Source organism: Liolophura sinensis, chromosome 1 (genome assembly GCF_032854445.1).
Source record: "Liolophura sinensis isolate JHLJ2023 chromosome 1, CUHK_Ljap_v2, whole genome shotgun sequence".
In the NCBI taxonomy this organism is placed as follows: domain Eukaryota; kingdom Metazoa; phylum Mollusca; class Polyplacophora; order Chitonida; family Chitonidae; genus Liolophura; species Liolophura sinensis.
The window spans coordinates 41,432,477-41,576,655 of NC_088295.1; the positions used below are offsets into that span (position 1 = coordinate 41,432,477).

At 39.3% G+C, this 144,179-nt stretch overlaps 6 protein-coding genes across 9 annotated transcripts; 4 read left to right on the top strand and 2 right to left on the bottom strand.

Moving 5' to 3' along the window:
- Window positions 1-10,544: 10,544 nt before the first annotated feature.
- On the top strand, window positions 10,545-49,340 carry LOC135478613 (uncharacterized). The gene is made up of 3 exons (XM_064758636.1): window positions 10,545-11,035; window positions 36,188-36,393; window positions 45,766-49,340. The coding sequence occupies exons 2-3, from the start codon at window positions 36,390-36,392 to the stop codon at window positions 46,764-46,766; spliced, it is 1,005 nt and encodes a 334-aa protein (XP_064614706.1). The 5' UTR covers window positions 10,545-11,035; window positions 36,188-36,389; the 3' UTR covers window positions 46,767-49,340.
- Window positions 17,934-19,118, bottom strand: LOC135482310 (histidine-rich glycoprotein-like). Its single transcript, XM_064762229.1, has 2 exons — window positions 19,052-19,118; window positions 17,934-18,616 (listed from the first exon to the last, which is right to left on the bottom strand). Exons 1-2 carry the CDS (start codon window positions 19,116-19,118, stop codon window positions 17,934-17,936), a joined length of 750 nt encoding a protein of 249 aa, XP_064618299.1.
- A 4,736-nt stretch (window positions 49,341-54,076) lies between the features above and the next one.
- Window positions 54,077-89,106, top strand: LOC135470165 (SUN domain-containing protein 1-like). Of its 4 annotated transcripts, none has more exons than XM_064748978.1 (20): window positions 54,077-54,186; window positions 62,268-62,375; window positions 70,527-70,559; window positions 72,687-72,976; window positions 75,645-76,067; window positions 77,169-77,192; window positions 77,436-77,537; window positions 78,203-78,374; window positions 78,849-78,928; window positions 79,449-79,519; window positions 79,963-80,148; window positions 81,120-81,200; window positions 81,503-81,546; window positions 81,748-81,940; window positions 82,772-82,978; window positions 83,483-83,567; window positions 84,323-84,438; window positions 84,775-84,942; window positions 85,446-85,538; window positions 86,038-89,106. In XM_064748978.1, exons 4-20 carry the CDS (start codon window positions 72,736-72,738, stop codon window positions 86,152-86,154), a joined length of 2,403 nt encoding a protein of 800 aa, XP_064605048.1. In that variant the 5' UTR covers window positions 54,077-54,186; window positions 62,268-62,375; window positions 70,527-70,559; window positions 72,687-72,735; the 3' UTR covers window positions 86,155-89,106. The 4 variants fall into 4 exon arrangements, with proteins under 4 accessions (XP_064605048.1, XP_064605021.1, XP_064605030.1 ...); XM_064748951.1 differs by lacking the exon at window positions 54,077-54,186 and adding an exon at window positions 57,319-57,563; XM_064748960.1 differs by lacking the exons at window positions 54,077-54,186; window positions 62,268-62,375 and adding an exon at window positions 63,754-64,089.
- Window positions 89,107-89,825: 719 nt separating this feature from the next.
- Window positions 89,826-97,947, bottom strand: LOC135472508 (meiotic recombination protein DMC1/LIM15 homolog). Its single transcript, XM_064752038.1, has 13 exons — window positions 97,808-97,947; window positions 97,451-97,495; window positions 96,412-96,462; window positions 95,904-95,999; window positions 95,416-95,498; window positions 95,076-95,170; window positions 93,376-93,448; window positions 92,980-93,071; window positions 92,676-92,749; window positions 92,378-92,492; window positions 91,765-91,825; window positions 91,366-91,482; window positions 89,826-90,265 (listed from the first exon to the last, which is right to left on the bottom strand). Exons 1-13 carry the CDS (start codon window positions 97,853-97,855, stop codon window positions 90,196-90,198), a joined length of 1,020 nt encoding a protein of 339 aa, XP_064608108.1. The 5' UTR covers window positions 97,856-97,947; the 3' UTR covers window positions 89,826-90,195.
- Window positions 97,948-98,040: 93 nt separating this feature from the next.
- Window positions 98,041-105,074, top strand: LOC135481807 (NHP2-like protein 1). Its single transcript, XM_064761527.1, has 5 exons — window positions 98,041-98,173; window positions 101,237-101,360; window positions 102,661-102,764; window positions 103,264-103,297; window positions 104,106-105,074. The coding sequence occupies exons 1-5, from the start codon at window positions 98,171-98,173 to the stop codon at window positions 104,228-104,230; spliced, it is 390 nt and encodes a 129-aa protein (XP_064617597.1). The 5' UTR covers window positions 98,041-98,170; the 3' UTR covers window positions 104,231-105,074.
- A 5,264-nt stretch (window positions 105,075-110,338) lies between these two features.
- LOC135482315 (sodium/calcium exchanger 3-like) lies at window positions 110,339-122,474 on the top strand. The gene is made up of 10 exons (XM_064762243.1): window positions 110,339-111,035; window positions 113,035-113,099; window positions 116,325-116,492; window positions 117,246-117,430; window positions 118,437-118,666; window positions 119,065-119,297; window positions 119,593-119,698; window positions 120,370-120,548; window positions 120,874-121,203; window positions 122,232-122,474. The coding sequence occupies exons 1-10, from the start codon at window positions 110,339-110,341 to the stop codon at window positions 122,472-122,474; spliced, it is 2,436 nt and encodes an 811-aa protein (XP_064618313.1).
- Window positions 122,475-144,179: the final 21,705 nt, after the last annotated feature.

Consider the following 144,179-nt stretch of genomic DNA (forward strand, 5'->3'; position numbering starts at 1 on the left):
AAACAGCTTGTTGCCTTCGGCTAACGTGATGCGAAGGATGGCGCTCCCCTCGTCGTGAAATACTTTCCCCGTGTAGCTAAAGAGGTTCATGTACGTTATGTCGAAATTCCCGGTCTCAAAGTCGGGTGTCGGGGGCTTGGCAGGAATTTGACGTCCACCGACATACAAGGCGACGAAGTTTGTGTAAAAGTGCTGGAAATGGAACGGATTTTTAGCGTAGCCCCTGCCAAAAGGTTTGTTGCTCACGCATCCCACTACTAAACGTGTCCGTAAGCTGCCCAGAAATACGTTTAGTTCGTTGATGAAGGTGTGGCCTTTGGGTCTGGAGAAATACTTGGTCAGCACTTGGCGCATAGGGTACTTGGCAGGAGCTTTGGCCAACGCTTTCAAATGCCAGGTTGAACACTGCTGGTGACTTGGACCTCAAAGAGAGATCAACGCCTCCTCTAAGCGGGTCTTGTACTCGGAAGCCTCCTAACCCGACATCAAGGCAAATGCATCCTTGGACAGGGTGAGACGGACGCGGACGGTCACGTTGTTCAGCAGGTGACGCCGTTGCAGGAACATCTGTCAACCGACAGACTTTGAGCCGTGAGTTGCAGCCATTTGTCAAACCCCATGTTGGTCTCATCCGTCTCGTCAAACCACCCTGGATTGTCCGTGTACCACAAGGCGGATGACAGCTGGCCTCTGCGCCGTAAGACAACAACGTCTCCAAGTAGGCACGGTTAGTTGAAGGTACACTCTTGCCGGCCCCCACAACCTCTCCTTCCCCGTCGATGATTTGCGCCTTCACGTACAACATGGTGTTGACCACGTCCAAGTACGTGCCACTTTCCGCGTTGGTGATGAGCAATTCCACGGGCCCCACGTCGCTCAGGCTGGCGATGAGATTGTAGGCATCCTAACAACCTTCTCGAACTCTCGTGTCGGTCCACAAATCACAGTCACTGCTGACCGAAGGGCAACACTCGGCGTGGGGGAGAGCCATGGCGTTAGCTAAAAAATATCCCGTGCGGAGGGGGTTTGGTGCGTCGAGGTCGGCGGGAGAGCGTGCGTCTTTTGGGCCCAACGGGCAGGTGAGGACTAGAGGGAGCGGTGCGTTGGACCTTCCGTTTTGTAGACGTCCCTCTCACTCCTCCCAGCTTGGCCCTCACCCTGTGCTGCACATAGCGACCGGCTTTGGCCACCAGCTGTCTTCCCCACTCCAGAGTGCGTCACACGTCGTCCATGACTTTCACTCCCCCATGTAACGCAGTTTTTCGTGTTGCAGACGTTATGATGGAAATGCTGAACCCGAGCAAGCCGTGACCGCGCTGTACAACCGCACCCCGAAACACAGTTAACCGACCTCCGCCAGCCTACTTGGTGTAATAGTCGATGTGGGATCGGTACATGGCGGGGTTGTCCACGACAGTCATTGCTTTACACTTCAAATGTCAAGTGTCAGCACCACTTTACCGCGTTCAAATGCGACGGATTGGCCCTTATCGTCCCTAATATCAATTTCCACCGTCGAGAAATGCTTGCGCCCCACGGGGATGTATTCCACGTGTTGGAATGTCTTGAAGATGTGTTGCCCAAACTTCCCTTTCGTGGTGACCAGCCGCAGCAGCGGGGCCAGCGTGTCTCTCACCACACGCGGTTCGACAATGTCCGTGTACACGTACAGCGTGGGTGTGGTGGCATCTAAATCTTCGGCGCCGACATGCAGCAGATCCGCCAGCCCCATGGGCCAGTCATACGGTAAATTCTTGAGTTGCTTCAGATGCGGGCTGAAACTGATCCCCAGCTGTTTCTGAAACCACGGCTGTAATTCCGCTGCACGTCATCGAAACTGAACGTCAAACTGAACAATGCCACCGATGAGGGCTGGTGCGGTGGCGGCGAGGAGGGGTTTGAGCAGCGCTGAATGAGAAACCCACCGCGTTGAACAATCCGTCCTTTCTTGTACAGGGGAACACTTTTCTTGACCAAGGTGCGAAGACCCGTCTTGTGCCTCTGTAGCTTCCCCTTGTGAGCCCGCGATAGGGGAACGTTCCCATTTAACACATTCTTGGCACATTCACACAACCACCGAAGTAAACCCGGATCGTTTGAAATCAACCAGCAAATGCCCGTGAGGTTCGGCGGTGGCATCCTCCAAAGGCCTCGCGCACGTATTGCGTCCACCCTGGAGTCATCTGTTTAGCGATCGTGGTAATTCTCACGGATTTTAAACACCAAGTAGTGTGCGTTCAGACTGATAGTGCGATGATCTTTGTTTTGTTGAACATGGTCTGAACGATGTACACCACGCTGATAATACGGCGGTGGCTGCCTTTGATAAGAGTTTTGACACGCGTTCGTCCCGCTTCGGCCATCAAATTGTCCACGACAATGGTCAACTCCACTCCCCCGGGTCGAATGCTGACGGGCTGAGCACAACCTTCTTCAAACCAAACGTTGGGTAACGTGGTGTACAATGGCTGCCACTCCCCGTAACACCAATCGTGAACGCCATGGTACGTAGCGGGGAGGAGGTCAGGTCGTTCGTCAGCCGACTCGAGATGTCACTTGGCGACGTCGGTGATGATGGTGATGTGGTGGTGACGGCGGCGGCGGCGGGGAGAAAGGCTTCCCGGACCAACGGAGGAGCGTCTTGTTCAATTGCCCTTGTAGATATTGGTTGACTGATCTTGGAGTTCCGCGGCCAATCCACCCACTAAAACTCCGATGTACAAGAGAACTCCGAGCACGGCTGCCACGGTCCTTTATTCTCGCGCAAGCCTTGTACTCACTGATCCATCCCTTGAGGTATGTCGATAGGAAGTGACAGTCACCCCCCGTCATCCTCGATCCTCGGGGTTAAATACGTTTGACCTCCGTAGCCGGTACCCAAGAATTAAAGCTGGGCGGATAGCCGACCTACTTCACCCAATATTACAGTTTTCCTCGGCGGCGTTCCCATTTAAAGATCTTCTTAACCTGATAAAACTTGTCTGCTGCCACCGTCACCGGTTGCAGTTCGGTCTCGTAAAACGTCTAGAGCATCCTTTCCTAGTTCAAGTCCTGGAGTGTGTACACGACAGGCTGATGAGGGACGATGCGGAACATTCCCGTGCTCCAATATTCCGGGTTTTTTTTTCGAATTTCCCTTTCACTTTACTTATGCCTAGAGATCGCCGGCGCGATAACGGTACACCGCTCGTTTGGACGTGGGTGGACCGTACAAAGTTTAAAGCATTTCTGGTTCAGGGTAGTAACTTCGATGGGGGCCCGCCGTATACTCCGGTGATACGCTCGATAATAATCGCGGGCCAGCGTCGGTAAGGCGCACGACCTGCTCGCACGACCTGTAGGACGTCCCTGATTGACAATACCATCCCGCAAACATACTACGGAGTGCACCCGTGTACTCACCCATGGGTCCGTTTGCGCCCGAAGGGAGCTGAAGGAGCTGCGCTCATTGTTCGTCACGTGCCTTGCTCTGAGCGACGACTCAACGACACACCTGCATCGTGACGTCGGGCCTCGCTCTGAGCGAGGACTCAACGATACGTCACGCATGGACGTCAAGCGCCTGCTGACCGTTGTAGGCACCTCTTGTGACGTCATACGATCTGCTCTCACGCGTGGACATCAGTTTTTGCGCTAAATGGAGCTTACCCATGGGACAGTTTGGGCGCGAAATGAAACTGTAGGAGTTGCTTGCGCGTGACGTCACGCGCCTCATTGGTCTGTTTTTGCGCGTATTGGAGCTCACCCATGGGTCAATTTTGGCACGAAATGGAGCCGAGGGAGCTGTTCTCGCGCGTGGACGCTCATGCGCCCGTTGAAGGAGCTGCGTTTATTGGTCCTTTGGCGCGCCACGAGTGACATGTGACGTCACGCGCATGCGCCCTCGCTCATGGGAGCGCGGGCTCAACGACACATCTGCACACCGCAAACGCGCAACCGTAAGCCGACACGTTCTGCCCCTTCTATACTAATTACGCTGTATTCCAGAATATTTAAATTATACGACCAGCGGGCCGCACTATGGTGGGAGAAATCCACGACCATCTGCACGTTGCTATAGGCTTCCCACGTTACGGCCGGAGTTGATGGTTGAAATGTCAGCCATCTAACATCTTGTATTCGAGCACTGAGTTAAGTATTAAGCTACATATCCTTTGACTTTCTTTAAAAATAAGACAAGATACAATATTGAGTCAAGATAACAAGATGACACAGATGTTGTTCGTACATACTACAGTTAAACGTACTGTCACAAGCTTAAACAAATACCGACTGTGCATCTGACAGTTTGACTTGGAATACAGTTCATTATCATATTCACTATGGTAGTCACATTGTTTTCAGATAAATATCGTTCTACCAATGTACATGATCCAAATCACCATAGTCGCGGCTCGTACATGACACAGTTAGAGGTGTTCTGTTTTCTATGTACTGATAATCCCAGTTTGCTTCAACACACGCCACCCGTTTAACAGTCATAATGCAATCGATTAGCCCACGGAAAAACAACAGTGCCACAAAGCCATCGATCTACTGTCTATATAGTACATGGGCCACAAAAGGCTCGTTGGCCATGATAATCGTAACCAATCAATCATATCGTATCACATCACTGTGTAATGCACTGGCAACACCATTAAGCTGTTTGGGTGACGAACTGATGCTTTTTGCCACGTAGTCGTCGTTCCAGACGTCTCTGTATGTATTAGTGTTAGGTTTTATCATATAATGATGAAATGATCATATATGGCATGTATGGCGGTTCAGCCTGAATTCCAAACAGAGCAGACAGCACTCCAAAAAGGCAGTCTCTGACAGTTAAGCAGTCTAGCTCATATATTTTTCCACTTCGATAGTAATAGGTTATTCCAGGAAAGCGAAAGTAGAAGGAGAAACCATGGGGAATGGCCAGGGTGACCTTCGGTATATACATGTGGACCGTGCACTTATTGATCATGAGGATATCTATCTCGGTATAGCTACTCAATACATGCATGCGGTCAGGATTTATTTCCCACGGGTTTTAGCAGTGGAGTTTCCGACGAGAACATAAAAAAGCATAAACCAATAGCCATTTCATTTTAGCTTCGAAGCAATTCTCTCTGTACAGCTTCTATAGGTCAAAAGCGTTATGAGTTCATCATTCAAAGAATTCACGTATATTTTAATAATATTTAAACTAAAAAATATTGCAAACATTTCAAACAAACCTATAAATTTAACTTTTAAAATAAAATTTCTATATCAAATATTGGGATTAGGTTCAATTTACACAAAAAACATAATGTCTGCATATGGAGAAAGTATAGATGTTTGTGAAATATATTAACGACTTTCAGCTGTAGTGTAAGGACCTTCAGACGCTTCAATTTGTCGTATCGGCTCGACGAATTAAACAATATTTAATGAAAATAGGACAAACCTATGTTTTGGCTGCGTTCACACAGTGCAAACTTAGCCAATGTCAACAACCTATGAAATAGCAATTTATCCAATTTTATTCGTCAGTTTAAATTCGACGAGGTGATATGACACATGGCATGGTGTGAATTCGACGTTGTGAAAGATGTTTACTTTAAACGCTGTATCATGTAAACAGGGTTGTAGATTTAACACACTGGTGTCCATTCTAGTAGTGACAACGATATGTTAAACATATGGTGTGTTCCCTAATTCTGTAACGCGTATCTAGAATACCACTGAAGGATATCAAAACTTCTCTATGATTATGTCTGTTTTTACGGATTAAAACACGGTAATGTGATATTCCAAACATGTCGCGAGTCGTGTTCAAATACTTTATACATTTTGAAATGAAAACCCGTACAGGTATTATTTCCTCCATTGTCTACCAGGTGCTGTAGGTATCATTTATATTCGACTACAAAAACATGATTAGACGGACGACTTGGCCACAAATGCTTGAGCCAGTGTGATTATTTAAGATCATCTACATATGGTACTGTATTGCCTGAACAAACACGAACTTAATGATATTGAAACATGTTTAATTCTTACCCACCAGTCTTGATTAGGAGGACACAGAAATATTTCTATTTCAATTTATGCTATAAAAGGTGTTCATTGTTTTCAAGTTAGTAGCCTTGGTAATATTATTAAATAATAATATTTATCAATAAATAAATGAGAAAATGTGCTTTATTCGTGATTATTATGCCAATATGTAGGTAGGTGAAACCCACTGGAATATTGACTCACTGAAGCCATGCAGTGACCAAATCTGCAAGTTAGAAAGATGTATTAAATACCAAGCTTATCCGGATATCAGCTCCGAGAGCTAATCTAAATAACTAACCACCACCAAAATGTCTAAGTTAATATGGCTCTTGTAGACATGGCATATACATGTAGACAGTCTGTACTTGAATGGTTTCCTCCACCCTTGTAAAGCTTGACAGCTGAGCGTCAAACACTGATCAAATAAATACATAAATACCACCATTCTGTTCATATGAGAATGACGCCAACACGCACTTTTTATGTTTAACCAGCGTTCGTGTTTATTCGAGACGTGATTTTTTGTTAACTGGCATACCTCATACGTGAAAGGAGAAACCGCACCTTTATTACTAGCAGCATTACTTGCCATATGAGCGAGGAGTCAATGAAAATCCACCAGTAACAACATTAGACCCTAATTTACAGCGAACAAACAGGAGCTTTAATCGCTTCAAGGAGGAAATGCAGTGTACATTGCATGTGGATTAGTGTTTTATATGCGGCTTTGTGTTGTGGATTTTCAGTGATTTGATCATGAACTGGTAAACATGTAAGCGTGCCGACGTACGTATTGAGACGGTAATAGCCTGCAGTTAATGTGTTTTAGTGTTGAACGTAAATACAAGCCTGATCGAGCGAGTTGAAGGCAAATTTAGTCATCGATTAGTCACAAATCAAATTGTGTGTTTGCGCTGCATTTATTTGCAGGCCCGAGCGGATCATAGAGCCAGAGTTCAAAACTGGAAGGGTTGGCGCAGGTTTTAGTGCCTATATAATCTTACGAGACGCGATGACCTCTGAATTGCCTCTGTCGTTCGTCGACTATCTGATGGCCGTACTGGTACTGGGTACTGCCTGGAAATAATACCAAAGGCGTGGGCTTGTCTCTCAACGCCCGCTACATCCTATAATAGTTACTAATGATCGATTTGTTGCCCAAATCAGCATATTGATCACTACAAAAGATCTATTACAGCACTAAACCTCACATGTTTCTTTACGACCTTTTGAGAATATGGGTTAACGGCGGTAGGCATATTACTAAATCTATCACTATAAAGACCTACAACAATTTCGAGTATCTCAAAGAACACTGTACACAAAGATAATATGAATTTAACTGTGACCAAATCGTAGACCGGCAATGTTTGAATGTGATTAAAAACATTTTCCGTCAACAGCATTGGCATTATTTGAGTGTTCACACTTTAGTGCGTAAAACTTCCACTGGTCATCAGAAAGATATTGTCTATTCGCCGTACAGTTTACCTGCAGTCAACTATCTAATTTTTTCGTGCGAAGTACCATTCTGATTCTGAGGTCGATCGTTCGAAATCATTCCCATACGTATCATGCCTAGAGATAGCTCCGTTGTTCCTGATGGAAGTGGAACAGTGTACACAATATTTCAATTCTCTGTTGCTAAAATACATACATTTATGCTTGATTAAATGCAGTGCGAAGGAGATTCATCTAGAGAGTTCAGAGAGATATACATATTGTCTACCAGAAGTTATCCTAGTCTTCAACTACAGGATTTCAGGATTTCAGGTCAGTAGAGGTACATCCATGGCTGTGGTTTTATCTAGAGTGTACAAACGGACATACGAAGCTCCAAACACAACTGAAATATACACCACAGCCATTAGTTAAGGTTCAGCTTTCATACAAACCACCAGCAATGATGTGGACAAGATTTCTCCGCGGACGGGAAACGTGCTCACGGCAAAGAAAATCAATCGGTCAGTAAAACATACCGATCTTTAAATCGAAGGATCAGTGAAACAATCGACGAGTGGTATACAATCAACCAAGGTATTCCAAGGGTTTAGCAGGTAAGGGCAATACATTAATGTTGAAAGTCAGGCATATATGAGATACCTTGGCGTTGGCGATTATTATACAAGAACTAAACATTTAAGACTTTGACGTGTAAAATAGGATTTGCGGTGGATATATGTTCAATTTATACTATTATGTATGAAAGCTCACTGAGTCGACTTTGAACTGCACTCATTGCGGTTGCTCCGTCGTCCTTGATCTGAATAACAAGAACGTGTCATATTATAAATAAAATAGCGTTGTCTCACATTGTCGCCATGTCGACCATGTCATTAAGTTAAAATGTTGCGTTGTCATGTTGACATGTTTTCAAAGCTGCATCAACACGACAACGCATTTTGGGCAGTTTTGAAAAGGCATCAACAAGACAAAACGACAATGCAACATTTAGCGTTGTTCATTTTTATTGTACATTTAATTTGTAAAAATGTTGTTTTTCACCGCCCCATTAAGCTGCGATCCAAAAGCCACAGAAGCACAATATTTTACATTGAAACAGCGTGCTTTTCCGTCTTTGATGCGCCAGCATAATGGGTAACATCGAGTTTTTTCTTTCTATTCAAGTACCCCTATATGTTATGTTGAGCGACGCGGCGACGGCTGGATCGGCTTCCATACATGGCAGCTATATTACTCTCTCGAGAATGAGCCTTATTAGATGCGCTATAAGAACGCTATCAGTTCAATAATGGTGGGCAATAAAACTGATAAAAGCTAGGTTTTACATACATATATATGTATAGCAATTTCATCCGCATATTGCGAGGATCGCCTTCAGGGGCAACGAAGCTACACAATCCTTAGAATTTAGGGTTATCTGGCCTCTTCCGTTCCCAGCTGTTGCGGTTTCATGTTAAATCATAAGTGTTCTTAATACTGAAGTAATCTATGAAACACTTACTGGAGTTCTCATCTGTTATACAGTGTGATTTATAAGCTTTGCACAGAGGACTATATACCTGGCACAGAAACTGAATTTGTGTTGGATAAATAATTATGAAATAAAAAAACTTCGTAATGGTGTTTAAAAAAACATGACATGGAGTATGGCAATAAAACCGGCGTTTTGTCTTACGTCCAATGTTATTTCCCATTAATATCGAGGATTTTGCTCTTACATCTCGCACTTACACTGGAATCTCTAACTATTTTTTCAACAAATCTAGGCCAGTTAATATATAACTGACTTTTTGTTATAGTATGCTTTTAGTATTCCTTTTAGGTTCCCCTGTTCTTATTTGTTTTGTTTTTTTTCATTTTTGTTTTCGTTTTCTTTGGAGGGGGATGCGCGCTGGTGCTATCATTCTCACAGAAAATACTATTGAGAATTCGTGCATTGTGTTAATACATTTAATACTTATACATGTCACGATTCTGACCTCACCTCACTCCAAGTATTTCCTTTTATTTTTTGGCTGTTCGTTTTTTGTCAGCAGAACTTTGTAAGGGGAGATAATGTGAATCAAGTCTTCTCTTAACTGTAGTTATAGATATTTTGTTATAGTACTCATAATTAAGGAATCGACGTTTGTCATTTTTGTATAGCCAACAACAAATGCACGTATGTGAGTACAGTGCACAATCTGGTGCTCCTGCCATTCGTCGGGATAACAAAAAACAGGCCAACATACCAAAGATCAATGCAAAGAGCTTTGATAACTCGATATACTGGTATTTTGGGGTTTTAGGCGATATCTAAAGCCTTTAGGGGCAATATCTTAGGGAGGTGATGCAGTATATATTTGAGTGCACCATGGTATATATATCTTCTACGCCATTCCAATGTTTAAATGGAAGGAGAATAAATGAAAAAATAAACAAACATCTATACTATGAACATACTGTATTTAACAGTTCCATACATATCCTGCAATGCTCTCTCAGTCTCTCACAAAACTGAGTTTGATAATCGATAGCCTTTATTTGATTCAATATGGAGGTATTAACGGTTCAGTAGTCTGCAGTCCTAAACATCATGATAGCGGAATAACGGTTTTCATATTTCCCGGCAGTTTTGTCTTTCTATAAGCGATATGTCTTGGTATAGCGTGATCGACCTGGTCTTCACATAGTCAGATATGGGAAAGCCATCCGTGTATAAATAGACGTATTCATGGATCAATATGTAAGTGATGTATCACTCGCGGACAGGCCTTGTTCAAGACTCGGGCAAACTCCGTGCAAAGAAAACAAGGCGCGCTCTGGCAGAGTTCTTGCTTTACTTTTATGATAAGCGTATCACATGAACGAGATGTTAACGGTATGACGATGACGTGGAGTAACGAGGCCTCTCCTCTAACTACTGGCCTGACGGCGTATGAAGGTGTACCGGCGTTTACTGTGCTGTGGACGTGGGTTTAATAACGCGGCTTGAGACTGTGCCTAGATAGAGGGTACGGGTGTTAGGCAAACTGGCCCGCGCTGTTCACCCGTCTTCCACCTCACCCAGCAGGCAGATACCAAGCAAGCTGCTGCGGGCCAGTCGTTAATTACGCAGCAAACTCGCCCATTTATCCAACCTGCTATTACAGGACGTTTTGGTATTGCGAGAGGGAAAGTAGCAATTATCTGTGGTTGGTTCTAACGATCAGTACCGGTTACCTTGGGGCTTTATAGCGGGGTGGTGTAGTGTCTTTCTTGCAGTAAGCGTGACGCCCTAACGTGGTGATGATGGGATGCGCGCACTGTTCTTCGGTGAGTCGGTGATAACTAATACTGTGGATAAGAAGAACACGACATTCCCCTATCAGCCTGGCCTGCATACGGATGAAGCATAAAGGTATCAACCGGGTGTATTTCCGGGACCCCGGACCCCCGATGGATTTGCCCGTGTGGCGTATCGTGGGGATCGCAATCAGTTTGATGTGTGCTGTTATTCTGGGGATTCAACTGTCTTTTACGGTCTACGCATTGCCATTAAAACAGACATTCAACTTCACTCAGACAGATGGTAAGTTATATACCCGATGTCTTTTCGTTTCCTATCTGCCGTGGTTGTTCATTGCCCTAGTTCGCCTTATAACTATGTTGGATGTTGGTGCCTGCTTTTCTTTGTTATTGAGACTTCCGTTATATACATTGTCATAACTCACCAATACAGCACATTAAAATTTATACCAAAGATGTCTGTTCGTGTTGAATTTGGATGCTGCAATTTTATCATCCCATCAACTATTTACTGTCTTGGCCACAATATGTCTGAAAATGTGTTCATGTGGTAAGCTCAGTCATTCACACGTAGGCAATGATTATCACTTATTTATATATATACCCACATACCCCATGCATGCTATAACCACTCCTAACGGGAATCATGCGGACATATACATAAACATATTGGCACGAACCCATAGACTTGATCCACCCTCCTTGACTACTAGTATCAGTTTACACTCAGTTGCTGGGCTGGTTTAGCAACACTTGGCTACTATGCTGATGTGTATACGGGTTATTTTGAAGACGAACATAACAAACGCAATAAAAGCAGCCCATGTAAACATGTTTTCTTGAAGTTTCAAAGAAAAGTCAATTTTCAAAGAAGTGACAATTATACTGGCAGGCCAGAACTTGTAGATGACTGAAGTAGACTATTATGGGATGGACGCCAGATACCAATTGTCACAATGTAGTTGTCGTTTTGTTTCTGACTTTCGGGTCGCTTTTTTTTTTACTTCATTGTATTGTCTCATTTCTTTCTGATTCTCCCAGACATGAAAGAGGAAAGGGAAAGCACATCAACAAACTAATACAAGATCCTTTTTAGAGAATGTGCCTTGAGCACAACGCACATATTTGGAATGTAAAATGTAAGTGTACATTACAAACATGACTCACAGAAACCGCAGAAAACAAAACTCGGCTGACACACAAGAATGTACATGCATTTGTTTGATCAACAGCGGCATAACATTATACGTCCACAGTGTTTTTGTGTAAGTACACACTGACAATGCTGAACAGAGAGACGGACTGGAGTAACACTCAGGGAGAAATAACAAGCTATACAGCATCGCACGTACTATGTAGCACTCTCTACACAGGCCGCAGTGCACAGGCCGCAAAATGTCGAAGTAACCCTGAGAAAATACGAACAAGCAAAGCAACAACAAAACATACAACGTACGTTATAAAAAGTGTAAAATGAACTTGTACAAGCATTGAGTATGTGCAAATTGATAAAGCAACATTCCCGCATACAGACCTTTCAGCGGTGGCAATGCACATGAAAGATAAACATCACATAGAGAATAAATTTTTCAGCTTGACAAATGGTTCTCTCCAATACGAAACACGGATGAATTCCAGGAAGCTAAAATATATTCCAAAACATTACAATTGTCAACTTATGTAACTTATTATAGTAGATCAAAGTCACAAATTTGTGTACTTTGTGTACTCTGATTGTTCAATATACGGTACTTCGATTGTTCAGTGTATTGCAAATTTGCGTACTGTGATCATTCAGTGTACAGTAAATTTGTGTACGTTTAATGTCAAAATTATAGCAAATTTTGATTGTTCAGTGCTCTGAAAATTTGTGTACTCTGATCTGATTGTTACGAAGTATTTGAACAACACTACGTCATTGAGTTGTTGGGTACGTCATCATTTCATACAAGATATTAGGCAAAAAAGAACAAGGAAAGTCAATGTTGTGACTCCTGTGCTGAAACATGCCTTAGTCTCAGTGATGAGGTTATATCTAAGTTATGCTGTTTATTGAAATACCTTTGGCATAAAGTTCGAATGAAGACAGATTGAAACTAACTCACTGAGATAGGATGCCCATAAGGTGCCTTATGTATAAGAATTAAAACTGGAGCTACAGATTAGGTGAGAGAGGATCCAGAGATGTTCAGGAGAAATCCATCTTCACTTTCCTACCCCAGTTTCTGATTTATGGTGTGTTACGATCTCTGTTCTGGTAAATCCTTAACTGTCCAATTGTAATCACCGACCTCTCTTGATGTAGCAGACTTTCATAATGGCATTGCAATGATTTAGAAATTTGTATTAGTTTCATACTGACGTGACTGAATTCTGTGGCGTAGACTAGGCGATTGGCCTCTATTCTAATCAACGGACAAACAAAGGGAAACGTCGCGTTTACAGATAGTCGCATAACTCAGTGAAAATCCGCTTAAGATAGACCTGGTCTAGCCAATAATCACAAATTTATGAATATCTAAGACACCTGAATAAGTGACAGGTGTCCTCTGATAAAATATTAAGGTAACGTTGAGAACAACAGGTTTGTCCACAGAGTCGATCTGTCCCCGTAAAGCTATGTCTTGCACAGACATGGCTTTATATTTTTATTAACATATTGAGATTGAAGTAGGCAAGGATATGTTATTTCAGATCACAGAAACTTCAGATGATGTCCTTAGAGTGGTTAATATTGACATTTGTACGAGCTGTGATTTCTATATTTGTATGTGTCGGATACTCTCGGGACATATACTGTTATTGCCTTGTCCTATCGCCCACTCCCATAATTGGTATAGTATCAGACACCATTAGCTTGGAGGTAAAAGACACCTTCCACACACACGGTGTATTTGAAAGCTGTGGGGCTCTCTTTTGTAAGATCATGTTTCAGATTACGCACAAAATGAATAGATAAATACTTGCACTATATCAGTGGTTTTCTGATCGAACAGATGTTTTTGGATTGGCAACCAAGCACCTAAGGAATCAGGAGATGCCGTTAAACCAACGATCAGTGGCGAATATGAATAGGCATATTTGCCAGGGTATCTATTAAAGGGAAAATTTGTGAGGGTTGGATTTCAACCCATAGTCCCAAGATGACACATTTGACCCGTGTTCCTTTTTTGTGTGACTCTTTCTATACTATGGTCCTGAAAAGCTTCGCATTATATCCTATTACAGGACAGAGCTGCGCGATATACTATACGCGTAATGACTTGCGCTCAAATCTTTCCTTGTCCCCAGCGTAAGCTCTCTCTTGTGCCAAAACCAGTAAACCTTGTCACCGTTTTAATTAGTTTAGTGTGTTTGAAACTTTGTAATGGTTCTGTTCTCCTACCAGATTGTTCACTATACTGCGCGAGATCACATCTCCACTATATAGTATTGCCTTTATACATTCCTCAACTACAAGGAAAACAGCGCAATTTTTGGCGTGTCTGACACTTTGATAAATGGGAAAAGTTTTACTTTTAGGCAGAAACGATTGCTGTCAATGGTTCCTCTCTGTTGTAAGACTTATGCCTTTTTGCACTGAGCACATTGCACAGCTGTTTTGGTAATGAAACAGTAAACAGTCGAAAGATGAAAGAATAATATGGACATTAATTATCGGGTGATATGCTGGAGTGATGGATACCAAAGCGGCTTCAATGAAATGCCTCTCCTGGTTTCCGGGGCATGTCAGAGTGCCCAAACCAGCACGTTACTATCAGTAAGGGTTCTATCGACCGTCCTTAATCTTCGTTCGTAACGGCCACCAGGGAAAGCAGTGTCTCGTAAACCTATTTGTAGGACAAGCGAATCCATCGGAGCACAGCAAGAGTGAACCCTGAATCGAAGTCCTTCCAATAGTGAGACGTGCCTGGCGTATGTGTTCCCATTTGTGGGAACACACATACACGTCAGTACAACATACACGTCTACAGATCTTTACACAGATCTTTTGATCTTTGATCATTGACAAGTCATATCAGTCTTGATCTCTTGGATCCAAACTTATAATCGTTTACTTGTAATATAGAGATTTTACCGAAACCATAACTGAATCCCCACTGCCCTCCCACACCTTCCGGCAGATGAGAATCGCGATTGTTATTTATGGCCATGAAGTAATTCTAAATACAGCGCAAGACATCAGTAATCGACATACTGGTAAATGCGATACCATAGTTACGACTGTACATATACATATATGTTCCACACAACAGCTACATTTTATAGCTGATGTCAACCAATGTCCTCAATTTGTAATGCATAAATAATACAGAGCACAATGCCCGGGTCGATTCCATTATAATGCAGGGGCATAAAGAGATATACAAATATGTTCATACAATTCAAATAGAGGCTGATATTCTCGTCTCTTTGCACTTTGCAAACTGTAAAAAACTGTAAAATAAAAAAGACAATAATAGTCAAATTATTATTGCGTACTAGCCTTAGGCCTGTTTAATAAAGCTGTTGCAACTTTGCGTGAAGCGCATTTAACATGGTAACGCATGGCTCTACCATATGTTGGCCTAAGTGTACTACTGTTGGGTACCAAAGAGTTTGTTTGTTCGAAGTCAAAGTCGTCTCATCTATCAATTAAAGGTAGGTGTTCCCATCATCACCAGTAAATCCACACAAGCATGAAACTATAATGGAAACTGGATACATTCCAACTTCAACCGCCATGTTTGAATGCACACTCCTCACAGTGGGGGGAATCATGTATACAGTTATCACTGCCACCACTGCTTGACAAGATTGACTTTTTCACACATATGAGCTAACTGTTTAGGATCAGTTCATTAGTAATGAACCCGTAATCAACACTGATCACTAAAAAAAATTCGCAAATAAAGTTAATAAAGGTGAAGAAAAGATTAAACAAGTACAAAATATGATAGACCTGTCAGCTTTATCCAATTTCCACTATAGTTTCATGCTTGTGTCGGTTTACTTGTGATGAGACGTGGGAACACCTACCTGGAATTGATAGCTGAGACGACTGTGACAGCAGACCCACAAATTATTTGCTGCCAAGAAGTAGTATACTAAAGCCATCAAGGGAAGTACAGAGGTGTTCAAGGTAAGCTTATGGAACAAGACAGGGCTGTGATTAGCCCCGAAAGACTCCAATTCCTTTACTTATACTGGCCTAGCGTCGTTGGAGTCGGGATGCTTACAATGTTAATTTCGTACTCAACGAAGGTCAAGTCAGATTGTCTTTGCTATCGAACAAGTCTTGCGCAAATAAAAGACACCAACCTAAAGACCTGCTTTCCGCGCGCACAGCACCGCCACCATACGTCCCCACTCGATTCAGAATAGATTTGTTATAGTCGTGAACGCTCCCATGGTATACACTCCCCGGCGAATCCCACCATAATGAGCATTTACGGACCAACACAGACGTAAAATCAGTTGATTTACAAGCCGCTTAATATTCAGAGACGGTATCACAAATTATGGCAGACTTGGTCAGCAGTTTCAAATAACAAATTTCAGAGTCATTGCAAAATTCATTAGGTTGCGGAAGGTTTATGAGCATGAGAAGCCGGCATCTCACCGGACAACGCTTAAAATTAATTAACTGTTATAATTTTTTCTCTGAATTTATTACAACTGAAAAATTTTAATTTTGCTTCTTCGTCTTTCTCGCACACAAGGGATGTCTTCTCTGTTTTCTTTTATGAAATACAGTAAAGTTATCGAAATGTCGTGGTCAAACCGAGGTGCTTTCTCTGAGGTCCACAATAATTAGGTCAGCAGTGCTGTCGTTAGTGCCACCGCTGCAAAGTTGAAACATAAAATCCAGCGACAGTCGCATGCCTAGATCAACCTCACTGGTGCTCAGATTTATTTCCATTTGTGTCAGAATTGTTCAGCATGAATCTAGTTGTAAAAGAATACTATTGTAATTTTGTAAGTTTTTACATTTAACAGTGGTCAAAATCACCAGCACAAACCCTCTGGCGGCTATGACCTGAACCATTAACTCCCCGGCCATGCATCTGCAGATATCCTTGTAAATGATATAGTAGGCCTACTGTATCAACAATTCAAGCAGTGGAAGAAATATTCTTCCAGTATGTCCAGTTTCCGAGAAAACTATATTTATCACTTGGGCCTTCATCGCCGAAGTCCACAATTTTGTCTGTCATGTTTAGGCTATAATAGAGAAAATACCTTCGACCTTGAAGAGCTAGAGTAAACATGACGTCACATTGTTCTCGATAATGGAGACGTGCTGAAGCTGTGTCAAGACGACGTTTGACAGAACTTTTATTGGGTTTAAAAAATCTAAAAAAAATTGTAATGCCCGGTTTAAGATACTTTGAATGGTAGTCTTTCACTGAACATAAACATTAGTTAGGTCCTGTCTTTCAAAATCTCTGCAAACAGCGTTGGAGTTGATACTTAAAATCACTTTATTCTAAACACTCAAATCTGTGGTTTTGCATACAGACTTTTTTCAAGATCAGATCTTATGGGCATGCTTAATGAGTTCACAGCAGCTTAATCTGGCAGCCAACAATGCCAATGCAGTTTGATGAGAGACGATTGTCAACCTTGTATATATCACACAATGACAAGTTTCACAGTGTGCAAGGGTGATATCTGTGATTCCGTTTAAGCTGATTTTGATCAGCTCACAAATGTTTCCTGTTATGCAAGTTTTACCAATTAGACTGGCAGATCTTGAATCGGCCATTTTTAACAAGTAGTACTGTAGATATGAGTGTTTGCGGAGAAACTAAAGATTTACTGTTACAGTAGCCAAACTATTAACCTGTGCTTGCCCTACTACTTATAACATATGATGCCTGAAGCGTGCTCATGTGTGATAGCTGTGGGACTTAAACAAAGTGAAAACTGGTTTAATAAGGAACATTCAGGAATATTTCACGCATGTTAATTCCAGGAAGAGATTCACTATTTTGCAAACTACTGCCATAGAGATATAAATGGAAAGTTTATTTTTATGTATTGGTTATTTCTTTATTTGTTTGGTTGGTATTTTACGCCGTACACAAGAATATTTCACTTATACGGCCAGCATTATGGTGGGAGGAAACCGGGCACAGCCCGGGGAAACCCACGACCATTCGCAGGTTTCTTCATGAATTGGTGAAAAATTGTTATGTTCACACTACCAAGTGAAAAACAATGTACAAACATGCAAGAATCCTGTGCTGTTGCACAGGCATTTTCTTTAACGCACAATCATTTGCTTCAAGTTGGTCTGTTTTATGTGAATCACTGTCGTGCTTATGAAACACGCCGCCTTGGCCTGCATGATGAGGCACGTCCTCTTTGTGTGGATGATGATACACACCCGATTTGGCTGGATGATGAGGCGCGCCCTCTTTGTGTGGATGATGACGCACGCCCTCTTTGGCTGGATGATGAGGCACTCTCTCTTTGCGTGGATGATGATGCACGCCCCCTTTGACTAGATGATGAGGCACGCCCTCTTTGTGTGGATGATGTTGCACGCCCTCTTTGGCTGGATGATGAGGCACGCCCTCTTTGTGTGGATGATGTTGCACGCCCTCTTTGGCTGGATGATGAGGCACGCCCTCTTTGTGTGGATGATGACGCACACCCTCTTTGGCTGGATGATGAGGCACACCCTCTTTGTGTGGATGGTGATGCACACCCTCTTTGACTAGATAATGAGGCGCGCCCTCTTTGTGTGGATGATGCACGCCCTCTTTGGCTGGATGATGAGGCACGCCCTCTTTGTGTGGATGATGATGCACGCCCTCTTTGGCTGGATGATGAGGCACGCCCTCTTTGTGTGGATGATGATGCACGCCCTCTTTGACTGGATGATGAGGCACGCCCTCTTTGAGTGGATGATTTATTTATTTATTCATTTGATTGGTGTACTCAAGAATATTTCACTTATACGACGGCGGCCAGCATTATGGTGGGAGGATTGAGTGGATGATGATGCACACCCGATTTGACTGGATGATGGGGCACGCTCTCTTTGTCTGAATGATGAAGCACCGGCCTCTTTGGCTGAATAATGAGGCACCCCTTCTTTGGCAAGATGATAAAGTACGCCATGATTTGCCTGCTTGATGAAGAAAATTATTCTGGCATCAGTGATGAAACACACTCCCTTGACACTGATCATGAAACGCGACCCCATTGCCTGAACGATGAAACTCGTCCTCTCGATGATAAGGCACAACCTCTTAATTGTCTGAATAGTGAAGCACGCCCGCGTTGTCTGGACGATAAAGCAAACTACCTTTGGATGGGTGATGAAACATGCTCCCTTGTGCTCCATCCTTGAGTGAATGATGAGTCACGCCCATTTTGGCGGGATGATAAAGCACGATCTCTTCGGTTGGAAGATGAAGATGATGAAGATGAAGAACCCCTGTCTGCCTGAACGATGAAACAAACTACAATGGCATGGGTGATGAAACACGCTCCTTAGTATGACCTCGTCTAAGCAACACGATCCTCTAACTTCGATGATGAAGCACTTTTCCACTGTTCGGCTCATAAACAACGCGCGTCTCTCCTTAACGTCCACCCACGATGCATCGATGAGTCTGACGTAGTAACCACAAATATTCAGACAAGTACATTGTCTGCGCACATTAGGGAATTAACAAGTCCGCTGGCTGCAAATAAAACCGCAAAAACGTTTGCTAATCACCTGTTGATCGGATTACAATGTGCACGCGCGACGTGAGAGGTACAAATGTTGTGACGCGAGGCCAGCTTAACTTCTCATCACCTGGCTTCCCTGTCCACGCCTCAGGTGCTGAGCTTCAACTCCATTAAATACGTGTCCACAGTGGCGAAGACTTCTCCAGGAACTGCTGCAGGCGGGACCTCCTATAGCGAACTCAGATATGCTATTTGACGACAACGTTGTACCGAATCCCATCCCATGTGGGCGCTCCGGCATGGAGCCATATATAGCTCCGCACCAGTACATCTACGTCTCATGTTAGATCTGAAAACTTCAGTGAACAATGCTTAAGGGTAATCCAAAGACGAAGGGCTACTGCCGTGTATACACTGACAGGGTATCGCCCCTGTCCCAGACACAAGATGGTTTCACTTTCCAGGCTGTGATCGGACTAACTTTTAGCTTTGCGTGTGCTCTGATTCTCGGGATACAACTGGCCTTCACGGTTTATGCCGTACCGTTGAAAACGACCTTCCACTTCTCGCAGACTGAATGTAAGTATCTGTTAGGTACAGTGTTCTACTTATAAACAGGCGAATGTATGGGTTTAGGAGTTAACACTACAGTCAAAATTCATGACCAATGTCTAATAAAGTAATTCCTAAAGTTGTCATTAACCGCAATCCCTCATTACTGATTCACCAGATAATCAACATTCAGAAGCTCTGTGAAGATATTATATTCCTTTCCTAGAGTGAATGATACTTCGATTGTTGCCTGGACTCATTACTTTACTTTGGAGAATATCGGGAACAGGAAACAACATCACAGTTGTATTGGTTAGTTTCAGTTTACGTGGAGAATAGGTTGGGCAGTCTGTGCTACTCAGATGATATTTAACCCCGTAATCCCGTTAGCTAAAATTACGGTTATAAACCTTTAACAGGTGCGATAATGGTAGTTATGAAACTGAACGAAGGTCTCAGAATCGCTTTGTAAAACGACTCCAAGGGACATTTTAACCGGGTGTGGTAGTGGATGCCTCATTATCGATAGATTTCAAATCTAGTCATACTTGGTACTACCGCGATTGGCATTGAGCATGACAGGGTTAGAGTGCTAGTCACCCCAGTGCCTGTAAATGTTACTTGGTGACACGTCTGGTTTCTTTGGTGTGCAAATCTAGGCAACGCTATAAATATCTAGGCACTGGGTCAGGCCTTTTGTGTATAGGTTAGCCCATGACTGACGATGACGGCACCATATTGCATCTCGGCTTCGCCTCGATGCAGTATTATTGTCCGAGTCAATCATGTTTAGCACATACCGCCTATTTCGATCAACAAAGTATGAAACTTAGCCCGTTGTACTACAGAAAATAATACTTTCAAAGACCATGGATACTATAGCCAAATCCTGTTGATTGATTGGTTGAGCGAGACATGAAATGTAGACGGCATGTGCTAAATGCTGGGATGAAGATTCCATCCAATGCTCTTCCCAGCTAAAAGGAATCAGCGTAGTTATATGATCGAAATAATGTTGAAAGCGACGTTTTATCCCAATCAAAGAAACAAACAGGGCCATTCTGGCATCATACTGACTTGAGCACCTGTAAAGTCTGGCAATGGTTCTGCTTCAACCTGATCATGAATCCTTTTGTTCAGCAGAACATTTGTCTAAAAAGAAATGTATCTAATTCACACAAATTGCGTGCTAATGATTGGGGGGCATATTTCGAAGAAATCCGTTAAATATTGCTCATTGCCGCTTCGCATCGCTCGCTGCATAACATGTCTTCTTTACAGAGGGATCGTCAGTCTAATTTAGTGTGAAATATGAAACTGCTCTCTCCTGTTCATTTGTGAGTTTTTAAGCATACAGGTTATATCCTGATCGATTCAAGAATTCAAGAATGTCAACGTGTCAGCTGAATGTTCGTTAGTTTTTTTTATGCTTCTACTTTGTGTTAAAATATGATTTTAGGTTTTTATCTACGATCCATAAATCAGTTATATTTTGCGGTAATAGTAGCTGTAGAGTTACAGATGATTTGTCAGATGGGTGTCGTGGCCCATCTTCTATTGGTTGGCGAAATAAAATCAGAGCAAAGTTACCGTACACGTCTAATATGAATCTGTAGGATGAGGAAGTTATTGCGCTTAAAGTGATTTGGCCCTAGCTGTATGCTTTTGTTTAGCGTTCATCCCTGTGATGACGATTTATGGACTATCTGATGACGTAGTACTCATCTATAACAAGAGGGCAAGGCTCAGTCAGGCTTCGACTCGAGTGGACATTGCGGGAAAAAGCTACCCCTTTCACTGACTTCAGGTTTTGTCATCTGTTTAGTTTTCTTATAATTAGATACCAGGTAAGACTGACTCGTTAAAACTTCAGTGCTTTTTGCAAATCCACACAGGCATATCAGAAACTGCAAATGTGACACAGTGCATGCGGTGACATTATAACTGGCAAAACTTAATTATACAACTGCGGTTTGAATTAAATTCTATTGAATCTTGAAAATAATCTGTAAACCTGGCCGCCATCATATTAATATATATTTAGTTCTTTGATTGTTTAACGCCACACTGAAAAATATTTTACATATATACGATGGCGGTTAGAATTACATGGGTGGACGAAACCAAAGTGACAGTGCTAAACGACCGATGTTTGGCATGCTACTAATGTTCGCACATATGACACCATATTGGTGGACGATGAGTGGTCATCAACGAGCGTTAGACTGCGTAAACGACCAGACAAGAGACGTCGACCGCCATCACCTACGGGGAAAGAAGTATGGTGTAAAATAACATTCAAACAAATAAGATGGGTATAAGTCAGTGAGACACCTCCCTCTACGTCCATAGAAATAACGTTTAAAATTTAAACCTAACAACTTGCCCAACTTAACAAAGATAGAGAAGATAGTCATCAAAAGCCCGTCATTCAGTCACCACCTTTGCAGTTGGCTTTATTACTGATAATAGTTCAGATGTATAGGCCTAGGCTTGAGTTCATTGACCTCGTTATAATTGTAAGGATTATACGTGCTTATTACAATCCCTCCAATAATTCTGCACCACCGACGTCAGAAAGTCTGCACGTGTAATTACGTAATTACACCGGTTTTCTCACCATGCAGCATTGCGGTTTTTGTTGAACATCGTCAAAAAAAGTTCGCCAAGCTGTCATTTCTTGCTATCATCCAGCATTTTGGTAGGTGTCACACTGAATGGAGATACATTCTAGACGTCATTTCTTGTGCAGTTATCGCATGGCGTGACGCAGGCAGAATCATTTTGACATGTTTGAGAAGCTGGGCGCTACGATGTAGTCTTTTTGTATATGTGTGCGAAAATTTGAGATGGGTTTCTTTTGCGAAGTCCGGAGCTAAAAAGAACGGTTTGTTTTCATGCTCGTCCTTTTCATGAAGATGTAACAGCTAATTGCTTTTTTATTAAAAATAATAATAATACATTCATGATCGTGTCAGGACTCACGTCTACGTGGAAATATGGGCAACGATTACCAGTTAATACATAGAGAATGAATGAACGACAGTGGACCGGCTAGTACAATAGTTCGTATCTTTGGTGGTACATTATGTTAATAACTCCAAGCATAATGAACGCATCTTAGGGTAACTACATGTGCTGTGACAGTAAGTATGTATGTATGTCAGTAACGTAACTATTATGTAACTAAAATACTAATGCTGAGTTTATATTCATATTTAATGATTTATAACCACACGTCTCTCTTGTAGTGTAGTAGTGCGTTGCTGAAAATCACGTAGTCACGTGACATCCTGTGCCTAAGTGTATAATTCCGATAGTAATTATTCTCATTAACTCCGACCTGCCTCTGGTAAAAATACGGCTGTGTGCTGATATGGGCTATTTTCTTTCTAAACACCCACATTTCTGTATCTCTGCTCACAGGTGTAGAACGATGCACCCTCACTGCAAGATGGAGGCTACCATTTTATCTGTTGGATACCGCTGGCGGGGAAATACACGTATAATAAAGCGAAATCGACTGTCCATATAGCCGGTATTGCACAAAGGAAATTACACGCACACTAGTTATAACCTGCTGAATCAGTAGAGAAAACATACCTTATCAACATGTTAGAGAGCGTTATTTCGTAGTTCGACTTTGTCCATATGCCATAGGCAGCGTTATTGTGTATTCAACTTTATCTTTATGGGAGAAAGCGTTATTTTGTAGTTCGACTTTACCCATTTGGTAGAGAGCGTTATTTTGTAGTTCGCCTTTACCCTTATAGTAGAAAACATCAACTAGTAGTTCGACTTTATCCATATGGGAGAGAGCGTTATTTTGTAGTTCGACTTTATCCATATGGTAGAGACCGTTGATTTGTAGTTCAACTTTATCCATATGGTAGAGAGCGCTATTTCGTAGTTCGGCTGTCCATATCGTAGAGAGCGTTATTTTGTAGTTCGACTTTGTCCATATGCCAGAGAGCGCTATTTCGTGGTTCGAATTTATCCACGTGCTACAGAGTGTTATTTTGTAGCCCCACTGTCCATATGGTAGAGAGAGCGTTATTCTGTAGTTCGACTTCATCCACATACTATACAGAGCGTTATTTTGTAGTCCGGTTACTCTGGTTAACAATTGAAAGAAATAAATGTTATCCTTAGCCAAAGTGATCATTAAGTCTGTTCCACCCAGAGATCTTTATCCGTGGATCTATGTGACTATTCCGTGTTTTAGTGACGAAGCGTTATTTTAGTGCTTGATGTATCACCGTTCATTATACTCATGGCTGCGTTTCGCTCGGAGCTAATCTGTTCTTCACTGTTCCCTCGATGGAAAAAAAATCGTCGCCCGGGTGCCGAAATGAAGCTCGAACCGCTTTCCCATACCCATTTCCCGCGTCACTTGCTCATTGTTTATCGCTATATGCCTGTTCTTTTTGCCATGCATAATTCCAAGGATGAGAAGGCAATCAAACTGAAATTACTGCCATCCCCTCTGATATGGAGCAATTACAAGAGAGCCCGTCGCATTAATAGAGGGAAGCACAATCTTTTATACGACTAAATGCCAACGGGTAGCTCCGTTCAGTTGTCGGCAAATTTCATGTAATATTATAGCAAATGGCAAAAACTAGTCAAGATGACCTTGTGGTATCAGTCGTTGCGACCCGAGCTATTGCCTTTTACGCAAAACAAAGTAGATTCCTGAAGTGTCCTTTCATCTGTCCGAACCAACCGGACCTCTGTTTGAGATTAGATCTATCAGCGGGATAAGCAAACGACACTCGCGGCGAAAGATGAGGGTTTGTGCTATATGTCACGCGCTGTAACAGACACCCGGAAACGGAAATAAAGTCTCTTAAGACGCCCAACGTGTATTTTTGAAGAAACATAAGTCGAGAAACTTAAATTTGGGGATAACAAAATAAGGAGGAAATCTGACTGAAATAAAGCAACTACACCTCAAAGAATTACATTTCCTTACAGTGTGCACAGGTTATGGAAAATAGCGTGTTCAGTTTACAAAACTAGATATATGTGTAAGTGTTGGTGCAAAAATTATTTTTGTTTGACTGGCATGTGGATGAAATATTCCAGTGTAATGTATACCACTTAAATCTCTCTGATGCTCATGCATTTTGTGAGGGAACCTGTTGTTATAGTAAGCATTTTCTGTTCTAGAATTTACAATTAGAGTAAACGACGCACTTTTTAGCTATTTACGAGACATTTCACTTTGTAATCTGTCAAATGTTATGTTTTTTTGACGCGGGCTTATACGCTTTAGATGGGCGTGTTTCATTTCAAACAGTGATACATATTCTGTTGGATTTAATTATGGTAATGTCATTAGAAACTTTCATTGCATCGGGCCTAAAATGGCCTGTAACAAATGAAAATGACTACGAACATTAATCCTGAGCAAAAATGTAACTACTTGATGTCTGTAAACATTTCAAAACGAGTCTGACGCAGGCAACATAGATTACACTGATCGCCTGACAAGATATTTCTCTGTGCTGATTTGCCATTAATCTAGGTGGAAGAAAACAATTAATGAATCTGTTTGATGCTGCTTGGGCTGGTACTTGAGCTTAATGTGGAAAATAATGTGCTTGTTCTACCGAAGGGCTTATGGGAAAGTTGACTACGAGAGGGTAGTTGGCATTTTTCGTGAAAACCGCATGTCGATGTGGGGGATTTCCTGTAGTGCGAATTACCTTGTACAGGGTACAGTTTGTGCTGAAATTCCCTCTTTGCAGGTGTTTATACAATTATATTTTCTTTGGCTCTAGTACCGATAAAACGTTGGACAATCTATTAGGACTGAATGTATTAGATGTATATGATAAATGGAATGTCACAAAGTGAAATGTTCTCGACTCGTTAAGCAGGCATCCCAGCTGTAATATAAGCTGATGTGCCTGTAATCTAGCATGCCGTTTCCCCTCTCACAGTATTTGCAACAGTTGCTGTCTCGTGAGAGAGCTGACTTTGTGAACCCTACCCTGCAAGACAGTGTTTGGGTCGGCTTAATCTGAATAATTAAGGAGGGTGTTGAGCGATCTGTCATTATCAGCCATAGAGGTAAAAGCTGGGGGTGGGGTAAGATTAAAGGCTTGTGCCTGTTGGGAATACTTGCTGTAATTGTTCTACATACCCCTTTATGGTCAGGCATTTCTAAAAAGCAACAAATTTCTTTTTCTGCTATGGCTATAAACGCTAATACAACAGGACATTCGTGGGAAGCAAATTCAGAGTTCTTGTAAATAATGTGTTAATTTCTAGAGGTTCTAGTGTATTGAATTAGTACAGGGTACAGTGTTCGTATTCTCAAGTTAACCCTAGCTATAGGTCAGGACGACCCACACGTTGCAAACTGCCATATCACTACCCGTGTTGGCGCTAAATGCGTGTGTAATACTGGGTGTGAGCAAGTGGAGTATGCCCCAAGGGAACTTACTCATAAGGTATTGTCGGCATTCACCATGTTCATCAGAACTTACCATTCCACGACCACGAGGAGTCATTAAATGCGTCCCCATGACAGATCCGTGACAGCTTATCACAGCCATTGTAGATGATGTCCTCCTTCCACTCAAGGCCCTTTAGCAACCGGTATACGTTTTGTCTTTGATGGTGAATTGTGTCCATTAATTGTCACATCTCAATTTTTATGATCATTTTCAAATGAGATGGATCCACAAACTTGCTATAAAACAAAATCAGGACTGTTTCACTTATGAACGAACGAAATGTGTGTTCTGTTTCAGAACAGATTTATTAAAATTGCGGCAATGAAAAGGAAATGGTAGAGAATACAGGTGTTTGGCCATTCACAGTGTTTCAGTATCGGTATTTGAATACACATCGGCAAAGTAAACAACGCACACCAAATCAAACATGTAGAAGGAGACAAAATAAAAAGCAAAACAGTGAATAGTGAATAGTGCCCACAGAGAGAAATTGACTACCGGTTGTCTATTCAATGATCTCCGTGTATAGACATTTCCGTTTGTTGTCTCTCCAGGTAACCTGCACCTTCTCAGTCTGGCAATGAATCATTCAAACAGAGCGTGCATTTAAGGGTAGACAATGGAACTGATTAGCGTGCTATCAAATATGCTTTCAATGACACAAACTTAAGATCTCCAATACAGCTGAAACCTTTGTCACTTTTCTGTCAACTATCATAAATATTAAAAGAAACGACAACAAATAATTTAACCTTAGTTATTTCGGAAGAGGGTTGAAAACAGACCTAAAATTCCTCAACAATTCTGTTCTGATGTGCTTGGTAACCCTATAAAACAAATTTTAATATGGAAATTTATTTATGCATATACACACTTGATCTAGTGTTGTCTTCTTTTAACTCAGTTTCCTTCGGTTTCTACTCACCATATAGGAGAAATAATATGTAGCTTCAAAGTTCGTCATCACAGCCTGCAAATATAAAAGCAATGATTTTTATTCATTTTAAGGCTTCAGTTTGGCGCCAACGGAGTTAAAGAGTTGCAGAAAAGAACAATTTAGCCATATCGTAATTATTATCAGCTGAAGATTTCCCATGGCGTAGGGCTGAGTCTGCCAGCTATTGGGTCGTAGCTGTATACTCAGTCTGTTAGGACTCTGTTATTCCGTTAGATCGTTTTACTTAAAAGGGTCTGTAATTGAGGTCCTTGGGGAAACGCGATAGACACAGGAAAATAGCCATTTCCCGCTATAATCTGAGAACTATCAGGTTTAAATTCTCTTCATAAAAGACATGCTGAGATAGCGGGTCGTCATACGATCATCTGTACAGAACGAATCCATGTATATGATCCAATCTCCTTCTAGCACTTAGAAAATATACTTTCATTGGGACGTTGATATAAGGTACACCCCTATTACCCAATGCCAATGATGTGTTTTGATTTAGATACTGATGAAAGAGAGAATAGGACAGGCATAAATCCTGATTTCGATAATTGTCACTGTATTATGCGGAATTGTTGTCATTTGGTATAGTGGAAATCGCTGAGATAAAATCATCTCTTTTTTTGCGTCATCTCCAACATTCGACGAGTGTCTTTCATCATTTATGCTACAAAAACCACTGGTGATTTCCACTGGATTAAATTATATATTGATTGATTGACTGATTGATTGCTGCTCAGCCGTACCCTTTTTCTGAGTTTTGGGATCACATCACGGAAGTTCCCATCTTATGACTTCTGCAGCTGAACTATTGGGATGATTCTGCGGTATAGTAGCCACATACTGATGAAAACGTCATAGTAAATATAATGGACAGGGATGCCTATATCGCTTATGATCTTGGGCTAAAGTGAGATGCACGCAGTTATGTTCCGAAACATCGAGCAAGCAGAAAGTTATAGGTAATAATATTTGAGCCACAGGCCATATGAATTAAGGCGTTATGCCTTTTGAGTTTATCTTAGAAAAATGTGTTAAGAATTATACAGTGAGGAATTGAGGAATCATCTCAGTAAATATGAGTTGTGGTGGCTGAGTTAAGGGGAACTGAACGTAATGAACGTTACGTGTACATTTATCAAAATCCAAAGTCATTGATAGGTATTGGATTTCTTAGACACTATCTTCCGACCATAAGCCCTACAACAGACTGTCCTATATTACGGACAACTATTACTGCATTGATTATTCTACAGTGTACCTGTCAATCAGCTTAAGTTGATGCATTTATCGGCGTTTTATATCGTGAAGCTATACCCACCTGTTACATGTAGCCTTCACATATTCCCAGTGTCGCACTTTGTCGCTATGTTGTGGTTGACTTTCTGACCAGTTTTGTACCTCCTTTGACCCATGCAGTGAAATGCGTCATTTTGGAAAAGTGGGTTAAAGATTCTGTAGTGGGAATTGTACCTCCTATGTAAGAATTCCAAAGGATATTGGCATATGCATAGATACAGAATGTGGGACTTTGCCGAAGTTATGTGCAATTGATTACGTAATACATCAAGGACTAGCGTCGGTATGGGGCCTCTTGCACAAAGCTATATAGTAGTCTGACTGTATGTACCATAGAGACATAAGTTTTAACATGTGTCGCCATGGTAGTTACAATCAACTTAGCACACGAAACCTTTGTGCAATCGGCCAGTGCAGTTGATAAAATTTGTTGGTTTCTAATAAAGCAGAGAGTACTTTTGTTGTTTTGAATCTAATTGTTTTCGCCATACCAGCTTCTTAAAAACTTCTTTTCTGAAAGTCTTGTCTGAAAATAAAATGATATATTTCGCAGTGTTTGAATCTAATTGCATTCGCCAACGCTTTATCCTTTATACAGGCAGCCTTCTATTGAAGTTTACATATTTGTGCTAGATTGTGTGTGGATATGCAGGCGTATGTAAACTGTACTGTTAATTAACCGGATGTCAAAGGTACGCAGGTCTAGTCTTTCATCTGATGATCGATCTATATTGTAACCACGATCTCGCTAACGTCTACTAAGGTGGCGTCATTAACTTCCATATTTATAACTTGAGGATATGAACAAATAATAATTAAGAGTAGGGTTATCTGTTTAATCTCCCACAGCTGTCGTTACGGTAGGGGATAGGGAAAAGGAGGTGGATGCTAAGCCTATTCTATGTATTATATACTGTATTCAGCCCGTCGGCTCAGCATACGGTTCTGGTGATTAACATGGAGCTATGGAGCTGACACTGAAGCAGTATTGATCTATGTCGTATATACCTTTCTTTTCTTCTGTTTCTCTTTCTGCCTATGTATTTCCCAGATATAACCCCTGATCACTTTATCTCTAAGACAAGCCGTGAATAGATCCGAAATCAGGCCATGATGCATTGCCTATTGGCTCTGTTTTTCGCCATACAGTTTCTGTGCTTTAAAATCCATCTGAATATATAATAAGGCAATCAGTATATCTGCATATCTGGCTACCGCTCAACTATCCCCCGTCGCCTTCATTTAAATGGCTTTACTGGTTACCGATAACCGCAGTACAAATCTTAGAATAAGCCTGCGTTATACAGAATAGTATCAATATGGCAAATTACAGGTCATCTCTTATCCATAGGGATGGGGACTCATGCCATAGAGTTCCAGCAGAATGGTGTTTGATTACAGACAAGATATATATGTAGGTTTCCCGCCAGTGTGGAACTGCTATCGTTTAAATACGCTACGCGGGCTTCCGTGACCTGGTGATTAGCGTCCTAGCGCAGCACAATGCCACAGAAGCCTCTCACCAGTGCGATCGGCGTGAGTTCATGTCCAGCTCATGCTGGCTTCCTTTCTGGTCGTGCGTGGGAAGGTCTGACAACAACCTACGGATTGTCGTGGGTTTCTCGCGGGTTCTGCCCGGTTTACTCCCACCCCTATGTTGACCGTCATCGTAGTGAAATATTCTTGGGTATAGCGTAAAACACCATTCAAATAAACAGATAAATTATGCTACACGGATACACGTATATGCGTACATAAATATCTAACATGGTGAAGAAGTTTGGGAGTGGGGCACATATTTGATATTTACAAGCAGGAAATAAACTTCAGAGTATGGTGTTAAGGGAATTAACAATCAAATAAATGAATAAATACAAACGGCATATTTTTCATTTCTGTACAACAATAGAGGAGATGAAGGTGGAAAAAGGTCAACTGTATCATGTGAGCGTTCAGAAATGTTAGGCACCTATTATTGATCACATTCACTATGACATGGGCATCTGAAAAAAGTGTCATAAGAAGTAATTTACAGGAGAAAAATGACAGAAAATGTCGAAAAATTGAGAATCTGAACATTTGTGAACCATTTGTGAATGAAAAAGGTGTCTTTTGTGCTTCTGGAAAAGGGTGAGACGAGTGATGAGTAAATTAATGTCAACAAAGGCTGTCCAACATTTTCCCTTAGTCACGTGACACAGTAGGACTGCTTTTACCTTTCACGACAAAAGAGTTCCAACTCCAAATTCACCGACTGAAAAATAACGACCTGGACATTTCTGAAATTGTTTTTACTTTGAGTCTCCGCTTTTATATAGCGCACTGTGGGCTGAATAAAGGCTAACCGTACCAAGTACAACTTATTTTATAAAATTTTGACGCCTGCTTTCTCTTTTTTTATTTTGCAAATAAATTTAGTTCTATAAGGTTTATATAAGAGACTTACTTAGACTTATTATCATACTTTACAGCACTTTAAGTATGCTCTTTATGAACTCATTTTACTGTTCGTAGTATTTTAACTATAATAACCTTGAATTTCAAACGCGATTCTGACTAATACACATTTCGCCACCACTGAGCGGTACTTTTTTCGAATAACGGGAAGAGTATCCACCACTTTATTTCTGCTGATCTTGTCTGATAACAAATTGCACGCCAGGCGTCTAGACGTGGGTATTGGGATAGGTTGAAGTGATCCATACAGCATAAAAAGTTAACTCCGCAATCGACCAGAATGCCAAACGATCCATTTCCTGTCTCAGACCTGCATTCACCAGACTGCACATGGCGAGGAATTCGAGGCGTTGGGGATTGCGTTTTTCCCGCTCTCAGGCGGTTTATTTTCCCTATTTATAACAATATATCAATATCAATAGTTTTCACGGAATATACGCTTGTCTTTAGTTTAGAGCCTACATAATAGATTCTCCCTAAACGTAGAAAATATAATTAAGACCAGATTGGTTGTTTGCTATATAGCCAGGATCCTCCGAGGTCGAGTGCTTAGCGCGCTAACTCAGAAGAATGACTAAAGAGACTTTCACCAAGAGATCGCTGTGAGTTCAAGTCCACCTCATGTAGCCATAACCTGAGGATGGTCGTGGGTCTCACCTCAGCTCCACTTGTTTTCCTCCCACCACAATGATGGCCGCTATCGTATAAGTGAAATATTGTTGAGTATGACATAAAACACAATTGAAATAAATAAATAAATAACTATATAGCCTCTTAGTATTTCCCTTAAGGTTCGGCAAGTAGAGGGTCTTCTTATATATATCAGAGAATACCCCTCATACAACACTTAAATTCCTTATATATTATTTATATAAAGGTTGGTATCATGGTTAAGGTACTGTTACGGAGAACTTCGTAAAAATCTTCAGATTTTGAATCTTCAAAAGTCCAGATGCCCTATCTCGTCCCAGCGAAGATTTTAAGTTTGGCAGTACTTTATGTGTGCTTCCTCCACATTCTCCAAAACATATCGATCAGTGGTGGTATGTTCTCACCCTTGTAGGCCACCACAGCTGTTATATAGCAAGAGCTCATGTTCAGCATGTGGAGCCAGTGATTTTACAATGAACCACTAGACTCCTTTTTTAAAGCAAAGATTTATTTATTTCCTTCACTTTTGCCTCCTGGTGAACAATTCTTAACAAGCTAATGGGAAAAATACATCAACGGGAAGTAGTCATTGTCTAACTGAGGAACTCACAGCTCAGGAGTCACGGAGTGGATTGGGGTCACATTAGACCTGAAGTGAGCCGCCCCTTTACAATCTGCTCCGCGGGGCTGGACAAGATCAATAGGGTAATTGGGTCGTTGATTCAATTCCACTAAAGCCCACAACTATTTCAATTCAATAAAGCACGTTTTCCCAGTATCCAAGAGTGGCTACATTGAGGCTCCAAGATGTAACAACTGTCTGTTGGCCATTAGGACATCACGTGACAATCTCACGTGTTTCTAACAAACTCTGTTTCACCACTTAACTATGAAACTGTCACAGTTAGTTGAGAAAGCTGAGTTTTCCAAAGTAACATCCCGCAGTTCCAAGATATGAATTCACTCTGGCGAAAATATTGTCTGAAATGGCCAAGTAAATTTTTAACTTTTACTTGGAGTTTAACGGTGTGTAAACGGTATTTTGCAGGTTCGTGAGCGTGGGTGCATATTATACTTACTAGTGTCTTTCATACACTTAGAAAGGCAATGAATTGGCCGTTATTTTGTATCAGCAATTCCATTTAGGGCAGGAGCCCGTTCCTGATAAGGTTATCGTAGGCTAAGTTCCTGCCCTTGTCGTCTATAGCTCACAGCCGAAAGGCCCCCAACTAGTAAGATCGCAAGCTAGAATCCAACTGGCGAGGAGCGACAGTTTACTCCGGTCACTCCAATATTTGTCTTCCAAAAACCTGATCATATCAGTGAAAAGTGAAACAGTAAAGGCGTTAATTATCAAACAAATGAATATATATGTAGCTTAAATTGTAACTTCTCCGACCGTACGCGGGAAGGTCTACCAGCAACCTGCGGATGGTCGTGAGTTTCCCCCGGGCTCTGTCCGGTTTCCTGCCACCACAATGCTGGTCGCATTATTCTTTAAATATTCTTGAGTACGACGTAAAACACCAATCAAATAAATAAATAAATCGTAACGAACATGGCAAACACATGTCTAAGATATACGTACACGTGGCGTGGTTACAACCAACTGACGATGAGGTTTGTGGAACGGGACTTTGCAGTCATGGTTACAATTTGCTGCCTCAACCGTGCTAAATGTGTATCTTCAACAACCACAGTATACCTCCTGATCTTGTAATGCACTTGGCTAGAGTGTTTGGTACGATTTGTTTAATTTAGTGGAGATAAGTGCAATAAGCAGTGGAGAAACCAAAAACCACTGAAAACCAAAAATTAAGCAATATTGCACAGATTTATGACTTCACAACGTTTAACCATCTTGGAGCGTTCGGTAAACGGCCTGCAATTCGAATGGTCGTAAATTCATGGTCGCAACTATAAACACACACGCCGTTTGCTGCAGGTAGGTTATATCGGTGATACCCAGACAAAGGCGAAGAGCAGTAACAGTTGTCACATTTAGACCGCCCTACCCCTTTAACCACGTGTAACCTACTATATACGTTTTCAAAGAGTAATAACTAAAGGAATATTGAAGAAATAGTCCTTTTTTAAGTTCTAACGTTGAGTAAGTCGTCTAATGATAGAAGAAATTTTGTAAATGGAATAATACAATGGCGTGGGCGGATGGATTACGATCAAGGCAGGATCTGAAATTAAATCTGGAACTCAATTTATACAGTCTTTTTATAGTAGTGGGTTCGATTAATTTCCTTAAGGTTTAGACATGTCTTGTCTTCTTTGATTGTTTTGTCTGTGGCGATGGGATTCCTGTCTATTTTGCCTCCTCTAGGAAATTGATTTATTTAAATGGCCATCTATGAGAAGGCGTTTAAAGAGCAGTCTTGTTAAATGCACATCGGTCCTCTCGATTTAAACTTGAATTATAAGGTAATCAAAAACAACATGGAAGAGCTTTTTATGTGGTATTGGTCTAGTGATCAATTAGCATTGTATGCTGAACCAGGTGCAGGTTTTCTCACTAACCTGATTGGGCCAGTCAGAAGCGCTCTTTGATGGTGTTGACCAGACCAATCAATACCAGAGACACTGATCTCGCCGTAGTTGTTTTGTAAGCACACACAGATGGAGCAGTATATGTGGTTAAAATGATTGGAATGCTTCAAGGTACTCGTTAAGTCGGAAAAACACACCTGCCGGCCGATGAAATTGTGATGTTTCCGTCTTCATCACTATAATAATAGCAATATTTCTCAATATTTCACCAAATGAAAATACTTTAAATGCTCCATTATGCTTGAAAAAAAATCCATGATATCACGGACAGTCTTAAATATGGAGATACGCGATGTACGGCAGCGCGGTATTATCATGTTTCTGCACATGCATTGGGCATGTGCAGAAACAATCAAAACAGGAAACACTGAGGAACGCGAAAAGAACTGCAAGCTTTGTCATCTTGAAACATTCACATCTGTTCCCTAAAATTAATATGGTTTAGTTATTTAGAAATACTACTTTCTTTAAAGGGGAAGAAAATTTAAATATCAATCAAATGCCATTGAAAAGAGTATGCTTTTCCTCGAGGGTGCATGCCATAAACAAAATTCTAATATGTACCTCAAGTTGATAAATTATAAATAAAGTCAGCGCCAAAACTCCATTTTGCCTAAGAGCTAGTCCTGAAGTCTTTTGTGTTAGGAGGAGAATAGCCGTCGGAAACCGCCGATGTGCAGTTCGTACATTTCCGGTAGAACTCTTCTTCCCTGAAGGTAGCGAACAGTACAGTTCGTTTTCCGCTTGACGATCTGGAAACCGGAATGTTGGACGTAGGTTCCGAGTTTACACTAACAAGCCGGCAGTTTTAACGACTTTCATTGGCTGAGAGGAAACACACACCCCAGCATAAAGTTGTTAAAGATGGAGGACGCGATGGACTCAGCGATTGATGCCAGCTTTGCCATTTTCAGGCTTTACGTGTATGGCGAGGAAAAATGGCAAAATTATGCAGCAGGCACCACCAGATAGAAGAAATGTTCTCTTTTCAGCCTATAGTGTCATGTTTTTAAGTATTCCTCTCCTTTAATGAATCACTGATAGTGAAACAATGCAACGCTGATGTAGCAAAGCCGATCTAGCCGAGGTAACGACGCCTGCATCATGTGTTATGTGTTACAATTAACTACTTGATAATATTTGCCTAAATCACGTTTCATTCATCCTCTATCCCAGATTCGTACAACCTTTAGCCTACTTGATAATATTTGCCTAAATCACGTTTCAGGCATCCTCCATCCCAGATTCACCTAACCTTATTTGAAAACAACTTTATTTATTTGGAAATTTATGTCAAGCAGCAGTAAGATGTACATCTCAGTGAGGGCCTGGGTTTTATGTTGGCCCCTTTAACCACAACAAGTATAAAGATTATAGTTTTAGTAGCATAGCATTTATCCTTTTGTCCCCCCCCCCCCCCAAAAAAAAAATGAGTATGAAAAACTGAATTTTAAGTCAATACAATTATATTGACGGCTGCAGCCTTTTGTCATGGAGTTTGTCATGTATACTTACCGTTAGTTGGTTTCCTCCACCCATTTTGTTCGGTTTCCCCAACATTTTTGGGGAAACTTATATAATTTTGGGCTTAAGAATCCATTAATCACCATCCATTAAAATGACCCAGCGGAATAAAAATTATTGATTTTCGCATTGAACAAAAATCGAATAAATAAAAAAATAAAATACATTTTGCGCTTACGTATATTAATGTTTTGTGGAGTCTCGTTTCACTGGAGATCTTGCTTAACTGTATAAATGTTTCAGGGACTTTTGTTTGCAGCGAGATCGTTACTTAAGTGTGTACTAATGTTTTGGGGATTTGTTTTTGCAGTGGAGATCGTTGCCTCGGCCAGTATGGCAGGTATGGGGGTGAGTTTCTTACAGGCGTATCTCACCTATCAGCTGGGTCATATCATCACTTACTGGATTACTCTAGTCGTCGGCGTCGGCTCCGTCCTACTCCTCTCCTTAGCTGCACATCAACACGAATTCTTCAGTGACCAGCCCTCCTAGTGGCACTCTTCCAATTCCTCATGTGTAAGTATAAAGTTACGTAAATATATCAAGGCAGAGAGAGAGTGAGGTTTCTGGATTTGCCTGCTTTGGGCCAAATATGGTGAAAGTATTTTTTATTAGTGGTTTACACGCCGCTCAGGAAGCTGGTCCTGGCTGAGAGGTCAACTGCCAAGACACACGAGGTGTGGGTTCAACCCCGGTCTTGGACAGGGAATTTGTGGTTTTACCCGTTTTACTGTGTATGAGGCCTTGGTTATAATAAGTAGATACGCCCTTATGAATGTTGCCCTACCTATCATTCGCTGAAGACAACTTATCTTCCACCAATATAGTGTGAACATCGGTTACATTTTAAGGGTATCACTATCGGGGAGTAAAGATGAGAAGCAACTGGCTTGTTAACTCTCAGATCAGCGATAGGCCTTACATATGATCAAACAAAGACACATGAAGATTTTTGAATAAGTTCAATACATATATTTTAACAAAATAGACAAACAATACAAGTGACAATAATATACAAAATAATACAATTTAAAGTATCTTACGGCGTTCAAATCCGGATGAAATATTCAAGCAAGTCAGTCCACGTAAATAATGAATCCACAGTTAAGATGAATTGCCTAATAGCACAAAGAGACAATGAGCAATACCATCTCTAAAATGACGAAACACAAGCTCACAGAGTTCTGCGTGCAGAAAATGGAGTACAGATGACGAATGCCGAATGGCATGACAGCCGATATATCTCCAAACTCAGCAAAATCCTTCACCGTGAATGACAGTAAATATGATTGCTTTCAAATGGACTTGAGTAAATAACTGTTCACAATGTGCCGGCTATAACGCAAAAAATGGAAACATGTAGGTCAGACGATGACTCAAGAAGAAATAAAAAAAATATAATACAATGTTTAAAGGCGGAGTTCGTAACATACATGGAAAAGTTGGTCAGCAGCTTGCCAAACGTCAGTGGTTTACCCGGGGGAATCCATTGTCCTCCAGTCATAAAACTGACGGCTGTCGTATAAATGATGAATTCTTGGTTGTGGCGTTTATAGGGTACCTTTTGCAGAACAATGGCAACCAGGGTCAAAGTTGAAGTAATTCAATGCTCGATTAATACGTTACCAACGCTGTCTAAATCTGACCACTGACTGTTTGTCTGAATACTTGCGTGTCGTGTTAAAACTTAAATAATATATTGGTACCCAGGGCAATTTATTTATTTATTTGATTGGTGTTTTACGTTGTACTCAAGAATATTTCGCTTATACGACGACGGCCGGCATTATGGTGGGTGGAAACGGTGCACAGCCCGGGGGAAACCCACGCCCATCCGCAGGTTGTTGACAGACCTTCCAACGTACGACGAGTACCCAGGGCAAGCGTACAATGATATTCACCCATACAGGGCCTTTATGAAATATGTAAGTCATCAAGAATAATCTCACTGCCGGTGCGTTGTCTAAGGTACATCTTCCACACAACGTTGTCTGGTGTTTTCGGCATGATACTTCAGTGGCGGCGGGGCCTCCGTGGCTCAGTCGGTTAAAGCGCTAGCGCAGCGTAATGACCCAGGAGTCTCTCACCAATGCGGTCGCTGTGAGTTCAAGTCCAGCTCATGCTGGCGGCCGTACGTGAGAAGGTCTGCCAGCAACCTGCGGATGGTCGCGGGTTTCCCCCGGGCTCTGCCCGGTTTCCACCCACCATAATGCTGGCCGCCGTCGTATAAGTGAAATATTCTTGAGTACGGCGTAAAACACCAATCAAAAAAAAAAAAAAATCAGTGGCGGCAGTACTTTGATGGCATCGACTCGCCCTGCCACAGGAAGACACAATATATGTGCACACACCTAATAACTCCTCGTCGTCATATGACTGAAAAATTGTTAAGTACGACGTAAAACCCCAAGCATAAATACATACATAACAACATTTATTGTCAGCGTGTCAAAGCATATGTGTACAATGCAGTCCGTTTGTTTTGACTAACCTAAGCTTAAGATTAGGATATGCTGTCGTCACGCGTATAGGCCGAAAGGAGGCAATGAACGCCTTTCTAGCCTGAGGTCTGTTCTTAAATTCGGGAAGAAGAAGCGAGAGAATCTCAAAATAGACACCAGAACCTAACCACAAATGTTACAGGCATGGTTTAAGGAGAAATCAATCCCGTCCACAGGACGTTCGCAATTTTCCTTTCATCGTTTACACAACGAAAACTCCTTCAAATATACTACACGAAATTTTACATTAAAATTGCCTGACTGTCAGACAACTAATGCCTTAGGGGAAAGTTGATGTGAGTAGGTTAGAACGTATGAGATAAAAAATTATGTATTTATATAGTATTAGCCGAGGAGTAAGGACAATAAGTATACATTGGTTGGCTTTAACACGAGGTCATTGATGGTAAAATTAAAGTTAATCGATGTTTACTTACTAGGACAGGCAGGAGTACATGTACATTTTCTATTATGTATTCTGTATGCTTCCGGTCGTAGGCTGTTTGCTCGATCCCCGCTTTAATATATCTACAAAGATTTTATCAACTTGTTTATAATACATCAGAGATGAAAAATGACCAAGCTTAGATATCTCAGATTAATTAGTGATTAAAATTCCCGCGAGTTACATGTCTAAGCTGGCTAACTAGGTCATGACCTAGTTTGTCTGGTCCGGCCGTTCGTGAGAAGGTCTGTCAGCAGCCTGCAGATGGTGGTGAGTTTCCTCCGGGCTGTGCCCGGTTTCCTCTCACCATAATCCTGGCCGCTGTCGTATAAGTGAAATATTCTTGAGTACGGCATAAAACACCAATAAAATAAATAAATAAATAAATAAATAGTTTGTCTGGTTTGTCTGTTTCGATATTGGCTTGACAGCCTGTATCCTTTTCTCCAACCTTCTTATGACGTAGCGCGTTTATGAATCTAATACATTCTGTATTCAGTTATACTATGCGTGATAGCCGAGAGATAGCAACGATTGGTGTTGGCGAAGACGATGTCTCTAACTCAAACGGTTGGGCATTTCGCTCTGGGTTTGATGAGAAACAACATCCTAATCTGATGAACTTGTGATAGCTTACTTGAGTTCATTCTGTCTCTACCAGTAGAGAATCAACGCCAGTTGGCTGTAAGCTACATGTATATGTATTCTCTTCGCACACAAAAAGGAATTTTCGTTTATTCAATTCTTAGGTCCATCTCCACCCATAAACCTGAGCATTGCTGGAGGCCATATCCAGTGATATATTCTTGAATAACAGTGAAAAAACACACCAGTATTCAGGATCAATGTAGTGGCCGACTCGAAGTCCACGACCATAGGTCAGAGGGTTTGTCAGGTATAGGCTTCCCTGGTGGGGGCGGTGATGCATCCCAGGCGTATAACAACCCTGATGGGGCTGAAAAAGGGTCGAGTCAGCCATTAAAGACCAATCAAATAGATCAATAAATATAAATCTATTTCTCTTGCGTGTTCTTTTCACGCTACTATTCTGTTGTCGTCATCATGATTTTGCGCGGGCCTAACAGTGTATCAGGTAATTATAAGGTAATTTCTGGGAAGATATTTATGCTGTGAGCAAATAGCTTCAATACATTTCTAGCTATTAACATACAGTCAATGAACTAATGGGTGATGAAGAAATGTTCGACCTAAATACTTTAGTATGTCTACTGTGATATATTTATGTCCAGCATTACGGTAAGAGTTCATTCTAAACTAGAAATGTACCTACTGCCTCTGCTGAGATTACATCTCTAATGTACTTGATCGCCATGCTTTTTACAACAGCGACGTCGAAAGCGAGGCTCGTGCAAACCTGTAAATAGTGCACTACTCAACCTAATCTGAGATGACTACTTTCACCTCATGTAAACAACTGCACTTGATGGCGAACGTACCGAAGTTTTGAGTAGTGCGCTATTTACAGGTTTACGTGGGTATTATTATCATCTCCGCCCGTGCTCAAGTTGAACCGTAGCGATTTAAATATATTTACAAACTTACCACTTGATTTTACATACCAGAATTCAGAGGGGATACAACAATTGTTATCGTGGGTTCCTCACTGTGAGGCATAAGCTGATATTTAAGATTTTTACCATACCTGGTTGATTAGACTGCAGTGACATCTTTTTTCTCATATGCTGTACGAAGAGCGGTGACCTCCTTTGCTTTTAGTGGTACAGAAATGCGACCGCTTGCCTTGGTATACACAATTACTTTTCATGCTGTCTTTCGTGGGCGCCGCCATGTTGATAACTCAATACACATTTGCTAATACGTGAGTAAATAGTTTTTTTTTTTTTTTTTGGATGTTATTTTGGATGTTTTTGATTACCATTGATACAGGTAAGTGCTTGATTTTTATACCATTGGTACAGACTTAGGCTCAAGGAATCAGAAAATACTTATTAAATATCTGATACACCTCTATCAACAATTATCCCCAAATTTGGTGGGGGGGGAGTGTTAACTACGCTGATGGCGCCAATCTATACACGAGCTTTGTCTCGGTACCGTAGGATCACGTCGAAAAGGCGCGTGATATCGAATGCTGTGAATTCCTTATCTGTGTATTAAGTCCGTCTATCAGGGGGCATAAGCGGCTGGATAGGCTCATGTATACGACTGTATATATACATATAAGAGGAATATTTACCCGTCACATTCAAGAAGAGATTATATATCATTCAGAATATCGAAATTACACCGTAACAAGGATTAAAATGTATCATGTATAACATGGCACTTGTGATAATGTGAAAGTGTTTTACCACACTAAATTACTGTCATTTTTTGACAAATGCCAATAAAGATAACAGAGACCACCTGGTGCATACAACGAACATAAATGACAAGATCGTGTGTAAACAGTTATTAATGGTGGTGTTACCTGTGTATGCAATTTTTCGAATAGTTGACGCGCAATCTCTTTACGTGTGAAGTAAGACACCCTATGAGTGTGAAGTCGATCGGATAAATGGTTGAGGAGAAAATCGGACGCCTTTACGGACGCATCTAACGTTCCTTGAAGACCGCTTGTCTCCATCAATATGTTCGTCATTCCAAGGTTTCATCAACCCTTTAAGCTGATTGCCATGGTGTAAGTGAAAAATTATTAAACAACAATCAAATGAATAAATAAATGATGTAAAAGAATTTTTGCTTCAGTATGGGTGTTAACAGCAACCAAATAAGTTAAAAATAAATAAAGGCCGAGTGACAAGCGTACTAGCACAGCACAATGACTCAGGAGCCTCTCACCAATGCGGTCGCTGTGAGTTCAACTCTGATTCTGGCTTCCTCTTCACTCTGCTGGTCGTGGGTTAAATAATGAATTGCGAAATATAGAGATAACACAAATCAAACTCGCACATTTCATATATAAGCATGGTGTGAATATGATGGTCATTCAATATCTCGAGCTTTTACATAGTATTCCCGCAAGAATATGTCACGTATAACTGCGGGCTGATTAGTGGATGTGTGGAACCTGGAAATAGCCGGAGGAAACCAGCTCACCTCATCATGTGTCCGACAAACTTCTTGAGGTAGTGATGCAGTAGCCACCAATGACACTGTTTTTGACCTGCGATAAGGGCTGATGGTCAGAATATTCTATAGGCATTCTATAGGGTTGCTCTGCGAGGCATTGTTGAGGTATGTTAGTATGGCAATTGAAGGGCATGTAGTGCAGTTATCGGTGAGCCTTAACTGGCCTGCCGTCGACAAGGTGCGCAGATCGACTTTCACACTTACACGGGTGACGGGACCGCCGTGACAGCATCTGCGTTGACACTTCCGCGTACATGAATACTTGCTGTGTTAAGACAGCTGTCGACACAATCAATTATTTGAACTATAGGTACCCTTATTTTCTCGATAGCGGAGATAGACGGGATAACATTTGTACATTATTGCATTAACCTACAGTCATGATTTTTTGCTAGTGTAAGAGAGAGTGTAGGCCTACAAGGTATCGCACTGATGTATAGCCATGCAAATTCGAAAGTACGCGAGGCAAAGAAGCAAATGACAATATTTTCACTCATGATATTAAGTGATAAAGCTAAATTTTGCTGTACCAGTTTTCAAAATGTAACAATATCTTACTTAAAGCAGAACGATTGTTTTTATTTCTCAAACTATGGAAGTACAGAGAGACGAATGGCGGACGTGTGTTTTTACTGCAAAAAATAATGCGTCAAGGTTATTCCATCAAACGCCTTCACTCTAAGTTTCCTAAGATGTACAATGAGTATAATTCTCTTGCAAGTAAATCTTAGTTTGCTCGACAACTAAAGGTAATTCCGGTTACACCGGGACTAGGGAGAGTATATCCATAATGCTGAATTAGATTGCAATATTCGATGTATTTATTTATTTATTTGATTGGTGTTTTACGCTATACCCAAGAATATTTCACTAATACAACGGCGGCCAGCATTATGGCGGGTGGAAACCGGGCCGAGCCCGGGGGAAACCTACGACCATCCGCAGGTTTCTGGCAGACCTTCCCACGTACGGCCGGAGATGAAGCCAGCATGAGCTGGACTTGACCTCACAGCGACCGCATTGGTGAGAGACTCCTGGGTCATTACGCTGCGCTAGCGCGCTAACCAACTGAGCCACGGAGGCCCCCAATATTCGATGTAAGAACACCGGCCCCAGTAGCACAGTTGGTTGAGCGTCCGCTTCGGGAGTGGTAGATCCAGTGTCAATCCTGGGTCGAGTCATACTCAAGACCTTAAAAGAGGAAGTTGTAACTTCTTCGCTTGGCGTTCAGCATGAAGGGGATAGTGCAACGACTGGTTGACCCGTTTCAGTATATTGGCTCGGGTGGGGTGAATTTCTTGCCTTCGGTAAGGCGTCTCAGCGAAGCAGAACTAGATAAAAGAGCTGTGAAAATGCACGTTACATGCGCCCTAAGGAATCCCTCGTCGTCACATGACTGAAAAAGTGTTAAGTACGACGTTAAACCCCAGGCACTCACTCACTCACTCTCTCGATGTAGGAACTGTTGCAATCAAAGAGCAACTGATGTACAGAGTTTCCTGTCTACAGCGTATATAACAATATGGTACACGATTTGAACACAGATTTCACTCATTCGCATGGAACATTCAAACATCATTGAAAACTGTTGAATGATTTTATGTGGATTCCGCTTTTATTGTGTATCTTATACAATTTCTTATTCCTTTGGTGCACGGTTTGTGTAAAACGTCATGTGGGGAATTTTTTGTGTAGCCGGTCAAATTTCGCATTGATTGCTTGGACAGATACAATTTTTGACTTCACTCCAGTATTGAGGGATATGGAAGCCGGTTAAGGTAATCATCGTATCATCGTTTTATCGCACAGTATCGCTTGTCAATGGTTCAAAATGCAAATGGGATGGGACGATGACACGATGCGATGGCACGAAGGGATGTGACGACGGCATTATGGTATTTTATTTCTAGTTTCACTTCCTGTGTGTCTCTGTTATGACGAAAGAAGAATATAAAAGCCACAGGCCATCGTACCCTTGTGTTCGTGCTTGGCATTAGCACAGAGTAGTGGCATCGCGTGATTAGCCACAGTATGCGTCAGGGCTGCAGTAGGTATACAATGGTAAAGCCTTCGTAGCAAACTGCGTCTCCAGTACTGTTATGTTAACCTTGCATACATGCAGAATAAAACGGCGAATGTTAGAAATGCCACGTGACAGTGATCCAACGGTTACATGATCAGTTAGCTTTGTAAAATGTATGTGTAGCAAAACATTGTTACTGCCTTTATAATTCAAACTTATATATTTTTCCTCTATCGCCCAAAACCATAATGCTCCGCTTGATAATGTATTCGATGTCTGCGTAAAACTTTCTCTTTTAATTTACTATGTTCCATGTGTTTTAATTAAGCGGCATATAGAAAAAAGGCCGATATTGCTGGAACATTTGACATTTACGGAGGAAAAATCTTGGGGATGCCTCAAACACCATTCTGTAATTAGAACCATACAGTGACATTAACCTTTGGGAGGGCACATTGACCACTAATGGAAACTTAGTTAATTGGCCTGGGGCTCGGTAATGGTCACATTATAGGAGCCGGTTTAAGTGGCTGCGACATATTGGCGGCCGTCGTTTACGGTTTACAGAGGATGCTCATGGGATTACAAAACCCGTACATTGGCTGTCCTCTCCTCGAAGCTGCGTCTGATCTACGCTAACGTCTGCTGGCAACGTGACGCCGCTTGCAGCGCTGTTGGTCTCTTGATTGTCGACCTTGTTTTTCTCTCCTTGAATTTATGTGAAAGTTTTGGAGCCCACAGCTTGAAATGCTTGGCGTGCGAAAAGAAAACATGATAAATGAAGGTTGCTAATGTTCTTACGGCATTGCCTCTCTATAGCGTGGTACTCCTAAACCATGGAACGGCCATCTGGTAGTGTTTGATGACATTGCTGCCAGCGTTAGTAATGCCAAAATCAGCTAGGTCAAATACATGATCCAAGACCAACATATTTACACAACAATCTGTTTGCGGAACATCAAAATTCGTTTTTTGTAATTTATTCCCGTCCCCTTAATGAATTCCAGACAAGTAATTAATTAAATGTCGAGAAAAAGGCCTATAGCTCAAGTAATCCATCAAAAGCTTCCTGTTAGTCTTTAAGCATAGATGTTTTGTATGTCTTTATTAACGACGTAAGGAGATCCATACAAAAGAGAAATTAAAGAGCTGTTGAAATCCCATGTACGGAATCGCATGTTTATAGAAAGTAAATTGGCTCCATTCATTTTCAGCTAGAAAAAAGAAATAAATGAATCTGATCTTCCTGTACGAAGTGATACGTAAAAAAATGCCAATGGTTTATTCTCAAAAGGAATGCGTAGTTTTTGCCTGTAATCCCAATATCAGCCTAACAAATATCCAAGTAGTTAACATATAGTTTATATTTCATTTACATATAAATTCATAAGGATCATGCATGATTCAAGATAATTCTTTGTCTTTGTTGATTTAAGCTGGTACACTATTCCTCAAGAGAATAAAAGAGGACATCATGAAGTTTTCTCTATATGGCCAATGAAAGGCTATATGTGTGATAGGTTGCAGGGGAAAGAAGTGAGAACAAACAAATAAGAGTTGTTGCGGATTTTCTTTTGCTGTCATTCTTCCTGTGAATCTCCAAGGCACGTTTCGCAAAGCGCGCATGTGTCGTTTTGTCAACTCAATATAACAATGGCGACGTGATACTCTTACATACAGGATAGTGGCGGTTATGCTGCTTACGTTCTCTTTAGAAATCAAGCCTCAGATACATGTATTTCCATTAATGACGACTGGAATTCACACTCACTAATTCTAATATTTAATACTTTTTCTATTTTCAGCGGCGACATTTCGGATGTCACTATGGACGCTGTCAGGCATTGCTGTATCCAATTTCTCACCTAAGCACACAGGGAAAATTACGTCCGCATACCTGGCCTTTATCGGACTCGGCAAAGCGTTTTATATCACACTGTACCGATTTGCATTTGCCGAGAACGAGAACTTGACTGGGTTCTTTCTGGCAACGGCAGTGACTTACGGTGTGCTCTTCTTCCTGTGTATAATGTTTCACAGACCCATTCCTAAAGAAGAGTTAAAAAATGAGAAGGAAGCTGAAGACATGCAGTTAATATCCCCTGACGAAGACGAAGAGAACAACCTTCCCAAAACTAATGGTCTGAAAGCTTTGGAAAGTCAAGCCGACCCCAAGGCAGAGTTTTCACTGAAAAAAATGTTGCTGAGCCCCTTTTTTCAGCTCATGATATGGCCTTCAGGTTTATTCTACGCATGCGCGTATGCGTACCTGAATAACCTCACCACAATGCTTTACACGATGAGGATCCGGAAACCTGACGTGTTCATATACGTCATTTCCGGTACCATTGCCGTCACGCGTTTTTCCGCAGGTGCCATCTTTGATTGTCTAGGAACGTTGCGAACTAGATTCGGTCTTCTGTTGGCCTGCTATTCGTCTTTCTTAGTTGTGATATGTTTGAACCTTCTATGGCTCCAGATACAGTGGGTTGTGATCATGTCTACGATATTCGGAGGCATCGCCATCGGCCTCGCGAACTGCGTGCCCATCGCCATGTTGACGGTCTACTACGGCAAGGAGAATTACTCTATAATGTCGGGGGCTATGTATTTCTTGGTCTCCGCGTTTTGCGTGCTAATCCAAGTCGCTGTCGGACAGCTCTACGACAACAACATCTCCAGCGTTTCCGAAGAAGGACTTTTCTGTTACGGCAAAGGGTGTTTCTTCCGTCCGTTGATTCTGCTGCTTTCTTTAACGGTGCTAGTCTGTCCTATCCAAATAATTAACATGTGTCTCCATTCCTGAAATCTACAGGTAATGCACTGAACTTTGTCCACAACATCGTCAATGTCCTTTCACTCTTACCGCTAAAGACGGAACTGCACTATAATCAGTGAATAAAGCAATGGGCAAACAAAGCGTGTGACTGTCAAGAACTGGTCCGATATAGCTTGTTCCATTTATACAGAGACATGAACAAGGTCAGTTGGAACTTCAGATTCTCCAAGCTAATCCCTATACACAGACTAAGGCAGTCGCGCAAAACCCTGCACTGTCTCGCGTGAACTGGCATCCCGCGGTTATAGTCATGTAACACAATAGCAAAAAAGGTCCGAACAACGTCACCAAAATTCGCATTGGCTCTTCATGTTTCCATTCTGTGTAACTAAACTCACGTGCAGAACTCAACAAACCTATCAGAATTCACGTGCGCCATCGTTTTGAACAACCGAGGGTCGTTGTTGTATAGAGTATTTGAATTCTTCAACGGTTCCACTTCGAGACTCCCACTGGACCCATTGTAACACGAGACAGACGAGGTTCTACGGGATTATACATATGCAGATGTACATATGCTGAGTGCGCATGACATGCTTCTGATTTCCCCTGATCTGTGATATAATTATCTGTGACACTTTCTCTACTGCGCTGTACATCGGTATAGACTGGCCCACATTTTGTACCATTCTTGTCACATGATAACAAATGAAGTGATACAATATCCTGTTATTATAATGTGATATCAAGTGCATGTCTTGACATACACACGCATGTGATGTGTGATAGGATGCGTGTGTAATTACCTCTATACTCCATATAAAGACCTAGTACGGCGTAAAACACCAGTCAAATAAATAAATAAATAAAATATACAGACCTGATCGCCTTCCATCAAGTGCGAATCAAAACATCAATCAAAAAGTTTAAAAAATGAACAATTTTACTCCGTGTACATATAAAAACATTTTAAGCTGTTAAGCAGTATTGAATCTTCAAGTCGCATGCGAATGCTTTTTGTCCTTCAATAAATAAATACTTTTGAAGGATTTAGCCTACATCGAAAAAGTGGAGGCCAAATGCCACAATCGCTTCCTTCACTTTCCTGTGCGCACTTGCAGTTGACTTGATGGATTGACTCTTTCCTTTTTGGTAAATACACTGTTTACACTACATCTAAATATAGAGTTTTATCTCCTTTGTTCCATGTCAGATCGTACAGATAATGGATATGTGGTGCGTGTTTTAGCGATTCTATATCTTGTGCTTTGTTCACAACATCCCGATTCTCTATGCACTCATTACGTGATTGTCTGCACTCATTTCGTGATTGCCTACACTCACTTCTTGATTGCCTGCATTCATTTCGTGATTATCTACACTCATTTCTTTGATTTTCTACTGTCATTTCCTGATTGTCTAAATTCGTTTCCTGATTGTCTACACTCGTTTTTTGATTGTCTAGACTCATTTCTTGATTGCCTGCACTCATTTCTTGATTGCCTGCACTCATTTTCTTGATGGCATACACTCATTTCTTGATAGCATACATTCATTTCTTGATTGCTTACACTCATTTCTCGATAGCTTGTACTCATTTCTTCATTGCCTGTATTAATTTCTTGATTGCCTGTACTCATTTCTTGATTGCCTGTACTCATTTATTGATTGTCTACACTCATTTCTTGATTGCCAGCTTATCCACCGGCATTTGTGCGTGGTTCTCTCATCTCGAGCAGAGGTGTTGCTTTGCCCCCTATCTCAGTTCTCAAAATAGATTCCCGGGATTTCCATGCCTCCGCCGTTTTTCGTGATAAACGGTCGACATGGTCCAGTTTTATGTAGCCTCACACGGAATCATCGGAGATCACTTGTTTTCCTACCACCTGAATGCCATATACACAATGAGCCTGTTCTGAGTGTGATAAGCTTTGACTGTCACACGAGGAATACTTGATCAGTTCTTGACTTTATTCCCGGCACTTCGGTTTCCACCATTGATGACCCTGGCGAGCCCGTTGTAGGGGTCTTTAAGTATAATATTCTTGGGTATGACATTAACCATTCAATCAATCGATCAACTAATCACTCCATGCACAAAGCTATTAATCCCTCTTGTGAAAATTTCTAATGTGGAGAACATTAATTATCTCCAGATCCTGAAGACGTTTTCCAAATGATGTCAAATGTATAGCCGCATTATTGTCTCCAACAGCGACCGGCCCTTGATGTCTGTGAGGTTTGTTTATTATACAGTATACATTGCCATGCTTGAAGGTCGTGACCTTGAGTTTCTCTTGAGTCCTTGTTGAAAGAATATTGTAGACATCCCATCTACGGCAATTAGCACAGAGTTACTCGTATACAATCTTGCTAAATGAAAAATCAAAAAATTCTAATCAAAATCTTGGAAGCTATAGATTGCTACCGTATGCTTCCTTGGGTTCTGCCTGGAATACCGATTGGATCTCTGTAACAAAGAGCCGAAAATGCGGAAACCCATTTCCATGCTTCTTTGACTCGTCACAGCTATTTTGCTTCATTCTTATTTATTTATTTGATTAGTGTTTTACGCGGTACTCAAGAATATTTCACTTATACAACGGAGGTCATCAGTATGGTGAGAAGAAACTGGGCAGAGCCCGGGGGTAACCCCGACCATCCGCAGGCTGCTGGAAGACCATCCAAAGCACGGCCGGAGAGGACCTTGATCTGTAAGGTAGGCCTATGGCAGAATCTCCCCCAATAAGAAGTTCTGTTATTGCAATCCCAGAAAATGAACTATACCATTGTACGCGGTTGGCTGTTGCACAAGTGGTAATACCGCTACTATATATGAATAGTCAAAGGGATGTTTTCCTTCATTCACTAGGACACACAATATGTGAATACAATCCTGGCCTTGGGCAGTGAATTTATTGGCTTTTATACCCCCGCTTCCACTGTTTCTAAGGCTTTGGTGACTTTAGAGCGTTGATAAAAATGATTAGGTGACGCTCCTGTTACCGTCCATTGAAGACCATTTATCTTCCACTATTATGGTTTGCGTATTTGTTCGTCACTCTCGGGAAGGTTAGACATAATCTTGTCAAAGGTTTCTTCATTTTTCAGTTTCTTCCACTCATGAAAACTGACCGCCATCGTGTACATGAACACTACTTTATTATAGCGCTAAAAACAGTATAGTAAACGAGTGAATGAATACGGCACATCTCTTTGAATTCTCTGTAATTTGTTTAAATGTTGAATTAACGTAAGTAATGTCTGTGCTTATTATAAATTACATGTACATGTATAATTATTTGGGAAAATATTATAAGTAGGTGTTCTTTCGTTGTGTTGATGACGACCTTGCCTGTTTGATGCATCATTTATTATTACGTTATTGGCTTACATACTGCTTCTGGAAGAACCTTCCGTTAGCACCGACCCATGCCGTTAGCACCGACCTATGCTGTTAGCACCAACCCATGCAGTTAGAACCGACACATGCAGTTAGCACCGACCCATGCCGTTAGCGCGCGTTCCAACCGCTTTTCTGGTTTGTACATACACTGTATTTTCGCCTCTAGATCTGCACAGAAAGGTATCATGACGCCAGATTGTAGGTTTTGTTTTAGTCTCTTTTCAGCTACAACAAGAGCGTGCATGACATTACATACAACCGGCACGCTCAGCAAAATTTCAGCAAACTATTTGTATTTCCTACATTGTGCTATTTCGTGTGTTTTGAGTGTTTGGTTCAATGACAAGGTTCCCTGCCCTATTATAAAAGTTCCCTTATCTGTTATAAAGAAATATATCCTGCATAAATATATACATAGATCCCAAAAGATTACAGTATTAATACTGAAATATAACACTTTGCTAGGGGAACCAGAAAAAAGTCGCTTTTAGTTGTCTCCAGTCGTTGCCTGTATGAAGTTCAATCTTAAAGTCTTAAAGTTATACAAAATCGATTCCGACTGGCTAGTGTGAGAGATAGGCAAGTCTAGGGTATGCCTTGCCTAAGCTGAATTTTAGGTATGGCACATTTATTCAAGCGTGACCAAGCCTGTAAGATTTAACCCAGGAACCCGTATCTGCACTGTCAGTCAGGCAGCGTCGATTCTCTATCCCTTTAAACACAAGCTCCGTATACCACCCATTGAGTTCATTCGAGTGGCGTATTAAGTTATATGCCGAGTTTTATAAGTTATGTTCTTTCAGTTGCAAAATTATTTTGAACAAGTCTAACATGCTGACATGTGTATATGGGGATCTCAATCCTCACACTGCTTACCAAACGGTATTTCCACTTAGACTTACTGGGCTTCTGCCTGTGGCCGACGGTAACGGTCTTCACATGATTGCACCTATACGCTTGTTACGTATGAAAAGGCCATGAGACAATGTCGATATTTTAGCGTCGCCATTCTGTGCCTTTCTGTTATATGTACAACCTATAGGCCTTTGGAACTCTGTTATAGATTAAGCCTTGTGTGTTTGAATGGGATGTTTTGTATGTGTACGGCGATCGAATCTGAATAAATTATATTCAAGAGCTACTGTTGTGTTTGTCGCTTATTCTCTATTCACTTACATATATTTTATATCAAGCTACATATATAACCATCCGAAAAAGTCGGCTGCTGAACTATTTCCTCAACCTCAGCTGATATGAGACTCTTATACGCTTGTGGAGGTTCACAAGATGCGAGCTCAACCCCAGCCTTGAAGAGAGAATCTGCAGATTACACAAGGCTCAATGCCCCATGGATGACCTTGCTGACAATAAGGCGGTCGACGGCGCTCGTAGGCCGTTTCTGCAGTCTTACGGTCGTTGAAGACCACCATTTGTCTTGCACTAACATGGTTTGTTCATGTCACATGTAGGAAAGTTCGTCAGTGATTACCCAGCGGTCGATGGTTTATCCCATGCACTTTCTTCCAGCAATAAAATCGCCCGCCATCGAACAAAGTGAAAAATTCTTGAATACGCCATTAAACAACAATCGACTAATCTGTCCGCTGAGAACCGGCTAAGACTTTGGAGAGAAGGAAATGGGGTGAAAGGGAGGCTACTGATGAAACTCGCCCTCTACGACTGGCGATTTCGGTCGTTGACACTGACCGAATATCTATGTTCTACATCTACAACAGTACCGTACATAATACGTAATCATAGTTGTGGGTAGTTCTCTAGAACCTCATGGAGAATAAGGAAACGAGATTGAGAAGTAAGCGTGGTCACCTGACCAGGAAGGATACTGCGGCGCATTTATTAACATTTTTAAAATTTATTTATTTATTTATTTCATTGCATATTGTTTTACGCCTTACTCAAGAATATTTCTCTAACACAACGGCGGCAGAGCCCGTGGGGAAGCCCACGACCATCCGCAGGTTGCTGCAGGATCTTCCCGCGTACGACTGGGGAGTGAGTGAGTGAGTGCTTGGGGTTTAACGTTGTACTCAACAATTTTTCAGTCCTATGACGACGAAGGAATCATTAGGGTGCATGTACATGTAATGTGCCTCCTTGTTGCAGGACGGATTTCCACCGCTCTTTTATTTAGTGCTGCTTCACTGAGACGACTTACCGAAGGCAAGTAAGCCGCCCCGCCCGAGCCATTATACTGATACGAGTCAACCAGTCGTTGCACTATCCCCTTCATGCTGAACGCCAAGCGAGGAAGTTACAACTTCCTCTTTTAAAGTCTTAGGTGTGACTCGATCAAGGATTGATCCTGGATCTACCGGTCCCGCGTACGACTGGGGAGGAAGTCAGTATGAACCATGTGGACATGTATGTAAACATGAATTTCAACATTTCTGAGGGACTATTAATGATTAATTTGATGATTAATAATGATTTAATAATAATTAATATCAGGTGAGCTGCCAGCAAGTAAGATCATTCTGAAGCTAGAATCGTATCTGCACAGATATTGTCATTCTTCCATAGTTTTGGGGTTGCATGGAAGCGAGGGCATTTCTGAGGTGGTGTGTTTTAGCATATGCGTAAGTTTTTCTTATATTTCGGTATGCATGTAAACCTGCCTAGAGCATAGTTATTGTGAAGTGCAATACTTAGTTTATAATAGCTGTGATTACTGTAATCTATGGGAAATATAGCTTAAATCAGTGCGGCATAATATAAATATGAAAGAAAGAAATATAAATAAATGCACGTGATCCGCTTTAGTCAGAGAAAATTTCAATCTATTCTCAAAACAATGTATTTTAGGCCTACCATTCACCATGTTGAAGAATGTGGAACACTGAAGTCAAGATTGTAAGTCCCTAATTCGAAATCGGACAGTTTTTATTATCGGCTTTCACCAATGACACTCAACTCAATACATCGTTTTGTCTGACTATATCCACATGCAGTGCACTTTGGTCCACTGGTCTACATAGCGCCGTAACGAGTCGAGCTGGCCACTGAATCCAGTCGCGCTGGTTTGACAAACGATTTTGAAGTCCAGGAATTTATCAGGTACTGGCCTACTTGTAACTATCCAAGGAGCTAGAGTGTCTTTTCTATCAGCTGTCTGGTATACGCCTTCCACTGTCTATAGCTGACAGTTGTCGTGCATGCCAGTCTATTGAAGTTAACGGATATACAAGTACATTTAGTTCTTTACGGCACTTAAGCTGCAGCGAAAGCGAAAGAATATTTCCAACAGCCATAGACCTACGTACGTCATGACACAAGAGGCAAAGTAAGTTTTATCTGATAATGAGCTGAATTCGACTGGCGGGGATTGTATCAATGTACCAGACAAGATCTGTAGGTCTGTATTATGTATCTGGCCACACAATATTGGTGGAACACAAACACGTCATATTAGTTTTCCTTTTGTTGCTTGGCCATAATTACCGTACGCTGAGTGAAAATGGAGAAAATGACTGCAGGTTTATGTAGGCTTATACCATGTCCGTGAGCATAGTACGCAATGCAATGAATAAATGCTTTTCTTTATTAATCACTCGCTTGAAAACCGTTAAAACGGTAAATCATTTCCTTCCATGCAGTGGATTCGCGTGATGTGTGAAACATAGCCAAAGGGGAGCTACTGAGGTCATTCATCCAAACAGCAGTAACCTCCCTTTGACCGAGGACACCCGGGTGTTTATCTCATGCTATTCTCAGTCTTTTTCTTGGGAAATAAACGCCTTCTTCTGTCCGAAATAACCAGGAATTGCCTTTACTTAACGGTTATTGAACATTAATAGTGCTAGTGATGTGTTTTAAACGTTCTTGATAACCTGTGAATGTGTTAAAACATGGCATTCCAGTTTCCGCTGAAAAGTAACGATGTGTGAGTTGTGACGTCATACAACCAGTGGGATCCGTAAACGCGAGGGAAATTCAAAATGGCTGACTCACCGAAAATATTCAAAGTTTAGGTTTTAACCGTTAGAAGGTGAAGGATTCCTTGACAGACAACAAACAAATAAGGTATGTAACTGAAAAAGCACGAGTACTTGGCGGAGATCGGTAGCAAGCCTTCTGGTTATTAAGACCAAGAGGATAGCGTCATCTGTCGTTTGATGTGGGAGTAAACCACAACAACATTGTGGTAAGTTACCTTGACATTACTCAGGCCAATCGATTTATGGCATTGCGCTAATCTGACAGCGTGGGAAATGTATACACATTTGCGTTCCCTTCAACATCATTGATATTAAATCTTGTTTTGTTGTCAGCTCAAGTAAAATGACGTAGATAATTGATTCATGTATCGTGATGATGCTAGTCTGATAGTGGGAATTTTGTTACTAGATCTGACAGTAGGTAAGCTTGATCAGATGGTGTGTTTTAATTAGATACATTACCATATCTGATGTAAGTTGATTTCTATGCAGTGTACAGTTTTTGAATTCTAACAAGAGTGTTACTTTGACTAAACTCCAATCTGAAAGTTTTAAAACTGCCAAGATCATTTTCATGGTTTCCATAACATGACGTTTTATAGATATTTTTTTGGCATAATTTTTTTCTTTGGCCTGACAATCAAGCCAGACTAAGGACACAAATATATACCTAAACAATACAATTAATATACAATTGAGGTACAATAAGGCATAAAAGATACTAAAATCTCTATTAAGCAAAATTCTTCATTTTCCTTTGGTAGGCCAAAATATTGATCAGATTGAAAAACTGTTGGTTTTTCGAAATACTACCTTTTTTGTCTTTTTTTGCCAATCAGAGTCTTTAGTGTTATTGTTCAAGAGCATACTATCAGTATTAAAAAACATATTCTCACAGATTGTTAATCTTTGTAGATTTTTCTGAGTGATCATTTAAAGTTAAAACTTTAAAGAGTTCCAAAAGTTTTACAAACTTTGAAACGGAGTAGTCTTTAAAACTAGAAAAGTTTGTGCAGCTGTTTTTTTCTGCAAAATGAAAACGAGAAATAATGATACAAGCTTTAAGTGGAAAAAATAAGTAAAATATCTGGATGAGCTTCTTGTTTGGCAAAATTCATCGTTGTTTGAAAATTTTTATCAAAAATTCTCCTGCCTTCAGTCAAAATATAACTGAATCAAGCAGCATTTGTAAAATTTTAAACATTAGAATGCTCCATAAAAGTGTAAATTGATGTTTTTATCTTGATAGTTCTCAGCAGAATCTACTGGAATGTGTTAAACCCCCTCACCTCTAGGGTAAATTAGCCTGTTGTTTTTGTTAGCATGTATGTAAGATCCACAATGCAAGAATTGGTGCAGTTTGGAGACCATATGAAAAAAAAGTGGCCAAATTTCACCCAAGGAATTTTCGTGTATTTGATTTTATATGTGGCCACATGTTTTGTGCATTCTTTGTCAACGTACCCTTGTTGGCTGAGGGGGTTAGCAAGCCAGCGTGGTGCAATCATGAATGCCCTAAGAACCTTTCACCAATGCTCTCGCACTGAGTTCAAGTCCAGATCATGCTGGCTTTCTCTTCGACCGTACATTCAAAGTACATAATGCTGGCCATCGTCATATAAGTGAAACATTCTTGACTATGGCGTAAAACACAATCAAATAAATAAATCAATCACTATGATGTATGGATTCAAATCTGGCTTGTACAGGGAGATGTACATTCCATGAATTTCCCTGGCTTACAGTTGTCATTGGGCCCTGGCTGTTCATCAAAGGTCGGCATAAAACTGACTGCCATTATGTTAGTGTAAGTGTTTTTAAGATTATGTCACCTTCTGTCCAATTTCTGAAACGGGAATAAAATGATGAGCGGTTGGGTGACAGGAGACAAGGAATCAGCAGTGATGTGTCTGAAAGGCTTCATGACATGTCGTCTGTACTTTTCCTGACCCAAGTGGTATGCAGGTGGATGGGCTAGAAAATGTTCACTCCTTAGAATAAAAGTACATATAATGGGAACCTGTCAAATGCCCAGCAGCAGGACCCTGACGCCATTTTATTGACATCAAAAATTCCCAGCTCATCATGATGATGCCATGTAAGTTAAAGACATATTACAACAGAAACTGATACATTGTTATGGCGTAGATGTTACGCTACATGAGCTTGACCAATGGGCTGAACTCTGCTCTAAAGTGTAGAGTTTTTAAAATATTTTTAGAACATATCTGGAATACTACTTTATTAATTAATTCAGCTTTAGTGGCTGACTTTATGTTCACCTTAAAAATGGTACTTGCTGCTGCCTCACGTGGCACTCGGCAGTCAGAATTTAGAGCAAGGAAATTTTACCTATTTGGCCAGGTGTCAGTATAATGTGACTGGGTGAGGTGTCATGTCTGGTGTCTTCAGCATGAAACTTCACTTTGGACATGGACTCGCCCTGCCACGAGAAGACACAATATGTGTACACACACCTAATGACTCCTCCTCGTCACATGACCCCAAGCATACATACATCTTTTGCTGCGATATTATTAACATTAATTTACTCTAAATTCCTCTGAGTAATTCACACCATATAAGTTATTTTCCTTTTCTTTAGAATAAACATCTACCAATATATGTGTATCTACCTGTAGAAGAGCTGTGTAGCTTGTTTTTGTCTGTTTTAGTTGGTATGGTGTTGAAATCAGATTATAGTTTCTGCATGGATTAACTCCTATATCCTCCTATAAGTAGGTTTTTGTCAATCTTCCAAAGACATAAACATGTGCAGTACGTTTAAGTATTACATCATTATGATGATAATATCATTTTGTTCACTTGGCACATGGCTAAAGGTGATTCAGAATGGCGTATGATAGGAGCCACCAGAACATCTGGTTCAGTGGGGACATGAATGAATTTAACCAGGTTTGAAACAGATGTCTTCAATAGGCTATTTTTGACTAGGGAAATAAGATGTAATATAGTCTTGATATAATTCACTAACCCAGCTGTACATAACTGTTTTCAAGGGAGAGAATTCTGTCAAAATGTGGTGTGAATTTTGAACTCCAAATGATGCCAGTCCATGGGTGTGTACAAACAGTATATAGGAGCTATATTTAGACAGTCACTGACTAATCATTAATAGTTATGAGATGTGAGGCGTGGTGTTAAGGCCGAGAGTCAGCCAATGGCAGAGCTGGTGACATCTGTGCTGTGGAAGCCCATGTGTTTGCATACTGCCACATTGATTTGGCTGGCTTAGCTGCCAGTTCTCTCCCACACATAGAGCTGGCAGTAAGCCTGTCAGTGCAAAATTGTGCTCTACTATCTGTCAGAGCCATTCTCTGACATAAACTGGCCCAGATTATTACAACCTAGCCTGGCCTGATAGTATCTGCTGTATACCAGCAACATGGGCAGGTATCTGTACCCCGAGGATGAGAATGACAGCCCCACAAAACTTAGCTTGTGAGTATTAGAATGCTAACACTGTTTATGTGCTTTCTGTAGCGTAGCGTGGCGTACTGGGTCATGTAGCGGCATTGATTTACCTGAGGTCAGCCATTGTCCATGCTTGTACTGCTATTTCTAGCCGGCACTGCTTCAATGAATCTGTCACTGTGTTAGGAAGAGGTTGACCTCACACATTGTTTACAAATCTAAGCTAAAATTGGAGCGAGATTTTGGGAAAATCCACACGTGGGTTTGTAGTGTTTTAAAAACCTATAAGTCATAACCTTCTCTAGCAGTAACATGTACATGTATATTAACAGTTGATTGGTAGTGGTGTACATGTACTGGTATACATGAAGATTTATGAAACTGATATTTCATGTACTTTGTCTCTGACAGGATCATTAAAATCCCTAAGTCTGTGTACTGAATATAACCTGGTGAATCTAGTTCTCTAGTTTAGCAAGAATTCTTAGCTCAGCATTGATGAGAAGATACACATGTGAATCAGTCTACTTGGCATAGAGTACATTCAGTAGTGCCTGTATGTATGTCTGCATTGTACTGCAAGATCTCCACCTTGTGTAGGGGAGCCAGATGTTTTCTGTGAGCATTCCTACACTCTATACCTACATGTGTACACAGCCTGTCTATTGTGTTTCTGTTGTGTAAAGCATACGAATGCATTTAACTTGGTGAGCAGAGATGAGAGTATATGTATATGTAGTACATGTATATGTATGTGTGGACTGAGCATATTGGCATGAAAGTACAATGTGTTTCAAAGCAGTTCTTTACACGATTACCACAGTGCATGTATTACTGAGGATTAGATATGCCTTGGTGGTTGTGCAATGTGCAGGGTGTGGTGTTAAAGCATGAGATTGCCTGGTGGTTGCCTGCAGCAGGCAGATGGCCTGACCTCCATCCAATACACATGTGCGTCCAGATCTCAGCATGACAGCCCAATATTCAAGGTTCCACCACTGTAACAATGGGCTGGTTTGATTCATTCACCACTGCCTGGCTGTCATTGATGGGGAACTGCACATTGCTGGACCTGCTAGTGTTGTCTGTCAGTGCGTTCCTCTAGCCCTTAATGCTAGGCTTAAGCCTCAAGAGAGCAGCTAGGTGGCTTCTGTCATAAAGAATTCATTGTGGACATGCACAGAGCCTTGCTGGCAAAGGCCCATGCCACACAACTGAAAAAGCTCTGATTTCTCTATGTGAAGGACATAGGTTTTTATTCTTAGCCACACTTATTTATAGCTCCGAATGACTGATGAATTTAGGTAAATACATGTACGATTTCTGTATGCACCATCCCTTCTGGCCTACTTCCAGCCCGAAGTACATATTATCCTCATAAGACCACCTGATCAGTGACCTAATTATCACACCACTGGTATGGTTGTTGGGAGTCTGTAGCTTGCAAGTGAAAAGTAACACCCATGGTGACAAATTCCTAGCATACGTAATACTTATATCATGACTATACATTTTCTGTACAGTCATAACTTCACCTGTCAGATGCTATCTCATGATGATATTTATTTTTGATTATCTGGTGACATGATTTTCATATCAAAGTCATACAGGCTATAAAAGTAGGATCAGTGAACTATCTCCCTGGACATCTATGTGGCCTAAGATTCAATTGCTATCTGTCAAGCTTTTATCAAATTGAGTACTGGTACACAGTGACATATACAATTTCCAAATTGGAATGTAACATTCAAGCAAGGCGTCTGAAATAAACTGATGACCTAGATTGAGTGGCTTCACCTGGTGTTTATGTAAACCTCTGTACAAAGGTCTGAGCCAACAGAATGACACTAATATAACCAGAGTAGGGCTGTTGTCATGGTGACAGCATTCAGTACCTCTGGCCTCCCCTAGGAGGTTCACCTACTGTCAGTGGCCATTGTGTAGAGGGACACAGATGTATACATAACAGTTTGTATAGGGACCCGTCTTAATTAACCATCATAACTCAGCCTTATAAATGAGTTTTATTTCCTATAATCACCACAGACCTTGGGTCATAAACTGGTCCGTGAACCACATGGGTAAACATATCAAAAACTTAATGATAATTAACTTGCAGTAACAACAGAGACCTTTAGTGAGGATTTAATTCTAACTTCATATTTGAATTAGTTTGTCTGTTTTAGTTTGAAGTTACAAGCTACAAGTTGAACTTCTGACTTCTAATTAAAGGTTTCTTGTGTCATAGATCATACTTTATGTATGTTTTGCTTGTTTAATTATAAATATCTCCATACACCTGTACACAGTGGTGACAGTCCAAGAAATGTTAAGCAAGGAAACTTCAAAACAACAGGTGAAAATAGCTACAGCAAAATCTAAACGTGAATGTTGGAAAACTAGACATGTACTTGAAGGCGATCTCTACAGGCTATAGTAAAGGCCGCCACAATATGACTGAAATATTGCTGAGGTGGTGTTAAGCCATAATCATTCATTCGTTCATTCTGTAGTGAAAGTTGTGTACGTTTAACTAACACACTCTGAGTACATACATGTACCTAATGCTTCAAAGTTTTTGGTCTACTTATATAGCCAGTGTACATGTAATTGCAACACGAATGCAATTTCTCTTTTCTCATGTTGTACATGAGATATGTACATATCTTAATATTTTCACATTGACAGAGAAATGTTATTTTTTGCTTTCAGCTTTTCTGAAGGCAAAGTTAGAAGAATTTATACAGTATTCGTACATTTCTTTTACATGACATGCTTTACCAAATTTATATGTATACAATGTATACATGGATGGAGTCCAATTCAGACCTGACCCCATGTACAGGTGTACCACATCACTTCCATTGGCCAGCTTGTTCACTGACCTCTGCTAACTTGTAGATACATAAATTCATGAGAGCATAGTATTACACATCATTGACATGTAAAGGATTTGGACAAAGGGGAATCCCCAATAAGACTGCTGCCCTGAAAGAGTTGTGACAGTCTGATAAAGCAGCAACTAGTGATAAGATTGTAGTGGATATAACTGCATGTTGGGGGTAGATCCTAGAATGGGCATTTATCATGGATGGTGCAGTATATGTCTGTTGAATTCATGTGCTGACAAGGCATGATAGCCATACAAATACCATTCTGAGAAAAAAAGTCAAAGCTTCCTGTTTCCTTATCTGTTTAGTAAGTTGTTATACTGCACATTTAAGAATGCTCTTGTATTTACTACTGTTACAAGTACCATTTGGGGTAAAAATGGAAGATATGCACTGTTCATGTATTTATTACCATATAGCCTTACAAGTACCTTTTGAAGTAAAAAATTAATGGCTTCCTATTATCATCTGTTCAAAATTTGTTATACTGCACATTAATTAATTAAAATGTTCCAAGCATGTTAAAGAATGCATGTTAAACTTGACAGCTTGACAGCCCATTTCCGCTGTTATAGAGATATCATCAGTGTATGAATGAGCAAATACATGCACAGGCATTTACATGTGTGTGTTGGTGGTAAATGGTAATTTAACTAAAGAACAAACATGTCTTGTCATTATTTAAATGATGATATGAATGAACCGTCACAAATACATTGAATTTGTAAATTTATTTGTGCATTAGAAACACGTATGGGAAGTTCTTAAATCCTTTGGCAACATTCAATTCATACATGTATGCACTCATCTTATTTTAATCATATTCTTTATTGTTATAAAATAATATTGGCACCACTTTTCTAACATTGATACCTGTAGTATTAATAAACATAGCCTTGGATTATGTGCTCATAACATATCATTTGTGCAAACACCAAACATTTGTTTCATGCCAGTGTTTATGTTTACAGTGTGAGCTTTAGTTTACCCATTATTTGAAATTGATTTCCTCAGCAATTCTTATAATCATCTGTTTAATCATGTGGTAAAGTTCAATTTTGTTTACGTCGGGTGTTCAGCATAAACACATGTATAGGCTACAAGTGTCAAATGATGTTTTGGGGGCCTCCGTGGCTCAGTCGGTTAAAGCGCTAGCGCAGCGTAATGACCCAGGAGTCTCTCACCAATGCGGTCGATCTGAGTTCAAGTCCAACTCATGCTGGCTTCCTCTCCGGCCGTACGTGAGAAGGTCTTGCAGCAACCTGCGGATGGTCGTGGGTTTCCCCCGGGCTCTGCCCGGTTTCCACCCACCATAATGCTGGCCGCCGTCGTATAAGTGAAATATTTTTGAGTACGGCGTAAAACACCAATCAAAAAAAAAAAAAAAAAAAAAAAAAAATCAAATGATGTTTTGTTTCAAGTACATGTACCTGTATATTATATACATGCCACTGTGTCACCCATAATACAAATATACCCGTCAGTTTGTTGGATTACAGCGAGACATGGGATCGGATGAGGATGTGAAAGGCCTGTGTGAAACTGTGATTGTGTGATGTGTTAAACAAGTACTGTATACATGGCATCATTTACCACCCATTTCATCACTTAAACACAAGTTAGAGGAACCTAGTGAATGTCATGCTGTAGGAAAATACATGAACGTGTGTACTAAAAAGCTAAAACTAAAGCGTGTGGAAAAAGAAGGAAAAAAAACCCTTATGTTTGTATAGGATTTGGAAATTTGTGTGCATAATACAGTTTTCACTATATACATGATCAGCTGAAATTTGACATACTGGCCACATTCACATAAATGTCATTTTGTTCTTTGTTACAGTATTAAGAAGACAGAAAAAATTGAATCAAGTCGGAAGATTACAAATCGGTTCAACGACAGCTCGTATTTCAGCGACCCATCATTCTTTGAGCCAGAGCCGTGTGATTTGTAAGTAGGCGCTTATGGATATCTATGTACAAATTTGCACATGTGTACAAATGTGCAGCCAGTGTACATGTACTTGCAGGCCCAATATGCAATAATCAGTGAAGTCTTCTCACCAGCAAAATATACACATGCTTTCTTATGGTTGATCATAAATTCATTATGAATTCAGAGAACAAGAATCAGTCTTTAGTGATTTTGGCCACAACAGCCACAGATTAAACAGAACTTTATTATAGTAGTATTATAGCAATAACCTCTTCTGGTCATTGCTGTTTCACACATGTTCCAATTCTTTGACTTTTTGTACAGCAGATGTAATGAAAACTGAAAAGACAAGATTACTTAGTAATCTCCAAAATTTTACTTTTTTTTTTTTTATCACATCATTGTGACGCATGAAAAAGTTGCAGAATCAGAGACTTACACAGAAGAGGTCCAAATCGCAGGTCAAAGTTGTTTTCTCCTGAAATGCTGCAGTTCATGTGTAATTGTCATGTAACAGAGGAAAGAACAAAAGAGTTCATAGCATTGGACGGCTTTGTTACAAGCGGGAAGGAGTTTTATGAATTTCCCTTTGAAGTATGTGCTACATGTACACATTTCTGGGAAGGAAAATCTAGAGGCAACCAAAAGCACAGATACTTTATTTCTACTTTTCAGACGGAATCGACAGCTGTATATACATGTACATTTTAACACCAACTTATATTTATGTGTAGCTTTTGATATTTTTATGTGCAGTACTTGTTATATCAAAATACACAAACGGTATGTATGTCTTTGTAGGTATTTATAAAATATTCAAAAATAAAATAAAATACATGCGTGCTTACATGTAGCTTGTTGTTTTGGCCCCTGTATGAAGGGAGTCTACTTTGAGACTTGTAGCCTGTATAATAGTTATCTCCCTTTAGTTGTATCTTTTTTTTTTTTCTTTTGTTAATCTAAACCTGATGAATATTAAGTTTATATCATGACCTGATGACTACAGGCTATATCAAAGGTTCACATTGGAGCAATTTTGTTTCTAACTGTGAAAACTTCAGTAAAATTATAGTTTGTCTGAATTGTCCTTCAGATCACATTTTTACTAGTTATTAGTTATCTTATTCATACATATGGTTTTATGCATGTACTTGACCTTAAAGTATATTCTGTTCTATATTTGCATAGTATAAATGTACATAGATTTAGGATGTATTATGAATGGGGCTTACTGTGTCATCTTGACCCAAGGTTATCTCCCTTAGTCCACTTGCCTTGATCTTGCATGGGTGACCTCCTCTGACCATCCATGATAACCTTCCCAGCTGTCTAGTCATCTGTGCCTATCTGTACAGCTGTATTTCCCCCGCCAGCTGTGGTGTCTGCCAATGGTAGCCTTGCTCTGTAAACACATGTATCTGGGTGAATTCCCACAGACAATGAGTCCAGAGCTACAGCCCTACACTTGTATGCAGTGAAGCATGGCCTTAGCTAGGATTCAATACTGATCTCCCTCAGGATTGTTACTCCACAAGCCTAGGTCAGTACTCCATAGTCCAGTCACTGCACAACTTACCATGTGCAGTTGTTATGGAAGACTAGCCTGGATTACATGTAGTTAGTTGGATATGTTATATAGTTAGTTTGTCTCTCCATGCTGTTAAGTTATGTCCAGGGAGTTAAGTAATGAATCTCTATGTGAAGATCTAAGCTGGGAGGCTAAGGTTGGGTAAGTAAAGGAATGTTTGAGTTTGTACATACCCTTCACCAGTCTGTGGAAGTGGATATGCCAGTTATTGGTGTAGTTGAGATGGCCCATTGGCCATGAGAGTGGCCAATATACAGAGGCCATGGTACATATGTAGCTTCTTCATTAACTGCCAATTATAGAGCGGGCACAGGCTATACAGGAAGCTGTAGGGTAACATACATGTATATGAGTGCATCATGTCAGTGTAGCCTTAACGGATGGGCGTGAAGTTGACTAACAGTAAGTGTGGGTTTATCAACATATTTACATCAGCAGATCAACACTGTAGGGTACATGTACGTATGTATGTACAATCTGTATGTTTTATGTGGCAGTAATGATAGCATAGCCTTGATGGGAAACCTGCAGCAAGTGCTTTATAGTGTTATAATTTGCCTTGGTTCTATAATTTCCTTTATAGGTAAATTGCGACGTACAGCTGTACATGTATGATTGTTTAAGGCATTTGGTCAGGCTGACATACATATGTGTACATGTATATTAATGATCTAGGACATATATCTAATGTATATAGCTGTGTCTCTAAAAGCTATGTGTACATGGCTACATTTACCTCTTGTAGAAATGTTTTATATTGGTTCTGTTAAAGTATGTGCATGTTATCATCCTTGGTACATAAATCTTTCAGAACATTTTTAAGGTGCTAGTGCTGTAGTGATATGAGTAGCAGACATGGCCTATTCCAGTATTGTTGAATGTTGTATGGACACTAGAAAATGCCAAAGGCTTTGAATTTGGGTGTTTTGAGTGCTGTGACGTGTTGTACTAGATGTAGCACATTCATGTCAGAAATATGATTAACATACAACTTTTATGTGCATCAGGATTTGCATTTCTTCATTCATATTTATGAACCCTGTTTTTCTTCAACTTTTTCTCACGTTCAAGGGCATCTTTGAAGGCAATTTATCCAGCGTAATGGTTTTTTTTCATAATGGCCAGAATGGTTTCACAGAAAATATAAAAAGAAATTTCAGGCGAGATGGGAAAATGCTATTAGATGGTGCATAATGTAACATCAGGTGAATGTGCGAAAAAATTGAAGAAATGGAAATAGGGTAAAGTTGTGTCATACATGTACAAAGTTATGTGTGTATGGCTGTCATCTTAATGTTGATAATCTTGTGCAGTTTTGGTTAGAAAGTAGGACTAACCTCACATTCATGTATCACTCACTCCTTACATTAGGGTAATTTAAAATTATACATGTAGATTTATATTTAGCGATAGGTTATGTGAGTTTACGTGTATGTATGTCTACATGTACTGAACTGTACATCCTGTACTTGAAGGTTTGAGTCAAGTCACTTGCCTTGACTGTCCCTGCTATAGACAGGAGAGGCCAGTGTCACTTAGATCAATACCTGGCTGAAGTGTTTAATTTGAGTGCGTTTATGACCAGGCTGTTGACATCTTTCTCTGAGTACATACCTGTAAACAAATAGGGACTGTCACTTGTGGAGGTGACGCTCTGGGTCATGGGACACCTGGTTATGAAGTCTTCAGCACTTCACTCTGTGGTGGTTGGATTGTGTAGTGCAAAAAGAGGCAGATTCCACCATTGGACAGATACCTGTAAAGGTCATGATCTGTACCAGGCATGCCAGAGACTAGATCTGAGATGTTTCATTCCTTCCCAGCTTATCTTTCAGAAATACATATCTGTACTCTTCCAATCACTAACAAGGAAATCAGTGTTTTTGAGTATGCTGTCCTCAACATGTCAATGCTGTACGATACAAAAACATGGTTTCTGTAATCCTTCAGTAATTCTTACTTCGTATCACCTAGGCATTCGTGAATAATAAAAACCATAATGTCACAATTAACACAAATGTATCTGTTACATCAGAGACAAGCCAAACTTCGCTAACCGCCATTTTCAATTAGAGTCAGCCGCACTCGCCATCATCCGGAAAAAGATAAACTCCTGGAATGATTTCATTGAAACCAAAGAGTTGTACACCCTAGGAAGGGTGATTGACAAATTGTTTAGGAGTCTTAACTTCAATTTGAGTGTTAATAATGAACAGACACGAACTATTATCAATTATATTGTGAAAAAAGATGATTTTAATTTTGGCAAAAGCAGTTGAGTCCACCCTATCAACTGAGTCATGTGATTTGAAAATGATGGCTTGCGAAGTTTTGATGCCGTCCAAGTAGATACGTAGGTTACAGTTGTGTCATTTGCAATGTTATGTGAACATGGGCGATCTCAGCACTAGCCAGAGACATACATGTACATGTGTCTCAAATGTACCCAGTGATGTACATGTACTGTGTCTAGCCGACCAACTGGTGTAAGGTGATCTGCATGTGGAGTGTTGTATATTATCAGTTCTGTGTGGTGGTAAGATGATCTAAGCTGCCATAGGTATATAAGTATCCTTTTACTTGCATGTCCATTCTACATTTGTATATATTTGTGTTGCCTAGGTGGAACAAGTAAAAAAGCTGATGTTACTGATACGTACTACTACTATTTGACTACCACAGGTTGGATTTTGAAACACTGACGGGGTACATGCAATATACACATTCAGAAATGTAATACACCCATCTGCATAGTGTACATGTTTCTGAAAACTCACATGTAAAATGTCCTATGTTTCTACCAACAAAACTTACCTAATAGTCTTTAGGCAAAAATACAAATTTCACTTCTGACTCGCTCTGAGGCTCTCCTCCCTCCTTTTCAGCCATTACTAAGCATCACTGATACATGTACATGTATATCTTGCTTTATCTTTGGCATACATACATGTAGCTATACATTGGCACTCATTAGGCTATGATAATTATCCCATCAAGCTACTAACACACGGAATATGTGAAACCCTTTCAGCCAATCTGGGATAGTGCCCAATAACCTCAGTGTCTGGTGGCAGGTTTGTATGCTCTGCTTATCATAGAGTTGCCATAGTTACATAGTGGTAATTGCAACATTACCTTTTTGCGTGGTGATGATATTTCTGCGCAGTGATCTAGACTCCTTCCGAACAGACCAGACCAGGTAGATGCACTATTATTGTTCTCAATCAATGACTGTGTATTGATTAACACTGGACACATGGGATGGACTGACATGAGGGGCACAGCGATACATCTTAGCCCTGATGAAGCTGCCATTGTAGCCACATGTATGCGTGCATAGGTACAGTGAAAGTCTAAAGGTGGTACTTGTGCTGACAGCCTGCATGGAGAGCTTCAGGTTCTACATGTATGCTACTGTAAAGCCTTATCCAGCTGTCACCAGTGGAAACAGAGGAGAATGCCAGCCATCATATTGACGCATATTGTTACAGACTGATGCGGAACAGAAAGCAAGTGAAGTGGAACGTTTTATATCAGCTTCTGCGTAAGCGTATAATTTTATACTAGCAGTGTCAGAGTAGACATCTACGTGCAGGAAGCAATTGAACCGTCACTGATGTGAACACTGTTGGCCAACATGGGATTAGTTTACTCCGTGTGGAATATCCTACAGGTTATTGTTGCCAGGTAGGGCATTCATATGGCTCATGAACATAGGCTAATGTGCATGGTGTTCATGTAGTGTTATATGTATCATAAACATGCTGATTGGCCATTATCACTAGTTTATGATGTTACGATGGTGTATGTACCATAAACATGCTGATTGGCCATTATCACTAGTTTATGATGTTACGATGGTGTATGTATCATAAACATGCTGATTGGCCATTATCACTAGTTTATGATGTTACGATGGTGTAAGTATCATGAACATGTTGATTGGCCATTATCACTAGTTTACGATGTCACGATGGTGCATGTACCATAAACATGCTGATTGGCCATTATCACTAGTTTACGATGTTACGATGGTGTATGTATCATAAACATGCTGATTGGCCATTATCACTAGTTTACGATGTTACGATGGTGTATGTATCATAAACATGCTGATTGGCCATTATCACTAGTTTATGATGTTACGATGGTATATGTATCACAAACATGCTGATTGGTTTTATCACTAGTTTATGATGTCACAATGGTTGACCTGGACATTCGTCCTATTTCTCTGACACAGTTTATTTTGCTTCTTCACCTCATTACTTCATTCCCTTTTTGGAGGTTGGGGGAGCGGGGGTACTACATGTGGAGCTAGAAAAGGCTAGAATGGAGTATTAAGCTGTGAATAATCGTTCAGTATGAAAAAGTATTTAGATTAATGTTTAACATGTTCAGAATGTTATGAATTTATTTATGTCACCCTTGGCAACTTTCATATGCGTGTTGAGTTCTCTATTGAACAACTGGACCCATATCAGTATAATGGCTCGGGCGGGGTGGCTGACTTGCCTGCAGTATGGCGTCTCAGTGAAGCCGCACTAGATAAAAGAGCGGTGGAAATCCGTCCTGCGACACGGAGGCACATTACATGCATTCTAAGGATTCCATCACCGTCATATAACTGAAAAATTGTTAAGTACGACGTTAAACCCCAAGCATTCACTCACTCACTCTATGGAACAACTGTAAAATTTGAGGCTGTCAAATTTTCCATATGTGTGTGCGTGCAAAAGATGCTTGCTGCACACAGCAGATCTCTGTGATTGTGTTCTGAATTTTTTTGTTTTCTTTTTATATATTGCAGTTTTATTTTAGCTTATTTTTTTTAAAGTGTTTACTGATGCCAGATTTGTCCCCAGTGTCTTATGAAAGGGAAAAACACTTTTTGTTTATATACCAAATGTACCTGTGCCTGTAGATGACTAGACATCTGCCTCGTGTGATATGATGTCATGATTATGGGATGCAATGAATATCCATAAATGCATTTTCAAGAAAATTGTAACATTCTATATGCAGACAATAAGACTTACAATATAATATTATGCAAGATGTGTATCAAATAACTCATGTGTGCATGACAGTGAAGTGTTTTAATAACAGTCTTTAAGAATTGATGTTCCTGCCAGTGAGTGTTGAGTGGCAGTTTTATAGTCAATAAGGTGGACGAGGTTATTGTTTTAGGAGGAAGGCGTAGCCAGAGACCTAAAATTCTTTAATCTCATCCACTTTAATGACTGTAAAACTGCCACTAGACACCCATAGCAGAAAACATTATTTCAATTCTATAAGCCTCCCCAAAACGTTTAATGTGGGTAATACATAGAAAGAAAAATAAGAAAAACTCCAGCCAGGTCAACACTTTCACACCCATACAGAATAGCTTTGGAAGATCCCAGCAAAGTTATTGTACATAGAGTGCGGCATGGAACGTCATACACACCAGGCAAAACAATTGCTTCTTGACAAAAGGGGCAACAGTCTATATAGTCACTGATTTCCGTTCAAAGGAGTATCAAACTGATGGCAAATGTTGCTGTCAAAAATAATCTGTAAAACACTTTGAACGGTGAAACATGCATTGGTACCAGTCTGCTGGTATTCTTTGACAGTGGCACATTTGTCACTCAGAAATGAATAGAGCTATCAAGTCCTGTTTACATATCGTCTGCAGCACACTGGTTAGTACACATATATTTTTCGATCTTTCTGTGACGTCTTCAGCAAGAATGAAATACAATATCACAAATCATCCTCCATATACTGATTACATATGTTGTTTTTATTCGTCACAGTGTACCTTTTACCGAGGATGGAATGGAATTAACAATGTTGCAAGACATTGTTGTGTTACACTTGGCGTGTGATGTCTATCCATTCATTATCAGCGGAAACAATATCCCATTTTATGACAGACTTGTCCGTTCTATTTAGGTCAGCGGACGAGTATTTTGCACGTGCACCAAAGGGACAAAAACATAAGATTTATAGTCTTAGATGTTCCTGTGTCTATGTAATATGAAAACGGTCAGAGGTTAAGGAATGTAATTTATATATATACCTTTATATATATATATATATATATATATATATATATATATATATATACCGAGGACATAAGTACATGGCACACTGTTAGTTGAGTTGAATTATAAATGTGTGCAGCAAGTATATGTACCTTGTACAGCTGAAATGTCCAACATAGCATGACACGCATGTAGATAACATTAGATATTGATAATGTATTATTTATACACCCTAGCACCATAGATTAAGCCAGAATTAGAAATCAGATTTCCAATTTTTCATATTTTTTCCATATTTCTCGCATATTAATTTTGTCAGAATAGGATGTCTCAGACACTAAGAATCCTCCCTCCCCAAGTCCCCAGCGCCCAAATCCTGCTAAACCTATGGTTAGTGGGGGTGTTTGTTACTTTGTCTGTAGCGCACATGTGTAGAGCCAGTCACATTATCATGATCATTCATGTACATGACAGCTTACAGTAATGTTATTTATTAACATGAAATATTCATTTTAATGAAAGTTTTTTTATTTCTTTCTTTTGCAGACGTCCAAAGACAGATTACACATATGCCAGAACGTAAGTAAAAACTGAAAGGTTTTTTTTTTTAATACTGTCATACATTGTCTACATATGATGTGTTAAAATGTTACATGGGCATTAGGTGTTATCTGTTCAAACTTCAAACAACCATGATATGCATATTAATGTATTCTGTCACCCGACAGTCACATAGATATCGTGATACATGTCATAGCGGTAATGGTAAAGGAGTTGATATCATTAAATTTTGATGAGAAAACTTATGCAAGAATTTATACCCATATGCCTTTACTTTAGTGTTTGTAAATCTGGCTACATATTATTCGTATGTTGAGTGTTATGATTAGAGATGTCATTATATCTTGTTGTACCGTATCCTAGTGCTTGTTTTAGGAATGAAAGTGAGGGTAGTAGGACAGTACACTTGTACATGTACCAGTGTAATTGCTTACCTGAGTTATGATAGTGCACTGTTTCCCTGGTGATATCACCTGTCAGTCAGGTATTTAGCTTTCATCTTCTTCATTGAGTCTCCAGTGTCTTTCTGTCTGCACCTGGTTGTTTGACTAGTTTTTATGGCTTGTGGCTGTATCCAAACAAATGTCAAGTGTTCATATATACCAGTACTTGTGAAGTTCAGCAGAACAAGTCTAGGGCTGGCCAGCTCTGGTTGCATGTTCCGCTCTGGTTCCTGACAGATATTGTCTTTACAGTAGAATAGATGTAGGATGTTGTTAAGAAACCACCCAGCCCAACCTACACTGTCTTACTTTGTACCGGTACTCAGGGCATGAGTGTGAAGGTAAGGTCATGTTACTGGACAGACTTATGTTATAGAGGTGAAGTTAAGGGCTGTTTTACCTGCAGCTATGATGTCTGTACAGTGTCATACTTGAAGTCAACCAGAGGCGTTACACTGGAGATACAGGTACAGTTAGACTGTCAGATTGGTGGTAATCTCATGTACAGTGTAGGGTTTGAAGATAAAGACTTACATGTGTACTAAACACAGGTTAGGTTTATTGATCTCGAATTATAATGTCAACACTGAATTCATGGATATTTGTATTTGAGCTTTCTACATGTACACATGCGTATACATGTACTTTGTACTGCATTTCTCTTTATACATTTACACGTAGCTCATGTTAATCAGGTCTGTCAGGGCAGTTTCATGTAAGGGTTTGATAGGTTGTCTGATGATAAGACAATTTTAGCAGGGATTGTCTTGCAAGATCACTTGATTCTTGAATGTCAGATGCGTAGAAAAAAATTTGTTATTGTAAGAGCACAACTTCTATGAACGCGCATATTAAACTGGATGTAGCTGGTCAGGCTAGTACTTCTAGATGTTTGCATTAAATACATGAACCAAGACAGGTACATCTTCTTGTGAAATGACACCTGAGACCTTAAAAGAGGAAGTTGTAACTTCCTCGCTTGGCGTTGAGCGTCAAGGGGATCTTCAACGAATGGTTGACCGGTATCAGTATAATGGCTTGGGCGGGATGGCTTACTTACCTTAGGGAAGGCATCTCAGTAATGCAGCACTAGATAAAAGTGTGGTGGAAATCCGTCCTGCAACAAGGAGTCACATCACATGCACTCTAAGTATTCCTTCGTTGTCATATGACTGAAAAATTGTTAAGTACGACCTCAATCCCCAAGCACTCACTCTTATGTAATGCTCCAAGGTGAACTACATGTATGTGTATGTGGGTTTATGAGGTCTTTAAGTCTTAAATCTTCATGTGTATGAAACACGTGTACTACATGTATATTGTGGCATTATCTATCCAGTAGCATGATAAGGATGTTGCATACATACACATGTATAATATATGCAATGCTAGCCACAGGGAAGTAGATTTCTTTGATGAATTGGTCTACATTAATGGCCCACATTATAATTTAGATGATAGCATTTAATTGCCATATGCATGAATACAGCAGTTTACATGTACTTTGAGCATGATAAGCTGCTGATGGAGCATTGAAAAATATGATCACCGAGGCTTAGCTGTGCATAAATACTCTGTGACAATGTAACAGAAATCTTGAAAATAACTAAACTATTATTAAGAAACAAAGCCACACTATATCCAGATATGTACATGTTCATATATGTGAATCTATAGCAAAATTGTGTGTTGTTTTCCACAGATTTATCTACAGAGAAAATCCGACATTACACGAATACATAAGCCCCAACATGTCACGGAGACCTATCCGTGGCCGGGTGACCATGTCACCTGAACTAAAGGAGTTTTACCGTGACGTGACAGAGAAGGAGATGGATTCATTGTTAGGCAAGAGCCACACAGAGGAGTGGGTGTTACGAGAGAACCGCAACAACAACGCCCGTGAAGCCGCCTACACCACCCACTCAAGCCACCTGAAATCCACAAGGCACAGACACAGCTCAGGACAGTCCACAACTTCAGGCATCTCAGGTACCTGTTATTTGCGCATGTAAAAGTAGTGTCTGTGTTTTTGTTTTTGTATCATGTGTACGAGCTTATTGGTAGGTTGGTTTCCACTTTTCCCCCTATTATTCCGTTTTTGGACTACATGGCTTAGGTGTGTGAAACAGTTACTGTGATACAATACACTTAGTACACATGTAGATAGTAGTTACCAAAAATCCCTTGTTCAAAACTCCTGATTTGTACACCTAAATTCATACTCCCCTGTGAGACTTTTGATTACTGTATTCCACCTAGCAGTTTAGCATTTTGACAAGTGACACATTTTGCTTGACTTTTACTGATCCATCCAAAAGTTAGCACCAAAAACATCATTTGAATGCCTTTGTATGCATCTGAATGTGATTTTTCACAAGGCAAACTTTTGGTGAAATACAGATGGTGTATAGCACACCTCACATTCATTGGCCATCATACAGAATGAGTGAGTGAATGGTGAATGATTTAGAACTTTATTACTCAAAGACACAGTATGCCTGTGACATGAGACTATAATTCTATGCCGAGGTGTACAAGAAAAGTCTGATTTCCCTATAGGCATCGCTTGACCCAGCAACTAGTCAGGACAGGGATTGCCAGTGATGCACCTTTCATATGGAATTGTGAAATAATAGAGAGCTTCTTTAGGAAGGTTACCATATCCACTGACTACTGCAGTACCCCTCAGGAGACGAAGTGTTGTAGGGTGATAGTGAAATATGTGAGAAGCCTGCAAAAGGGGTTCTTGAGGAGAACTAGTGGCATACAAATGTTTATATATCATTCATTTTCACATTAGCAAGTCATGAAGGCTTGGCGTATGTACTCATTTAGTTGACATTTAGTAAGATGAAAGCCTGTGCTGAAATTTTGGAATGATTTTATATCATTAAGCTAATAATCTTTATTCTATTTCTGACAACTTGTCACGATAGTCATTACAGTGGAATATTCATCTTCTGACACAAACTTGTTGGGAACAAACAAATGTGTGCAGCCATGTTAGTATGCTCATTACACTGGCAGTACTTTGCACTGTCAAAAAATCTCCTACTTATCATGAACTAAATTACTCTTCAGCCTATTTGCTTGTTTGCAAGGTGTTCATTCAAGCATATTTTGAAGGCATTATTCTGTGTTGACTAATAAAATTATACTTTTTGTGAAGCCCTGAAACTGGCCAATCCAACTAATGTAGTTTTGTTTTCAAAATCAAGTTAAAAATGTGCATAAATTGCTCTGGGTTTATCTTTCGTATGCGTAAAGGGTGAAGAATTAGGGTAAACAGGTGATCATAGATATACATGTATTTACAGAATAGACCTCTATCCTACCTTTGCCTATCAGTGTTGATAAACATACATCCAAGTTCAAAAATCACTCCAGTAGTGTGAGATGCTTGCCAGTACTTGTCAAGCTGGTTACTTGTTTTGGAGAGAGTGGTTTTCTGTCAGCTTGGGTGGCTGATGAAGTGAACTGTTCCCACTACCTGTACTTGTTAGGCACGTCAGGTGAGTTGTCAGCAGTGACATAATGGTAGCATTCTGTGCACATGGGCTTGACTTGTACAGACTTGATAGCTGTAGACCAGCCACAGTAAGAGTGTAGAGGTGTTATTACCTAGAAGTTTAATATATGTAGATCGGGTACTTCAGCAGGATAGGTGCATGTCTACGGGTCGTCTACATGTAAGTACAGTGAACATGTGTATTCAGTCAATTCTTTTGTATATATTAAACATTTACATTGGAATTTACATATATACATGTAGATCTATCATTAATATGAATCATATCGTATATGTGTACTGCATGCCAGTTTTGGTCTCTTCTCAGCAGATTTACATGCATGTACTCAAATAAGAACGTGCATCACAAGGTGTAAATATATCATTAGATAGTGACTGTGGGTGCCTTACAAGAAATCAACACACAGTTGGCTCAGTTATGTGATACATGTAGAAGCAAGAGCTACAACATCATGTGATGTCAAAGACAATTCCAATGTTAGTCTATAAACACATACATATATCTTCACCAGGTCATTAAATGTGGGTCAGTTTGTGCTAGCCACAAACTTCCTGTGTCTGGCGTGAAACAAAAGTATATGTACTTCACCTGCACCAGACGTGTGTTATTTGGGTGGGTTGATACTGTATGATTAATAACATTATTCAGTAATCATGGTATCATAGTGTGATTTACTAGATAGATTTACAGGACAAAAGCTTCTTGAGCATTTTCACTAGACTGGTAGTGAGTCTGTAGTTGTCTTTGGCATGCCTGTGGAATTGTTGAAGTTTGTGGTTGTGAGACAGATGTCATATCCACAGACAACTAGTGATCCTTTTGTGTTAGTTTGATATCATATCAAATGCAATATCACTACCTGCACTATACGTGTTTCATTATAAAGCAACATTGTATTAAAACACGTCGTGAATTAAGGAAAGGTCTATATACAGTAATTCTATATTCTTAGCAGATGAAGGCTTGTGGGCTGATGGTGAAATACACTAGAAACCTGTAAAAGGGGTGCTCACAGGGAGCTAGTGGCAGACCACTGAGGACCTTAAATTCAGAGCTTGTCTTTGCATTCATTCACTCCTACAGATTGGTTACATACATGTACGTGTGCTTTTTTCGTGTTTTCTCAGAAAATGCCGAGAATGGTATGCTGTTGAGGTCTGGCTCCAGGCTTCATGCCAACAACGTGGACATGGTGATAGAGAACCACGACAACCACACTGCACAAAACGTGGATCGCAAGTCTATGATCACAATGGAAAATGCCATGAGAAAGCGTCTCTTCACAACAGAGCAGGTTCAAAGGAACAGGAACTATAATGGCTGGGATTCATTGAACCGGTCAAACAGCTATCAGACTCGATCAGGATCTTACAATCAGGGCTATATGACAGTGCGGAAAACTCTGGTGGAGGAATTTGAGGAAACAGATTACAGTAAAGCTTCTGGTGATAATTCCACATCTACAAAGAACACCATGGCAGCAGGGTGGCCCAATGGCCATGTGCAGAATAGCCGCAGTGACTACAGCACCTCTGTTAGTCATATGTATGGTGAGTGGTCAGCCCTGGTCTCATGCTCATGATTCTGTGGAAATGTGTCGGGTGTCTTAAAGCCGTAATACTGGGAGAGGAATATGGCTGAGTGACAAAGTTGCAACAAAACTTCACAAAGCAGATGAAATGGGAGTTCAATCCTGCCCTTGAGGAAATTTGTTCATTCCGCTGCTCTCTCTGTTTCTATGTGCCTAGGTGACAATTAGCGACAGGTGACAGTCATTTGTGCAGTCTTGTGTTTGTTGAAGAGCACTCGTTTTTTACCAGTATACCATAACTTGTCAAAATTAGGTGGTTACCCCAGGCACTCTGGTTTCCTACATGATTAAAGTCGAGTGTTGAGTATGGCATTCAACAACAGTCAGTCATTCAATTTTACCTGTATATCGGTAGAGGTAGTGCTGTAATGATGGAGCTTGTTTTTACTAGGAAGATTTATGCCATGATGATATGTGTAGGTGCATGAAACATTCGAATTAACCACAGGGCTGTCTTATGCTTTAAATCACAACTGGCATGGCACCTTCACTCCAGTAATCCTACAGGCTCCTTGGATACAGTAAAACGTTATGTTTTGCGACAGTGCATTGAATCAGCAGACATGAGTGGATTTGAAAAAGTGCTTTTACAGTTAAAACTAGTCACTCAGTCTTCATTGTGATAACTTGTAAGGCATTTGTGAAAAAGAAAGTTATTCTTTCTGCACTTGGCAGATACACATGTATGTTACTGTCAAAACACACTTTTGACAAGTCTTGTACTGCTATGTAATTTGTAGTATATACATAGGGGACCTCCATGGCTCAGTTGGTTAGCGCGCTAACGTGGCGTAATGACCCAGGAGCCTCTCACCAATGCAGTCACTGGGAGTTCCAGCTCATGCTGGCTTCCTTGGGCTGTAAGTGGGCAGGTCGGTCAGCAACCTGCAGATGGTCGTGTGTTTCCTCCGAGCTCCGCCCAGTTTCCTCCCACCGTAATGATGGCTGCTGTCGTATAAGTGAAATATTCTTGAGTACAGCATAAAACACTAATCAAATAAATAAATAAATAGTATACACAAAGCTGTACTTTGTTAATATTGTCTCATTTTCTCTGCAGGTCTGGACTCAGATGAATACTCAGGTATGTTCTTCTTTGTATAGTGTAACTATTCATTGTATAGAACAAGAAATTGCATTTCCTGGGAAATACTTTACTCCATAACATAATGACAGACACAATCTGTTTTATTAACATAGGCTGCAGGATAGTACTGGCACATGAAATTGTAATTTCTACAGGTAAAACAGTGAAGAGAAAAACATGGAATGGAAATAAAACCTAGTCACATGTGTGTCTCAGTCAGTTTACATATTTGTGTTTCAGATGATGAATTAGATGGTTATGAAGCAAAGAAGGGCTACAGGAGTGAGAATGGTGCAAACTCAACCCTTACCACCGTGGTCACTGTTGTCACCACCACAATAGGTATGTTCCTATCATCGGTGTTTCCTACCATTGACATTGTACTGCAGGCTTTCCCAGCACCTTTTACATCCCTACTACAAAATGGGAGAAACACACATGCATTGTAGGGTGAAAGCACCTTTTTGCAAACATGCAATCCATTATTCAAGAGTGGCATTCGAATGTTAATCAAGTTTATGTTAAAACAAAATAAACTTAAATAAAAGAAAAAAATGCATTTGGAGAGTGTAAATTTGGTGGCTGTTACATATATATATATACATGTACTTCAAAATAGTCACAAAGTGACATCTGTTGATTATAAGTGCCTAAATGTACTATCTGGATAAATTTTTTTTTTTTTTTTTTTCTTAGCCCGAGCCGTTATTTCAACATGATCTTTGCTCCACCAACATTCATAGATACTTCACCTTCATATACTTTCAGGCTTGTGTACCATGTATCATTGCAGGCAATTGTATATGAAATCATAAATACTTTTTAAGTATGAATCAGCAGTGACAGTGCTCAAGTCATTTTGAAAACCTTTTGTCTGGATTACCTCCCCCTGTCAAGGCTTTATGCACTGATACTCCCGAATGTCACTGTTAATTCATTACATTAGTATGCACGCACTTATTTATACTTGTACATATAAATGAATGCATCATCTGTTTTATTTGCAGAGACGATCACGTCGGTGATGCGGCCAGTAGTAACCCCTGTTTGGTATGTGGTGGGCAGACCACTGTGGTATGTCCTCACCTCCTTCTGGTATTGTCTGGCTGGGGGTCTCAGTTGGCTGTTTTCATCATCACGCTCTAGCACCTCCATAAGGAACAGAGAGGAGATGTCAAGGTATGATTTACACTTGTGGCTCCTAGAGGAGCTAGAGGCCACTGATGTGTGATTTTGTTCTCCCCTCAAACCTGCCACTTCGTTTGATACTGGAACATTTCAGAATATTGAGATGTCAGGCCTGCTGAATCAGCCACCAACGACTGTCAAACCAATTTGAATTCATTGTAGTAAGCTTAAGACTAACACTATAACTGTAAAATATGTATTACCTTTTTCAAATTTTATGGTTGGTTGGCTGGATTTTTTTTTTCCATTATTTTTAGGATTTGTTTGTTTTTATATTTTTTTATTCATAAAACTGTAAAATATTATATGATAATTTTCTACTTTAACAATTTCCATCTTGCAAAAAGAGGTGCTTAATTAAGAACCTTATGTAAGAGAGCAATATCTACTCTACAGTATTTGAAACAAAAAAGTATACATCCTTGTTTGAGCTTGTTCTATACAAAAAAAAATCCTATCATTCAGTTTTTCCAGAATTAGAAGAGCAGGCTGCTGTTTGTGCTTACCGCTGCTGCTGTTACTCCTGCTTCCTCTCTTGTTCACAGGTAAGTTAGCCACATCACTGCACATGAAACCTTTTTTAACAAACTACTTACTACCGTACCAAACATTTTCAGTTTATTTTTATGCACATTAATAAAGGTACATTTTTTAGTACCCTTCTTTATACAGATATATACGGTTTCACATGTCCTCAACTGATGAAGCTCGGACACGAAGCTTCAGCAGTTTTAACTACTTGTAACCCTAATTATTGAATAATGTAGACTACCACAATTGAATGCAACACAAATAATTGATAGCACCTGCATATTGAAGGACAAATTTTCAGTTTATGCCAAAGATATTTAGGTCTTGAATACACATAATGTTGAACATTTTGTTGCATATTCCAGTTTACTAGTAAATAGTAAGAAGGTTCACTGCATTGCAGAACTGAGTCATTGCAGTGTATTTATTATGTTTTATTGTCACTCAAAAAGGAACACTTTTGATCCCATTGTGTTGAAAAAACCTCAGCATGCATGGTTATACTGGTCTTTAGATATGTGTTATTGTTTGCAGGTGTGTGTGAAAGGTTTACACATTACGAACAGTCAATGTTCATACCTCCACCTGTTGTTCCTCTAGTTAAGGTATGTCTAACTTTGTAGCTTTTCATCCACATTGTCAGAAAAAGGGATAAAAGGTGGTATCTTGGTTACCTGGCTTTGCATGTGTTCTAATGTTTTTGACCTATTGATCGTCATTGCACTGTCAAAGTCAAACATCAATTATGTCTGTCATTCTCTCCATTTATATGCCAACAAATTTTGAGAAAGAATTCATTGTATTTAATCTTTGCCATCATTTTCCTTATAATCTCCAACACTAGTTGGAGAAATGGTGTGAAACTTCAACCTCACTAGGCAATTATTCAGGCTCAATTCAGTTGACCTTTTAACCCATGTTCTCAGGTCAGGGCTCTTATTTGCTTGTCAAATTCTTGTCAATGTCATATATTCGAAAGCATCAAGCCAAATGCATGGTCTCACCACATATCTTGTAAAGTTTTAATTTTTTCTCGATTATTTTGAAGAATACGTCTGTGTTTAACATCACTATGCTAACCCAAGAAGTCACGCGAATAATGAATTTGAAGAGTGAAGAACAACAACAACTGGGTCATGATGATGTGGTAGGCATTGTGAGAGAAATCTTGAAAGAGGAGGTGCAAGCCTTCAGGATGTCCATAGAGGAGAGAAACAGCTACATAACACAACAGGTAAGGTTTTGAGTGCAGACGTAAATGTTCATAAGTTCATCTGTACAAAATCCTTTCCTTTGCATTGAATAAGACGTGGTTGTAGCTCTAAATTTGAGGAGTGTATATCCAGGAAGGTTTGTACACAAAATCATTGACCTGATTTTACAGTGGTTGACATTAATAAATCTGTGAACTTAAAGCACATGTATTCTCACTCTTTTGATATAGAAAAGCCTGTCAATTGTTCACCAAATGCAACCACAGTAATGTGGAACACCAGATTACTGTATTCTTCCACTGCCCTTCATTGTAATGCATGCTGTTATTTATAAATGCTGATTTCTCCCAAAGAAGGTGTTGCCGGAACCTAAATTATGTATCACTGCAAATGCCAATAAATATAAATAAAGTGAAGCAACTGCCTGTGTTGCTAGTTTTTTCTGCTTCGAGGTAAAAATCTCAAATGACATGTTGAATGGCCTGTCCGCTACTAGATGTAGCCATGTATATTTATTGATCAGGCAAGCATACATAATACATTCTCTTAAAATATTACTTCATTATGTATTAAAGTAAAACAGTACTATAGCAAATCAAATATGCCATCAGAATTACAGTTGAAATGTGCTATTATGGTTTACTAAACTGTAATATGCAACAACAATGTCCACAAAACATTTTTTTTTGTTTAGTTCACTAAATATAATTTATATGAAAAGACATATACATGTACATGGTACATGCAGGTGGAAGAGCATCATGTATGTGCGCTTATACACCTTTATGTGAGCTTATACACCTTTATGTGCACTTATACACCTTTAAAAACAAGCTGAAGATGTATAAATTCATTTGATGTCCCTGTCTATTGTATCGTAAAACACCATCATTTGGCTTCATTTACATTCCAAAAAGAAGGTAGGAGGAGCTAGGCACGAAACTGTAAACTTGTATATTATGTCATTCATTCTGTTAACTTTTGTTACCAGATCAACAATATTCAGGCCAGTAAAGATGGGAAAGTGGATACCTTAGGTCTCAAACTGGATGAGATCATGTTGAAATCTGAAGTGAGTGGAACCTGTATCAGTGCATAATTATTTATATTCACATTTTCAGATTTGTCTACAGCTGCAAGATGTTGCACATATATTTGATGTGCATGTATTTTCAGTCAATAAATGTTGAGAAATTCACTTTCTCGAATGCAAGTTTGATGTGGTACATTGGGAAAATTAGCCCTTGCTCTTTCATGCACCAGAAATTGAGATATGACAATGTTGTGTTCTGAAGGAAATTGCTATAGATGTTTGTGTGTGTGTGTTCAGTTATTGCTGTGGCTGGTATGACTAAAGAAGTCTTTTTTTTTCAGAAACTAGCAGCTGAAATTCAGTCTACAAAGGAAAGCATTAGACTGTAAGTTTACAAAAGTATGAAAATGTTTTGTGTGATAAGGTTTTAATTGCAAAACTATTTCCCACAGTTAAAGTATATGAATGTAGATTTCTAAGGATGTTCTTTTTTTTGTTCAGTTAATTGTATATCTCTAAAATATTGTGAGTTTAATGTGTTTTCTTTATGCTCTTCATTTTACATGTTGTCATGTTCTTTGTTCAGAGGCTCAGATCAGCAGGACTTGATAGCCACCCGACTAGGAGAACTTGAGGAAGAGTTGTCTGCCCTTAGGACCAGCTTCAGTAACCTTGACCTGAATTTCCAGGCGCTTTCAACCAACCTGAAAAGCTGTTGTGGAAACAGTAATGTGGATTTGTCTGAAATACGAACTTTTGTCAACCAGATACTGGCTCAGGTACATTTCTTTTGTGTTCAGATTTCCCCTGCGGCCTGTATCTTGTAGTTAACATTTACTGGTAATTGTTATCTGTGGAATTTTTTTTTTATTATTATTATTCTGCCACATTCCACTACCAGGAAATCTTACTTGGATTCACGTTCATTTATTTGCTTGTCAACATCACCTTTCTAAATCTGCTTTAGCTACACTGGGTTGTTTTCAACTAGATCAATTGACTGATCTACACGCCAGTAATTATCACACTCACCAAATTTCCTGTTCGATCTTCCGGCCAACTTGATGGGCAAAATGACAGTGTCAGCAAATACCAAGTATTCTAATTGTCTCATGTAGTTTTCTGTCTGGCTTTTGTGGTCAGTCATATTATTTTGATTGACGGTTGGCCTTTAAGCTATTTTCCTTTAAAGTCAAACCTCATTTTGACCCTGTAGCTCATTTCAATAGAGCACCTACAAAACTGTAGGACAATAATGTTTCCATGCTTTTGAGACGGGGTGGTGGTTCTATTTTTTTATTCCTTAGATGTTGGTGACTACAGTGTGGTATGTTTTATTTATGGCATTACCAGATAATTATTTGAAAATCTGTCATATTCAAATCATATTACCTTTCCTTATGACTCATGCTGACTTACTGTCCAGTTGTACATGGGAAGGTCTGCCAGAAACCTGCGAATGGCCATTGGTTTCCCCTGGGCTTTGTGCGGTTTCCTCCCACCATAATGCTGGTTGCCGTTCTATAAGTGAAATATTCTTGAGTATGGCATAGAACACCAATCAAATAAATAAACTAAATGGATATACTGATTCCAATGTAATTATTCAGATGATGTCTGGCTATGGAAAGAATGAGGGAAGTGAAGGAGGGTTTGTGGCCTGGATTCATGATAACTTCATCAACCAGGAGCATTTCCAGTCTCAGCTGAAAAGTTTAGGGGAGAACCTCACCCTACAGATGGCTGTCATGGCACAGCAGAAGCAGCAACCATCCAGCCCAAACGTTGTCGTCTCTAATGGCAACATGAGCGAAACAGTAAGCATCAGTTTCTCTTGTGACTTTTATTTATTGCATTCTGTTTCAAATGGTTTAATGATATATGGAAAGGAACTCTGAGACAAATGTTAAGGTTTTAAGAGGGATACAAAAACTTATGACTCAATAAAAGAAAAAGGTTTTTGAGGCATATTTTATATCTAAGTCATAAGTTTTTAGAAATGACATCTTTGAGAAACTTAATAAGAATATAAGACCAGCTTCAAACATCACCCCCAAGCCCCAAAATTCCATGTGGGCAATTTGTATGTTAGGACCCAACCTAAACTTCATATGAAGACATAAAAACAAAACTTCTAATGTTGAAACATTACTGAGGACATCTGTGACATGTTGTTGGCACTTACAAGTCAAGATTTCCAAGGAAGACAAACGTCCTTGCCAATTTCAAAAAATGCTTGAAGTGATTAAAGTGTTACCAATTCAGACAGTTGTGTATTTTTACATATATATGCACAACACTTTTGTTTTTGTTTTTTTCAGTTCCTCAGGGAAATGATCGACACAGCTCTATGGAAGTTTCATTCTGATAAGACAGGGATTGCCGATTATGCTTTAGAATCTGCAGGTAGGTAACTTGGTAATTCCCATCCGTTGCATCATCTTCTACATATTGATATGTACATGTATTTACAGTGTGGTGAATCAAAAATCAAATCCAGACAAGGGAGATAATTTGTAATGGCTGGAATAAGCAGAAATATGGCTATAACTATAGGAGGAAGGTGCCGTTTTGATAAGCCGGTCATATAAGACAGGTTGTATAATGGTATAACATCATCTATCCATCCTTTGTTTTTTGGCATTAACACTGCCCTTAAGAGTTTTTAAGCTTGAGGTATAGTGGCCTGATTAAAATGTTTCCTCAGGACAAAGACTTTGGAGAGTAATGACCCTTCTAATTTTTTGTATATCTATGGCACCTGTTCACTTTTGAATTTGAGGTATTGATGGTTTTAACACTGGCCCAGAAGCCCATTGAAAATTGATCTGGACATTGATATCCTAAATCTTTGCAAGCCTCTGAAGAAAAAAAATCAAACAAAAGTTGAACCTCTATCAGGATGGCTATGTTGCCAACCTATTAATTGGTCTATACATCACTGATTTGGAGACACAAATCTCACAATGCCCTTTGTTAGCTGACCTGTAACATTAGACATAGAAAGCATGGGGAAAACAAAATCTATTTAAGGCTGTATCATGTTACTGCCTGGTGGTGAAGAGCGGTTTAAGGGGTTTTTTTTTTTTTGTATGGCCACCATGTATACAACTTAAAACATGTAAAAATTCCTCAAGGATTTAATCATGTGTTTAATGTAGGTGGCAGTGTGGTCAGTGTGCGCTGCAGTAAGACATACTTCAGGAAGACTGCCTTATTCAGTGTATTTGGCATTCCACTTTGGTACATATCAAACTCTGCAAGGACTGTCATTCAGGTGAGTTTCACTTTCCCTGCTCCCAAAAGTGTTTGTGTGGGGAGGTGGGGGGGGGGGAGTCAGCTTTCCCTGTGACATGAACTGATGTCATGGCTTAACAGAATATGTCCAAAATATTTGGTAGTATCAGTATAATTTACCTAATGTGAAGTAAAAATATTCATAATGTGATATTGAAGATAGCACAGGTGTACAGTGACATCAAGGCAGTTTTACTTAAATGGTGTCAAAAATGTAGAGTAATTTAATGCCACTTTGGCACTGTTATAGCTATATAATGACAACCAAATTTTTTGGTTGAGTGTAATTTGTTGAGTGTATCTTTTTCATATTCAGCCGGAAATGCAGCCTGGAGAATGCTGGCCCTTTGAGGGCAAACAAGGCTTTGTGGTGATACAGCTATCAACACGCATCATCCCAACATCTTTCAGTCTGGAGCATATACCCAAGTCCATATCTCCTTCAGGAAATATTGACAGCGCTCCCAGTGACTTCACTGTCATCGTAAGTACATTTTGATCCAAGAGTAGGGTGCAGGTCGTGTCTGCCTAGCTGCGTAGTTAAGATGCTTGTCTTTGAATCTCTGGGATACGGTAACTTGAGCTGTTGTTTCAATCCCAGCCTTGGACAGGAAATTTTCAAGACTTGCCTGCCTCCACTGTTCTTGGGATAGTGGTAACGATGTAAAGCAGTCAACAGCATGCAATATAAGAGGCATTTAGACTCTCAGACTTACATCTGGGTTGAAACCTATCTGTCACACGTATGAAAGTTTGCTGGTTACTTTTCAATGGACAGGAGCTAATGTGGTTTCCTCAACCCATAAAACTTACCATCATAGTGCGAGTAGAATATTCTTATGTATGGTATAAAACCATTTTAATCGTTTGATTTTGTCACTGTAACCATTTTATTGTATCAAAGCTTAGCAAAATAGAACAAAAATAAACTGACTTTCCTTTGAATACCGACTTCAGTATTGTATAACTTTTGTTGTCTTTTCTCAGGGTTTGCACAATGAAAAGGATACAGTAGGAGTGTCCCTGGGCAACTACACATACTCTACAGAAGGATCACCACTGCAGTATTTCCCTGTACAGGTAAGATCGCACTGTCATACATGTCTGCTAAAGTTCCAAGCTCTTCTGGATGGGATCAAAGTTGTTTATGGCATGATGTTAAGTTCACTGCCTTTTAAGTATGGCCCAAGTCTTATTTCCTAATGTGTTGTAAGGAACACTCAATGTGTGTTAGGTTTTAGACTGATGACACCTGATCAATTGTTTTTCATCAGAACACCTTTGAAAATTGGTGGTGGTGGATGACATTTTCATTATTTTATGATAATGTCACCTTTTGTCATGTTTGTGAGAGTTTCTGCCCCAAAAATAAAATGATGAGTTCCAATGGAAGAGCTGAGTTAAGGGTGGTGATGTGAAACAAGATATGAAGCGTGATAGGCCTTATGAAACCAAAAACTGTAATGAGCAATTCTGTGTTCACAAACTCCAGCACTGTTATCACTATACTCATTCCTGCATTTTGTTTCTCCTTTAATGAACAGTTTTGTTGTTAAACATTAACTTGTTTTTGTTTCAGAGAGAAAATCCTGGCACATTCAGATTTATTGAGTTAAGAGTGTTGGACAACCATGGAAACAAAGATTTCACATGTTTATACCGCTTCAGAGTTCACGGTGATCCAGTCAGAGGATAACATCACCCACAGTATCTCTGGTTCACAAGCAGTTTTTCTCCATTTATCAACTCATCAATATTTATTTTAAATATGGTCTCTATCCATTAGCTTATCTGGTGGATAATTTAAAGATAATCTTTAAGCTTAACCAAAGTCACCAAAACACGAGTTCAGTTCACAAACATTTGGTGGACATGGTTATGATTTCTTACCATTTGAAAATATACTGTATTTATCATGGCTATAACTTATCTGCTTGACAAATATAAGTGCCAAAAGTCATGTAGGTTTGTACTTCACTACTACTACTATACTTTTATCTTCGTAGTAACCCATATGAAACACATCTGACATTGTGTGTTATTGTGCTACATGTGGAAAACAGGTTGTGTTTCAGAGATGAGTAATACTAGATTGATTCCATTATTAAAGAATCCATTTTACTGATTTAAGAAAGGCAGCAAAAGGAACAATAACTTCTTTAATATTACACCATTATTTGTCATCACCATTTCTATTTATTTTCACAGTAATGTGTTTCTGAGGCATTGTGTGTACTAGTGATTTCGTTCTGTGTATTTGTTTCTTGTTGATATCTGCAACTAGTGCTATTTTAAGAATGAGTTTTAATAGCTCATAGACCTCCAAGCTGTTCAGTAGACATGGATGTACATACAAGGATTGTCGTTTTGCCTTCTGGACCAGAAGCTCTATTAGCAGAGGCTATCAAATGGCCTTATGTTCTGTATCTATTGTGTTAAATGTGTACATGTATATAAGTGAACCATTACGTACACTATAATTTGTGTATAGATCATGTAAATGTATCATTAACCTTTTTTACCATCTCAAAGAATCTCACTGTGGTAGTCATATTCAACCGTGTGCATGGTATATAAAGTTATCTATATGTTGTGTAGATTTCTATATTTGTAACTCAGTCACTTGTTTTTGTGCGTATCATTTACCTCATTTACCACATAATATTCTTGCCCCTCCTCCCCTCAAACCAATATGGCTCCTTCCAAATTTATGTTTCTTCAAACAACTTTTCAAAACCAGGACTAATAAGTTTGAATTCTTGCCCGACAACATATATGCAATTTGTCTAATAAAATGTGTCGTGTACTGCAGCGGGTTCTGCATTTTTTAAAATATATTTGTGAATATAAAAAACATGATTTTTCAGGGCACAAAACTTTTATTTTGTCGGACATAAATGATCAGCAGGCTGATGTAGCCATTAGCAGGTCAAATAACCTATGATTTGCCCACTACTATCTCCTTCAACAACAGTCAGTGGTTGTTGTTGATGATAGCCTTTGTTAAACAATGTTACTGCCTTCGATTAGCTTCAATAGTTAGGTGTTGTATCATGCAACTTGTACAAAGCCATTTTAAGAATGTTATTTTTAGATTTGTCAAGACAAAACAGCTTCTGTCCAGTATATGTAGTCTTCAAGCAGCTATTGATGTTTTCTAGTTCTGTGTTTATTTGGATGATTGTCCTTTGACGGCATGCTGAAAATATTTCATTTTTATGCTGACAGTTAGGTTTTGGGAGGGAAGAATCCATGCAGAGCTCAGGGAAACAACTGCACCTCACCAGGTACCTGACAAACCTCCTGATATCCAAGACGTGTGTCATTATAACAATATGATTTTTTGGAAGTTGTCCTTTTCATTTACTGTTTAACACTGATCAACAATCCTGGGCATCTATTATGCTGCAGTTGGATATGTCAAACTAATGATCATTGATGAAGAGCCAGTAAAAAGTGTAAGCACATACAATCCTGTTATTTGACCTAAAATTTCATACGTGACAATTGGCGCTTTGCAAATATGTGGAATCATCGCTTTTCGCCAGCCCACATTAAGGACCAAACATGTAAAATTAGCAGTGAATTACTTTATGTATTTGGCTTGGATGGCATCATTGGTATTTCTACATTATCTTTTATCAGTTCAGTTTTACTTATTTTGCCAGATTCTGAGAGTCTTGAAGTCCAGATTTCCCAAAAAGTTCCTTGATATTTACTGTACCAGCACAAACAGAATTCTAAATACTGTGGTTGTCTGCACCTGGTTGTATAGTGTTATACATTTTTGTGTGATTTATGCCATTATTATGAATCTTGCTTAAAGCCAACATAAATCACGCTAAATATGTAACCATGTAAACCACATTTCATTTCAGAAAGGCCTGTCGAGCACCAAAAAAAATATTTTATAATGTTCAAACATGCAATTTTTTTTTTGTTTTTCATGTGGAAGTTTAGGTCGAATACAATACTTATATTACCTCATGCCATCCACATTGGTGTAGTATGTAGACAAGGCCGCATTCTGCCTTGGAAACATGTCTATACGTATCTCATGTCTCAGTCCTGGTTATCATGTGAGTTAAAGGTCACCACCAGAGTGACATAATATTTTGCCAGTAAGCCCTTGGTTAGATTATTTCAACCATGCATGTGCTTGAAAATTATGTACATGTATATGTCAAACAGTAAGTACATGCATAATATTTCGCTTGACATAATATATCTTTCCTTGATTTTTTTTTTTTATTCAACCCATTACACAGGTGCATGGTTTTCATTTATGCAGTCAAAAATGCCATTGTAAACTTAAACAATTATTCAGTTCCAGATTGGCCTTCTGTAATCCAGTCTTTATAACAAACCAATAAAATTCATAACAAAGATATGAAATGTTTTCAGGCTGCTGCTTATCCCTTACCCTTCAGAGAGTTAACAACTTAAAATAGGCTTTGTAAGGCATTGTGGTATATAATTATCCAAAAAGCATCTCAATGTACAGTGTGTATGTTTATCCCATTAATTTGACACACTGAACATGGGATAAAGGGAGGTGGATAAATATATCCTCCTTCATCCACAATATTGAGAGCTACTGGATTACAGGTACAGTATGTAGACTGTACCCACTTAGGAGATTCCTTTGTCAGTGGTCAGTGCCATTTCTTGTAACATAAGAATGATGTTGGCAATGGAGGTTTTGAGTGGTCGTTATAGATATATAAAAAACAAGACTTTATCTCACTGATGTGAGGCTTGCTGTAGTATTTTTTTCTCTGTTTGGCATATATGGGATAAACAAGTGAATACAACTAGTCAAAAATTCAGCTAGAGGCCCAAAACAAAAGATTCATTTTAATCAAAATTTAATAAACTTGATATTGCAGGATCATTTGATAGAGGTGGACTACATATACTTAAAAGGAATTTACAGATTATTTATTGTCATTTGGGCTGATGTATGACAGATAATTGTCTTTCGCAATTTGTTGGTTCAATTGAAGGCCTCTGACCAGGAATTTTTGAGGTTAAGCTGCCACCATAGTTCTTTTACACTTTGAATTTGACCAGCAGGTGAAAATGGGTGCATCACATTTGTTTGTTCTTGCAAAAGGTGGATTACTCCATGACCACTCCAGTTTCCTAACTGTTTATATTTATTTATTTATTTATTTGATTGATGTTTTACGCCGTACTCAAGAATATTTCACTTATATGACAGCGGCCAGCATTATGGTGGGGAAACCCATGACCATCTGCAGGTTGCTGTTAGACCTTCCCACGTGAGGCTGGAGAGGATGCCAGCATGAGCTGGACTTGAACTCACAGCGACCGCATTGGTGAGAGACTCCTGGGTCATTACGCTGCACTAGCGCGCTAACCAACTAAGCCACGGAGGCCCCCCAACTTCCTAACTGATGGCCTACAGGCATCATACAAGTGTAATATTGTAATAATATGGAAAACAGTTTTTAGTAGTTCGCAGATTATTTTGGATAGTGGTGCAAATGAGAGTACGTGTACAGGTCACATACTATTGCAACAACCATGTATAAACTACCAAAAACTAAATGACAGAATTTCATTTTACAAGATCACAGATTTGAGCGGCTATAAGCATTAAATGCAAACAATTATATCACATACATGGCATGTACTACCAGAAAGAAATCTTTCTTTCAGTACAACAATATACTGCATACATTCGGAAATGTCATTTTATCTCTGGATAGTGTTACTCTTTCACATCTGCAACTCCTCCTGTGGTGATGGCAAATGTTGCCTCGTTTTCTGGCAAGTCTGGACTGTAACGGAGAATAGTAAACATAATAATTAAGACAACCATACATTTATTAAGTAAAGGGAACTGTACCAGTAACACATAATAAAATAGATTTGGTAGAAAGGCTGTTAAGGAACTCGCTAGCAGGTTAAAACGTGAATGCAAAACTTCAGAATAACACCCAAGTTTACTTTCATTAACAATGGACAATCCCCTTCCCATATGCCAAACATGAGCTCAATACTGCTTTCAATAGTATTGAAGGCTGACACTCAAGGTGTGACACGAGATACATGTGCTGATAAAGTGAGCTAATAAGTAGCACAGCAACAGCAAGAGTTAATTTAATAAACCAATTACTGGTTGGCTCGGTGTCAGTATATTGTATAGTGAGGGCCCAGTTTATAATAGGTGGTGTCTTCTCCGGGAAGGTCTGTCAGCATCCTGCAGATGGTCGTGGGTTCCCCGCGCTCTGTCCAGTTTCCTCTAACCATAACGCTGGATGTTGTAATATAAATGAAATATTCTTGAGTATGGTGTGAAACACCAGTCAAATAAATACATGAATAATAAACTTGAAAACATACAATACAGTCTGCCAGCAACCTGCGGATGGCCGTGGGTCTCCCTGGGCTGTGCCCGGTTACCTCCCACCATAATGCTGGCTGCCGTCGTATAAGTGAAATATTCCTGAGTACGGTGTAAAACACCAATCAAATACATAAATAAATACAATATTAAATCTGTGAAGTAAAATGCTGCACTTGTGGAATTGTCTGCAGGTAAAGGTACCCCAATTCTTTAACTATTTTGTACTAAAAAAGTAACATTAAGTGCAATTATAGTGCACCTTTTAAATGTAATTTTAGAGACAATACACATACTACACTGGTTGGTTTGCATGGTCAAATTCAGGGCTTCACAAAAAGTGTAATTTTATCAGTCTACACAGAGTAATGCTCTCAGAATATGCTTGAATAAACATCTTCCCTACATGCGGAAATGCAAGAAATGAAGAATTACATTAACATACACATATAAGCCTACACTGTGTTCAAAGCCTGCAGGGTTTTGAATATGTATCAAAGCCGAAGCGACTACTGGAGATCATAGCTACTATACCTGTCATATATTTTTGCTATCCTGTTTTCAGCCCTTCCTTTCCGTAAGCTTATTCTCACTGTTGATGCATGAGCCAGAATATTTCCACCAATAGGTTTCTTTGGATCAGCTTGAAAACTTGAGAATACACAAGATTTCACTGAAAACAAGGCCTTTACTGCATGTTTTTCATACTCCTACATTTGCATACCGGTATATCTAATATGCATAGATTGAAAACTCATATATGTTTTTCACAATAATAGAACATTCATGTAAAGTGTATTAGAACAGCTCTGCATGCATTCTCATTTTAACTTGTTGCTATGTTGATCATTAGTTTGCAAATCACTGAGCTGATCACTGATAATATTTAAAACTGGCGCACATTGAATTGTAAGCTAGAATGTGATCACTTACGACATAGTCGCCCCTGGATCAGCTGTCATCTGGTTGGTGACAAAGACAGCAACATTATACTCTGTAATTATAGGCGTTATAGTTCTTCAAATTAAATGCTCAGTTGCTCACATACATTAATTACCATGATTTTCAGATAAACTTGACACTACACCACTACTTGGAAAGACAGAGGCTGATACATGTAACTTTCACTTAAAAGCATACAGAATCATCTCAATTTATACAATGCAGATCAACTTACAATCTGTATACAAAACTTTATACATGTATATACATGCATTCGGCCGTCGCCATATAAGTTTTCTTGATATTATTCTTGAGTACACCGTAAAATACCAATCAAATAAATAAATAAACATGCATATCTTTTTAGTGTTTAGTGGGCTATGGTTATCCATTTCAGGGGACACTTTCACAACTTCATAAGTTGCATTTCTCATAAAAACTTTTTTCGTAAAAGATGTTGTCTAGGTTATAGTGCCATAACGCAAGAGAAGCTACGAAAAGTTGATATACAAAGTTTTGTGAAAGTGACACCAGCCAGCTTAATTTCAATACCCTTTAAGACCTACATGTAGGTGTTAGAGACCTGCAGAGCACTTATACCCACCTTCAGACACTTTCTGAAGTCTTGACAGCAGCTGAGCTAGTTTCTGCTGACGATCAGCAAGTTCACCTCTACCACTGTAATCTACTCTGAACAGAGCCATGATGGAATCAATTATCTGAAAAAAAATTTCTATAATGTGTTATCATCCCCTAAGTCACAGATGTTAGAATGTTATATGCAAAAACACACCTGTTGTATGTACTTTTCTGAAAGTCTTTTTAAAACCTTTAAGTTGATCTAAGGAATGCTTATAGTTGCATGTGGGCCAGGGAGATTATAAACTATATAAAATGCATACCAACAACTTGAAAACTCCAGCCTCTTCATGAAACTTTGCAGCCACAAAATCCAGTATTTCATATTGATGCTCACCTGTACATCAAGGAAAAATTTAGCTGAGTGAATGTCATCACTGCCAAAGACAAGTTATGTGACACTACGCGTATGTATGTGTTATGCAAGATTAACTCCAATATGATTAATCAATTTAGCAGAAAAAATCATTTTCCATAAAAACACATTTTTCCATTATTTTGCACAAAGATGAGAAAAGACAGGAATTTTGTAGGACTCAAAAATTATTAACAACCATAGGATCTTACTGGTATAAGCTCTGGCATATAAAACATTATCCAAAACTGCACTCTGGTCAAGGTTGAACCTGTCAGCAATGTCTCTTAGTCTGTCTGGTCGACTGGCAGCTCTGTTAAGGCATTTATTATGGTTCATTTTACATGTACCTGCATGTCATATGCATTCATTATTCAATTATGCACACCTGAGCTATGCACCACATAACTGGTAATGGATATTTGAATAAATAAATGGACTTCCCAAGCAAAGCAAATTAATGCATCAATGATGTTAATTCAATGGGATTTTACTTTGAATACATTTTGTTATTCCTTACAGCTGTGAAAATTCCAACATAAAGACCTACAACACATGCAATTGCTGCAGACTGTAGTAGAGTGAAACCTGGATTACAGAAAGGATACAATGTATTTTCTGTGTCAATGAAAATGACTTTCCCCCCTGTATATCCATTAGCCCCTGGCAGCTGCGCTGTAACTGAAAAGCAATATCAGATAAATAACAAAAGCCTACACCAATGGTAAATCCCCCTGGGCATATTCTCAACAGATTGATTACATACAACATGCATATCTTTTTAGTGTTTAGTGGGCTATGGTAAAGTACATGAAAGTATGTACCGGTATGATGAGGTTCATAAAAATTCTGTCATAACTGTACGAAAAGATGCGTTATCTATAAGTCTTCACTCTTTGTTTAAAATGCAATACCTCTGGAAATGCATCACAAACCAACTAGTGCATACATATCCTCTTGTGATTTCTGTCATGCTTACAAAGTTTCATGAAAACTACAATGTACTCTGAGATAATAAATTAGACCAGCTGAAAAATAGATGAAATTGTTGCACGTTCCTCACCAAGGATCATGTTTGAAATAAATATCTTTAAATCCACTAGTCTTTCTATCTACTAGATTTTGTCTGATAATTTCGGGGATTCTGTGGCTCAGTTGGTTAGAGCGCTAGTGCAGCGTAATGACCCAGAAGCCTCTCATCAATGCAGTTGCTGTGAGTTCAAGACCAGCTCATGCTGGTCGTACGGGGGAAGGTCTGCCAGCAACCTGCGGACGGTCGTGGGTTTCCCCCGGGCTCTGCCCAGTTTCCACCCACCATAATGCTGGCCGCCGTCGTATAAGTGAAATATTCTTGAGTAAAAAAAGAAAAATTAGGGCACCTGTCTGTCTCCAGCTCCAAAATGAGCACCTCTGAAGTATCTGTGAAGCGCTTCTGAAGTCCCATGTGAAGCACTAATCAAGTACCTATGAAGGAATCGCTTCAACAGCGCTTCAGTGGAAGCACCTTTGAAGCCCTCAAACCTGACCTCACTGAGACAGAGGCAAATGATGCTTCTAGGGTGCTTCCTAAAGTGCCTGAGGAGCGCCGTTAAGCTACTATTATGCAGTGCACTGGAAGCCCCCTCTGAAGTGCTTAGGGAGCCTGTCTGGAGCGCACATGAAGCACCTCTGCTGTCTTTAAGCTCTGGAACCTTTTTGTTCAGATTTCTTTAAACCATGGTGGAATTCACCATCATAAAAGGTGCGTGACAAGTTTTAAACCTATGAGGAGCGACTGCTTGTTTGCAGAGAAGTCGAACCCTAACGCTATTCTATCGCTTTCATGTCCACACTGCTGTGTCCAGGTAGTAGGCCCCAACGTTCCAAAGGGAGCATGGTTTCCTTCATTTTAAAATTATTAGGTTATTTCACATTTCATGAGCAAATGATACAGTGAAATTATATATGTGCTGTTTTTAGTATAAATGTTTGAAAGATTTTGTCATGGAAATAGTTTTTAATTGAATTTTAACTCTGTTTTAGGGATCAATTTAAAACTACACATTTTGCAGTGGAAAAAGTTTGTGAAGCGCCTCTGAAGCCCCCCACGGTGCCTCCCTACTGCTCTCAGCACTTCTTTAAATGATCTCAGGCACTTCAAATGAAATGCTGTATAAGCGCCGGGGCTTTGGAAGGAGCGCTCTAAGCTTGTTGGAAGTGCCTCTGAAGATCCTGTGGAGCACATCTGAACTAGGGGCTTCTGCTGGAGCAGGTGCTCCTTTTCCGAGTGGGTCTTAATTGTTTTTTAGAGAAAGCATATGATGCTTACCACAGAGCGTGTGCGACAACTGAGTCTTCCCAGTTCTGAATTCTCCGAATGCTTCAGTTATGGACATGCTCTCCATACCACCTCCGAGTAGTTTACTGAGAGAGTAAATTAGTCAAAAGAAATGAAGCCAACAGTTTCTATACTTATTACAAATTCAAACTTAAATCACAGTCAACATAAGTCTCAGATAATATTACAAACAAATGAAAACAACTATCAACCTGCATACTTAGATCACTATAGACATGTATTTTGTTGGCCTCTCAGGTATACCACTCCAGTAAACAAATGTGATCAGTTCAAAATTTAGGCTATACACAGTTTATTTGCCTATACTTACTCTAGCTCTACACTGCCAGTTGAAACCTTAAAAACCTGTTTTCGTTTATCAGCATATTCCAAAGCTGTTAAGAATCCTGGGTCCTGGAACGAGTAAGAATGAAAAGAACCTGAGGACAAGATGTGATTTATGTAATTTGCACCTGATACCACAACATTTCAGTTATTTCATGGCATTTCTACTGGACTGTGAGATAGGTTTACCAATAATGAATTGAAACATTCTCCTTGCTGAAATCTAAATTATACATTACTGTAAAAAAATACTAATGTAAAATTACTGTTATGAAGTACAGTTCACTGTGTTGTTTTAAAGACAGAATTGCATGAGTATAAACATATATATGGTTTCAACAAAAAGCCCTGAAGCTAAAACATTGATATTTTATAACAAATTTAACATGTAAAATGAGCAAAACTGAGTTTGAACAAACAATTTAAGGTATTTCTAAGGCCTAAACAAACCTAGCTTATATACAAATATCTTACACAGAGCTTTGTGGCAGCCTCTTTTATCTTTTCCATTTTGGCTTCTGATATTCCTTTGATGTTACACATCTTCTTCCTTGTTGTCATCTGTACACCCTGTAATGTCAACACTAGCATATATGATTTGGGTTGTATGTGTGAGGGTCTGCTAGCAGCCTGCTAATGGTGGTGGGGTTCCTCGGACTCTACTCAGGTTCCTCCCACCATGCTAGCTGCCATTGTATCAAACACCAATCAAATAAATGATAAGTTTATGACTCAAAAATGCACTATCTCACAAAGTATTAGTAAATACACATACACTATTCACAAAGGAAGACACTAACGTATATTTAGTTTGTTTGACCTGCATGTGCAAATTCAGTCTACCACATCTCAAGTAAAGGCAACAAATGATAAAAAAGTCTATAAACTTCTTTACACCCCAAAACAAAGAAAACAAACAAATGTAGCATAATTTATGTAAATATGTACGAATGTAATTTGTTGTAGCATTAAAACACTTTACCTTAACGGTACATATTCCAGCTTGCTTAAGTTTTTTTATATCAGCCACATTCTGAAAATGAAGCCAACCATATTTTGTATTCCACATGTGCCAGAGCTTCATTACATATAGTAAAATACTATACAGTGCAGAGCTTTTAATAATCAAAACATATATAAATAAACATTTAATCAGAAATCAAAACACTCATGTATTATGATACAGTGCTCTAGATTTAATGCCTTTCTTTTTCAAGTCATGTAATGCTCTATGTTGTCTAATTTCTACTGTAAAGTAGACATACTGCTCCATCAAAATTTTCTAGCATTAAAGAGTTATGTACCCAATGTAACATGATATATCATTTCTATTGAGTTGATGTGTTCATCAATGTGACCGTCAACTACCTGCTGGCCAAATGTCAATGTTTAATTTACCTGAACTAAATATATCATGTATCTCTGCTCAGGTAAATAAAATACAGACTGGTTCTATGGTACCATAGTTAAGTAGAATAAATCTCTATTCATGGTAAAATGGGCTATTTGTAACACCTCAAGCTTTTTGCATATGAAAGAGCAACTTTCAACGCAATTCATGCACATTATTAATTTGATTTCGAAGACAAAACTTGGATTGGTCAGTTTCAGGGCTTCATACACAGTAGGCTACATGAAACATTTAATTTTTATTTCTTAATGTGCAATTTTAGATGTATCCGAAAATACAGAGGTACAAAAAACTTCTTAGCTTTCTTACTGGGGTGTAAAAATTGCTTTAATTACAGCTTTATTTTAGCAAAGAAGTAGCCTGAAGTCATGACGTCAAAACAACAATTTAGGTGAGAAACGCCTTCAAGGAGGGCATCAAGACGGAAAGTTCAAATCTTTAAAAACTTTTTGGCATAACTTTTCCTCAAAACCATCATGTTTTAGAGCTCCTTTCAAGTATCCTTCAATATCATCAATTCAACATCATTAAATTCTTACCACCAGGCCTTAATCATTTAATTATTACACCCTTCACAGAATATTAAATGTGTCATTAAGTAAATACATACAATTCCATGGTTTTGCAGCATATCAATGTCTTGGAAGAAGGACTCCTGAAAGTGAAAATGCAAAACAGACGTCAATTAAAGCCTACTCTTTACAGTCAAATGTTGTACAAGTAGCCATTGGAAAGAACCCTAGTTTTTTAATCTTTCTGTATATGGACAAGATAGACGCTGCAATGGACTGGTGTCGAAAAGCTTCGCTAAAAAAGAAAATATGTAAAGACATTACAACCTACAATGTATATAGACTTGTTTATTTAAAGGACTAGCAACAGTAGCATGAGGAGTCGTCCCCACCAAAAAATGTTTTCTTATTAAAAATAAATTCAGGTTTACTGTTCACCAACAAGCAATAAATACCTCTTCATCACTTTCCACGATATTTTCTTCGACGACCTGATCCTCCATCGTCCTGTTTAACTCAAAATATCTGCAAACCGATCCAATGTCCTGACCTTATGTAATCACTCTTGAAAGTGACTGATGCAGACGACTTTTCACCACGTGCTGTATTTATTTACGCTTGCATTCGGAGATCCCCGAAAATAACGAGACGAGACGGAAACATCCGATAAGTTCCGTAAATGATCGAGAGTTGTTGTTGGAAAAGTACGTGCGAACCACGTTGTGCCTCCGTGAAGCGTATAACGCAGAGAGGTTTAACTTCACCAGTCATCGACTTTAAGACCAACCGAGATTTTTTAGTTTATCCCAAGGGAAATAATGGTAAGCGATAATGTGGTAACTGGAAAGTTATACGTGAAAGTTTCTATCACCACGTGTTTCTGTAAGTGACAATGTAACGAAGGCAAAATTCATTAGGTGTCCATTTTCCGCACGTATCATGAAGAATGCAGGTAAAATGCTGTACACAGAAACAGCTGTTTCTGATAATATTATTAACATGGCAGAGATATGAATTATAAGTAAAAAAAAAAAAACAATGCATGGAAATTGTAATATCCGGTTATACACTATAAGCTCACTTACAGTATGATTGTAATTGGTCATACATGGCGTCTAAACTGTAGACACATCTGTAAAAGCCAGTATGGTAGGTGCACGAAAATTCTAAACCATTCCTCAAGATATAGCCCTGGCCCCAGAATGATGAAGCGAATTTAGAATTAATAAGTCAGAACTTCAAAAATTAAATTTGGTTGGTTCCATTCCGTTTTTTTTTAGCTGAAATTTGTTGAACTATGACTTACCTAGCTGTGTAGGGCTGTGATTATGTATACTATAACAGCCCTGACTTGTTTCATAAGCTTGCCTTGGACACCTCTGCATTTCCCTTGCTGGCTTCTGCTGGGCATCAGATAATTTGTCTGTCCGTAGCGACAGTTGTCTGAGCTATTAATTCCAGGTAGATGTTCGGATGTGTCGATAAATGGTAAATCCACACAAGCATGAAAATATGGTTCCAACCGTCATGTTTGAATGCATACTCCTCATACTCCTCACAGTGAGGGGAACCATGTATACAGTTAATACTACCATTACCACAATTTAGGCCTTTTTGACACACATTCTGGCTAATTGTTTAGGATCAGTCTCACTAGTAATGACCTAGAGGGAACCATAATCAACGTTGATCACTAAAAAAAATAAATTGAACAAAACTGAAGAAAAGATTAAACAAGTACAAACTCTCCCTTGTTGTGGGCTGTGAGGAGTATGTACTCAAACATGGCTGTTGGAGTTGGAATTTATACAATTGCCACTTCCTCATGCTTATGTGAATTTACTAGTGATGGCACATGGGAACACCTACCTCGAATTGATAGCTGAGACAACTGTGACTACGAACAGACATATTATTTGGCGCCCAGCAGTCGTATACTGAAGCCAGGTAGGGAAGTACAGAGGTGTTCAAGGTAAGCTTATGGAACAAGACAGAGCTATGACTTACCCAGAATTTATATTGACAAGCAAAATTTTGACCTTTTAATATAAGAAACAACCATTTTTAATTTTTTTTACATTTTGGCTTAAGTCTAAGACCACTTTGTGGACCCAGTGCCTGACCTTCAGTGCAGCAAACTGCAATGAGTGCAAACATACACGGAAACAAATTTCTAATGTCAGAGCAATCTCATGCAAATAAACAGTGTATGTTGTGCAGACAAGGAACAGCCTAAAACGAATGCAGGTTAATTTGTTCAACAGCCAACTCTTGCAGGACATCTCATCAAGTCACACAATATATAAAATTAGGTGGTGTAGACGTAATTGTAATCTGAGTTTGTAGTTGTTGGGTAGATCGGTGTACTAATGGTAAATATACTGTCTGTTGTTTTAACACTGAAATCCTATTATATGTACCATATCAGATTTCCTTTCTTTTGCACATTTGCAAGTCACACTAGTAGTCAGTCCTTGGCAGTGAGGTTAAATATTTAGGTCTTTCCTTGTGAGTCATTTCCGTTTCCAGTGCATACAATTGAAAGATTTGCTACATGTACATCAAATATCATTTTATGGGAAAAAACTTTTTTTTCTTTTTCCGTTATTTCATCTGTATATCTATACTCACTGTTCAGTGTAAATCTGAGTTTGTAGTTGTTGGGTAGTTCAGTGTACTAATGGTAAATATATTGAGCCAGTACTATTTATTTATGAGATATCATATTTCCAGACCTTATGGAATATATATGTACATGTAGGCACTGTGAAGATGTCTGCAGTCTCAAATTGTAATCAACTTAACTCTGGTACTGAAATCTATTCCTTTAATAAATGTATTCTATTTTGTCTAATATATACTTTTTCATTGTACTTCTTAAGTATGAGAAATATCACACTAATAATATATCACACCTCATGCTGGCTTTCTCTCCGGCCATGGGAAGGTCTGCCAGCAACCTGCGGATGGTCATGAGTTTCTTCAAGGCTCTGCCCCGTTTCCTCCCACCACAAAGTTGACTGCTGTTGTATAAGTGAAATATTCTTTGAGTGCGGCATAAAACACGAAATAAATAAATAAATAATATATCAAAGACACTCTCATTGGTACAGGTACTAAAACACTGTTTGATGAATTGTCAGTAGAGAATATTCTATCCCAAGAATGCACATAATGGGATGCCATTCTCACACATACAGATGTACACCTATATTACAAGTAAACCACATGATCACAAGTATGTAAGGTATCTGTAATTATCTCCACCATTGGCTGTTTCATCAGATGCTTCATTAAGGAGGAGAAATTTGTCAGGTATGGTGACGTACTTGGCAAAGGTCAGTTTACCCCAGTTATTTGCTTTCCTCAAACCGTAAATCTGAATGCCTTTATATAAGTGAAAAATTCTTGAGCACTGCTTTAGACACCAATCGAATACATTTAATTAAATTATCTCAAAAGATTAGGCATTTTATAGCAAGGCTCATGAGCACTAAAAATGATTAAACTGCACATAAATTTAAATGGAATTTCAGTGTAAACAGTATTACCCAAATTCCTCAACCTTTTCACATGTGAAAGAGCAATTTTCAGTTTTGTGAACATTTTTAATATGATTTTGTAGACAATACCACATTAGTTTAATTGGCCAATTTCAAGTTGTCTCAAAGAGTATGAAGGTTGAAGAATTAGGGTACACAATTTTAGCAATGATGTGAGTTGACGCAGGCTTGTGAAGGAGTCGTCTTGTACATGTACTGGTCGGCTATTGGACAAAATTATGTTATACCCCAAAAACCTGATTGAAAAACGGGCCTATAGGCCCACACGTCATTGAACATATGCATATACATTGTATAAACCCACAAATGTTTTTGTTTTAGGCTGACACTGATGATGTGAACCCTAAAGCTTACCCCTTGGCTGACCCCCAGTTGACACAGACTATCCTTGACTTGGTGAATGCTGCTGCTAATTATAATCAGCTCAAGAAAGGTGCCAATGAAGGTACAAACTTTTGAGTATTTTATATGAAAGTATTTTTAACGGTTGTTTTGTAGTTTTATGTCTCAGTTGTGTTGTCTGTCTTATGTCTCAGTTGTGTTGTCTGTCTTATGTCTCAGTTGTGTTGTCTGTCTTATGTCTCATTTGTGTTGTCTGTCTTACGTCTCATTTGTGTTGTCTGTCTTACGTCTCAGTTGTGTTGTCTGTCTTACGTCTCATTTGTGTTGTCTGTCTTACGTCTCATTTGTGTTGTCTGTCTTACGTCTCAGTTGTGTTGTCTGTCTTACGTCTCAGTTGTGTTGTCTGTCTTACGTCTCAGTTGTGTTGTCTGTCTTACCTAAAGATCTAATATTACTGTCTCATAATAAGTTAAGCGTCCTCTCTGACGGTATGTGGGAAGGTCTCCCAGCAATCTGCGGATGGTCATGGGTTTCCCCAGGGCTTTCATCCCACCATAATGCTGGCTGCCATCTTGAAGTGAAATATTCTTGCAGCATAAAATACCAGTCAAATATATAAATAAGTTAAGCGGGTCATTAGTATCACATAGCTTTTCACACATACAAATTGCAGATGGACAGGAGAACATTTATAGAGAAAATCCACAAATTGAAAAACAAAAGTACCCATTGTAACAGCTACTTTTGTTATTATTGTGTTGGTAGAGTTACATTTTCTTTTTATGGTTTATTTTTGACTAACAGTGGCTGAGTGTGCTGTCCCAACGTCATGTACTTGGTTAATTACAATAGTTGATTTCAATATTCCCGATACAACACACAAATGTTTTGTATTAAGTGAATATAGCCTAATGGCATCTAACAGTACACTGACAAATTACAAAAATAATGAACTGTTTCACTGCATCCATATCTTGGTTAACTATGGTGTCCAAACATTGGAAAGATAGAGAAAATCCTTCTCTGCCAATAAGCTTAGCAAAAGTCAAAAAAGACAGACTCGTTCTCATGGTTATTGTCACTTCTATGCCTTCTACCTAATTTAAATTTTCAAAGTTAGCTGTCTGTTGTTTTAACACTGAAATTCTATTATATGTACCATATCAGATTTCTTTTCTTTTGCACATTTGCAAGTCTCACCAGTAATCCTTGGCAGTGAACTTAAATATTTAAGTCTATTTCCTTGCAGGTCATTTCTGGTTCCAGTACATACAAATGAAAGATGTGCTACATGTACATCAAATATCATTTTATGGGAAAAACAGATTTTTTTTTGTTCTGTTATTTCATCTGTATGTTCAATGTATGTCTATTGTCAAAGATTGCACTTTGCTTACTTGCAGCTACCAAATGCCTGAACAGAGGAATTGCAGAATTCATTGTAATGGCTGCTGATGCTGAACCATTGGAGATTCTACTTCATCTACCATTACTCTGTGAAGATAAGGTGACTAGTCAGTTAGATCATATCTCTTTTTTTGGAGTTCTGAGCTTATTTTGTGAGAACGTGACCTCCGTGGCCATGGGGGTTAGCATGTCAGCACAGCAAAAGGACCCAGGAGCCTCCCACCGATCTGGTCACTGGGAGTTTAAGTCCAGGTTATACAGGCTTCCTCTCAGACCGTACATAAGAAGGTCTGCCAGCAGTCTGCGGATGGCCGTGATTTTCCCCAGGGCTCTGCCTGGTTTCCTCCCACCATAATGCTGGCTGTCATGGTTTAAGTGAAATATTCTTGAATACAGCATAAAACACCAAACAAATAAATGAATAAATATTTTATAAGAAGAGGTTACGTTTATTTCTTTGTATGGAATCTTGACAGCAACCAGTGTCATTTACATTAGCATAAATGAGCATGAAAAAAGAGTTTGTATGTGGAATATATTCCTAACATCATGGTTGAAAGTCTGCTTAATCATTCTGTGTATTTTTTTTTTTTTTTTAGAATGTACCATATGTATTCATAAGATCTAAACAAGGTAAGTTAATTTTTTGTGGAAAGTAATGTTTGTTATGGTTTGATATTTGAGCACAGACACTACAATACTTAAAGAATAAGGTCACCAATGTGACTTGCAAATTATATAGCTGGGTCTGTGATGTTAATGTACTATGTGCTGCTACATGTATGATGGCTTGGACAGGAGTGGGATAGGGTAAGGTTACTGGCTAACTTGAATAAATTGTCCACACATCTGACAACAAAACCGTCTGAGCTAGCTTTTAGGAAAAGCTCGTCTGGTTCAGTTATGTATCAGATTTGTCCGTGAAGAGGTGGAGTTGTTTCTACCAGAGACATGACTGTTTTCCTCCATCAGTATACCTGACTCGTTCTGTATTTTAAGGACATAATGTAATTTATTGAAATAGTCATGTAAATGGTTAGAGTGGACCTTGGTGGAGCGGTAAAGTTGCTTACCTTTAGGTCACTAGGCCACACAGAGCTGTGGGTTCAAACTCACTTGCTCTGATGGCTTGTGGGGCCTTGTTGGCACAAACAGTTGATGTGTTGTTCACACAAACCTCATACATGGGAAAGTTTGTAAGAAGCTTGTCTAATCATGGTTTACCCCAGGTATTCGGCTATTGTTCACCCATATAAAACTGTTCACATGTCATCATGTAATTGATACCCTTGGTATGGTGTTTAATATCATTCAAATAAATGAATAAATAAATCTTTGATGAGGATGAGTACACAAGTCACATTATTGCAAAGATCAGATATGATCATGATCTACTCTCCAAACCTTGCAGAGTTAATAGCCGATGTGTTGTAAATTTCAGCCCTTGGGCGTGCCTGCGGTGTCTCTCGTCCAGTTATATCCTGCTCTGTCACGGTGAATGAAGGGTCACAGCTTAAACCACAGATCCAGGCTCTACAGAACTCCATTGAGAAACTTCTCATTTAGACTTCCTCAGGGATTCACTGTTATAGTGTTAATTACATGTAGGGTTATTACAAAAAGATATGGGGTAAATCTGTTTGATGTTTTCGAGCAAATTTTCGGAAATTTGGCTATATTTTATCATCGGATCTGCATATTTACTCTGCATCATTTGTCTTTGTAATAGGATGCAGAAAAGGACAGTTGAAAGGCAAACATAAGAGATTCTGTTTTATGATTCCTTTACCTTGAAAAAGGTCTGTTATGTGCATCATTCTAACCTTTTTGGCAATGGAAATTTGGGTATAAGAGGTACACAAATTCCTTGAATGGTCAAAGAGTGTAGGCCACACCAATGTAAATTTTGTTTTCTTGGCAGAATGAATCTTTTTTCGATGTCAGCAGAGGGTATAAAAATAGAAGTGGAAAGGAGGACTGTCCCATCAGTTGTTCCTGTTAAAGACATATTTGTGTGATCAGAAAGCCTAGAATAACAGAAAAATCATCTAAAACAATGAGATCAGACAAGACAAAAAGTTGGATTTTCAATTTTACTTTTTTTTTTTCAACTTATCCGTAAAACACAAAATAAAATTGGTGTTACCTTACGATTTTTTCTTTATAAGGGTCCACAAACATTGATGTATGTATGTGTACTTGTGTTTGCCGTTTTTATATCTACATACTTCTCTTGTTTTAAAAGGTCATGGATTTTTATAACTGTTCATTCCATAAAAAAAATTGTTTCTCTGCTATTCTCGGGTGAAGAATTTGTGGAAGTGCCAAGTTGTAGCGTAACCAATAAGGACAGTTACAAGATTGATACTTGCTCTTCATATGATACTGAAAACGCGATCAGTAACCTCATTTTGTTTGTTGTTATGCATTAAGTGGACCTCAAAATTAAAAACGTAAATTATTTTTTTTACATGTTCTCCTCTGTAGTTTCTCTCTTCCTCTGCGTGAATGAAGACAAGGGTACTAGATTATGCTTGTTGTAAAACAGTTACATTATTAGATGATTTGGATGAATATTTTCATTAATGTAATGTGTGCACCACTCTTTGTGGTAAGGCTAAGTAAATTACTCTTGCAAAGATTTATAAGTGGTCATTTACTTTTCCCTTTCATACTTAGTTGAACTCGTATGAACATCAGTAGTTACTAGTGTATTAGATAGTATCTGATACATTTTCCCCTCTCATCTGTTATTGTCTCAAGTGAAATCATTTGCCTATATTGCATTACTCATGCTCTGGCATTAGCCTGACTTTAAAAGTAAGAACACATTGTATATTATCATTAAACATAAATTCAATGCACTTGTTTTGAAACTTTACTAAATGATTTAATAAAATCATTTTGATGAAATAATTATCTTGTAGTGTTTATGATCACATATCATAAGAAATTTTTACTCTTAAATGGAGAACCCTCCTTTGCTCGACTTCTGATTTCTTTCTTCAGACATGGCTTTGACTCGTCATGGGTCTTGTCAGCTGGTTTTAATTCTCTGACGGGGGTCCACGCTTTGACTTTCAAGCTTGCGTGCTCAAATCCATCTCTCACAGTTTCGACTGTGACGTAAAGTGGAGAAAACCTATAGCTATGCTCTTTTAGCATAGTACATGAAATTATCGTCATGTTAGTCTGAATTTTTAAGCAACTTTAGATGGAATTTAATTTGAAGTTCAAAAAAATGCACTGTATATATGCTATAAGGCAGTGAAACTTTCTTTATCAATTCGTTTAAAAAAGACTTGCATATGAACCAGGGTATATGTGCCCACAGACGGAAATGATTATCTATATTAAAAGGCCCGCTATATATACCCCTGTCCTCTCATTGAAAATTTCCTTAAGAACTCGTGTATACCTACTGTTTGTATACCATAACATAACGGTTTGCTTGCAGTGGGCAAGGGAGACTACCAACCACAACAATGGTATACCCGAGAGATAAGAAATTCGAAATTGTTTTCTGACGTAGAACTTTTCAAGGCCCACCCCGTACGATTTGTTACCAAACTGAACGTAGATGGTAATTTATTCAACTCGCCAACCACCGACCGAATGAAGAGTACATTCACTGCGTGTAGCAGTTCAAACGAACAAATTGATGTCAAAAAAGTAGGCCTATCCTTTAAATGAAAGTTCAGCGACCATCGTGTCATTTCACCGTTGTTTTTTTTTTTTTCAAACATACCTAAAAATGTATTGAAGAAACAGTTATGTATCAGGAAAGAAGTATAGCGACTGGCTTATTTTCGACGTGTTTTCACTTTTAAGACGTATACCGTATACTTTGATATGCCTATATGTTTTCTTAAAAAAAAAACAGAACATATGTATACATGACAGTTTTTGCACATTTTTATTTAAGGATGGGCTATGTTAGAACTTCATAATCCTATGAAATGTACATTTGTTCAGTTTTATATATATGCCCGCCATGCACCTGAATTTATGAAGACTGCACGCATGGCCTTTAATTTGACTAACTATAACAAATGTAAACGTATAGTCTTGTATAAATCATGCGTGTGGCTCTCAAATGTGTATAGGTACAGGCACTCGCACACATTGCAACAATATATTCACTTAATATACGCGTAGGCATATGTTTCAACGATTCCAGTATTCTGAAAGAATTGCTTTCGCAATACGTGTCCTCTTATTGGTCCGATCCATCAGAATAGTAGCTGTGTCGAAGGGAGAAAAACTACCATACATAAGTTTGATATAAAATGAACCAAACACCGAAACGCAGTCTTAATCTGTGACTTGTCATGGTGAAGCCACATACCGAGTTTTAGCTCATTACGACAAACCATTTTTTAATGTTGAAAACAGCCCAATAGGGACAAAAACATGCAGCCATAGTGTCGACAATGAAAAAAGGAGAGAGAGACAGAGAAAAAAAAGCACAAAACTAGAACTTGATCCGTAACCGTTATCTTTACTGTTCCTGAAAATCGTCAGTGTCCTATACGAGATAAACAGTCATAATCTTGTCGAAAAAATGGAACTGTCCGAAATGTTTTCTGTAAGTCGTTCTTTAATCTGAGTTGAAGTTCCATACTAAAAACCGTTATGAAAAACAGAGCCCATGGATTTTAAGGGAGCTGGGATGTTACCTGGCCATTGGACATATCCCTGTTCCAGTATTTACCAAATTATGTACCGCTATTACTAAGTCAAAGCGCAAAATTTCTGTCTCATTTGCTACTGAACTCATACGATCGTGAATCACAATCAAATGTCTTCAGGAAAGTAAACATTGACCCCAGAAAACTGTTTCGGGTGGGACTGACAAACTCCCCCTCGTATACCGATACACGGCATCGGGAGCAAAATAATGCAGAGAACAAACCCATTGATATTAGATCGCAATAGCAACGCTGGTGCATGTTGTACAATTTCTTGGTTAGGCTGAAAACGTACAATTAACATTACGTTGCATGGTTTTGCTTTTGGTGCAATTCCTCGGAATTTATGCGTTTGACATTTTCTTTTTCGAAGAAAGCATTGGTCAGACTGTAAAGGCTGATACAGGCATGACATGTTAAGCTTAACAGAAAGTCTGTTGTCTAAGTGATGTTAGAATGTATTCTGTTACCATAACATAATATTTTTGTCATATTCAACATAATATCCTGTTCGTCTGATGGAATCTTTATGTCGAATGCCAATTTTTTGAGTGTATGATATATGTCTGTTTATATACTTTTCAAATAGTTTTAATAACAACCTAAATCTAAGCATTTTTCAAGCGTAAGCCTTTCTCTTTATCTACCTTATATCTGTGTTAACTCGGCCATTGGGCTTGCGAAACTCATGCAAAGAAAAAGCGGTTTTTATACGTGCCATATTACACATAAAGAGACAAATGAATCCTCGACCTGAAGTGATCTAAACTAATTATAAGCAACGCCAGCTGGATTCGAACTCCTTTGACTTAAATGAATGATTATGGCTTAACGCCACAGTGTTTCAACCATATCCTGGCGATGTCACATAAGAGATTTTAAATTATTGTAAAGTCATATTGAACCATATATGTTCGCCCAAGTCTTGAGCGGTAATTAACATTACAGTCTTTGACAAGTGACCCATAAGCCTTATAATGTAGATCAAGAGATCGTTCGATCTCGCGCACCTGCGCTGCACCTGTAGACCGCTGGTCCACGTAGTTAATCTTTGCACAGATTATCTTAAGCTGAGACGTTATGGAAAGTTACGCTTTCTTACCCTTTACAGATCTGACATTTTGTAGGGATCTTGGATTGTCCCCGTGCTAAAGTTTCTATGTTCCATGTATTGTTACATATGACATGTACCCTAAGTGACCTTACATTTCGTCTCCAAAATTGCATTTGTAGAGGTAAATAAATGTCAAAAATATTATTTTTAGTGTTTACTTACAATTTTCCAGTAGAATATCTCCCCATGTTCTAAACAAACCTCAGAATACCTTTCAAAAACAGAACTCTGAGAAAAATGAGAAAGTCATAGACGAACTTGGTGGTGATTTAAGGTACATATATAATCGTACTAAATTCTAGTAATATAGGCGTACATGCTGTCCAACGGTTTGTTTTGCATGCTGTGAATTCATTAAATGGGAAAGGTTGTTCCCCTTGATGACCGGTGCTAATACTGTACATGTAAGTGAACGTTCTTTTTGTGTACTCCTTTTGTGCGTATAGCAATGCGTCAGCTTCGAATGTGTACTGTGTAAGCACCCACTGCAAAAAAAACGGCGAGGGGAGCCGTGCTTCTCTACTGCAGGACATGCGGGACCGGCCAGTTGTGTCCGTTAGCAACGGACCCAAACACAGCTTTGTCGCCCAGTAAATACTATAGTTAGGATGTATGACTGTTCCGTTCCGATGCAGCGATATATCGTTCAGTGCAATGAGGAGAAAATATATCATATATTCATGTGCTTAAATTGACGAAAAGAGGCAAAAAATTCTGGTTGGAACTTATCAGACTTTGTGGCTTGTTATTCTCGGGCTAGCTGTTTACAACAGGTAAGCCAATTGTTAATCAATACAGCACTATACCCTGTTCACATACTGTCACTTGTTATTTATCGATCCTTGGAGACTTTTGCTGTATGTGGATGAGGTAGATGCTTTGTTAACAAACCTTGCCGAAGTTCTTATTGTGAGCATGGTTAAGTCTATATAGAAAGGGAGGTAAAATATTAATCATCAAAGTATCCTTTTACCCTAAAATGTGTGTAAGTGTTCCAGTTTTGACGAATCCTTAGCACGGTAATGGGATGGCCAGCATTGCCTTGTTCGATGGCTATTCTAAGAACTGTTCAAGCATAACATAAGTGGACGTCTACAATGAACCGGACTATTTCACCATATATATATGGCAATAATGGTGCCGATTCCCATTTCAGAGTAAGTCTCGGTTATCTATGGTTGATTTATATGTGTGGTATGTACATGAGTAATTACAAAAGTGTAAGAAGTTTCATGAATGCATGATACAGGTATTCAGTATACTTTGGTATACTTTTCAGTATACTTTCACAGTTATGCAGCTGAATAAATCGCGGTGTGCCCGGAAATGTATAGCTCAACTTCTGTTATGAAATTGTCTACAACCGTTGACTAACAAAAAGACGACGCATTCAGCTCTCAAATGTATTTATGTGGATACAGTGGGATCGGACAGCTACAATATATATATATATATATATATATATATATATATATATATATATATATATATATATATATATATATATATATATATAGAGTTATATAGTTATATATATATATAGTTATATATATATATAGTTATATATATATATATAGTTATATATATAGTTATATATATAGTTATATATAGTTATATATATATAGTTATATATATAGTTATATATATATAGTTATATATATATATAGTTATATATATATATATATATATATTATATATATAGTTATTTCTATATACTATAGATATTGTAAAAGGCTATTACTCTTCCATACTTGTTTTGTTTTTCTGACATAGCATCATATTTACTCTGTTTTTTGCTGAAAATTTTCATGCGTTATATGTGATGTAATTTCATTCAGGCAAGCGGCAGACGGTCTTAATTTTACCATCATGGCGAATGTGAACGCCTCGGTGTGTAATCTAGAACGCTACAAGTGCTCTGACAAGGGCATGATCCTCCCGCTGGTGAACGAGTATTCCTGGTCTCTAGAAGCACGGATTATCGTCTATCTCATCGGCATGTTATGGAGTTTCATGGGTGTGTCCATAATAGCTGATATCTTTATGCAGGCCATAGAGACAATAACCAGCAAAACAAGAGTCATCGAAATTCCTGATCCCGATTTTCCGGGAGAGAATAAACAAATTCATGTAAAAGTCTGGAACGACACGGTGGCCAATCTAACTTTGATGGCCCTGGGTTCCAGCGCTCCCGAAATCCTTTTATCCGTCATTGAAATTATTTGGAACGGATTCCGATCTGGGGACCTAGGTCCCAGTACCATTGTGGGTTCGGCGGCCTTCAATCTTCTGTTCATAACGGGCGCCTGTCTACTGGTGATCCCATCTGGAGAGGTGCGAAGGATCAGAAGTATCAAGGTATTCGCCGTAACGGCTGCATTCAGTGTGTTCGCATACCTGTGGCTCATCGTCATTCTCCTTCTTATCACCCCTCATTACGTGGACCTCTGGGAGGCCTTCCTCACCTTACTCTTCTTCCCATTCCTCGTCATCATCGCTTTCCTCACCGACAAGGACTACTGTGGAAGAAAAGCCGTGGGGGACAGCACAGCCGGGCTGAAGATTGGTAAGTGTATGATCAAAAAAAAAAAAAAGAGAGAAAGTTTGAGGGGGGAAGGTTTTTTTCATTTAGTTATTTAATAAATAAGGTGTGATATTTCATACTTTTGCTCAAATAAGAGGAAATAAATATCTATAACGTGCATTTACTCCCAGAGAGCAAACCTCAGCGAAGGACGAATGTACAACCTCCCCGTCATGCTGGCTTCCTCTCCGGCCGTAAGTGTGAAGGTCTGCCAGCAACCTGTGGATGGTCGTCGGTTTCTCCCGGGCTTTGCCCGGTTTCCTCCCACCATAATACTGATGGCCCTTTTATAAATGGAATATTCTTGAGTACGGCGTAAAACACCAATCAAATAAATAAATAAATACAACCTCCCCCACTAGAGACAAAGGGAAAATACTCGCCAGACGCAGAGCACATGGTGATGTATGGTGCATATATAAGACATATCAGTTAATGCATCAGCCATAGTAGCAACATAATAAGGCATGCCATACACAGGACAAACGAGAGCCCGCCTTTCTACATGCAGCGTATATAAAAGATATTCACCATTCTTTCGTCACGAACGACGTACATATTTGGCCCAGTAATGAAACTGCAATTCAATTTTGACTAAGAAAGAAGAACATTCGGTTCACTGGTTATTATACGGTTATTTCATAAAGCTACAAGATATAAGCGCCTGTGAACTCACTTTTAACTACAAGACATAAGTGCCTGTTAACTAGCTTTTAACGCTGCAAGAAATAAGTGTCTTTTAACTCGCTGTTCACGCTATAAAGATTTCAGCTCAATTCCCACGAGAATGTGTCAACACATATTATAATTATACTGATTTGGCCATTTTAGAAAATCTAAACTATTTGGCACAACACGATGTAGGTTCTTAGCACTTGTAGAGCTGGTTTTATAGCTGGGTGATATATAAGGCGCTTGCCTTTTATTCATCAGGTCATACAAGACCTTGTTTCAGTAACATTCGAGAACAGGGACTTAAGATTTTCTCAAGGTATTGGTGGCAGTAAGGTGTCTCTTGTGCAGTCTTATATGAAGTTTGCTGAAGACCACTTGCCTCTTACCAATATGACATGTGTCTCAGGTGGAAAAAGGCCGTCAGAATAATTTACCAAAGGCCGGTGCATGGTTTACTCCGGGTACGCAAATTTCCTCAGTTGATTGACTCATGGCCGCTATCAGAGAAAAATTCCGTAGCACACTTAGTGTGTAGTCTCGTCACACAGAGATCAGCCTACCAATACAGAGGGCTGCTCAATGCTTTCCATGCACCAAACACCAAATAACTAAATACTTACATCCAAAAGCCCATTTACTTAAGTACGTGTGAGGTGTGAGGGTGTGTGTACAGGGCACAGGGGTCTTCATGGAAGGAACATTTGTTACTTTGCCAGGATAATTGCTAAGGTTAATTTTCCCATTCAAAGCCACGGATTTATTTATTTTGTGCGAAGAATTTCTTCAAAGATTTATTGTTCCCAGTAATATTTAACAATCACATCATCACATGTTTGCAACATTGCCTTCCAAGTGACGCGAAAGAAATACAGTATACAAGTGGAGAAAACCATATGGAGGCCATTGTCACTCCTCGTTAATCTGACAAAGGTTCTGGTTTAAATTCTTGGACAAGTAGGCCTTAATCATGCCTACACGTCTCTGTATCATGTAATGTTATGATAAAACAGATGACACCTCAAAGAGGCTTATAACAATGGAAGTAATGTAACACTGGAAATGTCGTCTCTAAGAAAACATATTCATGGGGAATGTGCTGAGATAACAAAAAACAGCAGAAATGAAACAAATAACCACAGACAAAGAAGAAACAAGACAAAACACACACACACACCCAAAAAACAACAGACAAAGAAAAACGCTTAAAATTAGTCATTGTCTCAAGAAATAGTAATGGAGATCCGGTGAAACGCTGGAAACGTTCTGTTATATTGGCGTTTGATGTGTTATTATCTTCTTCTTTCAGATATTCACACGATGTCTGTGACAGGGGAGGATGCTGACAAGGCTTTGGTATCTTCTGTTGTGAAGGTAACTATACAGTTACACCATTCACCCCTCATCCCCACTCACCCGTGCATGTGCACTATGTGATTGCAACTGATCGATACTGATCCATGTTGACAAAGACTTAATAGTGTGAAGGTAAACAGTGTGGCTGACGATAAAGCATAGTGCTGCTCTGGTTGTATAGCTGTCAAGTCGGATCAATCTTCACAAACTGGAGTGGGACTCCACAACGATAGCACCAATGTTACACTAGTTTGCACATTACAACGTAAGAGACTTTCAGCTGTATGTTGGTTTTTCCATCGTCAAAGACTCCAGGCGATGTCATTTAAAATGAAACCTATAGTCAGTTATTGAGTGTATTGGAATTTATTCACTCCAAAAATTAAAATTAATCACTCAAAAAGTCTGAGTGATGCTAGAATGTATTCTGTTATTGCAACAGATTATTCAGTTTAATATAACACACGTATTCCATTAATAAAATAAATGTGTCAACACACATTCTATTAGACTAACAGAATATTAAAGACAGAATGCATTCTAGCATCTCTCAGACAACAGACTTTCTGTTAACACTGACAGCTTAATTTTTGAGTGTGTGTTGCCATCGATATTACACAGCGGTTGCAGATTTTGAGTGATATTTACGTACATCATATTTCTGAGACGATGCCATTTAGGATACTACCAAGGACAGTTTGCAGAAAGTGGTCCTAGGATAAGGTAATTGTAGTTACCATGGCGACACACGTTGAAGGCATATCTAGCGATGATTTGCACTTGAATAATTTATTGGTTATATACAATATATCACAGAGCGGCTGAAATGCAGCATGGATGACAAGAATCCGTTTCATTTACCGTTGCAGTTTTTGTTTAATTGGACATTTGCTCATTTTGCGTGGGACTTCCTAATCACTATAATCTGAATGTTTTCAAAACAAAATATTTTTTGCTAGCATACAGATATAGTTGTGTGGGGCTGCGAACAGCATAAAGAAATGGCGAACGCTAAGGGAAGCTATTATAATATTTAGATACTGTAAGGCACGGTGTAAGGGGAGGCCTCTAATGAACCTGTGAATAATAAGGGCTTGCATGATGTTCTGTAGTGTACTATATTATATCACAAAGAAATTACGTGGAAAAGGGTCGAAGGTAGCTTTGGACGTGAATATCTGTTAACAGTAGAATGGAATAGTTTTAATAGACAGGTGCCCCTTTGACTAATTAATCGAATTAACTCCCTACTGAATTATTAAGGTTCATCACCAGAGAAGGCGTTGTAGATATGATTGTCAAGGACAACATTAAAGATGCAAGAGGCATACCTGGGCCACCGAATGACTGAGCAGATATATAGATGGTAATGCTGCATTGTATGTTTGGCAGCTACGTATGTAGGGGACCTATGTTCCACGCACATGCATACTCTTACTTGACTTATTTATTGGATTGGTTGTGGAGGTCGTACTCAAAAATGTTTCACTTACATGATGGCGGTCAGGTTTTTGGATGGAAGAAACTGGAGTGCCCGACGCAAACCACTGACCTTCGACACGTAACTGACACTCCTCTTCACTTATAGCAGCAACCGAAACGGCAGGAAGTGGCCTCATTGGCCTGATCATGGCAATCACAGTGAGCCAACCGTTTTGGGAGGAGGGGTGGGGGTGGGGGGTGGTGTGGGGGGGGGGGGGGGGACGCACGCTTGCCGTGATTTGCGGTTTACTCCAATAGGAATGGAATCATATAAGGGCTACTGTTAAGGCTGTTCCGTTAAGAACCGACTGCTAACGTAATACCGCATGGAACAAACCTTTATAGGATATCGTGGCGGATGATGTTTGTAACTGGGGGTCGAGTAGGGTGTGGCTGTTGGTATGCTCAGTTAACAGGGCCTTTTTGTTTCACATTCATATATGACAACTAGTTGGGACAATATTGTCCAATGTACAGATTTTGTTGAAATATTATATCACTTACTGCAGTAACAGCCATTGCATGATGCAGCCGGTATCGATCTCCTGTAAAATAACGTCAAGTCTTTGCTTATACAACTTTATATGGACATAAATTGCAGGAATACAGCAGGCGCACTGCCTAACAGGTTTATTAAAGTCAGCACCAGATTATCAGACATTTGTCTGAACCAACAGCAACTACAAGATGTGTTTGAACGAAACGTACCACTGTGCAAGAAAATCGGGATATCATTTGTCCTAAATATACTCCTTTAAACAGTATCAGTAATGCTGGTTTCCACAGCTGGTTAACCCGCTATACTGCCGTCAGTGATGATGTTGTATAGTTATAGGCTGAACAAACATTACGGAGTTGTATTCCCTTCTGTTTATAGCTAGTTGCATGGTAACCTACAGTCAGAGCCTACAAATGATAATATTAATTTCTGCAAACTAAATCGACACATGTCAAAATAAACATAATAAGTCAATCGCACGTGATTCGGCATTTAACGCAATCATTTACTGGTTTGATATTGGCTAAAAGTCTTTTGAATTGGAAGTCGGGAAGGGGTGGGTGGGGTCATACCAAAGACTTTAAAACTGGAATTTGCTGCTGCCTCGCTTGGCGCTCAGCGCTGAGAGGTACAAGGAATCAGGACTGGTTGGCCCGGTGTCTGTATAATGTGAGTGGATGGGTGTCTTGTCTGGTGTCTTCGGCATGGTAATTCAGTGGTGGCAGCGCTTTGACGGCATGACTCACACCTAATGACTCCCCGTCGTCATATGACTGAAAAGTTGTTAAACCTGAAGAATTCATTCATTCATTCTTTCCTTCCTTTGAATTCGCAGTGGCTAACCCTCGTATTACTAATGAAATACAGCATTTAATCACATTGTATTAATACATGTATACAAACACAAGCGCAAATTCGCATGCATAGCGGCTGTATCCCGAAAACAATCGATGGCGTCTTGCACTCAGGTTTCTAGTTCGGTGAAAGACCCATGCCAGAAGATAGGATGTCATAAATTAGTCCGACAGGCCGACTTACAGACAGTCTTAGTCTGTCACTGAGTTGTTTGACATTACTGGATGGCGATAAAAGCTAGTCCATTTGGTTATTTGTTAATTTTTTTCTCTTCGGTTGATTTAATTTTTTTCTTCCTCCCATCAAAATGCTGGCCGCCGTCGTATAAGTGAAATATTCTTGGGTACGGCCTAAAACACCAATCAAATAAATAAATAAATAAATTTTCTTCTTATTTTGTTTAACAGAGAATAGGCAGGACCCCAAACATATCGGACGTGACTGTGGCGAAGATAACAGCCAAGTACATCCAGGAGAATTCCCACCACAGCCGTGCCTGGTATCGTATGAACGCCATTCGGCAAATGTCGGGATCACAACCGCTCGTCCCGAAGCTTACCGAGGAGCAGGAGGAGGCAAGCATTAGTTAATCAGATCACCCACTAATTTACAAGAGGGGGAGATTTTAAAAAAATACAGTTGGGGAGAGTACAAAATACAGATATAGTCTTTTTCTTTAAGAGAGTCGCCTATATTCAGCTGTCTGTAAAATCAGTCATACTCAATACCAAAATTGCCTTGAGTCAGAGACACGTAACAACACAAGCTCTACACGTGGATATGTTTTAAGTTCATATTGTTGCTAGGAAAATGAAGTTAGAACACTTTTTCTAATTTATAATGTTGAAGTTCATAAGCTCGGATTGGACGCCAAGTACCAATTTCCTCGGGTGATTAATTCATAATTATTCTCACAATCGTGTCTCAAAATGAGGTGGTTTAGCGTGCCAGCACGGCGCAATGACTTACTTAAGAGCCTCTCACCAATGCGGTCGCTGTGACTTCAAGTCTGTTCATGCTGGCTTCCTCTCCGATCGTATGTGGTAAAGTCTGACAACAACCTGTGTGGCCTTTTTCGTGGGTTTCCTCAGGACTCAGCCCGGTTCCCTCTCATGTTGGCATTGCTGAAATATTCGTTAGCACGGCGTCAAACACCAGTTAAAGAAATTAGTTCAAACATCTTACTGATGGTTAAATTCAGAATCCTCCTACAGATCGATGACTTCAAAGTCTCATGCTAAAATCTTAGCTTTGACTTAACTTACTCTATGCTGCACATACATACATATTAAACAAAATAATCATTTTTTTCTGTCTGTTGGTTTCAGCTTCTTAGTAGACTGTACAGTAACAAAGAGTTTGACTCTGAAACCCCGGTTCGCAACTCGGCCGCCATTGTGAACAAAGCCATTCTAGAGTTTGCTGCCTCAACAGTAGCCATCTTGGAAAAAGACAAGAGGGTCCGAATTGTGGTAAACAGAGGGGGACGCCAGAATAACAGGGTCATTTTCAAGTAAGATTTCGTACTATATTGATCGAAAATCCACCAAGAGCGCTAGATGGGTTGGTGTTTTGATAACAACTTGTACAGTCCTGAAGCTAACACGAATAACTTGCTTGATGCGTGGATTACATGTATCAGAAAACACAACCAGATCCTGAACAAGCGTCGAATTGAGTGAAGATTTGCCTGTCAGCTATGAAGAACATCTAGTAAATGAGGTAGCCTATACTGTACACTCAATGAACATATTTCTATATAAATCTGAGAGAGAAGCGAGCATGTATGATTTGTTAACATATACTCAATGTAAATATACACATTCTCTCAAGACCAAAGGCAGCCTATTTATGTATTTTTTTTTTTATCAATTTATCTTGTTTAGTTTGGTCATATAAACTGTTGACTTTCATGCAAATGGGAGGTGGAAATAAGGGTAAAGGGCGGGACGATTAATGGGGGATAACTCTAATGCACATACGACTCTGCGTTCGGTAGTCTCCCTATGTAAAACACTTACAGCCGTGGGAATAACCCTACAACTCATTTGTCATTTACGTGTTGTCCAGACGCTGATATTATTTTAGACTGCTAAATCCATGTGTCCAATTTCGCATGACGAGTTTGACAGAAACTCGCTATGTAAAACAGTCCATTTTACTATAGATTCCTTTTGATAATGTGGGATAACTTCAGCAGGGTTGAGAAATTTCCACTTTCGTTTCGTACCGGCTTAATTTTATTAAAGGTACGTATTTTCTATTTTTTTATTAAAGTAAATTACTGGAAGTTAAATCTAGTACACATAATAAAAGTAGCCACTGACTGAAAGGTCAATTTCATAATACATTATGTTGATTTCTAAAAACTTGTTTACATTTACCTTTATGAATAATACTTAAAAAATCATGCATGAGTGAATGATATGTTCATGAACATAATTAATATATTAAGAACGACGTGTGTTTAATATATGTTAGATAACCATTCCAAAATGCCTGTACCCTTACTACCAAAGGGTGGAGACGGTTGACGGCACAGCCAAGTCGGGTGAGGATTATCGCCCCTTAAAACAGACACTCGTCTTTGAGCCGGATGAAGTGATCAAACCAATAGACATTGAGATCATCGATGATAACCAATGGGAGCCGGATGAGGTGTTTTTTGTAAGGCTGACAGTAGAATCGGGCCAGGGTGCCATAGTTGGGGACAAGGCAGTCTGCCAGGTCACCATTTTGAATGACGATGGTAGGTCTATGTGAATTTTGGGTTAACGCAATGGCTATTCGGGTCCACGCTGGGTCGACCGACCATAGTTGTCTTGTAATTCATGATTACTACGTTACCAGTACAGTTTACCATAATTTGTCATGGAAAATGCAGTAATAAATAATAGTTTAAACAGCGTGGCTCCGAATTACTTTAGGAGAATAAGTATCAACATTCAGCCTAGTTAACATTAACGGTACGTGTAGGCAACGTTAGTTAACAATATCCTGCTTACTAATGACAGTATTCTTTGCTGGCTTATTCACCCAAATTAATAGGGACTGTATATTAAAGCTTGTTCTCCATTCTTAATAATGATAACTTACATGCACCTAGGTAATGTAACCCGACTGTAACATTTACCCTTCTGTTTCTAGATCCCGGTACATTTCAGTTCAGTGGACCTAGTTACTTGTTCAAGGAAAGCTGTGGTAAAGCTCTGATTCCCTTGGAGAGACTGAGTGGAGCGGATGGCAAAGTCAGCGTTAAATGGAAGACTACAGACATGTCCGCCGTAAATGGAAAGGACTTTAAAGGAGGAGAGGGCGAGCTGAAGTTTTTCCATGGAGAAGTCAGCAAGATGCTGGAGATACCCATTTTCGATGACCAGGTAAAGAGTTGTTATTGTGGTAGTCCAAAAAACTATATCATCAAGAATACGATAGCAAAACTCTTAAAAGCAAAGTCAGTAAGAATCTCCTCATACCTGCTTTAATATCTTCCCTAGATAGAGAATTGTTGATAGTTTCAGTCTTTGGTCTTTCCTCTCCCACTGATGTAATATCCATGGAACAGATGTACTAGAAAGACTAATGACTGTATTTTAATTTTATTTTCTGATGTAAAATATCATTGTATCCTGACTAACACAAAATATACTGCAGTTTTAATTTCTGATATAATAGGAAGCAGAAAAAGATGAAAACTTCCAAGTGGAGCTGATAAGCACAACAGGCGGTGCAAAGCTGGGACGAATCACACGCGCAGTCATCACCATTGTTAACGATGACGGTATGTACGATACTAGCTAGACTCCTTGCGGGTAGACCTACACCCTTAGTACTTCATTATTAGGCTGCTTTATGCCAGGAAATCTTGAGTGTTGCGTTAACTAAAATAAATGAATAAATACGTCAGGATATGTAACACATGGGTACCTTGGCGAGATAAAGACATTTTCACGAGACTCTTCATAGTCTTCTTTTACATTATATTATATCTCATGCGTTTGGTAAACCAAAACCATCCACCTACTATACAAAAAAAAGGTCCACTCTATCTGGTGCACACAAACGCACGCGCACTTAAATGACATGGCTGCCCCTATTACGGTATTACATTGCCATTGTCGGTATAACATTGCTCGTAATATTCAGGCACGTAGCACAACGTGTTCACTGTGTGACAGATACTTGACGATCTGGAGCGTTCCTCATTTCTCAGACGATACAACAATCAGTGAATGAAATCATAAATTCTCATTAGCTGCTTTTTAAACATTTACATTAAGATAGAATAAAACCCTAACAAGTGACCAGAGGTCGTATTTGACTGGTTACCTGTGACCATTTGCCAGCCATCACACTGTCGTCGCTGCTCTGTTTTTACTGTCTGTATTTTAAGCCTTTATATTCAGCAACAATTTTCATCAGTTTTATGAATGCGTTTGTTTTTTGTTTCAGACTACAATGGTCTGGTTAGTAGAGTTGTGAACATGACCAATACGAACCTGGATAACGTCCGGCTCCAGACGCAGTCCTGGGGAGACCAGTTCAAGACAGCTATGAACGTTAATGGAGGAGATGTGGAGACAGCTACCTTCTTCGATTATATGATGCATTTTTTCACTTTTGGATGGAAGGTATCATCATTTACTTTCTTTTGGCAGTTTAGGCAAACATCCTGAAAGCATTTTTTCCTCCCAAAAATCTGCATGATGTCGATAGAGGTGGCTTTCTAAGAGTTTAATTGTCGATAAATGGAAAGACTAAATCTGATTCTCATGTTCACTGTTCCTGCATACTTGTGAACTTCACCGGTGACTCGGATTCAAACTGAATTGACTTCTTGTAGTGCACGAGTAATACATTATTAGTGCCTCACAAAATGTCATCGTAAAGCCAGGAATGAACAATACAAAGCGAAGGTGAACGCACTATTAAATTGTGACTGCATTACTTTGACAGGTTATCTTCGCCCTGGTGCCACCTCCCTCTATTTGGAATGGTTGGTTAGCATTCATCATCGCCCTCGCCTTCATCGCCATCTTGACGACTTTCATTGGAGATCTCGCCGGCATATTTGGTTGTCTGATTGGCTTAAACGACATCGTAACCGCCATCACTTTCGTTGCCTTGGGTACTAGTCTTCCAGATCTGTTTGCCAGTAAACAGGCGGCCCAACAAGAGAAAAACGCTGATAATTCCATTGGGAACGTGACTGGAAGTAACTCAGTCAATGTATTTTTAGGTCTCGGTTTACCATGGGTTGTATCCTCCATATACTGGACCGCTAAGGTGAGATATATTTGGTCACTTCTTATCCCCCTATATACACATGTGCATACAAAGTAGTATATAACACATACAGTTCACACATTTGAATTTTGCAATTCGTAGCAGTTTATTTGGCTACTTCGGTTAGTTGTAACCGCTACCCTTACTATTCCCACCATGGGTTAACTTTTGGAATCCATGTACTAAGAGAATAGCACATTTCACTTACTACAACATTTGGATGCATACCAGCAGTTGTCCACAGAATAAATTGCGTAACTGCGCTCAAAAGATACTGAACACAGAGCCAGTGCAACATGGCTTCACTCTGAGTCGACTAGCCAGTTCACTTAAGGACACTTAAATGGGGCGTTAGTCTCCTATGGTTAACACAGAGCCTTGAAAGATGCACCTCCAGTCACTCCACACACCTATAACCTGAGACATCCATTCATTTGCATCACATGTTCCAGAAACAGCCCCTTGAGTGACCTCTACCAGGGGCCCTCAAATACCCAAACTACTAAAAGTTTAATGTGACACAGCACTTTTACAGTTCTCATTTTCACAACATAAATGCTCACTGAAGACCACTCATCGCCGATCACTTGATGTTTTGTCAAAGATGTTGTTTTCATCGCCAATCATCTAGACTGCATTACGATTATAGAAAATCTACGACCAGGGGGTTATAACTGTAGATAGACGATTGGTGCTTTACCTAAACCACAGCGATCAGATATTTTGCATCGTGTTAAAACGGATACAAGTAGATCTACTAGGGTGTTTACAGGGATATAAGCGTCGACATTATGCTATATGAGTTCATTTGAATATCACAACCTACTTATCTGTAGTTTTAAGTCGAGTTGTATCTCGGGTACTTCTACACGGGCGCTGGTTTTACGGGACACGCTTTCCTCCATCCATAAGTTCGACCGCTGTCGTGTAAATGTAGTCTCCAGTACAACGTCAAACCGTTCAAATATAGATAGTACCACTAATTAGCTCATTAATTAATTTTCATGACTGTATACTTTTTTCTTCAGGGTGAATCGTTTGAAGTTCCCGCGGGATCACTTGCATTCAGCGTAATGCTCTATACAGTATTTGCCATTTGCTGTATCGCACTCTTGATGCTTCGGCGAAACATTGCTGCGTTCGGTAAAGCGGAACTAGGTGGGAATACAGGTTTGAAGATCGCATCGGCTGTTGTGTTGATGACACTCTGGGTGCTTTATGTTCTGCTGTCCTCCCTTGAAGTCTATGGCATCATAAAAGCGGGATTTTAAAGGGACAAATAGGGCTATATTGGTATCATACAGTACTTGTACACCATAAAATATACTGCGGAATGTTCCTATACACCTCAATGATTTGTCCTTCATACAGTACATGTACATCAAAAAATGTACTGCGGAATGTTCCTATACACTTCAATGATTTGTCCTTCATACAGTACTTATACATCATAAAATATACTGCGGAATGTTCCTATACACTTCAATGATTTGTCCTTCACACAGTACTTGTACATCATAAAATATACTGTGGAATGTCTCTATACGCTTCAATGATTTGTCCTTCACACAGTACTTGTACATCATAAAATATACTGCGGAATGTTCCTATACACTTCAATGATTTGTCCTTCATACAGTACTTATACATCATAAAATATACTGCGGAATGTTCCTATACACTTCAATGATTTGTCCTTCATACAGTACTTATACATCATAAAATATACTGCGGAATGTTCCTATACACTTCAATGATTTGTCCTTCATACAGTACTTATACATCATAAAATATACTGCGGAATGTTCCTATACACTTCAATGATTTGTCCTTCATACAGTACTTATACATCATAAAATATACTGCGGAATGTTCCTATACACTTCAATGATTTGTCCTCAATACAGTACGACATTTCGTGAGAAATAAACACCATAACATGAATGTTTTCCATTTGGCGATCATTATTGTTTCACGTATGTCATTCCCCACCATTTAGTGCTAATAGAATAAATAAGCTTCCAAGCTGTAAAACCTATTGTTTTTGTTCGGGACGGGTTTAACGAACTCTTTTTGGGCTGTGTATACTGTCACTTTTCTAGAAAACTGCAAATCGCAACTATTTAAAATTCAAAATCAAACTTCTCGCGTATGTTATCTTTTACAATTTCGAAGTTTTTTCTGCTAGATCACTAATTTCCTCCGCCACACTGGATTTCCACCATAGCTTGCTTTTAAGTAATTTCTCCAGAATCTTTGGACAGGTTCTTCTAGGATTGTTTATGCATGTAGAGCGATACCAGTTTTATATGTCTGTGTTTCTAGCTTTAAGTAAAAAAACTAATGTTAGGTTTGAAATTATGTAATTTCAATGGCCTGTAAAAGAAAACTGTTAGAGATATACTGCATTTTTATGACAATAAAAGTGCTTAGAAGCTGTGAAACTGCAGGCAGTTCTAGTTTTTTTGATTTTGGTAATACGTTTATACTGTAAAAAACGCTTAGCTTGTGTAAAAATACCAATGACAGTAAACACTTTGGGTCAGAGTTTTATTCAATTATGCAACCAACAAAATGAAAATATAACAAAATCGTCATCTTTTTTGTTTTTGTTTTTTTTTTCTGTCAGGCTCACTCTATTCTTTTCTTGTGTATATACTTTCATCATTATTTATGTATTTATAGCCATTTTGCTTTATATATAAGCCCCCGGGAAACTTCTTTACCTCTTTTATTGCCAAGCTTGTTAAAGCTGATACAAGATCAAGACGCACTCTTTGGGGTAAGAAAATTGTACAATGACTAGGTCATGTATATTATCCCCATTTTAACTCCAACTCTTTAGGTGTATCGCTTCTGTAGTAGCCTTGGATTTGACGTGTAGATTTCTAAACAGGACCTCTTAAGACGTGCTTATGCATTTTATGACAAAGAATATTCATGGGAAAGTCATGGTAATGTATTTTCTTGTTAGACTCATCGTTGCTGTTGGGCTTATGTCTTCTTTTTGATTAGTTGACAGGGGTAGAGTTTGGGGAATATATAAATTTATTATTTTTGGAATGAATTATGTATTATCAAATACGTATTTATTTGAGAGTCTATGTATAACTTTATTTACATGTAAATGGTTGTAGATTTTCCGCTACTTATTTAACATCTCTCTCTCTCTATATATATTGATGGGTTTCTACATAGTAATATATTTAGTCCGTGTCCTAAAAATATTTTAAATTGTCGGTTTTATTTGTTTTGATTTTACTTAGTGTTTTACGCCGAACTCAAGAATATTTCATTTACACGACGGTCGGCATATTGGCAGGAGGAAACCGGACAGTGCCCAGGGAAACATACAACCATCCGTAGGTTGTTGTAAAACCATCCGTAGATTGTTGTAAAACCTTCCCACGGACGTCTTACAGTTATATCCTTAATTCTGTCGTCCGAAATTAGCTCTAAATTATATGTTAAACTAATTTAATTTTGTTTTCACTTTCTGTTAAATGTAATACATGAATTTAAAAATAAATCTGTATATTTATGTGTCACATTGTTGTCACAATTTTTGTGATTTTGGCTGCGTAGAACTTAACTGTTTTTGTTGTATTGCACGTAACATAGTTATGACTGATGGGATATTATTAGTTGGTTACTCAGTGATAGGATACACAAATATATGGTGTCAATAATCCTCGTATGACGCCTCGTCCAACATGAAGATTATTGACACTATATATTTGCGTATCGTATCACTGAGTTACCATGTAACGCATTTATCCTACAAAGACCCGTCAATTCAGTGCAAAACACCGATGTATAAGTGGACTCAGCAAACACATTTGACGTCGTCTGCAGGGTTCGAGAATATATCTGTACCCCACGTGACCGTTGTTGCAAGATAACAACTGGACTGCTTTAGCCCTATTTATATGCATGTACGATATGGGAAAATATGAACTCTAACAAGTTTGCGCTAGAAAGAACTAGGTGTGTGTTCATCTGATGACAAACCGTGATAAGCTAAATCAAAACAGCACACAGTTTCACAGCCTCCAAATAGTTTTCACAACCATTTCTTAGAGTCTGTTACGGTACAGATCTGATTCTTCGCGTAAATATGTTTTCTCTGTTTGACGGCTATAGAATGCGTTTATCAATTTCTATATTTCGTATAGACATTGCTACTGACATAAGGCAAAAATTACAAAAATATCGCTTTAACCAACTCAATTTTAAATCTTGTGGAATGAACATCATTGGCGTCGCCCAGGTGACCGTGTGATATACTAGAAATTGCAACAAGAAACCTAAGTAGGGCCTTGCATCCATTAATTTTCCAGAATTCGTACGAAAACAATAGGCTTCCAGCTTTGAAGCCTTATAGGGATACTTCCCAACTCTTCTCCCACCCCATCGTCAATTATTCACCTTCCTCCTGCCTGGTTGAATCTAAATAAACAGAGAAGCGATGCCATGAACGAGAGGATAGTGTAAAGTGGGGATCATACCAACGACTTAATATTTGCCAGTGTATTTAGTTACTTTCTTTTTGTCGTTTAACCTTCAAGTTGGCTCGGCCACTGTTATCAAGACGGCTATCCAGGAAGTGCTGTCTAGAAGGGGTATAATTTAAGTTTGAAATAAGGAACGTTTAGCGACTAAAGTATTCGTGTAGTCTGTTTGATCATTACTGACTTCACGTTGATGTTTAGTTCTTATTTACTGCAAGGGGATAATGGTCCAGTCAGCGCTTTTACCCCCACTGCACGAGAAAAGATAGCCCAGTCTCATACAGGTCTCCATTATGAGTCTCTCGCACATGAGGCGAATGGCGCTCCAATCTATGAGGGCAGCTAGGCTACGCATGCACATGGACAGATGTAAGTATTAAGACCTTATTTATGCATTGCGTGGAAATCGTAATCCATCGCAGTTTTCTAAACACTAAAATATTGTGAATTTGCTTGACGAAACAACTTTGCAGGATAACTGACGAATGTGGCTAAGTATTTGTTGATCGGTATCAGTATGACTGGATATAACTGGATGGCGTGTCATCTTAGGTCACCAGCAAGACACCTCAGGGAAGCAACAGCAAATATTGCGACAAGGCTGTTGAAAAATAAGCAAGTCATGAAATGAATTAATTAATTCTGAAAACTCTTCTTTTCATCAGTTTCATCATGAATTCAGGATTACTTTACGATCACGGGAACGCCGTTTTTTGTCGTGCGCAAATTTGACATTTTTTGGATCAGCGCAGGCAACCGAGTACAAGGTCAGTGAATGTAAAGATTCAGAATGGTTAAAGTGGAACTTTAGATGGAAACATGGTCATCCGACCCCATAGCTAACACACATTGATCTGTGCGGTGTATATAACGTATGGACACTTGTGTTGTTGTGATAGACATCTGTATTATAGACAATGATCCATAACAGTGTCTGTTAGAAAACGTTCATTCTGATTGCTGTGTCATACAATCACATACACATACGATAATATACAACAGAGTGTATATAACAATGACTCCTTTTGTTCATGCGGTACGCGTGATATACAACAGTGTGTATATAAGGAATGACCCCTTCTGTCGCTGTGGTAGGCATGATATACATCAGTGTGTATATAAGGAATGACTCCTTCTGGTGCTGTGGTAGGTAAGATAAACATCAGTGTATATATATGTTCATGCGGTAGGCGTGATATACAACAGTGTGTATATAAGGAATGACTTCTTCTGCTGCTGTGGTAAGGATCTATGTACATAGAGGATGGTCTGCAATAATGTGTGTATAAGGAATGGTATCTGGATGTAATGAAGGACTATCTATAAGGAATTAAATCACGATGATAATTAATGATTATTTCAGAAAAATTCCATGTTGGGTTAAAGATCTAGTTAATGGTTTCAGAGAAATATTCCATATGGTATCTGGCAAACATCTGCTCTTAGCACCGTTTGGTGTCTGGAAAACCTCGCCTGGTACTTGGTAAATGGGTTCGCCTGGTGTCGGACAAACCTTTTTTCTTGTCTAGTATTTCACAAACCCCTTCGTTTAACCCGACATAGTAAACCTCATCGCTTAACTCCCGCCTTGTATCTGACAAATCTCTTAACTTAACTCTCGCCTTGTACCTGGCAAGCCTTTTCGCTTAACCCACGCCTTGTATCTGGCAAACCTCTTCGTTTAACCCAGCCTAGTAAACCTCTTCGCTTAACCTCCACCTTGCATCTAGTAAACCTCTTTGCTTAATTCCCGCCATGTATCTGACAATCCTCTTCGCTTTACCCCAGCCTTGTATCAGGTAAACCTCTTCGCCCAACCCTATCCTTGTATCTGACTAACTTCTTTAATTATTTCCCGCCTTGTATCCGCCGAACCTCTTCACTCAACCCTCGCCTTACATCTGGCAAACGTCTTTGCCTAATCCCCACATTGTAACTGTAACAAATCTCTTCGCTTAACCCCCGTGCTATACCTCGCCTGTTATTTGGTAAATGTCTTCGCTTAACACCACCTGTTGTCTTACAAACCTTTTTTCTTAAGCTCGTCTAGTATCTGGCAAACTTTTTCGTTTAACCCAACCTAGCAAATCTCTTGGCTTAAATCGACAGATGAACCAGTTTTACAAATACACATCAAACTATTTCTTTGGAAAGGGGCCACAGTGCTCTTCCTTGAAAACCCCCTGAACAATCAGCTTACAGCGAGATTCCAAACATTATTATGTTAGTAATCCTTGTTGCTTTTTATGGCTTTCGTTTCATTATTCAAACTCTTTAAACTATTAGGCTATAGGTTTTGACTGAAACGAATGGAGAATTTGTAAAATCTTTTTTCAATTTGCATCCTTACATCAATGGAATAGCGAAACAGTTGTTTCACGATGATCCAAAGTTTTAGAATAAAGGAGATCCTGTCATCGCAAAATGCTGACACTTTGTTTTGTGCGTGTTTGATTTTCCTTAAATAGATTAAATATAAACATGCATAGTCTTTATCCATCTCTAACAAACAACATTCCCTTATCGACAAAACCCTGTTTGTTATTTTTCAGCTCGCTGAATGCGGAAAATGCGATTAGTGGCATCTCAAAGTCAAATTGTTCCTTTGCCGGCTCAGACGGTTAAAGACCAGGGCCCATTTGCACAAAGCGGCGTACAATTTTTTTTTAACTTACATTAGTGGTATGACATTTTGTACGCCACTATTACCGTAACATTGTCCTATAAGTGCGATTATCGTACATGTGCGACATCTTTGTGAAACTGGGCCCTGGTTATACAATAATAAACATTACAATAAATAAATCATCATATTGTCGTGTCAGGCCCGTGAAACAAGTCGTCGGTCCTAATCCAGCCAAATAAAAAAATTATTTTTTTTTTTGAAAACGGCCATAAATGGAATTAGAATTGTCGTCACTCGCAAAACTTCCAAGCAGTCTTCACAAATGGTTTCTATCTTCTGCTGCAGTGCTTAGCAGTTTCAGGGGATATATAGCGACGTTTGTAACAGTCGCTCATAAACACAGTGGTGCTGGTATTTTAAGATACACACCCTATTGCTGCCGTTTGTTTGATGGCATTTGGTTGATTTGATGACATTTTGTTTCTCCCTTCTGTGATATACAGCCATATACCAAAGTCTGCAAGAACAACAACGTTTTAAATGAGCTCGACATATATGCTAGCAAACTTAATTCTTCATTGCCTGAGTATATCGCCATATGTTAAAGTGAGTATAAAACCGACCACTAAACCTAATTGAAGTCCAAAAATAGTTTTCTAAACATTTTTGTAAAAATATTTAAAATAATTCTACACGGCAAAATGGACAGCAAATAATACCTAGCCACTCATTTGATGACGCCATTTTGGCATGTTGTTTACCATCTAGCTTCACGTCACAAAACTTAGGAGTTTTCAAACAGAAAGCCGATGCTTCTTTTAGTTTGGCAGTCACTCTCAGAGCGATCTGCGTGGGCACAGGTGTCATCTTTTAGCGGTCTCTGTTTGTCTCCTTCCGATCCAAACATGGCTGACAGTATTAGGCCAGGCCGGCTGTTCTGACATCAGGGAATTTATTCTTTATTTATGTGTTTATTTGATTTGTGTTTTATGCCGTGTACCCCAGAATATTTCACTTATACGACGGCGGCAAGCATTATGGTGAAAGTAAACCGGACAGAACCCGTTGGAAACCTACTACCATCCGCAAGATGCTGACAGACCTTCCCACGTACGATCGGAGAGGAAGCCAGCACGAGCTGGACACAGCGACCGCATTCTCGGTGAGAGGATCCTGGGCCATTCAGCCGCGCTGGCGTCCTAACCAAGTCGGCCACGGAGGCCCCGCATCAGGGAAATTACCAAACACAGCAGGATGGTCTCACTTGAAACACACTCTTCCCTGCGTACATGTTTGGAAGATATTTTCATAATAAATCTGACTTTGCTAAGGAAAAATAATTCAACGTCACGATATTATCCTAAAGCAATGACTCCCGAAGCGGTTTTCTTACCAACTCGCGCTGAGAAGTTACAGTAGTCTCCTGCTCAACACGTCGACATTGTCACACGAGTAGCCGTTTTCATTTCCCTTCACATACGTGGATCAAAGTGCTTCAGTTTGACACTAAAACATTTAGAGACTTCAGTCTCCACATCCAATTTATTGTATCATTGTCTGGCTATTCAGAAGGCATCCTAAAAAAATCAAGAGCTGATAGCTTTCTGACATCACATCAGTTATCACGTGACACTTTCAACGCTGGCGATTGGCCAAATTCATAGGGCTTCAACAACATAGCCACTGGAGGTGAACTCCATCTTCACGGCATTCAAAACTTTTAAAATATTTTTCCGTGATATCTGTGTTCTAGTTATTACTGTTTTTCTATACGTATACATAAGGGCAGACTTCATGTTCACTTTAAACACAAAGAACCGGTTGTTCGAAAGTGAATTAACTAATTCTGGTATTAAGTCATATTATATACTTTAATCCAAACTGGATAACAGCTAATGCAGTTATCAAATAACGAAATAGCAGATTTAGTTCATATTTAATACACTGATATGCAATTGTTTTCGGCCTAATGCAAAACTGAAGGATTGGATTAAGGTTAAATCTGGAATTAAGTCTTAAAACAGTTTTGCAAAATCGGGCTTAGGCCTACACGTACATGTATACAGTACGCTTACATACTGTATTAGCCATTAGACCACCATATGTTCCCACTTGATTATAAGAGTTGCCCAAATTTTAGGTGAAAGGAACCACATATAATTATTTACCGTCATTCACTTAAACCTTGATAGAGGTCATGCCTTCCGGTCACGTGACCTTCAAAAATACCACTCATTAAACAAAATTACATATATCTGCATACTTTTATTTCAAAAGTCATAGTCCTCACGTGACTTATTTTTGACATCAAAACACCAATGAAATAAAAAAATAGCCAAGTTGAATGAACCGGGTTTTTAATCAATTTATTCATTGTAATTCAACATGTTTGACAGATTAAATTACCTTTATACGTCAACTTGTCAAGAATCATTCTGAAATAAAATATTACAGACTGAATTTTAAGCTTCATATTATTTTATTTTTCACATAAAAATAATTTGCTGCCTGTTCACGCACAACAGGTGAACTTGAACAAGAGGTGAAAATACCACTTATCATTTTTACTTTTGCCAGGGTTTTATAAAGAATATTTCTAACTGTGTTTCCACTCCAACGCTTAAAATAATACAATTTAATGCGTTGTGTAAATTCCAATGTCAACTGTTTTTTTTTTTTCATATTCAGGGTTCACTTTATTTGAACCAAAACCCAAACTTTTTCACTACTAAACCGAAGACGCATCTGTGTGTTACCTGGCTGTAACTCTTTTTGCCACAGCATGCTGGTTTTAGAAGTGGCTTATTCTGGAGAACGCCACCACAGCAGATCTTGGTTAATTTACTGTAACTCGTTTTGCCACAGCACGCTGGCTGGATCTTTATTTTAGATTGAACTGAGCCATCACAACACATCTTCGTTAACTTGCTGTAACTCGTTTTGCCACAGCACGCTGGTTGGATCTTTATTTTAGATTGAACTGAGCCGTCACAACACATTTTTGTGAGCTGACTGTAACTCGTCGTGGCACAGCATGCTCCCTTGATCCGCTTGGGCTGGATGTTGTTGTTGCAACACCTCTTGAACAATTTGTTGTATGTTTTACCGCCACATTTATCTACAAATAAAAAAGACAACATCGTGTTACAAATGACTTAAGTATAATAAAAGCCTATCAGAAAACAAATCCAATTTGAAAAGGTTAACTTTTTAACACAAAAATGACGAACAAACTGTTCAAATCACAAAGAAAAAAAATAGAAATTTAGGATTCAGTAGTGAATAAAGGCCTGGTTGCAGACGAGAGTCCATACTTAAGAATATTTTGGGCGCGAGTTCTCTTAACAAAGGAGACACTTTTCACGCAAATTAGGTCTACGGCATGGCGAGAAAACACCAGAGCAGTCATGACAGTTAACATTGTAATGGTCCCACCTATTCTTTATCTAAGTCAGGGTTTTCTCCTGTTCATGTGGGGGCATCCGTGGCTCACTTGGTTAGTGCGGTACTGACCTAGGAGCCTCTCACCCATGTGGTCGCTATGAGTTCAAGTCCAGCTGGCTTCCTCTCCGGCCGTACGTGGGAAGGTCTTCAAGCAACCTGCGGATGATCGTGGGTTTCCCCCGGGCTCTGCCCGGTTTCCACCCACCATCATGCTGACCGCCGTCGTATAAGTGAAAAATTCTTGAGTGCGGCGTTAAACACCAATCAAATAAATAAATAAATAAATTTCTCTTCATGTAGGCCTTTCAAAGGCAGTAACTCACACTCAGCTGAACAAGATGGGTTAAACAGAATTAGATAAAAAAAATGCTGTGGCGTTAATAGCAATTTATTAGACGTCTCTGTCTAGAAGTGCTCAAAATGTTTTGTTATCAAATTTAATAAAAGGTAACATGAAAACTATATACACACGCAGCGTCAGCGTGAGTAAGATGCCATTATATGTACTGTCGTATCTGTGTTGTATAATAACACCGCCTACGCTTATACTTTCTAAAGCATCGAATAATAATCTGAAAGCATGTCTTGGCCGAGTGATTGAGGTGATTGTCTTACGATCGTTGGGACACACGTGGTATAGGTTCATACCCAATCTGGGACACATGAAATGTAGGTTTATATACACACTCGGACACACGGGGTGTGGTTTCATGCCTAGGCGTTGATACATGGAGTGTAAATTCCTACCTAGGCTTTGATACATGGAGTGTGAATTCATACTAATAGGCTCTAATAAGTGTAGGTTCATATACCCAGGCTCGAACACGTGAATGTAGTACATATACCTAGTCTCGGAAACATCAAGTGTAGATGTGTAAGTTTATACCTAGGCTCTGATACACGAAGTGTAGGTTCATACAGAGGCTCCGACCATTAAGAACTCACCGATATTCTCACACCCTAACGGTTTGTGAGGCCTTTATGACACAGTGTCACAGTCCCATTAAGGCTTTATAGTTGGTGACAGATAATTGAAGATCAGTTGCTTTCAATGAAAATGAGATACGTTTTCAGTTTCAACTCGGTCTGTAGATGAAAATATGTTATTATTTTATTTATTTAGCTTTGTACTTGCCTTTTTTAACAAGCCACCCTTCCACAGACAGAAAAACTCCACACAGCAGGCAGAGAATCAGAACCTTAGAGAACCCCATCGCCATGTCTCCAAATCTATAAAAAGTAAGAGAAGGGCATTTAGCGCATATGAAATACTGACGTCGACGTTATCAAACAGACTGAAGAATGCTGAAAGGAGAGAGATAAGCCTTGGCTACAAGATGATAATCAGAGCTAAACTCACCTTGTCTGTTGGTATCGTTCTTATACAGACAATTCTCTACATATTATGTTTAACGTTTAAGTATAAAAGGGTACCTCGAGTTGTACAAGTATTTACTGTCTTTTTCAAAGTTGCAGAGCATACTGGTCTTCATTGTCATCAGTGCCAAAAACTGTGAAGGTTAATAAGTCTACAATTCCATGTCAAAGGCCAGTTTTGAATCCACACCCCGTGATTGAAAGGCAAGCAACTATTACCACTACATAACAGTCAGTTTAAATATACAGTATATATGAAAATGTATACTAAAGAACATTTACACATTTGACACTTACCTTGACTGTGTATATGGGAAACTATAGCTGATAACTGGAATGGAAGTTCAGCTTGTCAATGAATCCGAAGAGATAACATCGAGGTATATATACCGTTTCGAAGATCTAAAAATAGCGCGAGACAATTGTGAGTAAAAAATATTTTCACCCTTTATTAAATAAACTCCATGGCTATAGAACCAATATCCTACTTTTTTTAATTTGTAGGCCACAGGAAACGCGTGCTCACAAACTACCAATAAAACGACAGGGTCTTTATTCACCTTTCAGTTCTTTTTGTCCAATGGGATTGCGATATTTAGCAACACCGCATATGGAGGGTATATAGGGGTCAACCCTTGAAATTCTAAAACACTGTCTTTTGATCTAATGAATGAAGAAGCGTACATGTACATGTGAAATCCGGGACGCTTTACCCTTCATTTAGTCGTGCGTGACTACAGCCCCAAATACTCCCCTCTTTTAGACAATGTTTCAAAAGCTCAGGTCAAACTTACCCTCTCGTGAAGCATGAAAGAAATCAAGTAAATACAGCCAACATATATCTCAAAATAAAGAACTCTTTGCAGGCTGGGAAAGGAGAAAATGTGGGGAAACTGATATTATTTCCACATTATAGTATCCATGTTAAATTATCCTGTTTTCCCCTGGTGCAGATACCGAGGAAGAAAGAAAATCAAACAGCTGGCCATGTCCATTTAGTATGGGTTGCAGGGCATCTAAAAATGCTTCAGATTTTTCCAGTGCGCCCACCTGGTGCCTAAATTTGAACTCACTACAGAAGTTCAAGGAATACAGATCACATGTAGTTTGGTGAAGAGCCAACCTGTTTTAGAAATTTGCTAAATCTGATGAAACTTTACACTTCCAGTATAGTTTGTTCAAAGTTGACTACATGAGCACATTTAGCGTCATTACGACATTCTTGTGACAAAGAAAACCTAATTTACACATTCCTCACAACTGGTGGGAATACATTTCGTCAGTAAGGAATAAAATGTATTTTTATCTGTTCTTTTTTATATGTTCTTTGCTTCAGAGAAAAGCACGATTAGTTTCATTTCGCTGATAGTTTCAACGATATCACTCAACCTTTGATAGAGGCGGATGTAAAAATTATAGTATGAGTAACTTTCCGGTAAATGAAACCAATATCGAAACTGAAAACAAAAATCATTTGATCTGAAAGTGCCGATACAGATAAATGAATTATCGGTAAACACTTATGAATATAGGTAAAGGATTTTTACTAGGAATATATCCATATCCAGATGGATGTAATATGATTTATTCATTGAATTTTGAGCGCAACATAATGAAAATTTTTCAAGTATTCGACGGCGAACCGATTTATGGGTGGAGGAAACATTTGTAAATATAGAGGAGTCCGGTGTATCTATAGGTAAACCGATGTGCCTGTAGAGGAAACCACCCGAGGGACCAATTATATAGGGCTTTGAGCCACGCACATCCAAAATTTAAATTTCGTTACTGTTGTCAGTTTACTAGGTCACAAAATGCAAATGTTATATGAAATGAGTCTTAAGAGAACATTTTCACGTGTTAACAATTTTGTATTTAAGTTTTAAAGATGTACAGCATAGAGAATAAAAATAGAGCAATAGCGTGACAGCTGGCAAATTGACACACGCAATCGGTGAAGTAAGATCTTTTGTCAATTTATCTCACTTTAGAGTTTTATACTAACTGTTCATGTAAAAGCTTAAAAGAAGCGACTAATGTACCCTTAAAACATGCCCTCCAGAGGAACGGATTCAGCAAAATTAGTTTTGAAAAATGCAATGAAGTTCATTAGACGATTGAATGGAATTGAAGACAGATGTTGGCAACCTAGCTGCCAGACTAAAACAGTTATATAAAATACTAGTAGATTAAGTCGATATTTGTATATTACCCACGAACCTATAGCCATTCAATTATAACATATTACAAATTATGGAACTAATACCATATTAATGTCCGTATGTATCTAATACTATGGTCGAAAAAGCAGCAGCATTACCTTTATAGCTATACAGGATGGAATATATGCATATATCCGTGGATTTTCTCCTCAACTGCTCAGCCGATCGACTTCACACTTGACCAGATGCATTGCTGAGTAACGAAAAATCGCCTAAGCGAAGTATGTAATGATTACGTTACGAATCCTTTTTCCTTCTACATGCTTGAATTGTACATAAGACCTACATTCCTCAGATCTCCAAAAGGACTTAGCTGTAGCAAAACAGTTTCTGACATCTTTTCAACCGGCACAACACCAGTTGATATGGATATGGCTGTATACGTTGAAACTTTGTTTTCAGATTAAGGCCTATTTATCTTGATTATGTCTTTCTATTCTTTGATATTTTGACACAAGTAAATTGGAGGTTACAATGAAAACTTTTCTGTGTTGAAGTAAAGTATTATTTTTGGCATATTTTTCGTTTTCTTTAAAACCATACTTTTCCTTATAGATTACATTTTTTGTATCCTTAACTATTGAAACTACCGGGGCCTCCGTGGCTCAGTCGGTTAGCGCGCTAGCGCAGCGTAATGACCCAGAAGCCTCTCACCAATGCGGTCGCTGTGAGTTCAAGACCAGGTCATGCTGCCTTCCTCTTCGACCGTACGTGGGCAGGTATGCCAGCAACCTGCGGATGGTCGTGGGTTTCCCCCGGGCTCTGCCCGGTTTCCACCCACCATAATGCTGGCCGCCGTCGTATAAGTGAAATATTCTTGAGTACGGCGTAAAACACCGATCAAAAAAAAAAAAAAAAAATTGAAACTACCACTCTTCTAAAATTATTTATTTATTTATTTGATTGGTGTTTTACGCCGTACTCAAGAATATTTCACTTATACGACGGCGGCCAGCATTATGGTGGGCGGAAACACGGCAGAGCCCGGGGGAAACCCACGACCATCCGCAGGTTGCAGGCGGACCAGCCCACTTACGGCCGGAGAGGAAGCCAACATAAGCTGGACTTGAACTCACAGCGACTGCATTGGTGAGAGGCTCCAGGGTCATTACGCTGCGCTATTTCTAAAACTAAATTGTTATGTATAACTTAATAATGTTAAATACAACAATTTTGCAGTCATGGTGGAGAGGGAGCATTTATAATGCTTGAAAGAGATGGTTATGGCTTAGCGCTACTTCAGCAACATTGCAGGCATATCGTGGCGATCTAATGTTAGAATAACACTTTCTTAAGTGTTAGAAATTCAACACTTTACAAAATGTTATAATCTAATACTATTTCGTGTCGAATTAACACTCTTGACGTGAAGTGTTCCGTATATTAAATGTAATCTTATGTTAAAACTTGTAAATAATCCTTACGTAGCGTATTATTTTTGATATTAGTACACACGTTTTAAAGCATTTTAACATTTGTGTTTTAAGAGAATGTATCATGTCTTTATAAGATGGTATTCATAGTAGTTTACCATATGGTTTTGGAACCAGGTCCAGGGCGAAAGGCCACGGTGCTCAATAAATTTTACCATGGGCACAATTGCACGTCACAGTATAATTACTCACGAAATTACAAACTGTGTACGATTGACACATCCAGTTATGTTTGTTGACATGTCTGTACATAAATATGTAGGAGTTGTGGGTTTACAAGGGGCACTACGACAGAACATAGTAGCTTATGCGCCTTTTTTTCTGTAAAGGTCGTCACCTTCTCTGGAACTATAAAATAGAAATTCACAGACTTTTTCAGAGTGGTGGGAGGTGTGACGACCCCATAAATCGACGTGATTTATGTGAAAAGTTTACAGTACTACATACACAGTGGCAGGGTTGTTTATCTCACCATAGCGCCGGCTTCAGGTGTAAACATATGACTGCTGGTCGTTGATGGTCCAATCGGTAAGCAGAAGGAAAGTTGTAAAGCTTGTTAATAACAACAGCGCTCCCAAGAGTGAAAAGACACAATAGGGTACCGTACCTGAAAACTGTATTCACTAAAGCCATACATACTGAATTTTCACTGATGGCCAGTTTAGCCTGTATAGATCCGGGTCACACAGTACCTTTATATAGGCATTCCGCATGGGGAGTTGTGTTAATGTTAATTTACCGTATTGAGTTAAACCAGACAAACAATATAAACAGGTCTGGGGCCTATATTATCTGCGTGGGATATATATATATATATATATATATGAATACGAATTTAAAGGAAAAGATTTCCTGACAAACAGGGCGGTGCTCGTTTGCACAGTCTTCTCTGGGCATCCACCAATTTATTTAACCAGTGAAAAACCTGATCTGTAACTGGACAAATATCAGTGGTTTACCCCTATATTTGTAGTATCAAGGTAACACTGAAACATTCTTCAGTATGACCAAACAAATAAATAAATCAATGTTGTGAGATGCATAAATCTTACACTTTGCTGGCTGACCACGGTTAAATAAGAAGCCAGCATGAGCTGGACTTGAACTTACAGCGATGGTTTGGTGAGAGGCTCCTGGGTCATTACAGTCTTTTTGATAAATTTCAATCTAATGGTTACATGCAAATGCTACCTTCTGACACAATAAATCTAAGCACGTGTTAAAATTTGCCTTCCATAATGGCATAATGGCTAGTATATGGCTCGACGGCAACCTTAACTATCTAAGCTTTATTGAATGACATATATTTGATTGGTTTATAACAAGATATCCCTAATATATTTCATTACAAAACTAGTCATGTTTATATTTGTATTAATACCTGACCTGTATACCTGATTTTCTATAATAATATATTGAAAGTTATGCAGATGATATTCAGACACTTCAAAATATGTTCGAAAACTCAAATGTATATGATATGAGGGGCCTCCGTGGCTCAGTTGGTTAGCGCGCTAGCGCAGCGCAATGACGCAGGAGTCTCTCACCATTGCGGTCGCGGTTCAAGTCCAGCTCACGCTGGCTTCCTCTCCGGCCGTAAGTGGGAAGGTCTTCCAGCAACCTGCGGATGGTCGTGGGTTTTCCCCGGGCTCTGTGCGGTTTTCTCTCACCATAATGCTGGCCGCCGTCGTATAAGTGAAATATTCTTGAGTAATTGCGATGAATATGCAACTATTAGTGAATTAGAACTCCTTCAGTTTATTGCAGATTCAAACTACATCTTGGCTATATCATTTTTCTACACAGGCTTGATATGCTTGTCACAATTGTTAAAACGACGGATACGATGAAAAGCTATCTATACTATTCTGAGTTGAAGTAAAATACTACTTGTAACATACATGTTCTTATGGCCCTCTCCATAGTGGAGTACTTATTTTAAACACATCATTGCTTCACTCCTACGTGCGCCAAATATCTTATGGCCATGTATGGTTAAAAACTTCAAAGAATGTTAACGTAATATCATCTTAATAAAGTAACAAGATCCATGTATCATTTTACAAAGTTCTTCATTTTTCCTTCCGAACTTATCCCCCGAAACCTAACCTATTATTCAGGTGATATCTGAAGCATGACTTCGTGCTAAAAGCTCTTATTGTGTTTAATCGAGTCCTGCTGTCGCCTGCAATAAAATGTGCATTACATCAAAAGTAGATCGATTGACTTTATCATCAACGTTTACAGAACAATTTAAACAGATCGATTGTTACCATGTGTATTTTAAATTATTGATGGCCATCCCCACGGTTTCACATTCTACAGATGTGGGCACTTAATTGCCCGTTTGATCAAGTGGAGGCTAGGTTTGATTCTGTAGAAAACAGCCATTGTTCAAGATCGGCATGCAGAATTGATAATTTTACATAGATAAACAAGGTGCCATTGTTCTTACACTAACCATGTTGTCAACAGTAAGTAAGTGATACTGTCAATAGTTTTTCACACCGGGAACTTATACAGCCTCTGTTGGGCCAGAGTAATTCATGTGACATGCAACGCCATCCTACAAAATCCTACAAGTCCTCACACACACACACACACACACACACACACACACACATATATATACCTATACTATAGAGCTATATAGTATATATATATATATATATATATATATATATATATATATATATAATATGGCTATTGTCGTATATGAAGGTGATCGATAAAATGAACTTTTGTTACATCAAGATTCATATTAATTTATTTTATCATGTATTACATTTTAACTGACGAGTGAGAGTCGAAAGTCGGACATCTATATCTTAGTACATACACCACCAGTTTCACAACCTCAAATCAAATACGTAGGTATTTAAACTTAAGTCAAATACGTAGGTTCTCTTCAGCATCGGCTCTAAAGTATAGGTAATTTAAATCTGTCCGTCAAAAAACCGGAAGCGCCATAAAAGATACTACTAGACATGAGTTCAACTCAAGCCAATGTCCTTTTTTCTCTCTCATTTGGCATTAACTATGCACTGTGTGCAAAAGTACACTGATTTGGTTGGTAGTTTTCTAATAATAGCTTTTTATTCTGCAGAATGTGACTAAAACACACATGGATATGGCATCCGGCTTGTACTCTCAGACTTTCTGATGTATGATATGTCCACGCCACTCGCGCGCTCTTTTGTTCTTCTGTACCAAAGTTGACCGCGAATCATTTATTCTAAAGTGCCTTGTCGGTGCTGTAGGAAATCAGTTTATGGATTAATGAATCCGGAAAGTACCTTGACCTTGCGTTCACATTTGGCGCAATCCACAACGGAAAGCTTCGTTGATTTTCCTTTGGGCAAATGTTTACATGCAGAGATTTCACCAACAATTCCATTAATTGAGCACAGTTGGCCAAGTCAACGGTCGCAGCTAAGCAAATACAACTGGCAACTGAGCAAAGCAAGTATCCAAAGAAACTCTGCGTGCAATAGGGTGCAAATAGAAACATGGACAACGCATGCAAGGTTGATGGTTTTAAGCTTGTGGTTTACAAGCCGTCATTGATTCAGCTCAGAAGAAACCATTATGGACTGCCGGTCAACCTAACCCATGTAATGCAGTACGAGTACAAGACTGGTCACTGGTGTGGTAAGTCGAGAAGCTGTAAAAGATCAAAAAAGAAAGAAAGAAAGGAGCTACACTTACTTCACTTAACACTTACCACTTAAAATGGGAATACCAATGTGTTAAAAATCTTGGACACCCTGGGAGTTCGTCCAAAGTATTGTTCATTACGGAACTGAGTTAATATATGTATATATGTATGCTTGGGGTTTAACGTCGTACTTGACAAGTTTCAGTCATATGACAACGAGGAGTCAATTGGGTGCTTGTATATATATTGTGTCTTCTTGTGGCAGGATGAGTCCACGCCGTCAATGAAGCATCATTCCGGAGACCCCTTACATTACACCCCACCAAGTCACATTATACTGACACCGGGCAAGCACTCATGCTTCCTTCCTCTAATCTCTCAGTGCTGAGAGCTAAGCCAGGCAGCAACAAGTACAATTTTTAGTCTTTGGTGCTTGGCCTGACCCGAGTTTGATCCCGGGGTCTCCCTACTTCGAGGTGGACGCTCTAGCCATTAGGCTACCGAAGCAGAGTTAATAGACCTGTGATTAAAATACTCCAGAGTAGGTTGTATCCTAATGTCAAATACTTTTCTGAATATAAATATGCATTGTTACTTCAGTCTAAATAAACTCAGATAAAGCCAGAGTATACAAGCAAGGAATTTTTTATTTATCTATTTGATTGGCGTTTTATGCCGTACTCCAGAATATTTCACTTATACGACAGCAGCCAGCATTATTTTGAGAGGAAACAGGGCAGAGCCTGGGGGAAACCGACGACCATCGGCAGGTTTCCGGGCACATCTCCCCATGTACGAATGAAATATTGTATACCGTAATCAAACCCGGGTCGGGTCAACACCAGACTTGTAGACTGGTATTTGTTGCTGCCTCGCTTGGCACCCAGCGCTGAGAGGTGAGAGCAAGGAAACAGGCCTGATTGGCCCGGTGTCAGTATAAAGTAACTGAGTGGGTGTCATGTCTGGTGTCTTCGATATGATACTTCAATGGCCGTAGCACTTTCGAGGCATGGACTCGTCCTGTCACAAGCAGACAACAGTATATGCATACACACATAATGATTCCTCATTGTCATATGACTGGAAAATTGTTCAGTATGACGTAAAACTCCAAGCATACATACATACATACGCACTCGCACACGCACCCACACACATACATACCATAATCAAAATGGTGTATATCAAGTATAACCTGTTAATGGTGTTAGCAGCGGCCAACCATGCTATTAAAGCACGGCATATAGAATGAGTGAGTGCTTGAGGTTCAACGTAGCACTTAACAATTTTTCAGTCATATGACGACGAAGGAATCATTAGAGTGCATGTACTGTGCCTCTTTGTTGCAGGAGGGATTTCCACCGCTCTTTTATCTAATGCTGCTTCACTGAGACGCCTTACCGAAGGCAAGTAAGTGGCCCCGCCCTAGTCATTATACTGATACCGGTCAAACAGTCGTTGAACTATCCCCTTCATGCTGAACGCCAAGCGAGAGAGTTAAAACTTCCTCTTTTAAAATCCTAGGTGTGACTCGACCCCGGATTGACCCTGGATCTACCTCTCCCGAAGCGGACGCTCTACCAAATGTGCTACCTGGGCCGGTCGGCATATAGAGAAAGACAAACTATTAGCGGAATACCCAATAATCGTTTATAAATGAGGTATAATCTTTAAAAGCAACTGTGTACAAAAAATGTACAAGATGTGTACTATATTAATTGTAGCAAATTGGTACAGGAACATCTTTGCACTGAGTGAAAAGTTTGGGCCAAGTGACTAAAAAATCTGAGTTTAAAATTGTACTGATTCAACTCACAAAATTGAGCCAGATGATCAGATCAGCTGAGACATGAAAGACTTTAGTGTTTGATTGGTGTTTTACACGGCAAATAGGAATACTTCACTTATGCGAAGACGGCCAGCAATATGATGGGAGGAAACCCAGGTTACTGACAAACCCTTCCACGTATGACCTGACAGGACTTGAACACACAGCTACCACATTGTGAAAGGTTCCTGGATCATTTTGCTGGTCATATGACTTAGCTCACCTGGTCATATGACCAGCTAATCTGCTTATATGACACTTTCAATGTGTACCAAATTGTGTACCTGTGATACACATCTTGTTTACATATCGAGTTACACAAATCCGTGAGTACAACACAGTACACAGTTGCTATTTGAGAATGTAGCTCCCGTATACACGTATACACGTTCACATCCATCTTAATAAGGTCAGGTGTCCAATAGGTGTAATTGTCAATTTGTAAAATACTGGGACAGGTATCGGTCGAAATTTCTCAAGGTGAACACACCAGATGTCACCTATTATTTGCTAGTACAATATTTACTCAGCGCAGGTCATTGTAGTCTCTGTTCTTCCTCTGATGTTTTTTTAAATGATAATAGTTTTACGCGTTACTCGAGAATATTTCGCCAGCATTATGGTAGGAGGGAATCCCACGATAATCCGTCAGATGATGGCTGATCTTCCTATGTACAACCGGAGAGGAAGCCAGCATGAACTGGACTTGAATTGCGGCCACACCGTGATAGGCTCAAGAGTCATCGTGCTGTGGTACCAAAGAGGCCCAGTTCTTCCTTACTTTGACCAACAAAAATATAACCAAAAATTTTCTTCACAGTTAATAACCAATATATTCATTTATTTCATTGGTGTTTCACGCCCTACTCTTTATTAATAATTCACTTTATTTATATTATTTCATTGATTTTTAATAATAATTTTATTCGACGGCGGCCAACATTATGGTGGGAGGAAACCGGACAGAGCATAACTAATTGTCGTTAAGTCTGTACACAAGTTTAGTGGATCGTTGCAACTATTATCACCAGGATACTATGATGTAAAGGACAGCAGCACGGGGAGTAAAGCTAGAGTAGCGACGACAGTGTGATAAGTGGCAAATGGTCACACATACCCAGTGAACGTGAACAGCATACAGAGTAAAACCAGAGTAGCGATGACAGTGTGATAAATGGCAAATAGTCGCACATAACCGAAATTCAAATTCGGCTTCTTGTAAAAATACCCCAGATACGATTTTCTCTCAGCTGTCCAAGTAAATGCTTTGACAGTAGTAACTCGGACGCTCCTTACTACTAAGAATAAAGCAGAATTAGATGAAAGTGTAATGATGTTAAAACAAGATTAGTAGACGTCACTGGAATTACTCAAAAGACTGTGCAGCCGTCACAAAGCACGTTTTGGAATTCGGAACTAATCGTTGTTTTCCGGTCGGCCGTCAGTTACCCTAGAGTTCACACTGTATTTAACACAATTATGTCACACAGACTTTACTAAATATGTTAAACTAAAAAAACTTATAGCTGTTCAATAATTTGAAAATCTGATATTTTGTACAAATGTCTTGTGGTGACAAATACTACTGAGCGGCAAATAATCGGTTTCTCTTTAGAATAACACGTGAATGAGGGCCCAATCCCTTGGCTGTCGCCACATGAAAGCTAATTAAACAGTAACTCGTGGCTGTTACGCCGCATTGCGTAAGTCCGAGTGTTGACCAAATAGAAATCAGAATGAACAAATACTTTACATGATAGGCCGTGTTAACTTCAGTAAGCCGAGGAAATCCGATGCTTTTCGAAATGCCGATAAAAGTACACGTATACCAAGAACTGACCCAGAAGCATGAAGAGGGAGGTGGGCAGTAAGGGACA

Excerpts from the sequence above, each read along its gene's own strand:
- LOC135481807 (XM_064761527.1), top strand. Across the intron at positions 101,361-102,660 it reads CAAGAAAGGTGCCAATGAAG|CTACCAAATGCCTGAACAGA; the intron begins GTACAAACTTTT and ends GCTTACTTGCAG. Across the intron at positions 103,298-104,105 it reads ATTCATAAGATCTAAACAAG|CCCTTGGGCGTGCCTGCGGT; the intron begins GTAAGTTAATTT and ends TGTAAATTTCAG.
- LOC135470165 (XM_064748951.1), top strand. The coding sequence starts at position 57,508 with ATGGGCAGGTATCTGTACCCCGAGGATGAGAATGACAGCCCCACAAAA. Across the intron at positions 81,941-82,771 it reads TCAACCAGATACTGGCTCAG|ATGATGTCTGGCTATGGAAA; the intron begins GTACATTTCTTT and ends GTAATTATTCAG. Across the intron at positions 84,943-85,445 it reads CCAGTGACTTCACTGTCATC|GGTTTGCACAATGAAAAGGA; the intron begins GTAAGTACATTT and ends GTCTTTTCTCAG.
- LOC135472508 (XM_064752038.1), bottom strand. The coding sequence starts at position 97,855 with ATGGAGGATCAGGTCGTCGAAGAAAATATCGTGGAAAGTGATGAAGAG. Across the intron at positions 92,750-92,979 it reads ATATGCCAGAGCTTATACCA|GTGAGCATCAATATGAAATA; the intron begins GTAAGATCCTAT and ends CTTGATGTACAG. Across the intron at positions 91,483-91,764 it reads GATCCAGGGGCGACTATGTC|TTTTCAAGCTGATCCAAAGA; the intron begins GTAAGTGATCAC and ends TGTATTCTCAAG.
- LOC135482310 (XM_064762229.1), bottom strand. The coding sequence starts at position 19,118 with ATGGGCGTGACTCATCATTCACTCAAGGATGGAGCACAAGGGAGCATG. Across the intron at positions 18,617-19,051 it reads GTTTCATCACCCATCCAAAG|TCAAAGAGGGCGTGCATCAT; the intron begins GTAGTTTGCTTT and ends CTCATCATCCAG.
- LOC135482315 (XM_064762243.1), top strand. The coding sequence starts at position 110,339 with ATGGCGAATGTGAACGCCTCGGTGTGTAATCTAGAACGCTACAAGTGC. Across the intron at positions 120,549-120,873 it reads TTTTCACTTTTGGATGGAAG|GTTATCTTCGCCCTGGTGCC; the intron begins GTATCATCATTT and ends TTACTTTGACAG. Across the intron at positions 121,204-122,231 it reads CCATATACTGGACCGCTAAG|GGTGAATCGTTTGAAGTTCC; the intron begins GTGAGATATATT and ends TTTTTTCTTCAG.